Below are 141696 nucleotides of genomic sequence, written 5' to 3' on the forward strand. Positions count from 1 at the left end.
AAAAAATGCCAAAAAATCACAACCTCTATAAAGTCATTCTCATATTTTCACTCACTCATCTATCTTTTGCATACTAACTTGTTTGTGAAACACAAATGAATTGTGTTGTGTTTACTATTTTATGCATTTCAAACATTAAAAAATAACAAACAACTTGAAAGACAATTTGGTGTAGAGAAAATATATAAATTATAATTTGGGTAATAAAATAAAATATTCAAATATATTCAATATTGACCTTATATTAAAAGATCTCTTTAAAATAAAACCAATAATATAATTTTTATCAATATTTAAGGTATAAATTATAACTTAACTATCACTTCATCTTAATTAGGCTTAATTTAATTAAGTATACAGATATAACTCTCAACATTACTATAACTTTAACACATATAACTATCATTTTTAGATCACAAAATCATTTTTCATATGGCAATTACACTCACTCAATCATTGTGGAAGACCTAAAAGAAGGGATAAGGATCCTCTGCCAGGCTTTCTCTACCAGACTTGTGCCAAGCTTTTGATCTTGGCTATTGAAAGGATTCAATGGTTATGACTGCACACTATTTTTAAGACCTACCTACCATATTTTTAAAAAATAAAATTAAAAGAATTTAAAAAACTAAAAGAAAACAAAAATGCAGAAATAAATCCTAGCCCCAGCCCCAACCCACCTCCCTCCCTCTCCAGCCAGCAGCCCCACCGCCGGCGACCCCACTGCTGCATCTCTCTCTAACTCTCTTTGTTTTTTTTTCTCTCTCTGGTAGAGAAAGTATGGCAGAGGATGAGTTTTTTTGTCTGATGTAGTAAATGGGTTTTCAATGTTTTCTCATGTCCTATACCTTGTTTCATTTAACTAGAAACTATAATGGGAAAGACTGGTGAGAGAACTTTGCAAAGAATAACTGGTGGCCGGAGAGGGAGGGAGGTGGGTTGGGGATGAGATTTTTTTCTGCATTTTTTTTTTCTTTTAGTTTTTAAAAATATGGTAGGTGAGTCTTGAAAATATTGTGCAATCATAATCATTGGATCCTTTCAATGGCCAAGATAAAAAACCATTGGATTTGTTTCTGCATTTGTTTTCTTTTAGTTTTTTAAATTCTTTTTTTATAATTTTTTTAGTTTTATTTTTAAAAAATATGGTAGGTGAATCTTAAAAATAGTGTGCAGTCATAACCATTAGATCCGTTGAATATCAAAAGCCTGGCACAAGTCTGTCTGGTAGAAAGTTTGGCAGAGGATCCTAGGCCAGAATGTCATCTACCTTCTCATTTTCCGTTCTTTGCATGACGTGACATCTGTACTTTTGAAAGTGAAGTTGGAAAGGGGAAGTAGATAGCATTCCTCACCTTGTACAATCCCATGTGATATTATTGGGATTGCAAGGGGCGGCCTATCTGTATGCACAATATACTATAGACTTATATAGTTTAGCTTTGTTTATTGAGACTTGAGAGATTGTTCTCCGACAGTGGTGTCAAATAAAAAGTATAGCATCAATGCAGTGGGTGCCTGGGTGATCGCATGATTCGCATCAATGCAAAAAAGATTGTTCAAGACTTTATCTTGTTTTGGAGGGATCTCAATCCCGCTTACAGAGAAAAAAACAAAAAAAAAAAAAAAAGCAAAAAAAATTATGTGGACTGGTAGAGTGGTAGGTAAGGTCCGTAACTGTAAGGACATCTGGACATGTTGGAATAGTAGCAAAAAAGTTTAAAATATCAGGACCGAAAACTTTTAAAAATATCCAACGTGCAATACCAGGTGGCGGTTCCTATGAGTTCCTTCCTTGAATATCGGGTCAACAAAGATTCCGCTTCGAGAGAGAGAGAGAGAGAGAGCGCCAATTCCAATGCCAATGCCATGAGACTACGAGAGTAACAGAGAGAAAGAGTGTATTATTATTGCAAACTTTTCCCGGAGAATTTTCTCGGAGCTGAGAAAGAGCGAGAAAATGCCGCCGACGAACGAAGTAGTGGAAGGAGAGAACGTGCCGTCGCGGAGAACATCTCCGAGTTCGAGTAACACAAGGCGCAGAGCTGGAGCCGACCCTTTCTTGGTGGTGTGCAGGTGCTTTAGCGTCTTGACCGCTTTCACCGCCATTCTCTGCATCGTCGTCAACGTCTTCTCTGCCATCCAATCCTTCGAGAACGGATCTGATGTACTCTCTCTCTCTATACTCCTCTTTCTCTCTCTGTATACATATATATATATATATATTGATTGATTTATCTGATTGTTTTTGAATTGCAGATTTGCGATGGGATATTTCGGTGCTTTGCGATTCTGATTGCGGCTCTTGTGGTTGTGGCCGAGACGGAATGGGGATTCATTATGAAGTTCTGGAAGGTTCGTTTTCACTAATCCAAGCCCTAATACATTTTCATAAATTAATTTCTTTTAGCATGTTTGAGCAATTTTGATGTTTGGTAGCTACTTTTCACCTGACCCAAAAAATTTTAAGCTACCGTTTTAGTGCGAAAATTGTGCGTTCACTATGCTCTAGTTAGAAGACTCAAAGTGCAAGGGAGAGAAATTTTGTTGAAATGTGCTTTGCACTTTTTTTTTTTTTTAATTTCTCTCTTTAATTGTAGGAATCTTAGAATCTCATTTATATGGGTTAGAGTGATGGCACTATATTCTAAAACCATGACTTGTTTGGAGGAGTATAATATAAAATTTTCACCTTATGTGGAAGTGATGTTTGGTGACAAATGGAGAAAGGAATAAAAGAAAATGTTTGGATTTCCACACTTTCTCTTCTTGGTTTTGTATAGAATGAACAAGATAAAGAAGTGCAATTTGAAGGGAAAGTTGGCTCACAAAAACATATCAGATTTTGTGTTTTCTTGTCATTATTTTGCCCTCATGTAGTCCATGTAACTAAACACGAGAAAAGTTTACAGATTTCTACACTTCTCTTTTCTCTTACTTTTTCTCTTTCATTATCTCTTGTTGTACATGAACCTAATGTAGTGTAAGAAGACATCTTCATTAGGGAAGCCTTTGAACTGATTATAGGCCCATGTTAAGAGGCCACTCCAGTATGATTACCAAAAATGTTGTTCATGAAACCTTCGTAACTCTAGTCCTTTATGTGATCCTGATAAAAAGAACTAATTCTTCTATTGAAATTTGAATCTTCCTAAGAGAATGCATAATGAAATTAATCCATATGGAATAAAGTGACCTCATTTAATTTTTTGATCCCTCAACTGGGTCCTCACATATCTGCAATGATTGGCGACCCCCTATCTCACAAACAACCCACAAAGGGGGTTGCACTAAGATGCTGCTATAATTATCACACACAAAATATTAACTGAATTAAAATAAAATGATCTAAGAGTGAAAGGAATTACCTTATTGAAACTTATGATTTTAAGCTATGCATATCAGTAATCAACACAGGCATTTGATAACACTCAAATTTTGGCTACTAAATGCAATTATGGTGAATTTCTGTCTCCATTTATCTCTCTGTCCTGGTATAACTCATTCCAAAACCATGTTTGAACCATGATCAACAATTTACTATATCTGGCCATTAGTAAATGATGATTTCTTGCAATATTGGTGTTATTTTGCAGAATTTTTTTTCCGTGATCTAATTCAGTATTCAGTTAATTGTTTGCAGTTACTGGAGTATTGGACTGCCAGGGGTATACTGCAGATCTTGTAAGTCTTCAAATTTAGTCAGGAATTGTTGCAGTTCATTAGTATTACCCTGCACCTTAGGACTGTGGAGCACACCGGAATTTGTTCCAAACTGACATATGGCCTAGCCTTATAACAGAATAACTGTACAGAGGATAATGATGGGATGAGCATTGAAGTAAAGCAGGCATTAGTCATAAATTGGGTTGACTCTGCCTGACTTCCATTGAAGCAAGTTTTTATGTCTATTGCACTTACAAGCATAAATTTTATAAGTTTTCTTAACTCATGATTCTCTGTTCCAGCACTGCAGTCATGACAAGAGCTTATGCTTATTCCTATACGAGCACTTGGCTTGTTCTTCTTAAAAACATAGCAAGCTATATGCTCCTTGCTATTGGTGTGGTCTATGTTATTTCGGTAAGCTAAATTGAAGAATCATATAATTAATTTCTGAAATTTGCATGTGTGTTTGTGTGCGTGCATGCATGCATGATTGTGCACATTTGTCTGTTTCTTCTTTTATATGCATGGCTGCCCCCTGTATGTTACTAACACTTGTCCACTTCTAATTGTAAGAATCCAATGTTTATTTGGCTTGATGAAACTGATTGTCTTAATTAAGTCAAATAAGATTTGTATTGAACCGGCTCAGCAGAACTCCTATTATTCAAAACTTGCTCAGGAACATGATTAATAAGTCACATCTTGTCTCGAGGCTTTTGTTTTTTAATTTTGGATTTAATAATTCTGCTGATATATTTAAGGACCAGGTCCATGGTTCCCCCTGCATGTGCCACTTTAATCCATACCTCTTGGGGTTGACTGAACTCATAAAACCTAGTGTAGCTTTCCTTACATTCCTCCCTACTTTTCATCCCCTTGAGTTTGTCTAAATCAACCTACTAATCTTTGATTTTTGAATTTTAAGGGAATACTATGCATTGGCTTCCTCAAGCGTGCTCGCCAGAAGAAAGAAATTTCAAGGGATCAAGCAGTAAAGGATCTTGAGGTAAGCTTTCATATTGACAGATTCCAAAGATCAGTGTGGTACGGGAAACCCAGTCATGGTTTCGAATGTGCCTTCTGCTTATCATGCTTGCTTTTGTATATGGTTCTTACTATAGGCATATATAAAGGCTAAAGCTTTAGCCTTGAAATTCACTTGTGATAAGATTTCTGCTATCATGACTCTTTGGTCTTTCTAAGTACTCTGTGTATGAGTTATGTTAATTTGTTTTAGTTAATTGTATCTGTTAAATCTATTACAGAAGTTTGCTTACATTCACATATTGTTCGTGATAATCACAGGAATTGGAGCGGCGAAGGGAAGAACTTGAACACTTGCTTATGGAGGAGGAAAGAGTTTAAGACAATATGGTACATAGGCAAGAAAGGTGACTCTGGTGAACCTTTTGAGCGAATTCATGTTTGTTTCCTCATGTTGTTTCATTGTTTGATTCTGTGAGTGAGTCGCCGTACAATTATTTACTTGACACGAGCTTACTTATTTGTATAGTTAAAGTGAAAAGGCATGTTTGGTGCTCCTTAACCGTCCAAGTATTTGCCAATGTACCAAACAAGATAAACCCAGATATCTTGGTGTTATTTATTTGTTTAAGAGCATTGTGTATGAAGACAATGACTGATGCTCCTTACGTTATTCTAAAGTAATGGATTGGTCAGTGGCCAAAAAAAAAAGTTATGGAGTGTTCTCTGCCATATGCCACAGTTTATTGTTTTCCTATTTTCCTTGGGTCCGTTTTGTTCCTCCAAATATGGTAGGAAAATTATTGGAGTTCTTGAAATAAAAATTTATAGAGGGTTGCTATTTGCACACCCCTAAATTTCTTTTTGCACACTTTCTTAAAAAAATAAAAAAAATCAAAAGGAAAAGACTCTTCTCTCTTTCTCTCACCCAAAGTCCAATTCTATTTTCTCTCTTTGCACACTTCCATCAACAAAAAAAAAAACACACACACACACCAACCCATTTCCCTCCCTCACCCTGACCAAAAAAACACACACACTAGCCCCGATCTTAAGAAAGAGGAGGGTGGTCCAGTTTCCTAACTCCGCAGGAAACGGAATCAACGCCGGCGTGGTGCTTTTGGTTTTGGCGCCATCGCTGGTTTTCTGGGTGGTTGGCGGGTGTGGAGAGGAAGAGGGAAGAGAGAGGAAGTGTTTAGTGGGTGTCTCGTCGCCTGGTTCGCCGGCGAACGCCACTAGGCTGAGGAAATCGATGATGATCGAGTTGCAGCGAATGTTCAGTGGGTGGCTGCCGAAGGAAACTCAAATTTTCGATCAATGGCTGCCGAACGAACCCACCGATTTCGGCGGATGACTGCCGAATGGCCTGCGAAGCTCATCCTTTTGGCTGGCACTGCTGCGTGGTCGTGCGAACTGGGCAGAGCTGTCGGGCGCGAGCTCATTTGCGTCGGCGGCGTGGCCGGGCGTTGGGGCTTCGTGGCTATGCGAGCTTGGCATGGTGGTGGGCGTGGGGAGGGTGGTGTAGCAGGGAGGAGAGAGAGATGAGGAGAGAGAGAGAGAGAGAGAGAGAGAGAGAGAGAGAGAGGAGAATGGTGCGCATGCAGGGAGGGTGGTGCTGCACGCGATGTGTGTTGACAGAGAAAGAGAGAGAGGGAAAGAGAAAAATGGGGTGTGTGGGTGTGTAATGAAATGATGATATTTTGGTAATGGGTTAGGTGTGTGTTGAGAGGTTTTGAATTTGAGATGAGTGTGTGGGGTGTGTAGAAGAAAAAAAGAGAAAAATGGCGTGCAAAAAGAAATTTAGGGGTGTGCAAATAGCAGCACTCAATTTATAAGGGAGAAGATCGTTGAAATGAAAATTTAGAAGAGAAAAATCATTGTATTGCATCAACTGAATAGTATACATAGGCTTACATAGCGTCATATATAAAAATTTCTGAAAATTTCCTAGGTTAATCTAAAAAGTAAAATTAGCTCGATTACTAGCCGGCCCTAAATGAATTAAATCAAATCAGCTAAATTAGCCCTATTATTGCTTAACATAAGATTGTTTAGTTCCCACATTAATGGCACTTTTCTACAAGTTTGTATTCACTTGCAGCATGTAAAATGAACTTCCCGTGAAGCAATTGACAACTTTGCTTTCAAAAGTAAAGTTCGAGCAATGAAGCTTGATAAAAGTTTATGCTAAGCCATTTTGAGTATGAGCACAAGGAAATGAATGTTCAGCATCAACTCCAAGTGACATGTAAATATCATCAAAAGTTCGAGATGTAAACATTCCAACAATATTAAGTCGAACGAACTTGATTGCAAAAATTTGGGAATTATTTGAGTAAGAAACTTAGTAAGTGTAGCATTCCAAGTTGCAAGAAGCAAACAAGGGATCATCTTGTTGATGTTCATCTACTAAAACCATAAAGTAATAGAATGGTCCATAAATTGGTTGATTAGGGGCTCACATATGCCTCTTTTTAACAAGGATGATGATTTAGTAAACATTTTTGATCGAGATGCTCTAATAAACAATTTTCCTTGTGAGCAAGCTTTGTAAGAATTTTTGTTTGACAAAACAATATGTTGAGTTGTTAATGGATGCTTATTGGATTTTTAAATGGTTAGATACTTAGATGCATCATTATAGATCAACCCAGGGCCACTAAGACAGCATCTAATCTTTGGCATAAATTGATTTGTGGTTCATGCCCAATGCTTTGCTTGAGCATTTGAACGCCTAACATGAGTTTTCGAAATGGACAGAGTTCATTTTCTAACAAAGTGTAACTCTACAATTTTTGTTAAATTGATTTATGGATTCTATTTAGGCCTTATAAAATTTAGGGTTTAGCCTATAAAGTTTAGGGCTGAAACCATAAATATTAAATCATAAACCCCTAGACTCTAAGACAATAATAAACCTCACATTGTGACTCTCATGTCTTTTATCATAATAAAGTTGTAAAAGATATGATATTGTACACTAACACAATTACACAATAGTAAAAAAAAAAAAAGGGTGATGTTTAAATAATATAGTGCCTAATTTTAAACACCCTACTCACCAAAAAAATTTGTCTAAAGCCCCACACATCTAGAAACTCTTTCAAAACCCCCTAAAACTTATAATCCTAAATTACCCTTCTGACGCATGCTGACGCGCGCTGACGCATACTGACACATGCTGACGTCACTGTAACTGTATTTTGGTGAAACTGTTTTTTTTTTTTTTTGGAATGAAGTTTTTGCTAAAACTCAATATTTCACTAAAACTAAAATCAAACACTGAAATTGAATTTCATTACATTAAAACTGAATTTCAAAAATTCAGTTACACTGAAACTGAATTTCAAAAATTCAGTTACACTGAAACTGAATTTCAAAAATTCAATTACACTGAAACTGAATTTCAGAAATTCAGTTACACTAAATTGAAGAATTCAGTTATGAATTCACTAAAACTAAAATCAAACACTGAAATTGAATTTCATTACATTAAAACTGAATTTCAAAAATTCAGTTACACTGAAACTGAATTTCAAAAATTCAGTTACACTGAAACTGAATTTCAGAAATTCAGTTACACTAAATTGAAGAATTCAGTTATGAATTCACTTACTGAAACTGAATTAAGTGATGAAACAATTACACTTCGACTAAAATGCAATTACACCTTAATTAAAAAACAATTACACCTTTATTAAAACAATTACAATTCACAAAAACAGTTACACCTTTACTGAATTCCGTTTCACTAAAAAGAACACAGCAACCTTATCAAAAAAAAAAAAACAACAATACAACAAGCATTGAGATGAGAGGAATAGCCAACAATACAACGTCGTCTGATCACCTCACGCGCGACGAGTACATGACAGTCGCCACTGCCTCGATCTGTTTCAACCTGCAAATTTGATTCATCATATTTCAGAACCATAATTTCATTCAAAATTCATTTAAAACTCATATTTCACGAACTGAAACTGTTTCATCAATAAATGTTTAAATGCTCCTTAGCCATCAATAAAAAGATGGCTAAGGAGCATTTAAATAACATTTTAATCTTTAATTAAATAAGCATGACATTTACTGCACCACCACCACCACAATCAACCAACCTGCAACAATTACCATACCAACAAACTTTCACACCCAGTTCTAAAGACCAAAAGAATCTACATGATAAAAGACATAAATTTCACATGATGGATATATAATAGATAAGATATATAAGACATCCATTGTTGAAAAATGTGCGGAAGTTCCAAAGTTCAATGTGATATTGAGAACCATCTACTTCAACTTTCTATTTCCGAAAATGCATATTAATGTCATACTGATTTTTTTATCAATGACATTGAACATTAATAAAAAACAAAATTATTAAGCATGAATCGAAGCCAAAAAAATGAACAAAACCAGGTCTTAATCGCCACCACTTGCGGCGGAGCCGCCGCAGTGGCTGTGAGGTTCAATTTGGGGTTTTTTGATTCATCAACAATTGGACTAATCCAAACACATAGAATTGAAGAGCACAACGAGAAGAAGAAGATGAGTACCTGACTCGACAGAAATGGTCGCTGGAACATAGAGATCGCCGACAAGGATGTCGCCGGCTTCTCTCCTTCGAAACGGCGAGCCTAGGGGTCGTCCAAATCTTCTGATGGCACCAGTGGACTCGGGACGACGAGAGGAAGCCATCCATGGCGGTCCGGCACCTCGTCGTCGCCGTAACTGGCAGATCTCTGGCGGGGAGCTCGGGTCTGCCTAGACCCGATCCGGTGTGGACGCTAGCTTTCATGGCGAGTGGAATACAGGGGGAGGAAGAGGGAGGAGAGACGAGAAGATCGGGACCGGTATCGCCGGCAACCGTCGCCGGACGACGGAGCACGCACCGGCGACAGCCACGCGGAGAGAGAGAGAGAGAGAGAGAGAGAGAGAGAGAGAGAGAGAGAGAGAGAGAGAGAGAGAGAGAGAGAGAGAGAGAGAGAGAGAAAGAGAGAGAGAGAGAGAATGTACAGAACTCGAAGAGAGAGAGAGTATGAGTGAGTCTGACCCTCTAGTGTTATAATCAACGGGAAAGACTAAAAAAGGGTAAAACTGGAACATTAAAAAAATATGGGTCAAACTATTAGTTGACTAGGGGGTTTTGGGAGAGATTAAATGTCCAATAGGGGGTTAGAAAATAGTTTTATTAAAGGTGGAGGTTTATAAATAACCAAGTTCAAACTTGAGGGTTTTAAATAGTTTACATTAAATAATAAAACAATCGAATAAGTATTAAGAATAAAAAAATATTCATGATGATTAAGGAGAAACTAGAAGCGTGTTAACGATACAATTTAATTTTTGTTTGGCCGTTGATTACCACTAGAGATCCATAAAGACAGTGTAGAGAAATGTCCACCGGTTAGTCAGTTACCTATTCTCATGACAAATTGGACATTGTACCCTCAAAACAACACATCTACTCGCTCAAAAATTCGTATTTTAAAAGTTTTCAATACATTAAATAAAAACAAGTTTTCGATACATAAATAATAGGTATATTAGAAAGGAAACTGGTTGGCATATTGAAAAATTATAACTTTGTATAGTGATTTATAAAAAGTTTGATCTCTTCACCCATTGTCTAATAATGTCTATGTTATTAGAGCTATGTTATACACGCCATGGAGTTAATATGTGTACAAATTGGTTGAGTCAAAGATCCTACATTGAAAAATTATAATCTTGTTTAGTAGTTTATAAGTATTTTGGGCTCTCCACTTATTGTCCATGGTATTAGAGCTATGTTATATATGTCATTAAGTAAACATGTGTATAACCTAGCTCTGATACCATGTTTAAAAAAAAATTGGTTGAGACAAAAATCCCGTATTAGAAATTATAACATTGTATAGTGATTTATAATGAGTTAAGCCGTTTCACTTATTGTCTATGGCATTAGAGCAATGTTATACATGCCAACGAGTGAATACATATATAACCTTGCTATGATACCATATTTTTCATTGTGCAACAATTTTTTTTTACCTAAGCAGCTATAACATTACTACTAGAAAATAGATAATTCTATCAAAACAAATTTTTTTTTTTTTTCTGTTTGCACCTTTTATTTAAATTTAAAAAAATAAGAATATAAAAGGTCTCCCCTTCTTATCTCTCTTGTGAAAAATTCTTAAATGTATGCAAAACACTTTTGACCAAAAAATGACCATATAATTAGCAATACTCATTGTATGTCCAAAATTTTCCTCCTTGACTCCTGTGAAAAAAGTTTTCCCTTAAAACTTCTATGACTTTTCAAATTTAAAGAAACAAAAAAGGAAAAATGGGAAAATTATGATAATTTTCAAGGGTGAGGTGCGCCGAGTATTTTCAGCGGGTGCAAATGGAAAACCCAAAGAAAAAGACGTAAAACGAAATTTCCCATTTTGGCCCTCAACTCAGATTTGAATCCTACAAAAGTAACAAAACAGAGCTTTGCTTCCCGCTCAACAAAATACAAAATCCCCATGGTGGTTCATCTCTGAGACTCTGACTCTGCGACTCACAGGTATGTCTCGCGCTTTCTTCAAGATCTCACATATCATTTTTCAATAAATCTTGGGTTTTATCTTCTTCTCAAAAACCCATAATTTTGATTTATCTAGGGTTTCTTCTTGACCAAATTTTACGAATTGCAACTTTGCAAGTTGAATCTAGAATATAGGTTCATATACCATATCAACACTGAAAATTTGGGTACTCAATCAACTACATTGTTAAGAAACCCTAATGTTGGACCGATCTATTGCGCTAATTGCATGAACTCATTTCTGAAATAGTTTTCTTGGCACCCAGTTTGTGGGTTTGGGAAGATCTACTTGCATTTCTGTCTTTTTTGGATTAAAGCTTACGTTTTTATCTTTGTTTGGGTATTTCCAGTAGATATTGGGTTATTTTCACTTCCAAAATTTGAAATGAACTCCTGGGTTGAATTTGCCCTTTTTTTCTTTTATTATTTATCTTTGTATGTATTTCCAATAGATATTGGGTTATTTTCACTTCCAAGATTTTCAATCAATTATGTTGGGAAATTTGAAATGAACTCATGGGTTGAATTTGTCCTCGCAAAATCGACTTGGAGTTCATATACCCACAAGGGTCACAACAAACTCTGCACTTTGATATTGCCCGATCCCACACTCGGCCTGGTGTCTACTTTGATACCAAGTGACATGAACTCATGGATAGAACTTCCTCCTACAAAACCACTTTGCAATTTGCAAGAAAACGGTGCCCAAGAGTTCATATGCCCACCCCTAATCCCATACATAACACTGTCATGGACTTCTTATAGTCTAAAATATTTCAACCCACTTTTTGCTTCTCATGTGTCTCTATGCTCACTATGGCATTTTTCTTCATGCTTCAGTTTTTACTGCACGAGGGATTCTTACAACTTGATAATCAAAGGGAAATGGAGGCTGTTTATAAAGAATTAAATGATGTCAAAGCAGAGATGGAGAGGCTCAAGGCTGAATGTCGGGTTAAGACGGAGCTTTCTGAGACTTTGAAGAGATCTTACAATGAGCTGTCGATCAAGTTTCAAGAAGCTAAGCGGGAGATTGAGAAACATGCTCAAGAACTAAATGTCAAGCTTGAGGAAATTTCTCAAGCGAGGCAGATTTCTGAAACCCTCCAATCTAGTTTGCGGGTAAAAGAATCGTCTCTTAGGAATTTGGGATCTTTGCATGAAAAACTTAGAGCTGATAGTGAGCAGAAATTGCAAAAATTGGAAGGAGAAAATAGAGAGTTGGCATCTGCCTTAGATGAAGTTACAGAAAGAAGCAATGAATTGGAGCAGAATGTTTGTGCCTGTAGAAAGGAGATTGAGGGTCTTAAGAGACTCTTATTGACTACAGAGAGAAAGTGTTTTGAGGCAGAAGAGAAGGCTCGAGAAGCAAAAGAACTGAGGCAGAGAGATGATATAATAATGAAATTAGAGGAGGAAAATAGAAATGCTGAAGATCAGATGAAATGGAAGAAAGAACAGTTCAAACATCTTGAAGAAGCACATGGAAGGCTCCAACACCAGTTCCAGTTGAATAAAGAGGAGTGGGAGAGGAGCAAATCAGCACTGCTTGAAGAGATCTCTTTGTTGCAGACGAACTTGGATTCCCAAACTAGAATTCTTGAAGGTATTCAAAAACGTTTTGAGATGTGCAACCAAGCTTTAGCTCATGAAGAAAGCAAGAGGAAGTGTTTGGAGGTTGAAGTATCCGAATTCAAATCACGTTTCGAGAATGTCTCTGCCCAGTATCAACAAGAAAAGTCAAAGTTTGAAAGCTTGACTGTTCAACGGGATGAACAGATTGCAAAGCTAAGAAACTCACTGGGAACAAAAGATACACTCAAAAAAGAAATGGAAATTAGAATTGTTCACCTTGAGCTAGAGAATCAGGAATTAAGAGACTCTCTAAAAGAACTGCAGGAAGCTCAAATTCGAAATGCTGCACCCACTTCACTAACAAAGCTGCGCAACAAGCTTAGGGGGTTGGAGCAGGTACATAGTAACTGTTCCACAAATCTGAAAGCAAAAGAATCTGCATGGAGTTCCCAAATAGAGAAGATGAAAGGAGATATAAGTAGACATAACTCTGAATTGAAGGGTAACGAGAAACAAATACAGGAGCTTCAAATGGAGCTAGAAAGCTGCCATTCTATGATTGAGGTTTTGAATGAAGAGATTGCAGTAGTACATACAGTTTTTAAATCAGAATTCTCAGAGGCTTACTCCAAAAAGTTTGATGCAAAAGCTGAAATGGAGCTATACAACAAAATGGATGACAAGATCTCTCTACTTACAACACAGTTGGAGATGAAGAACTGTGAGTTAAAAAACGCTCATCTTGAGCTTGAACAAGAACATGAGAAGGTAGAAATATTAATGAAGAGGGTAAAATCCCTGGAACTCACCGAACGGCAGCAGGTTATCATGGAGGAAGAGATTCAACAACATAAAAAGATGCTTGAGGAATCATCTGCAAATCAACTTTATATGAAAGAACAATTTCTGCAGATGGAAGGTGAGAAGCAAGATGTTTTTGAGGCTTTAGAAAAGGCAAATTTTGAATTGGCTGAGAAAATTGGTAAAGTAAGTGAATTAGAATATGAACTACAGAATTGGAAGTCTAGTGCTGAAAGCTTGAAAATTTGCTTTGAAGAAAAACAAGAAAAATGTAGACAAATGGAAAATTCACTTCTTGCACAAGCTGAGAATGGGGAAATCTTTAAGCAAGAGAAAGCCAGCCTTATCACCGTTATCAAAGAGCAAGACAGGAAAATTGAAGTTCTGCGACTGCAGATTGTCCTACTAGAAGCTACAGTTGCAGCGAAGAATGAGGAAGTTGAAGCCTTCACACAAGACAAAGAGAACCTTATCCTAAATGCGAAGGAAAAGGATAGCTGCATAGAAAATCTCCAAAATGATATCACTTTGCTTGAGCAAGAGTCCAAGAGAAGAGAAGTGGAAGCTGCAATTCTTGCGAGGTTAGAGGCAGAGAAATCTGTTGGGCAAGAGATAGAGAGGCTTTTCAAAGTTATAAATGAGAAAGACCAGAACATAAATAAACTCCAAGTATTGGCGACGTCATTAGAGCAAGACTTGACAAGTGCATTAATTTCATCTTTTTCTGAAGTTGTAGAAAATCTGGTTATAATCAATGTGCTTACTGAAGCTTTAGAGAAGGCCAAGCATATGACAGAGCTAGAGGTTGAAGAGAAGAACAAGAAAATTGTTGATCTGGAGAAGGAAGTATGTGGTTCAAGCCAAAGATTGATGCATCAGGAGGAAGCCTTGTTTAATCTAAAACAACAAGCAGAGGAACTTCAAGCATTTTTTGAAGCCAGCAAACTGGAAACTGATAAATTGATGTATGAACAGCGGAGAGTGGAAGGCATAGTCAAGCAGCTCGAGTCTGAAAAATGGGATCTCCTTCAAGACACCAGAAAGCTATCAAAAGAAAGGGAGAATATTTTGCTTCATATTGAAGAATTCTGCAATCGTATTGGTGAGTTCACTTGTGAGGATGTAGAAATGATGAACATTTTAGAAACAATGTTGCAAAGGCCTAAGGAAGAGGTTGGACTAGCAAAGGATTTGACAGTGGATAATGAGCTCTCTGATTCTACCCAAGAGAATGCAAACACTTCCGTTTCTGCCTCAGAAAGAAAACTTGAAGCAAGTAGTGCTGGAAGATCACCACTGAAAGAGGTGAATCAACAGCAGCTATGATTCAGTGAAGAAATGCAGTTCACACTGAAGAATATAGTACAAGGTAATTCAGAAAATCATGATTTGTGTTTAAATGTCACCATTTAATTCTTTCTTAATTTTCATAGAATTTCATTCAATTCATATATGTAAGTTGTTTTTCATGGAACCTCCCACGTAATGTGGATGCTATGCACATACTGGAATGGGTCAAGGAAGAATGAAAGCTGTGGTGCTTAAGAGGTTATGCTTTGAAGTTCAGAGAGCTCTTTCTGAATTTCATTCCAGTATCCTTGAATGGTGTATACTGTTTTAGGCTTTCAGCATCTCATTAAAGCATATTTCAGTAAGTGCTACAATGTAGTGATGCACTTTGCAAGTGTAGAACATGAAAGTGCTTACAGCATAGGTACTTGCTAGATATAGGGAGCACATAGTATGTAGGGATGTCCCACAGTTGTTCATCATGCTGACTGCATAATGAAGTCAATGCAATCAACGGGGTTGAGGGATGTTGCACATTGTTATCGTGCACAAGTAGACTAAAGCACTATAGGGTTTCTTGAATCCAGAAGGATCACATTAATCCATCCTCCTTAATATGTTGGATAAGGTGATAGCATTCTGGATAAGAGGAAAAATAGTCCTCCCTATTCCACGATTAAATTCTCAAGATGAATAGATTCTCATGCATCTTATGTGTGTGTGTGTGTGTGTGAGTGCGTGTTGGATTTTCTTGGAAATTTTACTGTAATAGCTTTCTTTTGTGTACAGTTGCCAGAATAGGAGGAAGTTGAAGCACTGTTCTTGCAGAAATTGGAGAAGAATTGAGACCTCTTTGAGCTTGAACCAGTTGCAAGGAACTATTTTGTAATTTTTTGTCGTATTTTGTATAACTGAGTTACCACAGAGCGGTTTTGTAACAATAGTATACTTGGTGGAGCTCAGTCATTGTTTTTTGTTTTTGATAGGAGGAGCCTGGTGCTTTGTTTGTTGTGTGGTTTGTATGAGAATCATTTGTTCTCTTAGCTGTGTAAGGAACTTTTTGTCCTTTTCCTTTCCACATTTTGAATAGGGAAAATGTTAGCAAAAGGACTATAAATATACTCCTATTTTCAGTTGAGGATCCCGATTTTACTTTGATTCAATTAAGGACTATAATTTTTCAAATGGCTCAATCAAGTACATTCCGTCATGTCTGTCACATTTACCGTTAAAAACTGGTCACGTGACCCTCACGTGACCAATTTATAGGGGTAAAAAAGTCTTTTCTCATAAAAAAATGAAACTAAATAAATTTAAACAAAAAAAAAAACAAAAAAAAAAAAATTCCCTCCATCTCCCCCATCTCCCACCTTCGCCACCCCCTGCACCATATCTAGCCCAGCCCTTCCCTTCCCCTCCCCTCCCCTCCCCTCCCTTCCCCTCCCTTCCCTTCCCTTCCCTTCCCCTCTTTTTTCTCTCATATCTTTCTCTTTCTCTCTGCCCCCCAGCCAGCTCCCCCTCCCCGCCCCCTCCTCCCCCTATACCATCGCCATCCACTAACACACCGCCAAAAACGACGATTCAGACGGTGGCAGCGGCGACGGAGGCTGTGGGTAACTTGAAAATCAACAAATCAAGTCTCAATCAACTTCAATTTCATTTTAGACACTCCAATTTGATGCAAAACTATTCAAATTGATCCAATTTAAACAAATTCCGAAATGGGCATAGACCCTAAAATTTCAACTTCAACTTTCTCAAAATTGACAAGCTAGATCAAGGGGAAAATAAAGGCCATATCAAGAGGATCAATTTTCACAACTAAATCAACGGCCAAAACTCACCGGAAATGGCAAAAATCGGCGGCGGAAGCCTCCGACCTTCATAGCGCTGATTGGCTCCCAGCGGTGGTCCGATGAATGATCGGGAACCATGGTTAGACTCACTGCGACGAGAAGAAGACGTCTGGGCCAGAGTTGGGTCACGAAACTACCGAAAACAACGAGTCAACACAAGAGCTCCAACCGGCCGAACTGGGTCTCGAGTTCGTGGTGTTTCTGGGTTGAACCGACACCAAGGAGAGGGAGAAGGAGAAGTGGCGACCTCATCTGGGCTGGGGGTAGAAAGAACGAGAAAGATATGAGAGAAAAGAGAGGGGAGGGGAGGGGAGGGGCTGGGCTGGGTATGGTGCAGGGGGTGGCGAAGGTGGGAGATGGGGGAGATGGAGGGAATTTTTTTTTTTTTGTTTTTGAATTTGTTTAAATTTATTTAGTTTCATTTTTTTATGAGAAAAGACTTTTTTGCCCCTATAAATTGGTCACGTGACCAGTTTTTAACGGTAAATGTGACAGACATGACAGAATGTACTTGATTGAGCCATTTGAAAAATTATAGTCCTTAATTGAATCAAAGTGAAATCGGGATCCTCAACTGAAAATAGGTGTATATTTATAGTCCTTTTGCTAACATTTTCCCTTTTGAATAATGGTGTTCAAAATCCACAATTTCTGAGACCTGTACTTGAAATTCAGTTCCAGTTCCTGGACTTGCAATGTCTTATATACTCTGATAGGTCCTGAAATGCAATCAGCCCTAGGAAAGGTCCTCCCTGGTTTTTATATTGTAAATTTTTTAAATTTACAAAAGATTTCTGTTGGTAAAAAAGGCTGCAAGTAGTTCCAACCATTACTCTATTGCTACTTGCTAGTAAAAATGAGCAGTATCTTTTTTCGTTAATTAGATGGGGATACATTGAAGTTGGGAATCAAGATTGTACATAAAAAAATTTAGAAGATTGTGCAAGTGAACATTAAATTATCGCTTGAGTAATTCCGATCCTTATCTAAGCTGGTTGGATACGTTTTGAGAATCAGCTAAAATGATATACAAATATTTTGAAGAATTCAATTTTATCTGAGAGGTTAATAGATCCTTGAAGGTAGCCACTATAGCATCTGGCCTATTAGCTCAGTTGGTTAGAGCGTCGTGCTAATAACGCGAAGGTCGCAGGTTCGAGACCTGCATGGGCCATTTTTTGTGTGTGTGTTTGTATTGCTTTCTTGTTAGGCTTGCTTCTTTGTCTAATTGTTTCTCCTTTGAAAAGTTTTCTGCTTGGTTTGTATAGTTACATTTCTTCAATAAATTTTTGCTTACCAAAAAGAAAGGTGTCAACTACAGAAACAGCTCCATGGACAGATTAATGGGCCTTTTCTATGAACTTAAGGACACTAGAAGTACATTGGAACTTTATGAAAAAGCTGAATCCATGAAGAGCACACAGTCACAGATCTTGTAGTACGTTGCTTGCAACAAGACCACTCCCCTTCGTCTAACCATTTTTCCTCCATTTAAAAAAAGACGCATATCCATAATTTCTTGGCCTATGGATCACCATTTTTTTCATGAGCATTTATTAGTCCGAAATGCTAGTCAGTATATATATATATATATATATATATATATAAATATATATCAATAATGAATTATTTATATCAACTCGATCAATTTTTCTTTACATTGATAGTGTTTTTTTAAAGCACTTACATTAGTAGTTTTTATACTAGCTCATTGAGACACAAATTTATATTTTGTTATCATAAATTAGAAAAATAAGTTTACTATAACCAACTTATCATATAAAAGTTATTAACGATCACTCTTTTTTCTTTACAAAATCACATTTAAAGTGTTCAAAAATATTGTACAATTTTGTGGACTTATTAATTAGCACATGTAATTGATACTACATAGTTTACATCCAAAGTTATTTGTTCATTTTTATTAACTATATATATCTATTTTGTAACACACTTCTAATAATTTTATTTAAAAAATGATATTTTTAGATTTTCAAAAAATTTCACCAAACTTCGTAAGAGAAACCTATAAAAAAACACATATAATATTAATATTAATTATCTACTAAAAGATAAGGAGAAAAAGTTATTGAGTCAATCAGCCAATTAACCCCTCTTTAGCCTAACTCGTATGAATTCATTGTAATTATAAAATTTCACACTGGGGTGTAGTCCAGTTGAAAGGATCAATGAAGTACTCCCCCTGCACCAATATGTCACGTTCATAAAATTCATTTACATTTTTGGAATGAATAGAAGAGACCTCAAAATGATTAATCTGAGATTAAACAAATCTATCTAAATTTGTACTATATCAACTTCATTGTCAATATATCATAATGGCTAGTATGAGGAACAAAATATAAAGGACAAGTGAAAGACAACACATCCAAGGGTTGGATTTGAACCCTCACTTGTGGATCTGTTGTCCCTCACTTGTCCCCCTCATAGTAGCTGAACTGGTCAACATATTCAAAAAAAAAAAAAACTTAAATATCATTAACAAAAAAACAAGAAGCTATAGGGTCGGTTGAAGCCATTGCCCCCAAGGCCTCACCATGTCTTCGCCACTACCTCCCCTAACCTCACCTTCACCAGCCGGAATTTGGACTAGGAGGGGGGCGCCTGTCCCAAAACCTGCGCTCTTGGGGTTAGCGATGTTGTTGGTGTTGAGAGAGGGGTCGTCGGAGAAATCGTCGACTGGCAATGAGGTGGAGGTGGAGGTGGAGGGGTCACATGAGAGATATTGGGGGTAAAATGGTCATATAGAAAAAGTTTGGGAGGCAAAACTTTTTTCTATTTGAGGGTAAAATGGTTATGTCACACTTTTTTGATGACCTTCACTATGACAAACATAAGCCCATTTTTGTTTTCTAATAAGCCCAAGTGCACATCATGATCTATATGTTTCTACAGCTTATTTCATTGTTGTATGAAAACTTCATTATTTTGAATGCACAATTGTTTTTCTCAAGATATTCACAACAATAAAAAACATCTTTACATAATTAGAATTACTTTCACAAACAAAAAATTAAGAGAATTAACTTGTTCTTAAGGTAATTAATCATCAAGGATCTCTAACAAGAGTAAGCATTTTTTTTTTTAAATGAGCAAGATTGATCAACTTTTACCATTGAAAAAAAGATATATAATTATTCACTTGGATTTACACATGCTACTAGCCTACTATATACACAAGAAATTATTTCATATTTTATGCTAAAAATAATTATTTAGAAAATATATGTCATAATATATTAACAAAAATAATAGAAAAATTGAAAAAAAAAAAAAATCAATTAATCAGAGGTGAGGGTGGCCCGTGTCCCCCCTGGTCCCTATGTGGCTCGGCCACTGACAATAAGGATGCAATCTATTAACAACTAAAAGATCTTGTTCTCCTAGAGAAACTTGGAAAATAACACACGCACTCTCTCTCTCTCTCTCTAGCCGCCTCTGCTTGAGTGGCCATATATCCTAGCTAGGTACCTATTCCAAGAAAGGCAACTAATTATTTCTTTCCCAAGTTTCCAATTACTAGCTGGAATGCAAAATTTTGCTTTCCTAGTTTTCAAAGGTGATTCACTGGATTCTATAAATTAAGGGCACAACACACACAACTAGTCACAAAGCCTAAGTCGACTGCTATAGTTTTTATTTCTCAAAGATCACACTCTGCGCATTTGCCTTTTTCTTTCTGAGAAACACTTACAGACTTACAGTCACTATTTCATCTTTCATTTATTCATTTTGCCTTAATTTTTTTTCTCATTTATATATGGCACCTTCTTCTTCTTCTTCTGTTGCTGTTCTTGATCTTCCAGTGGGTTACATATTTCAACCAACCGATGAAGAATTATTGGGTTATTATCTTTACAACAAGATTTGTGGCACACCCTGCAAGTACGACGTTGTAAAAGAGGTCGACCTTTATGGAAACACTGAGCCTTGGGATATCTGGAACGAGTTTGACGGACCCAAATTAGCGAAGAACCAAGACTTGTATTTCTTTACGAAATTGACGAAAGTGAGTGACAAGGGCTCGCGCGTGGCTCGTAAGGCAGGCTCTAAGTCTGGGACCTGGAAAGGTGAGAACTCTGGTACCCAAGTGTATTACCATATTGATGCTAAGAAAAAGAAGCACCTTTTAGGGTTATGGAAAAGGTTCCACTATGAGAATAATGAACCGGATCACCGACATGAAAGTTGGATTATGCATGAGTATAGCCTCGACGAATCCTTGATGCCCAAGTCAACAAATAGTGATGATCATCGTTACGTGCTGTGCCGAATTCGAAGGATTGTCAGAAAGAGAAAGCTCTTGGTTGCTGCTGCATCAGCTCTGCAGCAATCCCAAAACAAGATTCAAAGACTAGCTGCTCTGCCTATAGAGAATAATATTGGTGAAAGTAATATTGATAATGGTGGTCTCATCATGTCTGATGTAGTTGATCAAGTTATTGATCAAAATATTGTTACAGAACCCCCAACTGGTGGGTTCATCTCTCATCAGTCTCATGAGCCTCCTGCAGACCAAGGGGGTCTGATCAGTAATACTCAGCAGCCAGAGTTAGACTATGGCATTCAAAATGATATTGATGATGATGACTTCTTGATTGATCTGTCATCAATTTGGGACAGTGACAGTATGATGATAGGGACATATGATGATCATGAGAGTCATACACATACTCATCAAGAAACAGTAGGCCAACTCACTGATGAGCACTACTCTGCAGCTAATGAAGAGGTACTGATGAATGCATATGATGATGATCATGACCATCATGAGAGTCATACTCATCAACTGCTCTCCACTAATGCAGCTAATGAAGAGATGATGATGATGATGATGATGAGGGCATTGGATCATGAACATGATGAGAGTCATAGTACTCATACTCAACTTCAACCCACCCCTGATGACTACTCGGACTTCATTCAACTCACTGACATTGGATTTGGGGTAACCGAACAAATGGGACCTCAATTTGGTATTGAAAATAACAATGCTCATATTAATCAATTTGATTACTATGGCGCGATGCAACCATCTTTCACAACACAAGATGATCAGCAGTACTCCTCATATGCATGCTTGCCGCAGTCTTCTTATGATCAGTACCAAGAGGAGGATGATGCTATGTGTTGCCCACTGCCACTTTGGACGTAATCGATATATCTACATATATTTACTTTTATTTGATTAGTGATGTTGCAATTGCTGTGTTAGTTAATTTTTTCACTACTTAATTAGCAATCATGGTCAGGTGATATTTGGTTTACCTTATTTTGCGTAGTATTAACTGGTGAAGCCACTGTTTTTGTTTTCCACTTATTTTGCGTAGTATTAACTTACTTTCGGGTGAAACCAAATTGTCTATTATAGCCAATGAAAAATATATTTATTTAAAGTGGTTTCTTGTGTAATTCTTTGTTTCCTTTAAGGTTGTCCCAGCCTTGCAATTTGCACGTTTGTGATATATATCACCAATATCCGGCACTGACAAATACAAAATAAGAAGCTAATTAAATGATTTTGTCACTGAAAGCCTTCAATTTTGAAACAAAATAATAAATAAAAAAAATATGTGCTTAAATAGTTTGAATAATTGTAATTTGTAACAACGTTTTGGAATTAATTTTCCATTACATATACTTTTTTTTTTAATATTTGAATTATAAGATTAAAAATTAGTTAATTTTAATCAACAAGCCAAGCCTGAACCAAATTCAAGTTGTCTCATTAAAGCATACTAGTATAGCTCACAAGCTTAACGAGCCAAGCATAGCAAAGCTCAAACTCAGCTTATTTTTCAATGAGCTTAATAATTTGTTTGACCTCATCTCGCATCTTTTACGAATTGATTTCGAACGAGAAAAAAATAGCACGAAACACGAGTTGAACTCAAACTTTATCGAGCCAATCTACAACCCTATGCAAAAGAGTTTTTAATATTTTCTATAGAGGTTAAAAAGCAATGAAAAAATTGCAATATTACTTGTGCAATATAAATGTTTTTTGGTCAAGATCGAAAATATATATGTTATTTAATTTGAAGGTTAGAGGATACAAAACTAGAGTTCAAATTTTTGTAGAAGCACTAATTATTTTAGAGGTAGTGTTTTAAAACTCTAAGAAAAGAGACTATGTTATACAAATTACTATGAATCATTCATTTGGTAAGAATAATTTACCAATTCCTCGTGTGATACTACATGGCCATCTCTCCCTCTCTCATTGGCTCTCTCTCTCTTCTTTCACTCTCTTTCTCTTTCTCTCTCTCTTCCTCTCATCTTTTGTCTTTATCTCTCTCTTCAAGGAATGTTACATCACTACAATATAAAGTTATGTAAGTTTTTTCCTCATTTGATTATTGTTAATTAGACCTAACCAATTCTGTACGTTATTCCACTGAGGGTCCTATCTTGCTGCTTGCATTATACAAAACAAGATTAAAAAATCAAGATACAATATTTTAAAAATTTATTTGGGAAGCCCATATATAGTTGTCAAGATATTGGTGGAAAGTAATGAAATAAAGTACATGCATGCAGTTGAGGAGTTGAACTAACAACACCAACAGCTTTGACGTACCCCAACCTTTGAGAGTAGCTAGATGTTTTCCACGTCTCTTACAGATCATTCCTCTCTCTATAAATGCTTGTTTTGATGCCCAACCAAAACCACAAGTCATAACCTTTGCAAGAAATATTAGCTCCAAACATGGCTCATCTTCCCCTCCCAGCCTTTGTCTTTCCACTTTTGCTTTTTAGTTTCTCGTTTATGAGCAGCAAAACAATGGTTGCCGGGGCTCGCCATCTCATGGAGACTCCCTTGCCAAAGCCTGAGCTGCCAACATTCCCAAAGCCTGAGCTGCCAACATTCCCAAAGCCTGAGCTGCCAACATTGCCTAAGCCTGAGCTGCCAACAATCCCAAAGCCTGAGCTGCCAACATTGCCTAAGCCTGAGCTGCCAACAATCCCAAAGCCTGAGCTGCCAACATTCCCAAAGCCTGAGCTGCCACCATTCCCCAAGCCTGAGCTGCCAACAATCCCAAAGCCTGAGCTGCCAACATTGCCTAAGCCTGAGCTGCCAACAATCCCAAAGCCTGAGCTGCCAACATTGCCTAAGCCTGAGCTGCCAACAATCCCAAAGCCTGAGCTGCCAACAATCCCAAAGCCTGAGCTGCCAACAATCCCAAAGCCTGAGCTGCCAACATTGCCTAAGCCTGAGCTGCCAACAATCCCAAAGCCTGAGCTGCCAACATTCCCAAAGCCTGAGCTGCCAACATTCCCAAAGCCCGAATTGCCACCTCTGCCCCATCTCCCTGAGCTACCTACGACCACATTGCCCACCATCCCATCCCTCCCTAATTCACACACCCCACCTCACAAAACTACCCTTCCTTGATTCTTATACATTGTAAAGATATATATCAACATGCAGTTGCCATTTATCACTACTAGGTGATGTGCCTGCAGTACCCATAGATCGAGTAGCGTATGTTTCTATATTTGTAATCATAAAAAGTGTTTCTTTATGAGGGGTTGTGTGGTTCATTCATGTACTTTTATTATATTGTGCTTGTGAGCACTACTGTTAGTGTGGTATTGTTGGATTGTTATTTTTAATATTTATTGGTATATATCTTCATATAATTATTATTTATAGTCACCTATTTTCATTGGTATACATTCTTTACTAGCTTCATTAATTTGACAAGATAAGTTACTCTGTTCACATTTAGAGAGCTACGGCAACGAATAGATGGAAACAGAGAGCTCATCAAACCCAAGCAACAGACTTGGTGACAGTAACCAGTAAGGGAGACCAAATTAAACTTGGGAGAAATGAAAATGCATGTTAAACAGTATTTAAAACAAACTGAAGCCAATGCCTTGTGCAATAACTTTCATAGTAAGCATTAAAGCTTAACATGAATCATGAGATCGAGTTTAACAAAATTAAACTCTGAAACAGATTCCTTATGACTCATGTTTTGTGTTATATTTTACTGACTAGAAGAACCCAATTAAAAACCAGAGTTTAATTTACATTATTCTCTTCCAAAGTTTCATATCTTCAATCTGCCGAAGGAAAACACATAATTATATAACTCCATTTTATTTCTTTGTTGCTGCTTTCTTCAATTTCATCTTGCTGAACAATAATACAATACTATACCCCCTGCTAAGACAAGTCCAAGGCACTTCATCATGCACAAAACCTTGACTAGTCAGATGTCCAAATTCCAATCAACAACCCATTACAGCTAGCACACATGAAACAGCATAAATTGATAGATTGGTAACGTTTATTATTCTTTAGTCTATGAACTATATTTCATGTTATTTTTAAAATGACTTTCTTCATGCGGTGCTGATATGATCACGAGTTTAGAAAGCTATTCTTTACCATATTTAGTGAATTTTTGCATTACTAAAATGTTGTCTATGGATCTTGGAAATTAAAGTAATAGTCCTTGTTACTATGGTTTATTTTGCTGCTCGAGGGATCACTCACTTGTAGATTGATAAGCTAAAATTTTGTATTATTTTCATGCGCCAGTGAATTGGTATTTGTTGATCGTTTATATTTGACAAGGACAAAACATGAGATTAATGATTTTGGAATTGAAAGCTATGAAATTTTTAAAAAAAATTAAATTCCTCTACATTCGATATTCATCATCCAACCAAACAAAAAAGTTATATAATGTACTCACAATTAATACCATGAATTAATTGACTATTTCTCTATCAACTAGGAAAGAAGTAATTATAACAAGCAAAAATTAGCTAAGCAAGTTTGTTGGAAACTAGAGCTTCAAAGCTGTTCAATCCATCAAAGGCAGGTGCAAAAGACAGTGCACGGCGTTGTGGTTCCACATTCTTATTCTTCTTGCTGCTCATGGCTTTGGTTCTTGCCTTGCAATTCTGAGGCAAAGGCAAACCAAATTCGTCACCAAAGTAGTCACCACAAATGCCTCCTTCATCAAATTCACTGAAAACAGACATTTTTGTCACGGAAGAACACAACTTTCACAGCTCACATAAACACAAGGCTTGAACACAGAGATTAATTATACTGGACCTACTTTTACTTGACCTGCAAGCTTCTAATTGTTAGGAAAGTGTCTTTCCTAGTTTAACGAGAACTAGACCTACTCTTACTTGACCTGCAAGCTTCTAATTGTTTAGCACTTTAGCGTATTATGAGAGAAAAAGAAAAAGAAAAAGAAAAAAGATGATGTCCTTTTTGGATTTGCAAAACTCCCCAGCTCAATTGGTCCGTGTGGTAATAATTATAAAAGCCCAATTTCCTAAGTGTAGTTACCCACTAAGCTCTTTTGGGTTTGCTTTGAAATGGGCCATTTTTAAAGGGGTTGAAAGAAAATCACATATGTACCTTCTCCAATTTGTTCAAATTTGGCAGCTCAAAAATTTCCTTTTTGATTCTAGAGATGCATCCATAGGCAGCTAAAAGCCTAAAACCATGAATTAAATTTTTTGAATAAACGCCTAAATATAACTCCATAAGCAGGTCATATTTTCACCTTTATGCTTTTACTCTCATGCTTCATTATCTCTTCATGTTACAGTCTTCCACGTAATATCCTAATTCCTTCTTAGAATTATAACCTGGTTAAAACTCAACCCGAACTTATCAACTCTGGAGTTGTTTATACACCATCATCTCCATGTATTTGCACAAACATGTCTGCATTTATGCATATATGTAAAAGAATAAATAGGTAAACTACTTTAGGATGAGATCATATTCTTTTTGGTTGAAAAATAATGTTGAACGTCCTCCTGAGTTCTTTACACCATCATAAGTATTCCAATACACATTAAGCAGATGCTACAGGGGATGGCTCTAGCCTTTAGGGCATATCTTGGTTATTGATACAAGTCATTAATCGGGATGCGGTTATCCAACAATAATCCCAAACAATATAGGAAACCAATTCAATTTGTTTCAAGTAGTTTTACATAATTCAACATCTACGAAAGATTCATTTCTTCTCATTCTTCTCTGATGAACTTGAATATTGGGAGAACTCTGTCCATCTCTGCTTGTTCTTCTCCAAGGTATTCACATTTTCAGAGTATTTTGTAAGACCCTGCCTCAACGCTCCAACATTTACCCCATCATCTACCAAAATGCTTGTAACGCCCATCTTTGAAACCTGTAAATACCATCAAAACATTTTGATAAATGGGTGACAGATTCCAAAGTCTCATATCAATTAAGATATTTTCTACGATCAACAGAACCAGGAATAGTACGGATATAAAAATTTCTTAGCATGGAGACTTGATACCACTCTAAAGGACAGTCTTTCTCTCAAACATAACGTAGATAAACAGAGATTTCTGGTAAGGAGAATAAGTGATAGGGATAAAAAAAAAGGTGGCACTATTTGCACAACACAAGAGACTGGTAACTCCTCTTTTTCAGCTTGCCTATGTGGGCTGAAAAAAGTCACCTTGTTTGTATTGTCAGAACTATCCCTAATCACTTCTCTTGAATGCACATAGCAATAACAATCACTTTGGTCAATACATATTTCATCCACATTCACTTCAGGATGTCAAAGCAAAAAGAGAGATGATGATAATAACTAAAAAGATGATGATAATAATAATAATTAAAAAGATTTACAATAACAATTTTGACAACAATAGCAAATAACAATCAGAAAAAGGCTAGTGAGGAACCAGCCGTTTTTGTGGTACGGAAGTGCCACCCAAAAATGGCAAGGACAATCTTACCGCTTGGATGTTTCTGTTCTCGTCATCAAAGAAAAGCATTGAGTTATAGGGGACCCCAGTCCTTGAATGAATTCTCTGAAAATGATCTGTCTTGTGTGTCGAACTTGAAAAGATCTCCTGCATAATCAGATAATTTTTTTCAAGAAAAAAAAAATTGTCTAAAGTGTACTACAGTTCAGTACACCTTTGGGCCTTTGGACAGCTCTCTTAATCAAAATTGAATAAAATAAAAATAAATGAAATTTTAGAAAAAAATATCATCCAGAGGGAGAAAAGAAAATAGTGTTCTGCTGTCCCACCTGGGCTACAAACATTGACTTGATGCTTAATTTGTCAAGAAATGTCTTCGCTATATCTGAAGTTGGTGACCTAGAAGCGATGGCAAGATCAATCCCCTTTTCCTTCAATGCATACAATATGCCTCTAGCATGGGGATACAACGATGGCATTTCACGTTTGGAGCGACAGTCACTGAAAAAAGAAACACAGATGTAAGTTGAGGTTGAACATACAATTATGGAAAACTTTTTGCAAGAACATGTTAAGCTGTACTATAATGTTAAACACATTCCTCATTCACTGATTTTTTGTTTTTCTTTTTTGGTGTCCATTGAAATGTATGGGGTACAAAAATGGGGGTAGCCGCCCCCCTCCAAAGTCTCATCTCTCCCTTCTGTTTTCTAGACTTGAAACTAGTATCTTGAACTTCCCCATCCTTAGGCCACTAGACCAACAAGTCATTGATGGAGTATGTGCCACTAGACCAACAAGTCATTGTAACTTGGGCGTTGATCCATTGTCACAAAATAATACAAGACATTGCACTGGGGAACTCATTAACCCATAGAGAATACGCATGGCACCAATATTATGGTTACTACAATAAAGCACAGAGCCACTAATATTTTATAAGTAATTATGGAAGAGAAAATCACAATAAATAGCATCAAATTACACATCATTCTTTGTTATTTGTCTATGTTATTGGTAACTAACTACCAATGATTGTATAGCACAAGAAGTTTTGTTTCTTTTCTACTTTTCTTTCAATTAGAAAAGATCTATTCCACATTTAAGGTTCACTTCCAATGATGTAATAAACAAGAAGTGGTAAAAAATAACATTATCCCTAGGGAAAAACAAAATTATTGTCATGATTCCAATATCCCATATTGAGAAAATGGAACATCTTGAGCTACTACTACACCTTTTTTTTTTAATGAGAGAAACAGATTTTCATTTAATGAAAATAAGGAAGTACATAGGACAATTTGGTGGACAAGATGTCCACTATCCTACAAAGAACACTGGATTAAAAAAGACAAACAAACAGAGTACATCAGTGTTGTGAAACAGCAATAATCAAACCCTAATACCAACAGCCTCCCAGTTAGACATAATAGCAGAAAATGAGTAATTCCTGAAAGCTGGGGTGACTGATGCCCATAATGAAGCCCAAAACCGAACTTTCTCCCACAAATTATCCACCTCCTCCCCCTTAGCCCCATCAAAAACCATTTCTCTCCCTCCAAATTATCCACAACACAGCCATCACAGCACACCTCCCCAACACCACACCCCTCTTTCTCCCTCCAAAAAGTTTTATCTAGCACCCAAAAGGCCCTCACAAAAAGCTGGAGAGTCCCAGTTCACTTTAGACTCCCTAAAAAGGCTTTGCCACAAGGTAAGAGCAATGGGACAATGAAGTAACAGATGATTGGAGCTTTCATTTCAGCATCCTTTTTACATTACACACCAATGGGGAGAGAGATGATTTGGACTACTACTATATGAGCTCTTGGGCACTGTTCCCTTGCAAGCCAGTTTTGCAATTATATCAAAATATATAATATAAACATGTTGATTAGAAAACAAATTTTAAAAGACACTCAAAATCCTAAACTTTCATTTTGTTCCCGGAGAAGATACAATAAGGTAATAAAAGCAAATTCTAGGGGAAAATTCAATGAAATGTATTCATTCATCATCTGGGTTATATATGTACCAACACAAAATAGAACATAGAATTGAGCATTTTTCCGCTTCTTTTGGGGTAAAAAAAAAAACAAAACCAAACTTTTCTTGAGATTTCTCGGGAAACAAACAGGTTGAAGCGGAAAAAAGAGAAAAGGATGATGTACCAATAGAAAGGCCAGAGAGTGTAATCAAGATCGAAGACAACCAATCTGGGAAGCACTTGAAACATTCCCAGTATCTCCAGAGCGTCTGCCTTCACCTTGTCGTCTCCCATTTTTCTGTTTCTCAAAGTGTTTTGAATTTGTCGAATGGTTTATGAAGGTTCCCTTATCTTATACCCAAAAAAACGTAAATATAACAGGCATGAAACATGGCCATCTCCCCCTTTCTCATTATAACAGGCATGAAACATGGCCATCTCCCTTTCTCATTGACTCTCTTCTCTCACTCTTTCTCTCTCTTCCTTTCACTTTTTGTCTTTATTATAAAAAATAAAAAAAAAACACATCACTACAATATGTGAATAAATTTTTTTTTCATTTGTTTATTGTTAATTAGACTTAATCAATTCAAATAAAACTATTGTATCATGTACGTTATTCCTCTGACGGGTCCTATCTTGCTACTTGCAGGATAAATCTTCAATGGGGCATGCCCCAGTATTATGTGGGTCCCACCTCATGTGAGAGGTGCCCCACTGGGGCATGCCCCATGGAAGACCCTCTCCTACTTGCATTATACAAAACAAGATTAAAAAATCAAGATACAATATTTTAAAATTTATTTGGAAAGCCCATATATAGTTGTCAAGATATTGGTGGAAAGTAATGAAATGAAGTACATGCAAGGAGTTGAGGAGTTGAACTAACAACACCAACAGCTTTGACCCCAACCTTTGAGAGTAGCTAGATGTTTTCCACGTCTCTTACAGATCATTCCTCTCTCTATAAATGCTTGTTTTGATGCCTAACCAAAACCACAACTCATAACCTTTGCAAGAAATATTAGCTCCAAACATGGCTTATCTTCACCTCCCAGCCTGTCTTTCCACTTTTGCTTTTTAGTTTCTCGTTTATGAGCAGCAAAACAATGGTTGCCGGGGCTCGCCATCTCATGGAAACTCCCTTGCCAAAGCCTGAGCTGCCACCACTTTCCAGTTTCCCAACTTTGCCGAAGCCTGAGCTGCCAACATTCCCAAAGCCTGAGCTGCCAACATTCCCAAAGCCTGAGCTGCCACCATTGCCCAAGCCTGAGCTGCCAACATTCCCAAAGCCTGAGCTGCCAACATTGCCTAAGCCCGAATTGCCAAAAGTACCCCATGTCCCAACTTCACCAAAACCTAAAGGACTGAAGTTGACTGAAATACCCCATGTCCCAACCTTTCATGAGCTTCCAAAGCCCGAATTTCTACCACTTCCTAATTTCCCAACTTTAGCAAAGCCTGAGTTGCCACCATTGCCAAAGCCTGAATTGCCAGCAGTACCTCATGTCCCAAATTTACCACCTCTGCCCCATCTCCCTGAGCTACCTAAGACCACATTGCCCACGATCCCTTCCCTCCCTAATTCACACACCCCACCTCACAAAACTACCCTTCCTTGATTCTTATACATTGTAAAGATATATATCAACATGCAGTTGCCATTTATCACTACTAGGTGATGTGCCTGCAGTACCCATAGATCGAGTAGCGTATGTTTCTATATTTGTAATCATAAAAAGTGTTTCTTTATGAGGGGTTGTGTGGTTCATTCATGTACTTTTATTATATTGTGCTTGTGAGCACTACTGTTAGTGTGGTATTGTTGGATTGTTATTTTTAATATTTATTGGTATATATCTTCATATAATTATTATTTATAGTCACCTATTTTCATTGGTATACATTCTTTACTAGCTTCATTAATTTGACAAGTTACTCTGTTCACATTTAGAGAGCTACGGCAACGAATAGATGGAAACAGAGAGCTCATCAAACCCAAGCAACAGACTTGGTGACAGTAACCAGTAAGGGAGACCAAATTAAACTTGGGAGAAATGAAAATGCATGTTAAACAGTATTTAAAACAAACTGAAGCCAATGCCTTGTGCAATAACTTTCATAGTAAGCATTAAAGCTTAACATGAATCATGAGATCGAGTTTAACAAAATTAAACTCTGAAACAGATTCCTTAAGTCTCATGTTTTGTGTTATATTTTACTGACTAGAAGAAACCAATTAAAAACCAGAGTTTAATTTACATTATTCTCTTCCAAAGTTTCATATCTTCGATCTGCCGAAGGAAAGCACATAATTATATAACTCCATTTTATTTCTTTGTTGCTGCTTTCTTCAATTTCATCTTGCTGAACAATAATACAATACTATACCCCCTGCTAAGACAAGTCCAAGGCACTTCATCATGCACAAAACCTTGACTAGTCAGATGTCCAAATTCCAATCAACAACCCATTAAAGCTGGCACACGTGAAACAGCATAAATTGATAGATTGGTAACGTTTATTATTCTTTAGTCTATGAGCTATATTTTATGTTATTTTTATAATGACTTTCTTCATGCGGTGGTGATATGATCACAAGTTTAGAAAGCTATTCTTTACCATATTTAGTGAATTTTTGCATTACTAAAATGTTGTCTATGGATCTCTTGGAAATTAAAGTAACAGTCCTTGTTACTATGGTTTATTTTGCTGCTCGAGGGATCACTCACTTGTAGATTGATAAGTTAAAATGTTGTATTATTTTCATGCGCCAGTGAATTGGTATTCGTTGATCGTTTATATTCGACAAGGACAAAACATGAGATCAATGATTTTGGAATTGAAAGCTATGAAATTTTTAAAAAAAATTAATTCCTCTACATTCGATATTCATCATCCAACCAAACAAAAAAGTTATATAATGTACTCACAATTAATACCATGAATTAATTGACTATTTCTCTATCAACTAGGAAAGAAGTAATTATAACAAGCAAAAATTAGCTAAGCAAGTTTGTTGGAAACTAGAGCTTCAAAGCAGTTCAATCCATCAAAGGCAGGTGCAAAAGACAGTGCACGGCGTTGTGGTTCCACATTCTTATTCTTCTTGCTGCTCATGGCTTTGGTTCTTGCCTTGCAATTCTGAGGCAAAGGCAAACCAAATTCGTCACCAAAGTAGTCACCACAAATGCCTCCTTCATCAAATTCACTGAAAACATACATTTTTGTCACGGAAGTACACAACTTTCACAGCTCACCTAAACACAAGGCTTGAACACAGAGATTAATTATACTGGACCTACTCCTACTTGACCTGCAAGCTTCTAATTGTTAGGAAAGTGTCTTTCCTGGTTTAACGAGAACTAGACCTACTCTTACTTGACCTGCAAGCTTCTAATTGTTTAGCACTTTAGCTTATTATGAGAGAGAAAAAGAAAAAAAAAAAAGATGATGTCCTTTTTGGATTTGCAAAACTCCCCAGCTCAATTGGTCCGTGTAGTAATAATTATAAAAGCCCAATTTCCCAAGTGTAGTTACCCACTAAGCTCTTTTGGGTTTGCTTTGAAATGGGCCATTTTTAAAGGGATTGAAAGAAAATCACATATGTACCTTCTCCAATTTGTTCAAATTTGGCAGCTCAAAAAAATGGCGGCTATTCCGACCACCCTAAAGTGCTGAGTTGACCACTCTAATTTTAATTTAGTAAAAGACACATATACCCTATATCAAATTGACTATAAAGGACATCTTATATTTTTAGAACATATTTTCTCCCTACACCCCCTACCATCTTCAACCACCAGCTGACTCCACCATCATCTTCACCACCATCTTCAACCTTCCACCACCACCATCATCAACCTTCATCTTCCACCTTCCACCACCACCATCTTCAACCTTCCACCCTAGATATAGATTGTTGTTTTAAACAATCCCACCAGCTGGCTCCACCCACTTATACCACCATCATCAAACAACACTTCACTCTCTTCTACCACAACCACCATCTTCAACCAAACCCTAAACATAGATTGTTTCTGTAAACAATCTCATTGTATCTAAATCACCTACTTTTGACAAATGGACACTCAGAACGGCAATTTGGAGTCATCAAATGAAGTACGTTTGGGTTTTTTTTAAGTTTTAATGAATTTTTTCGCGGCTGCAAAACAATCAATTCGCGTTTTTATTCGGTAAACCAGTACCGAAATATATAGTATATTATATTTCGGTAGATAGTTACTGAATAAATGTACATATTTCGGTAGGTATCCACCGTTTATAAATGTAATTATAATTTTCTAACTAGTTGTTCGGCCGATGTCCGTCGAAAAATAGCAATCTATTCGGTGGTTTGTCACCGAAATTTATACAACCGTTCAGCAAATAGCCACCGAATGGCAAACATATAGTTTTTTTTATTGTTTCATTCGGTAAGTAATTGTCGAACTATGTTGGTATATTCAGTACTTATCCACCGAATATATATGATATATTCGGTGGTTTCCCGTCGAATACTAGGACACAACTAATTTTTTTTCCCGAATGGCCAACGTATAGGTTTTTTTAATTGTTTCATTCGGTAGTTAATTGTCGAACTATGTTAGTATATTCGGTACTTATTCACCGAATATATATGATATATTCGGTGGTTTCCTGTCGAATACTGGGACCAAAATAATTTTTTTTTTTTTGTTAAATGGGAGCAACAAGTGGGTGCTTCCACCGAACTCAGTATAGTTGAAAGAAGATGCAATTTTGACTATACCAATGAATTCACAACATTGGGGTAAACATTTTTTATATGGCCGGGAATTATGAGTTATGCATACCTAAACTTGAATTGTAAATAATATAATTGTCATGTGTAGGTGTTTCAAAGTAAGAATTCAATGATTAGTTGGATTCGTTCACAAGGAAAAAAGAACAACATGGTAATTGTCATTAAAAGGTCTGATGCAGGCGGGGTTCATGGTAAGAGAGCTTGGATCAAATTTTCTTGAGAGAAATAGTCAATATGAACCAAATAGGTCAAGAAAGTCAACAAAGTAAGATTCAGGCGACCAAACACGACCAAACATCCGATGCTGCTAGTCGTAAACATGCCAGTTTCTGATGACTCTAAGGACACCCGTTCGAAGAAATGTGGATGTCCATTCTCGTTGAAGGCGGTGAACACTGGATGTGGTGATCAATGGGAGTTGGAGGTTGCATGTGGAGTGCATAACCATGTACTTTCAGAGTATATTAAAGGGCATTCATTTGCAGACAGATTAACTGAAGAAGAGAATTCGTTGTTAGTGGCTTTGTCCAAAACTTTGGTGAAACCGAAAGATATATTGAAGACCATAAAAAGCAAGAATCCACAGAATACATCAATAATCCAAACAGTATACAATGTCAGGCAAAGACATAGGGTCATCGAGAGGGCCGGTAGATCAGAGATGCAAGTATTGATAACTAAGCTGAGAGAACATAATTATGTTGAGTGACATAGAAGTTCTCGTGATGTTGTGACTGACCTATTTTGGACTCATCCTGAGAGTGTTGATATATTACGTGCATTTCCGCATGTACTGATAATGGATTGCACTTATAAGACTAATAGGTATCATTGGCCACTTTTTGAGATTGTGGGTGTGACTTCCACTAGCATGACATTCTCTATTGCATTCGCTTATATATGTTTTGAGAAGGAGGATAATTATACATGGGCTTTGGGTAGAGTACAGTCTTTATTGAATGATGATTGTCTTCCTAGCGTGATTGTCACGGATCGGGAACTAGCACTCATGTCTGCAATCCCTAAAGTGTTTCCTAGTGCCAGACATTTATTGTGTAGATGACACATTAGCAAAAATGTGTTGAAAAATTGCAGGAAGTTGTTTGGTACGGTTGACCATTGGGAGAAGTTTAATGGTGCTTGGAATTGTTTAGTTGGATCAGAGAGCGAGGATGAGTATGTGAGTCGTTTGCGAGACATGAAAACCAACTTTTGTTCATACGTGGGAGCTATTGAGTACATTAAGGATAGTTGGTTGATACCTTATAAGAGAGGTTTGTGGCTGCATGGACAAATACTTGTATGCACCTTGGTAACACCACTTCGAACAGGTAGTCTATTTTTGTTATCATTAACTTGTTATATGCTTAGACACATATACTAATTTCTTGTTACGAACATGGCTGAAAGTGCACATTCAATGCTAAAGAAGGAACTTGGTACTAGTCAGCTTAGTTTTGAGTTATCATGGCAACATATTCATACATTGATAGAGTTGCAGCATACACACATTAAGGCATCATTTGAGAAAATCCGTTGTTTTATCCAACATAGTATCAGGAAACATAAGAAGATGAAGGAATTGTTAGGTTATGTATCAGCCACAGCATTAAATATAATTGGTTGTGAGATAAAGAGGTACCTTCACTAACTAACCTTAATTCTACGTATTAAACATTTATTTAGTTCGTACCAATAATTTATTCATTTCTTTCATATTGTACAGGGCTGAATGGATTGGAGGTGCCTTACCATGTGATTGCACCATTCGTCGGACACACGAGTTGCCATGTGCACATGAGATTTTGTCATATAGACGACGTAACCGGCCTATCCCATTTGACTCCCTTCATCCTTATTGGAGAAAGCTGGATTACAATAGGGAACCGGAGGTCACAAAACTTTCGGATCTTCCAGTTAATGCCACAGTAGATAGACTAATAAAATGGATGGAAGAACAAGAACATAAGGTCCTAAATTAAGGTGCTCCAATCTTAGCCAAAATAAAAAACATAAGGTCCTAAATTTGAACTAATACAAATAACCCTTATAATTAGTCATTAGCCTTTGGCCCTTGTGCTTGATACATGCTACCTAAAAATTACTGTTGCATTCATTAAATAACTGCACGAACAGAAACCAACAAAAGAACCTGGTCTAATGAACAACATGGACAAATCCATTAAAATTTGAATCAACACCTACCATTTTCTTACATTTAAGCAAAATCAACTTGTCCATAATCCATGTCTGCCAACCAATTATAATTCATGTCCATAAAATGACAGCCATATCAAAAATAATTAACATGGAAGCAGGTGATCACTGCCAAGAGCGGCGCTGGTATGCCAAAGTGTTGCTCAAGTGTGTGCCCTCCAAGATATGTTGTAGACTGTCAATCACTCTATAAAGGTGAGAGGGACGCCTTGTGGCCTCATCCTCGCCCAATGCCACAATAGGGCGAGTGATATGCAACATACGGTCAACACAATCCTATAAGTAAAAATATCATATATAAGCAACAAATTATATATCATGCCAAAATATAAGCCAATTTGAGCCTAAATAAACCAATTTTGATAGCAATTTCAAAATTTAAGCCAATATATCCATACCCTGCCAAATCCTGGTGCCACGGTCCTATGGGGCTCAAATGCAGTCCTAAATGCCGGATTTTGGATGTACGGATGAGATACATAATAGAACCACTGGAGGTAACCGTCAACGGTGTCGGATGGAGCCTTCACTGCTACACTGCGACTATCTTGAGACAATAAGTGGTCTGACCACCTCTCTCACGTTCTATCAAAGTACTCATAAAAGGGATTGTACGATTGCGCATGCATAAGCACCTCGTCCACCACGCTGAGGAGCACGTGGTGCAGGGGGGATCGTTTGTACCCGTCCAAATTGCCTCAAGACTCTCTCGGGATAATACGGCTCCACAATATCGAAACACTTGATCAATCCTGTATAGAATGCCACATCTAGTAATGGATGTTGTTGTCTACTGAATTTGTAGGGTTCCCATATAACCTGACGAAAAAAAAAAAAAAAAAAAAGAGTTAGTATCAAATAATTCATCCAAGAGCAACAAATGCAAAATTAAGTCTAATTTTTCATTATGACTATAAACATATACCTCATCCGCCTTCAAATCGTCAAGTCGTTGTCTCAGTTTCTACACATTTTCACAAGTTGTCCCAGTATCTCTCCTCGGAGTCCATTGAAGCGCACGAGAGCTACTATCTAAGTAATTTATGTCATAACCTGGACTAACAATATGGTGCATATACTCGTACACCCATGCCTCCAACAAGGTCATATATCCACACATTTGCTTAACCTTAGACCTAGAAGCAACACCTAACTACCGATACATGAAAGATAAGGCCCCTGCACCCTATGCATAATGGCTAGCGGTGTTAAGATTAGTAAGTAATCTTAGATACTGGACTTGTACCCTTGTGCCAGTCTTATCGGCAAAAAGGGTACATCTCAATAAGAACAGTAAATAGGCTCTAGCAGCACACCTCACTAGCTCATCATCATCTGTATCACACACATGGCTAAACCTCGACCGTAACCACTCGAGATGCACATACTCACCAGAATAGTCATCTAACTCCGATGTGGCATCTGCCTCATTCACCCCTAAGTATGTTCTTAATAACAAATTTGATGCAATATAATCATGAGGGGTTGTAGAAAGTGATAAACCCACAACCGAAATTCCCAAAATGTTTGACACATCATCTCGGGTGATGGTCATCTCACCGAATGGTATATGGAAAGTATTAGTCTCAAGCTGCCACCTCTCAACAAAGGCTGAGACCACTACCTTATCAACAGTACGGTACAAGCATGACACCAGTGGTTCGAGCCCAGATCTTCTCACATACCCTTTCACATTGTTATTATCATTTCTACTCCACAAGTCATATGTACGCAGCTTTGTTGTTTTGGACATGCATCTTAGGGGCTCACGTTCGTATTTTCAAAAACAAGCCACAAGTCAATTACAATATTGCAAACTATATAGTTTAAAAATTTTAAATTATATAAGTCATTATGTATAATCTCTAATACCTCATTTTTCCAAATAGAAGCAGCAATGTGACTTTTGAAACTCCTAAGCAATGACATATCAGTGAGACCTCCAGGGAAAGGCCCATCTGAATCATTGTTGTTATCTTCTATTACATTCTCTTCCGGAGTCTCTTCCGGCTGGACATCATCCCCCATCTCTTGGTAAATAGTTTTGGCCGCTTTCCTACGCCTCTCTGAAGCTGTATGATGTGTTCGATTTTCATTTGCAGCACCACCTCTAGAAGATCTACCTCTACAAGTTTCACCTTGAGAAGATTTACCTCTAGATGCCCCTCTCTTATCCATACCTACATTCGAAAATTGAAATCATGTTTAGAATACAGAACATATAAGTTATCATGAAATATAGAATAAGAGAAAAGTGTATGTAAAAATATTTTATATTCATGTCATTTGGCAGATGTCTACCAAAAATTTCAGATCCATTCGATAAATGTCCATTGAAATATTAAGATTCATTCGACAGACACCCATCGCACTTATATCAAAGTTTCGACAGATGCCCGTCGAATGGAACCAACAACAGTTAAATCAATATCTTCATTCGACAGAGACCCATTGAATAACATTTGATATTTCGGAGGATAACTACCGAAGGAATGTAAATAATTCGGAACTGAACTGTCGAATGAATTTGTAAACACATTTCCACCAAATTCTATTCGGAAGTATATTGTCGAATATTTGGAAATAATTCGACAGGTAGATGCCGATCAAATTAAGAAATTTTGACATACCAGTACCGAATGAAATTCGAAATCTGATTCTAATTTGCAGACAGCCACTTTCAAAATCTCATTCTAATTTCTCTAAAATATCAAATATATGTGTAATGGTAGGCCAAATATATATATATATATATTAATGCATTACACAATGATGACACCGAAAATTTTATATCCATAAAAGCCTAAACATGGCTGACACCGAGAGTGAGTGAGGGAGAGTAAGAGGGAGAAAGCAACAACCTGAAATTGTAGAGAGAAAGAGCAAAGGAGGAATCGGCGGTGGAGGGGAGGACCGGCGACAGAGAAAGCAGCAGAAGAGAGTGGAGGAAGCGGCGGCGTTGTAGTGTTTCAGATGGGGTCTGCGGGTAGGCCAGGGGTGGGGTATGTGTGTGAGTGTGTTTGTTTGGGTGGGTTCGGTGGGTTTAGATAGTAAAAATGATGTTTTTTGTGAAATTAGGAATATTTCTGTCATATTAGAGTGGTTAACTCAGCAGAATTTAAAAAATTTAAATTGGTAGGTGGTGAACTAAGGGTGGTCAACTCAGCACTTTAGGGTGGTCAGCATAACCACGCCTGCTCAAAAATTCCTTTTTGATTCTAGAGATGCATCCATAGGCAGCTAAAAGCCTAAAACCATGAATTAAATTTTTTGAATAAACGCCTAAATATAACTCCATAAGCAGGTCATATTTTCACCTTTATGCTTTTACTCTCATGCTTCATTATCTCTTCATGTTACAGTCTTCCACGTAATATCCTAATTCCTTCTTAGAATTATAACCTGGTTAAAACTCAACCCGAACTTATCAACTCTGGAGTTGTTTATACACCATCATCTCCATGTATTTGCACAAACATGTCTGCATTTATGCATATATGTAGAAGAATATATAGGTAAACTACTTTAGGATGAGATCATATTCTTTCTGGTTGAAAAATAATGTTTCTTGAACGTCCTCCTGAGTTCTTTACACCATCATAAGTATTCCAATACACATTAAGCAGATGCTATAGGGGAGGGCTCTAGCCTTTAGGGCATATCTTGGTAATTGATACAAGTCATTAATCGGGATGTCGTTGTCCAACAATAATCCCAGACAATATAGGAAACCATTTCAATTTGTTTCAAGTAGTTTTACATAATTCAACATCTACGAAAGATTCATTTCTTCTCATTCTTCTCTGATGAACTTGAATTTTGGGAGAACTTTGTCCATCTCTGCTTGTTCTTCTCCAATGTATTCACATTTTCAGAGTATTTTGTAAGACCCTGCCTCAACGCTCCAACATTTACCCCATTATCTACCAAAATGCTTGTAACGCCCATCTTTGAAACCTGTAAATACCATCAAAACATTTTGATAAATGGGTGACAGATTCCAAAGTCTCATATCAATTAAGATATTTTCTACGATCAACAGTACCAGGAATAGTACGGATATAAAAATTTCTTAGCATGGAGACTTGATACCACTTTAAAAGACGGTCTTTCTCTCAAACATAACGTAGATAAACAGAGATTTCTGGTAAGGAGAATAAGTGATAGGGATAAAAAAAGGTGGCACTATTTGCACATTACAGAGACTGGTAACTCCTCTTTTTCACCTTGCCTATGTGGGCTGAAAGGGTCAATACATATTTCATCCACATTTACTTCAGGATGTCAAAGCAAAAAGAGAGATGATGATAATAATAATAATAATAATTAAAAAGACGTACAATAACAATTTAACAACAATAGCAATAACAATCAGAAAAAGGCTAGTGAGGAACCAGCCTTTTTGTGGTACGGAAGTGCCACCCAAAATTGGCAAGGACAATCTTACCGCTTGGATGTTTCTGTTCTCGTCATCAAAGAAAAGCATTGAGTTATAGGGGACCCCAGTCCTTGAATGAATTCTCTGAAAATGATCTGTCTTGTGTGTCCAACTTGAAAAGATCTCCTACATAATCAGATAATGTTTTTCAAGAAAAAAAAAATTGTCTAAAGTGTACTACAGTTCAGTACACCTTTGGGCCTTTGGACAGCTCTCTTAATCAAAATTGAATAAAATAAGGGTTAAATATAAAAATGGTCCACGAACTTTACAGTAAATCTCAATTTGGTCCATTAACTATAAACAGTGTCAATTTGGTCCACAAACTTTTCAAGTTGTACCAAAGCAGTATAAATGTTAACTTACATTGAAAAATTTAACAAAAACTGATCATGTGCACAACAAGTGACCACATTTTCAGAGGCATTTCAGTCCGTTCATCACATTTTCATGTGACAAAAATTGTTAATTTTCGGATGAAAGTTAACGTTTGTACTGCTTTGATACAGCTTGGAAAGTTCGTGGACCTAATTGACACTTTTTATAGTTAGTAGACCAAATTGAGATTCACTGTAAAGTTTGTGAATCATTTTTGTATTTAACCCATAAAATAAACATAAATGAAATTTTAGAAAAAAATATCATCCAGAGGGAGAAAAGAAAATAGTGATCTGCTGTCTCACCTGGGCTACAAACATTGACTTGATGCTTAATTTGTCAAGAAATGTCTTCGCTATATCTGAAGTTGGTGACCTAGAAGCGATGGCAAGATCAATCCCCTTTTCCTTCAATGCATACAATATGCCTCTAGCATGGGGATACAACGATGGCATTTCACGTTTGGAGCGACATTCACTGAAAAAAGAAACACAGATGTAAGTTGAGGTTGAACATACAATTATGGAAAACTTTTTGCAAGAACATGTTAAGCTGTACTATAATGTTAAACACATTCCTCATTCACTGATTTTTTGTTTTTCTTTTTTGGTGTCCATTGAAATGTATGGGGTACAAAAATGGGGGTAGCCGCCCCCCTCCAAAGTCTCATCCCTCTCTTCTGTTTTCTAGACTTGAAACTAGTATCTTGAACTTCCCCATCCTTGGGCCACTAGACCAACAAGTCATTGATGGAGTATGTGCCACTAGACCAACAAGTCATTGTAACTTGGGCGTTGATCCATTGTCACAAAATAATACAAGACATTGCACTGGGGAACTCATTAACCCATAGAGAATACGCATGGCACCAATATTATGGTTACTACAATAAAGCACAGAGCCACTAATATTTTATAAGTAATTATGGAAGAGAAAATCACAATAAATAGCATCAAATTACACATCATTCTTTGTTATTTGTCTATGTTATTGGTAACTAACTATCAATGATTGTATAGCACAAGAATTTTTGTTTCTTTTCTACTTTTCTTTCAATTAGAAAAGATCTATTCCACATTTAAGGTTCACTTCCAATGATGTAATAAACAAGAAGTGGTAAAAAATAACATTATCCCTAGGGAAAAACAAAATTATTGTCATGATTCTAATATCCCATATTGAGAAAATGGAACATCTTGAGCTACTACTACACCTTTTTTATTTTTTATTTTATTTTTTATTTTTATGAGAGAAACAGATTTTCATTTAATGAAAATAAGTACATGGGACAATATGGTGGACAAGATGTCCACTATCCTACAAAGAACACTAGATAGCAAGCTCTAAGGGATTAACAAAGACAAACAAACAGAGTACATCAGTGTTGTGAAACAGCAATAATCAAACCCTAATACCAACAGCCTCCCAGTTAGACATAATAGCAGAAAATGAGTAATTCCTGAAAGCTGGGGTGACTGATGCCCATAATGAAGCCCAAAACCGAACTTTCTCCCACAAATTATCCACCTCCTCCCCCTTAGCCCCATCAAAAACCATTTCTCTCCATCCAAATTATCCACAACACAGCCATCACAGCACACCTCCCCAACACCACACCCCTCTTTCTCCCTCCAAAAAGTTATATCTAGCACCCAAAAGGCCCTCACAAAAAGCTGGAGAGTCCCAGTTCACTTTAGACTCCCTAAAAAGGCTTTGCCACAAGGTAAGAGCAATGGAACAATGAAGTAACAGATGATTGGAGCTTTCATTTCAGCATCCTTTTTACATTACACACCAATGGGGAGAGAGATGATTTGGACTACTACTATATGAGCTTTTGGGCACTGTTCCCTTGCAAGCCAGTTTTGCATTTATATCAAATATATAATATAAACATGTTGATTAGAAAACAAATTTTAAAAGACACCCCAAAATCCTAAACTTTCATTTTGTTCCCGGAGAAGATACAATAAGGTAATAAAAGCAAATTCTAGGGGAAAATTCAATGAAATGTATTCATTGATCATCTGGGTTATATATATACCAACACAAAATAGAACATACACTTGAGCATTTTTCCGCTTCTTTGGGGGTAAGAAAAAAAAAATATATATTTTCTTGAGATTTCTCGGGAAACAAACAGGTTGAAGTAGAAAAAAGAGAAAAGGATGATGTACCAATAGAAAGGCCAGAGAGTGTAATCAAGATCGAAGACAACCAATCTGGGAAGCACTTGAAACATTCCCAGTATCTCCAAAGCGTCTGCCTTCACCTTGTCGTCTACCATTTTTCTGTTTCTCGAAGTGTTTTGAATTTGTCGAATGGTTTATGAAGGTTCCCTTATCTGATACCCAAAAAAAACGTAAATATAACAGGCATCAAACTGGCGTGTGAAATTAAAATAAAAAAGAAAATATATATCTTTCATCTGTTTTGGTGGAATTCTTCAAATTTAATGTAATTAAATTCTTGCTGTGGTTTGACCAAAAAAAAAATTCTTGTTGTGGTGTATCAACATTCCACAAATAATATGCAAAAAAGTTATGTAAATGACCATCTTTTGCTTTTTTTGACTTGTGTCATTGTGTGCATTGAATTCTTGCAGCAGTGTATCGACATTCCACAAGAAATATGCAAAAAGTCATATAAATGACATATCTTTTTTGTGTGTGTAATTGTTGATTGTAACTATTGGTCAGTTGCAATCCGAGTTGGAATGCTCGAGAAATCCCTCTAGTACGGTGTAATTGTTAGTCGTAACTATATGGGTTTGAATAAGTTATAGAAACTTAATTAGTATCTGTGACAATGTATATATGTTAATATTTTACTTATTATAAATCAGCGAATTTGAGATCCAAAATTTAACACTACTACTCTAAAGACTCGTTACACTTTGATTTGCTAACAACATTTAATCTTTACACCTTTAGAAAAAGGTACAGGTACCCCAAAGTGTTATGCGAAATTATGAACAGAACAGCACAAAGTGGCCTACTTATATCATCTATAGTTTTCCCAAAAAAAAAAAAAAACAGAAAACAAGCTTAATCATGTAAATTATGCGATCTGGGCCTGTAGTACACTAGAACCTCAAGCTTTTTGAATACTTGGTATATTTGTATTTGTATATTACGAGACGTTTCTCAACGAGTTCCTGTAACAAAAAACCCACCTCTCTGTACAGGGTTACGATATTTACTTAACACCTAAATAACCCTTGACATTGTTTTCTGCTATGCAATTCCTCAACAGAGTATAATGTCATATAATATTTACAACATGATCATCACAAACGTAACGCTCTTATGAAAAATCTTGTAACCCGTTGTTTTCTACTGACAGGAGGCACGAGCCTCGGCCTTTTTGGGGCCTGCTGGTCATCTGATCCAGACACTGGATCCTCCCTACTCAATGGCGTATTAAACTCTGTAAGATTTATTGTTTCAGTTAAATCAGCTTCTTGATGGGATAAAAGTTTTTCTGATGAAGCAAAATATTTAACCTCATTGCCATCTTCCATGTCATTTTCCTCTTCAGAATCCGGCACAACACAAACTGTTAAATCCCCACTTGAAGCAGATTCAGATTCGTTTGTTTTCCTTGGATATTTAAATGACTCAATTTCCATAACTGAGTCATCTTCATCTGTCCCTACAACTGATAAATTCTGTGATCCACTACTAGATGCCTCAGAAATTGAGTTCCCATCAACATTTTCTTGAACATTCTTGGAGAAATCTTCCATGTCGACCGGTGAAACAGAAATCCGATCCCCAGTATCTTCAACTTCCTGTTTACAAGCAAGATAAAGTGCATATACTTTAGTTGGTTTGGCAATATTTCCGCCATTCTAAAACCAATGTGTCAGTTACAACATGGTTCACTATGAAATTAAACAATAGACCACATGGCATAATCTGCAAACCAAATTCCGCTAGTGTATACTGTGTTATGGTAATCTATATGAAGACTATTGTGAAGGTAACAATAAGCTTTGAGCTAGCATTGCAAGGACTTTAGACAAAGCATGCTGGAAATCATAATTAAACATGTCTAATTCTCAGGAAAGGAAAGCAGCTACAATCTAGTTTTCTTCTGCTAGCTTGGCAGCAATGTGAAAACTGAATCCATATTGAAGGTGATTCAGAGTTGGTCATTGATGCTTGATCAGGATCAAGAAAACTCCTTGGGAACCTCACACAACATTGAAAGCATCAAGTAAACTTTCAAAAACATTGATGTTATTAATGGCCAATGGCAGATGCTCCAACAGTTTCTGGAAAAAATTTAGACACTAAATTGTCTTTTATCACTTTCATGGATGTGCCTAGGTTCCATAAAAAAAAATCCGGGAGTTTGCTTTTCCGCAATGTGTCATGGTTGTTTTTAAATAAAATACTTTTGTACCAAAATAGAGAAATAATTTTGTTTATACTTTCTGTTGGTATATTGTCACTTGCATGCGGTGGCGGACCCATAAATTTTTCCTCATGGGCATAAGGTAATAGACATTGACTAATGTTTCCGACATTAAAAAGTTTAAAAAAAATGACTAGCTTGATGCTTGCCCTTGTTGCCCCTTCATTGAGGCATTTCAACAAAAAGGTTGCCCCCATCTCGAAAGAAAACATCAAAACAAAATTTAAAAAGCGTTAATGAGTGAGAAAAGAGAGGAGTGGGGGCAACTGCCTACACTCGCCCTAACATGGGTCCGCCCCTGCTTGCATGCCAATCTAATAGGTACATATGAGGTTTTCCCAAGAATGTCAAGTATCCTTGGCAGTGTTGGAGAGCGTTTCTTGGTTAAGGACTTGAGATCAACAGAATAAAATACAAAGCATGTGCGTACATTGTTTGGTCTGATAAGACAATGTGCAGAAGTAGAAAGGGTATGTGACATGGTCAAACTCGGCTATTACTAGCCAAAATTTTGGGGGAGCATATTCCTCGTGCCACCCAACAATAAATTTTCAGCCAAGTTAAAAAAAAATGTCTCAACATGCTACCTACTAGGAAACTAGTGATAACCATGGCTTCAGGCACCCAAGAAACCATAGTAACTTACATAGTCATCAGTAAGAAAACAAAGGATTACCTCTATTGGTGACATGAAATGCCTCGGACTACGGCCGTCAAACTGCAGATAATTCGTATCAGAAACCAACCTGGAACAAGTTCCTGGTTCAAATGACTCCCTCCGAACCGATCCTGATTCTCTAAAGCACCACACATGTCTAGGAGGAGAAGATCCTACTGATGAAATTCTGATCCCAGATGCATTGGAACTAGAGGAAGGATGTTCATCACTACAATCAGCTATAAGAGCTTCCCGAGAATGATCTTCAAGGATGTTAAATATTAACTTCTTAATTTGACATCGTTTGAGAGAAGCCTCCGCAGGAGGGAACCAATTTTTGTTTAGCTGAAAAATTATAACAAAGGACCAAAAAAAAAAAAATTAAATGAACTGTTACATAGTGGACAAACAATAGATTTTTATCTGATCCACTTTGGCAGGGTACAAGATCTGTGGATTCCCTGCCTCCATATCCTAAAAACAAAGAAAGTAGCAAAGCAAAACAAATATTCTTAGGCCCCATCAGTTTGGTGGTAATAACTCATCTGCCTGTTCTCATCTAGAGTGCAATCGTAAATCAGTTTCCAGGTTGTGAAAATGAGTATGTCAGAAGATCCACGCAAATGAAAAACTCTTGCAGGAAATGACATGCTGAAAATTGGACCAACTTACCTTGATGAGAATTGGAGATGTTCACATGCCTACATAAGTATATAATATAGGAATGACATGCATGGTGCATGTGACTTAACAATAACATCAGCTTGACATCATTAAAGATTGCTAGGGATATTATTTTGAGTTTTTTTTTTTGGCCCAGGGATATTATTTTGATTTTAATCAATAGCTAATAGAGAGAAGTAGAGCAAGTCAACCAAACATATGAGAGAACAGAAGGTGCAAGGGAACGTTTGACACAGAACTAAACAAACTTTTTAGAATAATGCTTGTAGGGATGACTAAATAGGATGCTGAAAGGAGATAGGTTGAACTAACAGAGAAGTTAGTGCGTCATCCCTAAAGGTCTTGCAAACAGAACAAATACAATTTAAAATTTAGGCTATGGTAGTGAAAGAAGATAGGATCACTTACAAAGTTGGAGGACTTTCTGATCTTGAAGGGGCTAAAGTTATCAGGAGCTTCCTCCAGAAAAGATTCCACATAATGAAGCAAAAAGAGACCACAGTCAAATGAATTTTCCTGCTGTGGCAGCTAAATCAAATATGAAAGAAAAGCAAAAGTTAACAAACAATAATTTTTTTTTTTTAATAAGAACTTTATTAAGAAAGGATAACAAAGGGTTATTTACATAAAATGCCAAATCAGGAGGCCCAAGCACTATTCGGCCTGGCACAGAAGAAACAAAATGAGGCAGCCATTTTAAGTTGACAATCGATCAGGGCAGATTTGTAACAATTAAACAAATCTTCCTTGTAAAACTCTATAACTCCATAAAATTCCAAATTGAGTAACAGTTATGGATGTATTTGAGTTGTTACAGCTATAACTTTTATTCAATTACATGATAGTTATCCAAATGCCTTTTTATTGCCATGACTAAAACTATGTCTTCTCTGTGTGAAAATTGAACTGCAAGTAGGGTTATATATATATAGAGCTGACTAGATTATGTTTTAAACTATGTCTTCTAAATTCAGATTTGTTTTAAATTGTACTTTGTTTATAGAATCTTGTATATATGAAAGAAAAACACTAAACCAATCTCTATCACCATGTTAGACAACCACTAGACCAATCTCTTACACATGTGATTAACAGAATTGAAAGATGGTGGATGAAGTCCAATCTCTATCACCATTTAGATAACCACTAGACCACAAAAACTTAAGTTGTTGGGATGTAGGCTAACAATTATTTTATCTTCAAACGCTTACATATCTATATCAAAAAAAGATTACCTACAAGGGAGAAATAAAATTTTCCGCAGAAAGAGTTATTGTTCCTTTAATTAATGATCATGAATCTCACTAAATAGCAAGGAAATACCTCCAGTTCAACAAATCTCAAATTTAAAAACTTCAAAGAATCATCTTCTGCTGTCTCACCATGCCTTTCTTTCCACTCTTCACATAGGTATCTGTCATCTCATGAAAATATTAATGATTAGGGCAATCAAGGTGATCACTGGTCTCAAACAGCATGAGGACACATGCTAGTTTCAAAATTAGAATATATGATTGAGATTATGAGAGAAAAATTCTTATATAATTATTGCAATGAAGTCTTTAACATTAAACAACTCAATTGTGAGTTTATGAAATCTTGATTATTCAAAGTGGTCATACTATAGCCTCTTTTTGGAGCATTCAAAAAATGAGAAAGTGGAACAAATTGAGACTGATAAAGTAGTAAACTTAATGCACACCTCCATCTTTGTCTGTTAAATAATTATGCCACCCTTCATCTTTAATTTTTTATGTTTTATTATTCCAGGATGCGACTAAATGCAAACGGAATCAGAAGACTAATAGAATATGCAAAAGACGGAAATAGAGTATAAATTAATAACACCTTCTGTTAAAGAAATGCAGAAGACTGGATAGGATATGGATAAGTTTATGGTGCATATATTAGACCAGCTGATCATGAAGCTGAGCTATCAAAAGCTACCTTTGAAAAAGATTCTTGAGGCCTCTATGACTTCCTTTAATGGAATCCATGTGCAAGATGCATGGCACCTTGGGTAAGCTTTCAATTTCCTCATCTGCAAGACAATTAGAGAAAAGAAACTCATAAGGAGATAACCATAGTACATGCATGGCATCAATCTCAAATCATATAAGATCTTGCCTTCAAAATTAGCCACTTGACCAGGATGACAGATGACAATCAAACTCCAGTGGAAACTGTGGACAAGATGCAGTTATAATTCATATAAAAAAGGAGGTACAGTAGGTTGATTCTCCAATGATGCATGCTGCAAGGAAAATAATGCAACACACTTTCTCACCTGTAGTTTACAGGAATGAAGATGTAATCCTTTTCAAAAATACTCACTTTCCTCGTCCATTTATAAACATGCTGAAATGCTGCATTGCCATCACAAGTAGTTGATGGATCTTTCTCTATATCAGCAAGTTTCCGAAAGAAAAAACTATTGAAGAAGTGAAACCTAGGCTTTTCCTCAGGTTGAATTTTACTTTTTAAATATCTGCCAACAAATTAAAATCAAAATTCCTATATATCAATCATTTTCGCATGTGGAAGTAATAATGCTACATGGATGAGTATGAGAGCTTGAAAATTATGCCAAAAAAAAAAAAAAAATGAAGCTCTAATGCTTGAAATACATCAACTAGACTTGAAAGAAGTCAGGCCAAACTTACTGAATATAGAAGTCAATTATGGTATCATTAATGAACGTCTCTGGCTGTAGACGCTCAAGATCTCTCTTGCTTATACAAACTGCATCAGGATCCCCTTTTGGATAGATAACATCTTCAAAAGGCTTATCGAAACTACAATAAACAAACTAAATCAGCATATATCATAATAGAGAAAAAAACAGGTGAGATTGAATCATATAAGAGTCAATAAAATAACAATTAGGATTTAGGAATATTGAACCAAAATTGTAATACCATAATCTGTACAGGTGTAGAAATATAATGAATGAAACATATAAGACACAACACACACCACACACCACACACACACACACACACACACACACTTGTGATATGTGAAAAGGCATAAATTGTTAACCTTGGGATGAGATGGTCAATTTTGTTTTTTTTTTTTTTTATAAGAAACATACTTTTATTAATAGAAAACAGAGAGTACAGCGTAGTGGATAAGATATCCACCAATCATTAAAGATAAAAAGTTACAAAACAAACAACTAAATAAACCAATAACAGAACAAAAACCATCAACAAACTAAAACAATACAGCCTTCCAATCCATCATAATGACTGCAAAGGAATAGTATCACTCTGAACAAAGAAGCCCAGAATCGGACTCTCTCCCCTAAAAATGCCATCTCTTCCCCCTTAACATCCTAAAAAATCCTTATGTTTCTCTCCAACCAAACTACCCAAAGAATAGCCATCAAAGCACACCTCCCCAAGGTCACTCCCCTCTTATTCCCTCCAAAAAAACTTAAACCTTTCAGACAACAAAGCTGCACAAGAGACTGGAATTTCCAGATTTAGATTAGCCTCCTTCAACAATCGCCACCATAAGAATGACACAACTGAACAATGAAGAAACAAGTGGTCCACACTATCAAATCTAGAATAATGACAGAGGATCGAATAAACACGAATCTAGCAGCCACTAAAATCAAATAATAAGAGAAAGCTGACGTCTTAAAGTGAGCTACAATGTCTAGAAAACAAAATAAGATAGTATACAATCGCAAAGCAATCAAAAGAAAAAGTAGGTTACAAGTTACAAAAACATAAATTAGCAGAAAAAGATTGAGAAACAACTTGAGTAAGAACATGAGATGACTGGAAAATTATGATAAGTAAAAGTTAAAAGTTAAATGGTAAGGATGCAAAGGTAAATGACTGATCTAAAACAGATGTTATAATGTGATTAGTACATGTTAAATGGTAAGGATGCAAAGGTCCTCAGAAATCAAGAGCTAACTATTGTCCCTTTGAAAGAACATGTTGTTCTTCCCCAAGAAAGCTATACTATTGCTTTCCCTATCGGTACTGCAAGATAATAAATCAAATTAACTACCCACATGTCAATTATATTAATTTTTTTACAGATAGATCAATGGTTTTTGAAAAATGATAAAATGGTGAAGCCAATATCCACTATAACATGGATTAAAAGCCAACAAACATTAGGAGAAATAAAAGGGGTACACAAGCCAGCTATCATGAGGGAAAAAAAAAAAAGTAATTAAAATCTTTATGTGACAGAAGAGAATAAAAGAACTGATACAGTATAAATCAACTCCAACATCAATCACCACCCTACTTAACTGAAAAAGATTAACAGTCACGCTCACTGAATATGAGTAAAATAATCAGAAAGTATATATTGAGCCAGTTGAGCACTCACTCAAAATCGAAGTTCCGTATATCCCCATATCGCACATCCAATGATTTGATTGCTTTCTGTCCTTTTGACCAATGAGGTTCATAAGCAGCACACCTCAAGTGATCAATTCCTGCATGCGATAGTAGGGGGGATTATAATTAGAAGGATACTGACTACAAAGTAAAATATTTTCCTTTTATCTGGGGAAGGGGGGATTGGACTTGGGACCTTTCCAACTTTGTGGAGAGAAAAACCACTAGACCACAAGCTAGTTGGTGACTACAAAGTAAAATATTACACAAGGTTTAGCCATTATGCAAAAAATAAAGGCACTTTCTATCGAAGACAGCAATCTTTTTTTTATGAGAAACAACATTTTATTAAAAAATGATAAATCATCCAAGCATACAAAACAAATTCAGGATGTCTTCCTATCAAAGTGAAAAAAAAAAAATTTATAGGAAACAGAACAAATATATTAAATAAATAGGAAAGTGGAATGATGAAAGTGGACCAGAAGTCCACACAAGATACAACATCAAAGACAGAAAGATCGATAATGCAAGACAGGAGTAGGGTAAAGGAAAATAAAACCAAAACCAAAAACAAATAGCAATGTCAACTTTAATCTTATATTCTCAATATCAATAGGCTGAACCCAATTCTTTATTATCAAATTAATTAAAGTCTGAAACTCTGTTACAATTAGATCTCTTTATATAAGCAATCCCATAATGATTAAAGGACAATGCTTGGGTCCTCATGTTTAAGGACCAACCTTGAACTCATGGCCAATCAAATGAGCTCCACAATGAGAGAGGAGAGAGTTAGGATGGTGGACCCCATCGTGGGCTCATTTGATTGGCCATGAGGACAATGTTGGTCCTCAAACACGAGGACCCAAGTATACTCCCATAAATATAAAATACCTAAAATTCCATAATATAATGGGAAAATCTTAATAATTGGATCCTAAATCATTATAAACAAAGCCAAATAAATAATTAACGCAAAATTTTAATTCTAATAAAGAGAAACTAGATAAAATAAAATAAGTTTCTAAACTCGTGCTTATGCCAAGCAGAAATTTTTCCTCCTAGTAAGAAGACTAAATCAACCAGAAATTATTCCTATTGTGCTCTAATTTTGTCAAAAACCGAAAAAAAAAAAAAAAAAATTAACCTCTAACTAATTAAAACAAACTTACTAAGTTCTTCTGCCTAAAATTGTCCTTAGAGTGAACTCCTTGCCCACTTATGTGTAGACCACAAAAAGTTATTTGACCAATCAAAAAGGATGTAACAAGAAATCATTCATCAACATGCAATGTTTCACATCTTATAAAGAAAGGAATTTTAAGTGAGAAAAAAAAAAAACAATTCAATCCCATAAAACTCAGAAGAGCTCCAACGCCAAGAAACTAAATATGCACGGACCTGAAGTTTTATTTGCATTTCCAGCTCCTATAGAATCCTTTGGTTGAAGATGAAGGTTAGCTATAGCAGTTTCAACCTACACCATGCAAGTTATCAAATTACTTATATACAAGTTAAAAGGAAAAGCACATGTAACTTGCCCTGCCACACTATCATATTTTTTTTGAGAAGAGCCCTTCCACACTATCATGTAACTCCCCTAATGCAAGAAAATAAACCAACAGCTGTCAAAAGAATGTGTTTGTTGCTTTAATGTACACCATTAATTTTCAATACAAAATACTTGAAAGAATTTTATAAAATTTGGTGTGTGGAGATGCAATTTATAACTTATTAATGCTCCTGCCTATCAGGCTATCACAGATCAATCTGCATTTTAACATCTAGTTGTCCATAACCATCTTCTTTCATATAGTTGACACTATTAGAGCCCTGTCTGTACAACAGATTGCATAAGATGGACATCTTGGGCATGAACCTTAGAGCCTACCATTTAAATTTAAAATTTTTTGTTCAAGTAATAAAACTACTTTAAAGTTAGTAATTGCTTAGGGGAAAAGAAACTAATTATAATTGTCTCCAAATATTAACAGACAAGAAAAAAATCCAAAGGATGTGTACATAAAGCAAGAAAATTGGGATAACACGTGGATATTAATATATAGAGAAAATTTCTCATACATTTTCTATGTGATTACAAACTTGTTTGACACGAGTCTCCAAAGAGTATAGTCACAGTTTCACATGCCTTTTTTTTCTTTTTTCTGTCAATTGCCTATTTAAGGGCAATGTAGAAGGAAATATGGCTAGACAATGGCAAACATCATTTTCTTCTCCGCTACCCACTTCTCTATTAGAAGGGAAACTAGAGTAGCTCCAAATCCTAAATAATGAAATCTTGTGGCCCAATTAATCAGCAAAGAACCAGAAAAGTCTCTTTAAAAGGCAGTAATTAAGTTTGCCAGGTGTCTAACACTGCTAAGTCTAAGGTAGTAGTACTTGTGCTATACATATCTTCTAATCAAACCAGAGATCATTTTAATTGCATTAGTAATGTGAATCCAGACTATCACGCGTTGAACCATTTCACTAGGCAGAAAACAGGTTATCTATTATTAAACAAGGCTTTGAGGACTGAGAAGACTACCTTAGGGTTGAAAGTATCCCCTAGGACTGAGTCACCTACTTGAAGGAGGCTGCTGACTATGCAGCTAGATGATATATCCAAAAATACTACAATCTCAACAATATTCCCAAACTACCCCTAAAGGAATCACCAGCCCCAGTTAAACCTAGCCATGCTTTCATAGCATCAAAAAAGAAAAGAAAAAGAAATAAAGGATAAATACACTTGATCCATAATGCAGCTGGATGTGGAAATGTTTTGTCATATCAAGAAAATGAAGCTGGCATTCAAAAGAAACTTTCTCTTGTTTAAATACATTTGGAACTTGAAGAAAAGAAGCAGAACTTGCATCTTTCAAAACCAGTTGGTTAAGGGGACCCTTTCAAAGAAAAGAATAGCCTTCTTCAAGGCCTCCAAGAATCCAAGTTATTGTGGTTATGGATATCCATTGAGATCCCAAAAGGTATGAAGCCAAGTTTAAACAAGCTAGAGGTTATTAAGGGACCCAAAAGAACCCAGATCTATATGGTACCTAAATTTGTTTGGAAGACACAGTAGATGACACATTTCCAGGTGCACTGTCATGTATTTTGCTCATCTTATACTAATCAAGCATACATGATCCTTTTAAAGAAGCCTCCTTCAAATAGTTACTGATTTTCTCAAAAACAAATCCTACAATTGAAATCTAAAACCCAACCAAAAAGCTGTTGATTCAGAGGCTGGCCAAAAAATAAACAAAAAGCTGTTGATTCCGAGGGATGCCCAAGCTAGCACATGTGAAGTATTTTGGACTTTTAGCCAGTTGAGGTACAGTAGAGTTAAGTTAATTTCAAAGCTATAACCTTCATATTTGTTTGTGTTATCAAATTCGGGTGCAAAATTCTTAACCAGCTTCTAGGCATTGTCTTATAACAAAACCTTCAGCTAAAGTTTGATGATACATGGGTGATGCTGAGGTTTGCATAAAGTTTAATGGACTTGGTGCTTCACCAGATTCAAACTTTGAGAGTGGCATTATGAGGAGATATCCCACTTTCTGACTACAAAGACGTTGGGGAGCTTTCATTTAACTTTTGACTTTTTCATTCTTCTACAGTCTATTATTATGTCCTGTTTTCTTCTTCTCCCTATTTTCTATGTGTCTTACACTTATCAAAATAAGATTCAAAGTTCCTTATATAGCCAAAATAAGATTCAAAGTTCCTTATATAGGCCCTTAGCAAGTCATCAGTTAAAGGAAACATACAAATAACAAGGGAAGGGAAGCAAGCTTACAGTTTCATATCTTCTAGTGCCCAGCTCTGATGCATGCTCTTCTAATGGAGCTAAAATAATGTAAAAGTCTCGGTAAACAAATGAACTACACAAAGTTCTGAGAATAAAAATGGCACCATAACTTCATAATTTATGTACTGATTTGTATGGCACAAAAATTAAAAATGAACCTTTATTCTTTGAAGGACTAATGATCAAAATTGATGAAGAGCGCATTTCAAGCCTGTCGTCATCATCTGAAATCGTACATACTTGCTTATTCTGCAACAATTTCAAACGAAATAATTACCAAGAATATGCTTAGGATCCACATTTGACATCCCCACAAAATGAGTAAAATGATAAGTCCAGAAAAACAAAGAGAAGCCCAGTAGAGTGATATTCAAACATTTGAGGCCGATGGTGGCTTGAAAATAAACTCACCCAAGGAGGGGAAAAAAAACTTGGACATGTAAAATAACTAGGATAAGTAAGGATATTTACTTCATGATTTGAAGAACTAGAAACCACACAAGCATCCATCTCAGACATCTCCTCTCTTGCAGTTGCAGCATCCTCTACTAATGTGCATTGACGACCAACGCCACTAGTGTCATCTTCTAATAACACAGTGCTGATTTTTTTCTGCAGAGTCTTCTTTGTTCCTTGTTCAGCTACAGAGCAAGTAACAAGAATAAACTTAGAAACTAAACATCAGTAAAAAGGTTTTGGGCAGTGATGAGTCAGATGACCCTACCTCCAGCATCAACATCAATTGGTTCATTGCCAAATTCCTTATCCAGATTCTTGGTAGGTCGTGCAACTGCATAGGAAGTAGAGTATAGAAGATAAAATGTTAACATGCATATCCAACATTTTGAAGCATAGAATTAGATACATAAATAAACCCCCAAAAAAAAAAATTCTGAAAAAAAAAAAAAAGCAACCCCAACAAAATGAACAGTAAATAGTCTAGAGGAGTTTGTGTGGAACATGTACATGAAGAATTTGCTAACTTAATTAATGGGCTCAATTCTCAGGACTAGAACGATCATATATTCATATGCATCCACATTCAAAGTAAACATGCACATCCAACATTTTGAAGCAAAGAATTAGATACATAATAAACACTAACAAAGATTCTGAAGAACAGAAGCAACCAAACCAATAAAATGAACAATAAATAGTCTTCAATCGTTTGTGCAAAATGTGGGACCCACATGAAGAATTTGCTAACTTAAGCAATAGGCTCAATTCTCAGGGCCAGAACGATCATACATTCATATGCAATCATCCACATCCAAAATTTTAGCACCAAAACTCTCTGCCACCAATCCAAAAACGCAATACGAAAATGAACAATAAATAGTCTCGAATCGTTTGTGTAAAACATGCGGGGGGCCACATGAAGCATGAAGAATTAAATTGCAAGCTTAAGCTATTAATAGGCTCTCAATTCTCAGGGCCAAAGATGATCCTATTCTATTCATATGCAATCATCCACATTCAAAATTTTCCCACCAAAATTCTCTGCCGCCAAACAAAACGCCGATACGATACGAAGAGAGAAAGGTAACTTACAGGCCTGGAGGAACGTGTACTTGGTCATAGGGGAATCGTCGAGGTGCTTGTTCTTCATGGTGTTCCTGGGCTTCCTCCTAGGGTTTCGGAACTTGGGGTTCAACTTGGCGACCAACTCGGCCGAGTTCTTCTCGACGCGCTCGTCGTCCGCGTTGAAGTCGAACACCTGGAACCGGTTGCTCGACGACTCGGAGCCGGACTTCAATCCCCGAGTCATGAAGGCCGAGTCGATCAAAACCCGGAAACAAAATGCTGAAAAATTCTGTGAATAATAGAATACGATGAGAGAGTTTGTTGTGTTTGGGCGTGATGGAAGTGGAACAGTCGAACAGAGATGAAGATGGAAGAGTATGAGAGAAGTTTCTTTTACGGGAAGAGAGTGCCTTTCCTTTCGTGGGTCCCACACTACTACTTTTTTTTTTTTTTTTTTTGGTAATTACTACCATGAGGCTGGCAGGCTGCCGAGTTTTATCAGTTTTTCAAATTCATAGCGGCAAAAGAAGGTTAGAGAAATCAGATGGTTCAGTTCTCTCAGAAACATATTTGACAGTTCACTTTCATCGGTATCAGAGTATCAGACCCAGTTCTATCAAAAATTCAAGATGAAATATCTGACGGCGCAATTTCTTTTTTGCTATTATGATGTTTGATTGAGATTAGGAGTGTCCGTTGGTTCAAAAATGTTTTAAATTTTTTGTAACAATTTTGACTGATCGCTTTTTAATAAAAATACAAAAATATGTCGAAAATACAAAAATTAATGTCAAATCAATCTAAAGGTGGTGTTGTAAAATATAGTAAAAATGTTGGTTTTTTTTTTCAAAATTCAATTTAAAAATAAGGCTGAAAATCTAATCTACACTCTATAATAAATCTCAGCTCGGTCAATTTTAATAAAATGTGCTCGGCACTGTTTATCGAGTGTTCGGCAATTGTCACTGTTAGACAGTGGCTATTTGAACTGCATAAAAATAATACTTATAGATATACCTTATGTCTTTTCTTACATAATTATGTCAAAAACTAATGAAACCAACATAAAACACACAATTCAAGTTTACGAAGTCATATTCACCTATGTTATAACGTAAAAATGATTGTTACTAATTAATTGCCACTGTCGGAGTTGCCCAATTTCATAAACAAAAACACGCCGAATTTTTCACCATACCGCCCATGAAAACCATAATTGCATGAGTTTTTGAGGGAAGTATTAAACTAGAGTGTTGCTATTTGCACACCTTTTTTTTTTTCTTTTTGCACACCCCTAACTCTCTTCTAAAATTTAAAATTTCTCTTAACACACCTCTTCAATTACCCTAATAACCCTCTTTTATTCATTTCACAAAACCTACCACCACAACACACCCCATTAATTCAGAGAAAAAAAAAAAAAAAACCACCCACCTCCCTTTCTTTGTATATGTCATCAACATCCTCAATTCGCCAAACTCTTTCTGTATTGCCTTTGGCTCTGCAAAAAGCAGTGAAGTACATATGAGACTTTCCAAATAACAGTTGCTTGCTCGTTTACAGGTTTACTCTCTCTCTCTCTCTCTCTCTGAACATCCACCATTAAAACAAAACAAAAAAATTTTGACGACCCATTCGGCTGACTAGTGCCGAAACTAGTTTTTTCATTCGGCGAGTACATGCCGAACAATCTTATTCTATTTGTCGGATGATCACCGAACGAAACAACTAGTTTCAGCGAACCAGTGCCGAATGGCATGCTCGGGTCGCCGATACTTTCCTACTTGGGTCATCGCCATCCTAGGTACCTGCTTGGGTCGTCGCCGAATGAAACAACCAGTGGGTCGTCGTCCTAGTCTGTTTCTGTAATTTAATTTCAAACATTTACTGCAAACACTTGAATTTTGTTTTTGGGACAAAGACAGAGTATGGAGAGAAAGAGATGATTGGTATTGGCAATATTGACTTGGATGTTTGTTTATTCTACTGGAAGAGGTAAAATTTCTAATTTAAGCATCAAAATTTATCACTTATATTATATTAGAAATTGTTTAAGTTGATGGCATTTTTGGATTGGAGACTTGATATGTTTACTGGATTTTGTTGTTTATACACAAACTATAATTGGGTTTGGAAGGAATTTTTGTTGGTAGAAAAAAAATTAGTTGAGGAGACACATTGGGCTTGCAAACTTCACTGATGGAGAGAAACGGATAGGTCATTGTCCTGGGTTGTGTTTTCAGACAAAGAGAAAGGAGAGAGGAGAGAGGGTGTGTAAAGAGAGTTTTTTTTGTCCTTTAAAGTCTTTTTCTTTTATGTCAATTAAGTAAATTCACAAATTAAATTTTTAAAACGTGCAAAAATAGAGAAAAAAGAATATGCAAATAGCAGTACTCTTAAACTATAGAATAGGCATTTTTTGTTATTCAGGGGAGGGAAGGGCAATACTCGAACTCCTGGCATGAATGTGAACTGTAAAGTGTTCTGTCACTGAAGTTAGAAGCCCCGCGAAGCATCACAGAGTAACCTACAATTTTACAGTGGCTAGTATCCATAATTCTGGATCTCCCCTTGTTCTAGGCTTCTAGCCATAAAGAATCTAGGCCAATTAGACCCTATTTTTTTCCAACAATTTTCAGCTAGTAAAGAAATCATAACACATCCTTGGCCAAAAAAAAAAAAAAAAGAAATCATAACACAGAATAGCAAATAAATTTCAGATACAAAAGGAAAATGTTTGCGAGTTATAATCCGATAAAAAATAGCTAGCCAAATAAGATCCCACCCACAATTTTGAAATTAAAAAATCCATTTAAAACAATAATATATATGAAATTCTGAGCTTTTTGACAAGAACTTAGAACATTGTAATCTAAAAGAGCAAGTGGCAATCTTGCTAACAGATTGCAGCTTGTGAAGAAGACATTGGAAGGATCTTATTCTTCAGAAGCAGCACTTGCAGCACTTAGATCCACAGAAAGATCAAGAGCCTGAATTATTGAAAAAATAGAACAATCATTAATGAAAAGAGTTTCAAACTTAATTTAACAAATGTGAAATAAATGCTAAAGTAATACTCCCACAAGTAAATTGCTCATTGCCCCTATATTCTGTCATTCTCTAAAGTTGATATAAGTAATTTAATTCACTGCAAAAGGTACTAAAAGGTTACCTTTCCAGTAATCTTAGTGTACATGGCTAGCACATCTTGTACTGTGGACTCAAAGTGAGTAGTTGCATCATAACTCTGCAAGTAATTCAACACTCAAAACTGATAGAATTCTCCATTGAAAAGAAGCATTATAAAGAAGACTCTAATGGTAGAAAGTTCTTGTTTGAGCAATTGAGCTACTTATATGAATAGGGAGTACTGACATGACATTTTTTCCAAATCACAGATGAAGAAAACCCTTTAATTAGGTTGAGTGCATATACCGATCAAATCTTAATTTGATTCACCACTTTCTAAAGACAAGCTACACAGCCTACACCAAATACACGAATGCCATTATTGTAACTTGGAAATTTTTGTATCTCCTTTTAATTCAAAGGTTAAAAGTCCTGTCCTAGCTTGCTAAGGGAGAAAGAAGGTAAATTGACACATTTGCCTCAAACAAAAAAGAAAAAGTCAATCAGTTAGTAAAAAAAACATGGTGGTTAACAAGGCATAGTTATAGCTACTTACAGCAGATATGTAGCAACTGTCAGCTTGATGGTCGTTAGTGGGTATGTATCTGTCATAAGTATCGTAGAAGATCTCATCTACAGGACCAAGAAGATCAATGCCAGGCTTTAATTCAACCTCAGGATTATCAGTCTCTGCTTCTGTCGAAACAAAAGCAATGAATTTTTCTTTTGGAGCTACATTGTGAGCATAGGAGCAACAGAATAGGTACCTGCAGCAAAATAGTAGTAACAAGGTACACATTATGAACGTAACCAGATCTGTAAGTATCATCGATCATATGCTCGTTTTCATTTCCTATTTTTTGATCCAGATTATGATCTTAACAAAGCACATAAAACAAGCACATAAAGCAGTAAAAACCATTCACACTGGATTGTTTAATACTTTTTTCCTTGCCAGAGGAATTACCATCTTATTCACTTAATTTATGAGAGTAAAGCAGTAAAAACCATTCAAACATGGCCAAGAGCAGAAGCTTCTATCTATTGTTAGTTTTCAGTACCTACTTTGAAGTACATTTTGTATTAATCACGAACAACGCTTCAACATAATGACTCTGAGGAATCCTTGCTCTAAAGCAATCCCTCTTGTATGCTAAATCATAGATGGAGAAAGTTAGGTGGAGAGCTACCAAGACCAAAGTGCCCAGTGTTGCTCAAGAGCACATAATTAGTATCTTAATTTCATCGGCAACTGAATGCATACATATTAAAAGTTTATTAATCTTGAATGCATTGTTGAACACACTACAAGAAATGTGTTTAGTAGTCACGCACATATCTGATTTACGACCAAGTTGCTTCTGTGGCAGAATAACCTGGGCCGAGTGAGAATCATTGGTTTCTGGAATAGGATGGCTCATTATACATATAGCACGAGCAACTTTTCCAACTTTCTTTACCTGTTGACAATAGTGACAGAAAAAACGTTATGGGTAAAGCTCAAGATATTCCAGACTAGACAGATGTTGCATACCATCAATCATTTGGAGAAGCTTTAACTTAGAACATTATTGATCACAAGGTAGGAGATGGGTGGAGCCCAAAATGTTCATATTTTTGAGAAAGGATACCTTATCAGGCAAATATGATGGATCACAAACAACTTTCTTGCATTTAGCAGTTTCTCCTTCTGAGGTCACACCAATAGCTTTCCCACTATCATCAAATTTCACCTATAATACAAAATATAATAAGTATTATCAACAAATCTAATATATGAAATTTAAGCTGTAGTGAAAATTTCTTAAAAGGGAAATTGATTCTCCTTGTTTCTTCTTGTTGTTCGATGAACCTTAAAAAAGGTGAAAAGCATTTGGAGGAGATATAGAGAACTGTCTTAGACTCCAGCTTTAAGAGGCAATTGCAGAAAAAAGTATCAGAACTTAATCCCACCAGATAGTCTGTTGCCTGAGAAATTGGTACCATAATTATAGTCTCATGCTGACATAACGGGCAAAATCCCTCCCCATGTTACGTTAGAATGATATTTCAGACATTGGATATGTCATGGAGATGGAGACATAAGAAGTATGCTTAATTAATGAGCAGCTTGCATTTGGAGGTTATAAAAGAATGAGCACCAAGGCATTTTTCTTGAGCATGCACCTAGGGAAAGCCACAAGGATCTAGGTGCAAGCATCACAATGTTGCACACCATACACAAACTACATGGATATATAAAAAGGATACCATAATAATATGGACTACTTTACCGTACAGTCCGGCTTGTTGAGCATGTAAGTTCCACCGTAAACTGCACTTAAGCGTGCAAAGGCCTGCAATATACAACAAGCTCAGAAAGGCAACTAATTTTAGTATGTACACACATAGTTACAGATAGAAACAGACCTGAGGCAACTCTCCCAGTCCATACAGTGGATAGATATAAGGTGATCCCCCTTGGAAACGGGCCAAAGATTCTGCATAGAGCTTTACAAAAGAAATGCTATATAATTATATAAAAATTATCAAGTGACCATGCAAAAAAAGGGGACAAAGAAAATACTTTAAGAGAATAACTAGCACGACCAAGCTTATATCTCCAATCAAAATATGTCTTTCTCTTCTTACTTTTTAAATTTAAGGTAACTATCATTAAAAGCTCCACAGTGTGTGTCAGTCTTCAAGAAAAAAGCAACAGATCGAGTATGACAAGGTTGGCTTAACTCCTATTCAAATTACAGATATGCACATGAACAAATATGCTATTGGCACTAGCTAGAGGCAGCTTTCATAAGCTAATATGATGAATAGGCCATATAATAGAAATCCACATGATGACAATGACTAACAAAAGAATCAGAATACCAATCAATATATAGCAGAACATGCCACTACACAAGATATAGCAGAACATGGTTGAACCTTCATTTTCTTCACAAACTCCATGGCTGGCTCATCCAAGTAAGAATCATCAATATGAAGTGCCAAGGCATGACCAATAAAGTCGATTGTATCGTCTTCTAGCCCATATTTCCTACAACCATCACATTAGCCATCTAAATTAATGTTGTTGGATGGAGTGAGCAATCAAATGTAAAATTGACATTAAAACAGCACACTTTTTTCCTGGCTGCAATATATTACGTGCAAGAGCACTTTTCTGCATGACCAAAGTTGATGGTACAAAGAAAGAAACAAGGCAGGACAGTAGTGAGAGCAGATAAAATCTAGAGTTTGACAATGTGACATGTATTTTGTCACTAATTAACTAAAAGTAGAGAGGAAAACAGAGAGGAAACAACTAAAGTGAAACCACACAGACATTTATTATAAAAATTAGTACCAATGCAAGTGTTTTCATATGATCTTGAGTAGACTAAATGTAAAGCGAGGGAAAAAAAAATGAATATGGGGACAGTAAGTATACGTGATAAGCTCTCTTGCTGTAACTTTGTGCAAATCCAGCCCTTCATGAGATTTGGGATCACTCTCTTCAAAGTCTTGAACATAAATGAAGAACTTCCGAGCACGGCGCTTCTCAAACAGTCCCATCAATGGAGATTTTAGTGCTTCAACATCGGTTGCTGGAACTTTATAGATCTAAAAACAACAATATTTAATAAGCTTACACTTAGAAATGTAAGATGAATTCTTGAATGTAAGAGATTTAATTTGATATTAGCAACTCTGAATAAATTCCTATTGTGTAGTCATATATCATATCTATGTACCTTTTTTTTGTTATACACAAAGCTACCATCAACAGCCTTAAAGTTTAGATACTTGGTCACATTTGTGTGGATCAGGACACGGACCAAAGCACCATTGGCCATCATGAACTACCAGAAGAAATGGAAACAGAGCAGTGATCTTAGAATAGATAAAACAAAATTCGACCAAACACAAACTGATACAAAATGAGGTCTAAGGCGAAAATTACAAATGAGTCATTGTTAAATTGATATGTTACTATATAATTACTAACCAAGAGTTTCTTCAAGTTTCTTATTTAAAAACCATTCTATTCTTTCTTTGATATGCAAAATTTCTAGTTTTCATATTTTTCTCTTTTTTTGCTTTTTTGCTTAGTTTTTCATATCTAGTTTCATATTTTATTTTTCTTTTCTTTTGAAGTAATGCACTTTAAAGCATTATAGAAAATTGTATGTAGGGATGTGTTTTCGCTAATATACAATGAACAAAATAAACTCTAAATACCTTTGGTATCATGTCAGCATTGTACTCCCTGCTAGAGCCCAAAGGTTCTGGAGGCTTGTCTTCTCCCTTAAAACGCTTCCAAAGCTATAAAGCAACAATTAATATAAAGTTTGAAAGATGATAAACTCTTTTCAACAATTTCTTGTGAGGTTTAGTATCAGATGGACACAAAGTTACCTATGTTTCTGAATCAAATATGAAAGGAGTAAGTACCTGTGTAAGGTTAAGAGAGGTTGATGCTCCTCCATAGTAGTCATTTCTGTCCATATGCAAAACCTGTTTCAAGATTAACCATCCGCTGGAGCAGGGGGGCTACATTCAATTCGTAAAAGCAAATAGAAAGCAACATATTTGAAAAAAAAACAAGGGTTGCAATTTTCACACTCCTATTTTATGCATTTGCACTCCCCTTAAATCTAAGCTTTCATTCTCCTTTTATTTAGTCAATTACCAGAGCATAAAAATACTTAGAGAAGTCCGAATGTACAAATTTGGAATGTGAAAATTGTCACCCTAAAAAAATGGGCAAGCATAAAGATCCCTAAAAAGGTAGTTGTAAGGTAGCCCAGTTGGAAGGGCCATAGAATTACTCATAATGTGCACAAGTTCGGTCCTCTCTCCCCCAAATAAAAATAGAAAGAAAAGAAGATCCCTATAAAGAAGAAGATCAAGAAATGTGTAAGGATAGCTAAGACAAAGAGAGGATAAAAATTCAACAAGTGTGTTGAACTTGAACGTGCACAATTGATAGTGAATTAAATGCAAACCATGATTTGAAGTACAATGACAACATTGACAAAAATAAAACTATTTGTATCTGAGGTGGAACCCACGTCGGTGAATGGGTCTTCGAGATGTGATCAGTATGTAATGTGGTCAGTGATCAACAATGTGGTCAGCCAATGTGGTACATTTAGCATACTCTAAATAAAAACCTTGTTCTAACTTAATTGGACTTGCTCTACATGAATTCAAAACTCCATTCTTTTCTATCTTGGATCATATTTTCATTTAAGCCATGCACCATGAGGCTTAGAAATGAAGATTAAAAAAAGAAACAGGGAAACAATGCACAATTAAAAAAAATAAAATCAAATTGAACAATCTCAGTAGAGGGGTGAGCTCCGGACATATCTGTCTAGTTAACTATCAAATCAAAAATAGAGAGACAACCTCCCAATTATATATATACTTGTTAAAATAGAATTAATTTAGAAAATAATGCAAGAAGGAATGAAAATGAAGCATTGAGTTACTTTGAGGCCATCAACGGAGAGAAGGCCACTAAGAATGCATTCCTTGAGACCCGTCCCGAGAACTATGACGTCATACTCTTCATCCATGGCAGCAAAGAAAAAGCAAGCAACGGCCTACTTTCAGAAACAAATGAGATCTCTTGAGAGAGAATCAAAGTAATAGGGATTGAGAAGTGGAAGGGAGAGAGAGATGGGATGAGATGAGATGGGATGAGATGAGATGGAGAAAAAGAGAGAGAGAGAGAGAGAGAGAGAGAGAGAGAGTGTGTGATCTGGTTTTGAGCATGTGGGATTTGGAACAGGTCTTTAGCGGGAAGTAACGAGACTAACGCACATGAAACAGGTCTGTTAAGAAATGGCCGATTACCAAGTAGTGAATAAAACTGAGAGCCCCATTTCTTTCAAGTCTTCAAGCTATTGTATTAGTTATATACCGTTTTTTAGGTTGCATTTTATTTTGTGAGAGAAGAGTAATATAAATATTGTATTTCTTTGATACATTCTGACTTTCTGAATTAAAAAGGTTGATAATATTATGGATTATTTCTCATGCATACTGAATGACTTCATGCAATAATTTACATAAATAACCGATGTATCAAAGCATTATAGACAAAAATAATCGTTGTGTTGAATGACTTCATGCAACAATTTACAAAAAATAACTGTTGTACGAAAGAATTATAGACATGTAAACACCGTGTTAATTAATTAATATCACACACAACTGTTTTTTAAAAATCACTATCTTCTTAAGGGGTATTTTAGCTTATGTTTCTATCTAAAATAATTGTAAAATACAAACATTAATAAACGTAACCATTGTCTAACCCATTGTTACACATCGGCTATTATATATAAACTGATATCTAGATAAGCACTCAACAACAGTTTTTTCTAAATCATTGGTTTTGAAGGGTGTATATACAACAATTTTACGCGCAAAACTATTGTGTTAATTAATGTCATCTAAACAACGGAAAAAAAATGTTGTCTTATTATACCCCAATAAACGTCGGTCGATTAGACAACAGTAAAGTAGCCGAATAGACAACGGTTAAAATTCTTCGTCTATTCACTTTTTTGTTGTAGTGCAAAAATCGCATTCCCAACTATATTTAAATTTAATAATTGTAAACATGTTATAATTTTAATAGATTGTTCACATCGCCCCCGTGTTACAGTCATATATAATAATTTTTCTCCTATATTAATCATATATAACATCGACACTACTACAAAATGTCCGCAAAAACCCTAAACCCTTATCTCCTCTGCCGCTCTAGGGTTTATATATCACAGACCTCTCCTAAACCCTCTTCGAGATCAACCATGGTGACCCATTTGATCTTCTCTCGCTCTCTTCCCAAAACAAAAGGTTTAGCCTCCTTTCCTCTCTCGCTCTCTCTCCACCACCGCTTCCATGTCCACAGCCCACTCTCGGCGCTCCACTCTCTCTCTTTCTCTATCATCCACCGCCTCCTCCCCCTGACCGGAGTCATTGCATCCGGCAGTTGCGTCTCTCAGGCAGCCGTCAAGTGCTTAGTGACTAATTCCCAGCAAGGAGACGACCCACCTCGATGATGGACGCGACTTCGAGCACTGGCTGGTCGTCATGAAGCCGCCAGAGGGTGATGCCAGTAGGGATGACATCATCGACAGCTACATCAAAACCCTAGCCATGGTCGTGGGAAGCGAGGAAGAAGCAAGAATGAAGATGTACTCGGTTTCGACCATGTACTATTATGCATTTGGGGCACTTGTATCTGAACAAGTTACGAACAAAATCAAAGACTTGCCTAGAGTCCTGGGGGTGGTTCCTGATTCTTACTGGGATGCTAAGAACAGAGATTATGGAGGAGAGCCTTTTGTTAATGGGCAAGCAGTACCATATGATCCCAAGTACCATGAGCAATTACGAAACATTCTTCGCTTAAAAATGAGAATGGGGTGTCAATATATGTTCACGGGCATTCGGGAAGATTAAGAAAACATCAGGTTGAAAATCCATGATTTTATATATAATGCATTTGTTGCTCCTACTTTTGATTTTTTTAATTTTGAAATGTCAAACAGATGATGGAAATGTTACAATTCATAAATAAAAAATTTCAATTGGTTCTGCTATATATACCTACTGCTTAGGTGAAACATGATGATCTAACAAATTATAATTGCAAAGGCAAACATGCATGAAGCAAGTATCACACCACACAAATCACTGCATGCGCCCAAATAGTTTTGGAATGTACCATTTTATCGGAATAAACCCACCCAATTCATACATCTTATTTGAGTACCTAGAATTTTAAAAATATGCATCTAGTGCTAATAAGTTATTTACATGATTTTTATGGGATACATTTAATTTGTTTTGTATTTTAAGTTATTATATATAATTATTTTAATAAAAAAAGAAAAATGAATGAAACTTTGAACTTATACCCTTTGGTTTGGGAAGCAATATTGTTTTTACCTAAAGCATATTATGGTTTTATGCTTTATACATGCATATATATTGCATCTATCTTATGACTCTGGGAAACTATAAGTTAGGTTTGGACTTTTAGTGACACTACTAGAAAACAGGGCAGTAGCGGTAGTTGGGTAGCGGCACATTAAAGGAACCGCCGGTAAACCTTCCGGTGCATGAAACCACCGGTACGTAGCAAGTGTAGAAACCATGTTCATTCATCTCTTCCTTATATTTGTGTGTGTAAAACAAGAGAACTATTATATAGGAACGCATCGAGCTGCTTGTGTAGTCACATGAGAGGCAAGTGTTGGAGTACGTGTGTTCAGCCTACAAGAAGTTTGTCCTGTAGAGTGCGAGATGGTGCTAAGTTAAGTTAGCTTGATTAGCAAATTGGATTAGAACTGGTGTAAAAACTTGAATGTCAAAATCAGTACGTTTTCCGGATTTATTATAGAAAATTAACTAGGTTGTATATATTGATCTCGGAGTCTTAGAAACAGTTTTGAAGTATTAATAGAAATGCATGAAAACATATTGAAATGCAAGTTAAAACTGTGGAAAAACAGGACAGTTTCAAGTCCCCATATTTGAGGCCATATATCTTTAAACATAGAACCCCATTTAAAATATAATATAATTATATGGAGTAAAATTGGTGTTACCAATTTCAAAAAGAGTAAGATTGTCAATTTTTATATTAAGGTTTGATAAATAAAATCATCTTGGAAAGTTGGGCCGAACACATTGAGTATACCCTGCATATTAAAGTGGACCGCATCAAATTTTTTTTCTTCCCTGCTGGCCCACCTTCTGCTTGGGCCTTATGATTTTTCCTCATATAAAAGGATATCTATTTTTAAATGTTGGGTAGTAAATGTACTGAGGAAATGCAGGATTTTTGAGAGTAGGGTGCGGATGTTATGAACTTATGACTAAATGATGTTCGATCGGATTAGATTGTTTGGGCATATAGAATTTCTCATTTCTTTTTTATGTATAGAGAGAACATGTTAGTTTGGTAAAACTTTCAATATGTCAAGAAATGCTCTCCCACTCAAAAAAGCTACAATAAAGTTAATGAAATAAGGATTAAAACTATAAAAAAAAAATTGCACAAAATTTAAAATTTAAACAAATTGCCTACATTATGATCATCAGTTCATCGATCTCTACTAACCATATTTTATATCTACAATAATTATCGATCTACACTCTCCCACTTCACATTTATAACTTCTCTCACTACTTAATTAGATAAAAACACAAATAAAATATGGATCTAAACGAAAATTCAGATAAAATGTAAAAAAATACATGACAACAGAAAATGTCAATTGAAACATGTGGGAGCACGTGGAAAGGAGTTAGTTTATAGATAAGTAGAAGCCCAGCACACGTACAGAAAATTCTAACACTACATATGCATGTTGCATGCATTAACAAATTTGCCCAAGTGCATATAGGAATTACTAATTCTCTCCAGCTTTACAAGCTAGGGTAATGCATCTTCTCATTGTTTTGCTTATTAAGAAGCACAGGTACATATATGTAAGCTCCACAATCTCTAACATTGTGTAATGCATGTATTACACAAATAGGGCAGAGCTTAAGTCCTCTATATTATACATACTTAGCCTGGAAAGTGGAAAGTATATCAATATGCAAATATAGTACTACTGGCGTTTAGGTTAATCAACTTGCAAAATGATGGACCTATCACGACTTGTATTCAACACTGTAAGCTTGGTTTTGGATTATATATACTTCTGCGAGACATGTACGTCTTCTTCTAGAAGAGATCGATGCATGGGATGCAATCAATTATTTGCTCCTCATGAACTCTCCACCTCTGCATATTCAGTTAGGAAAAGGCAACCTGTATGGCGTAAAAGGATGCATTTATGGGCAAATGCTTGGCAGCAACATAAAACAGCAAATAGGAATTTTTTATTTTTTTCTGTAATCTCATGTTTATGTAAAAAAAGACATCGTTTAGTATTTTAAATGAAAGTTTAAAACAACATAGTTATAAATATAGGTACAAAATCGACACTAAAAAATAAGCAGAAATCAACACTAAAAGATAGAAAATCCGAACTCATAAAATTTAATTTAATAATTAATCTCTATTTCCACTAGTCAAACTCAAGGAGATATTCTTTTATAGAATATACTCTCACAATGAGATGAGACTCACAATACATAGGACCCACCTCATTATAAAAAGATACCCAATAAGATATGCTCCATTTCAAAATTAGTGATGAAAATTCAGGGCTAGCAGCTAGTCTCTCTGTACAACAACAATAACAACAAAGCCAGCATATTGTGAAGGGACCATGTATCTTTCCATCTAGTCACTGATGACATTGACAAGTTAATTGCTTAAAAATTAAAACTTTAGGAAAGAACTCTTCGATGGATTGGACTACTTTGTAGCCATTAAATTTGAAGTTAATAAATTGGGTACACTATTAACATAAGTGTTAATTAGAACTGAAATAAACTAACCCCAACTTGAGAGAAGTGTCAGAGCTGTCATGGTCTCGAGGAGGATCTGCTGAATGACACACATCAGCGATTGAGTACTCCAATGACTGGCCTTGTTCAAGTACATATGTTTGGGCCTTTGTAATTGCCATCTGCCAAGAAGACAAAATTCATCACTATTTGGAAAAGAAGAATACAAGGAAGGAATTAAAATTTTATGGATCAATATCACATACAATTTTAATTTTTAAAGTTTAACAGATTCATTTTTTCATAATTTCATCTAATATATCGATTTGTAAATTGTTACATCTTATCACATGTCATACGGTGCTCATACCATAAATGAACTCAACAAATTAATTCAGATCAGCACCTGCTTCAATATATGGTTCTCTTCCCCAAGTTGGGCTACCTGCAAAACAAAACATGAGATATATATATAAGTCCCAAAGTTAAAATACACTTTCTGATCAGGTCCAGAATGAGGTAGTTAGTTCCTTTTTTTTTGTCTATTTGTCGTCATTAATTAATTAGATGGATGGCATCACTTATAGTAATTGTTAGCTTAGTGCGACTCCCTCTCTTTACATTAGCCATGTACAAAAGTCTTCAAGAAAAACAGAAATTTGGAAGATGAACTAATATTAATCAATGTAAATGCAAATTATTCGATGTAAATCCTTAGCCTTTGTCAGAATTTGGTCATATAATTATTAATTTACTATATGCCATATTCATCTATCATTATTGCACGATTAACTTGATATATATTATTCATTCGTTTCTTAATTAACAGTTTCAGTTTTTACGGCTCAACAGTTGTCTAATACGATAATATGATATCTCATAAGTAGTTATAGAGCTCAAGGGTTCAAAACCTTAAATTTCCATTCTTTACTTTTTTGTTAGTTTGCAAAGTATAAGATGAGGCTGTACCTATATATTTCTCACTCTATGTTTGGATTTTTCTACCTCCCCATGTGAATGATGAGGTTGCACGTGTAGCACCTCAAGTTTTAATGATATTAGTTTAAGGGTGCTCTACTAAATCAATTAACTAGTTTAGTTCTAATTCCTACATTTTGAAACTCAAAGTGTGGTTTTAATCCACGAGCTAGTTTAATGAAAAGTTATTTTACTCTATAAATTGGCTATTTGTTGTGCACTTATGCTAACTATAACTAGATTGGATTAAAGTTTGATTTATTCACTTGGTTAATATTTTCGGATTTAATGCATTATTACACTTATGTATTTGTATGCTTATCACTTATGCATGACAAAAGGAATACCAAAGGGTTAAGGGTTTGACCTCTTAAACCCTAGTGACTAGGACTAGAACCCTAGGTTACTTGGAGAAGAGATAAGAGAGGGTGACCTTGGCATGGGATGGTGATCATGATTTAGGTTGAGGTTGAGCGTGATTTCGGTTTTTGAAAAGAAAAGAGAAAACAAAATGATGAGTTTTAATTAAGAGGACTAAGCAAGTAATGGCCTTAGAATGGTTAATGGCCTGTTAGTAGGCTAATTATCCAACTCAGTAGGCCTTGAGGGTTTGAATAAGCCAATTAAAAGCCTCTCAGGAAAAAAAAAAATGTCAGAAAGGCACTTAAACCCTTTCCCACACCAAAACTGAAAACTGAAGAGGTGACTCTTCGTTTTCCCTCCAACAACTATAACCTCCTCCTTATAAACCGACCCTCTTTCAAACAAAACTTTCTCACACTTATTCAGAAAGCAACGAAAAAGAGAGAGAGAGAGAGAGAGAGAGAGAGAGAGAAAAAAAAAAAAAAAAAAAAGAAAGAAGGAGACTTGAAGAAAGAGGGAACCAACTTGCTAGAAGGAGAAGAAGTGCAGCCTACATTGCTCTCCAAAGAAAGCTTTTGTAAGAATCCTAATCCTGTTCTTTGAGTTCTCGAGGAGTTAGTTTTTTGGAGTTTGGTATTGGATAAGTGGTTAGGGTTAATGGAATTCCAAGAAATTCAAAGGTTTATATGTTTTAATTCATGTTTGGCAACTTCTCTATCTTCTGACCTCACTTACTTGTTTTCGAATTCTGTATTATTTTAGAAAATCTTAAGTTTTGATATTCTAGGGTTTGAAACTAGACACCCTAACCTTTATTTGGAGTTAAGAGACACTTAAATCCAACCTGTTATGGATTTATGGTAGATTTTACAAGTTACTCTACAATGCTGCTAGTTTTTGCAAAATTTTCATTGAAAAAGTGTTAGGTTTTTGTGCACAAATTTCTCTATGCTTGGAATTTGAATTTGAATTTGAAATTGTTACAGTAGTTCATAGACATGATTTTAAAACTTCTCCAATTGGTTTCACTTGATTTGGACCAGTATACACACAAATAGAAATTTGACCAATATGAACAGTGTTTAGCCAAAAATCAGTTTTCTACTGTGAGATTCTACTCTTCAAAAAACCCTATCTACACAATTTCATTTGCCCTGAAAATTTTTATACATGTGTGTTAACATGTCTACTAACTTTCTGTGAAAAATCTTGTTAAAATGATTTTTGTACAATTTTATAGAAATTGCAGAGCAAGCACTGCTCTTTTGGTCTTTTTAAGAAACTGATTTGGTACAAAACTGAAAAGCCTTATTTTAAAACTTTCTGGCTTACACTCATGGGTTGAGCAAGTCACATTTCATCCCTAAGGATGTTCTAAAGGCATAAGGGAACCTATTTCAAATAAATCAGGATTTGGCTTGCCAAACCTCAAGTTTTTGAACTAAAAGCTTGAAATCGATTTCTGTGAGATACCTCTTTTATTTTTTTGACTTTTGTTTTGGTTTTAAACTTTGGAAAATGTCTTAGTGCTTGATTTACAACTTGTATGAGCTCAGATAGTGGATGCATATGGATTTGGGAACTCATATGCAACTTGACTTAGCCAATAAACCATTAAACCCTAGAAGACCCTAAGTTTGATTTGCAAAGGCTAATTATGATTTCATTATACCTTGAACTAGGATATCAACTTACTTGGGAGTACAGCAAGGGCAAGAACTACATTTCAAGTAAGAGGAGCTAGTCCACTTAAACTTTATGATTTGGATATATCTATATGTATATGTATATGTGCATGTGAATGTGAATGTTTTTGGTGTTGTATATCTAGTGTTGAATTGAGTTTGGATGGTTTAATTTAATTCATGTCCTTCCTGCAGTAAGATACCAAGTTAACATGCATAAGACATTACATGGTTCTGGTTTGACAGTCTTAATACTTTTCCTTTAGTTATTTGTTAATGACTTCAACTTGCTTTAAAAAGGAATGAAACTTACTGGTTTTGGACTTGACTTGATATAATTACACATAAGTTAAATCAATAGGATTTACATAACTGGAATTGCTATGTAAACACATTAGGATATCTTGGAGCCTAGCTTCACTACTTTGTTTAAGTAAATTTATAATTTTAAGTATGTGAACTAGATAGGATTAAAATCGGAAATTCAAATTGAGTAAGGTGATACTTTTGGCCTCGAAAAGGAATTGGAGTTATCCAAGTCGTTATTTCATATTATTGCTATAATGTGAATTTTTCCTATTTGCACTAGTTAAATTGTGAAGCATGCTTATATGACTTGTACAATGAATTAAACATGCATATATGGAACTGTTAAAAACCTGAATGCATATGCATGATATATAAATTATTCATTGAGGACAGATTTCCCTTTATGGAGTCTACCTATGCATTACATTAGCATTCATAGTGATTTGAATTAAGAATGTAAACTCTAATGTATTTTGAGTATTATGACTCCCTAATTACATATGGTAGGATACATATTTCTTTATCCTTGGGTTCGATTTTCTAAAAGTATGCATACAAGTTTTTATAGAAGGTTATATGATTTAAGAATATGCTAGAGGGGAAGAGATAGTCTTATCTACTTCCATTAGAGGACATCTTGCAATCTAAGGCCTACCTGTGAGTAGAATATGAGGATATGGGTAATAGAATTACAAATTAGGGATAAGTCCACTGTATTAAACTTTGACAGGTGCGCTTTGTCATGGAGAAAAGGTACGCACTGTATTGTTCTTTATTAAACATGCATTTGCATCTCATGATCTAAATCATGGTTAGTTGTAATTAATGACATAATGCAAAGATGATCCTAGACTGTTACTTGTAGGATTATGAATAATATATGATTAACAACTATCTTGGAACTCTGTCTACATATGAGTTTAACTATGATATATTGCTATCTTGTTTGGATTAGCATGAATGTTATATACCTATTTATTACTGCGCTATTACTCTAAATTAATTTATTAAAAAAAAATTCACCACTCTTTTTTGGAGAGTTTCTAAATGGCAAGGGCCAGCAAAAAAAAATTCTAACTGCTAAGAAGTTTAAAATTTCAGACTATTTTTTCTTGTCATCTATATAGATAAGAAAATTAGTGGTATGAAAATGCCTTAATAGAAAGAAAGAAAAGTTTCCTCTCTGACCTTCCACTTAAGAGAGCGGATCTCTTTCAGAAATCTTTCATCCTGAAATAATTAAAGTATATAATTTCTTCAAGCCATATATATTCAAGCTAATTTTATAATTAACTGAGAGAAACAATTAAATTAATTAACCTTTGTATCTGAAACACGCTTCAAGCCTGCTTCGATCTGTTTCTCTAGTTGCATTAATTCTTGTATGTTTAGTTCTTGGAGTTCTTCTCCCATTAACTGCCTGTTATACATATATATAAATATATTGGTGGCTCAAAGTCTTAATTAATGTTTTTTAATAATCGCAGCAACTAATTTTATTAAACAGTGATTATATATGCAGTTATAAATACCTGAGCTCGTGCGTCTTCTCTGCAATTTGCTTGCTCAACATGGAGTATGTACTGCTGTCAAGCTGAGAATACAACAAGGAATTAATTTCAGTTTCATGAAGGAAAGTTCTTCAGAAATTAATTTCATGCAAGAAATTACCCCCCATGCATTTTAGTTAATTTGGAAAGGAAAAAACCCCCCATGCACATCTTGGATCTTGTTATTGTTCTCATTTGTCATCGTAAGACTAAGAAGTAATTAATAATGAATCTTCAGATATTGAGAGTCGAAATATATACTATATATATATTTTGTTGGACTAGTTTAGATTAATAGTTGGGGTATTAATATACTATATTTATTTTTTGGTTACATTGGAAGGAATTGAACCATGAACTTAGTCTAATCCTAACCCTTATCCCACCCTCACCACTTGGGCTAACCCTAAGGGCTTAATATATATACTATATTTATTAATCTCCTATGTGGCAACTAATAGTTGGTTCAAGTATTTCTTGCTACAATGTTATCTCCCATACATTGGGATCCCATAAATATGAGATCCCACACTTGAAGCTCCATATATATATATATATGTATATATATGTAAATTTAGTTATGACTTTAAATGTAGGTAGGATCTATGGAATTACCATCTTGATCGATAAGAAACTACAAAAGGAAATTGGTGAAGTTAATCAAGAGTAGTACTAGAGGCAATTTTATAAATCTCAACTGATGTTGCAGTTTATTTATTTATGGGTTTACTTGAGAATTTCGATGTCATTTATTTATTTATAGGTCTACTTTAGACATCATTTATTTACAATATGTAAGAAACTAAAATATCGTAACTAAAAGTTGGGATAATAATTATCATCTCTAGTATATGCATACTACAAAAATTAAGTACACACTTGGATATGATCAAGATTCCGTTTAAAGGCTAACCCTTGAGCCAAAATTACTTGTACAAATTTGTTTTCCTAACCCCCTAATCTCCTAACCTAGCTAATATTTCAATAATAAAAAGACATGCATGTGTCTCACAATTATAACATCTTATGGTTTACACTCATTACAACTATATATAATTTAAAATAATAATAATAATAAAAAGTAAGAAACATGTGTAATCAAAAGTTGGGTACTTCTTATAGATTTTTCGAACCACTTATATTTTGGTCTGTTCATTTTGACTTTATAATTTTACTATTTTCAACACTATTATTTGTCGTGACTAAGAGGTTTCTACCGGTAACGCTGAAAGTAAGAAGATTAATACTCTTTTTTCTCCTTATTATTATTGATTTAAGATTGATGTAAACCGATTTTGAAGGATTCAAATTCAGTATTAAATCTAAAACTTATTTAACACCACATATTAATGTTAAATTTTTTTTAACACCACAAGGAAATGGTTTGGAGAACTATGCTTTGTTTGGTGGTACACATAATACTCAAAGCTAGGGAAAAGAAGAGTTCATCTGGAATCATGTATGCATGTATGGTTATGTTCTCATTTTTTAACATATTTTGGATCGGTGAAAACTAATTTATATTGCAAATATGTCATTCGGTCATTGCTATAGAGAAATAGGACTACTATATAGACATAGCTAGCATCATACCTGCAAATCGAGAGATGGTTGATCCAACTTGTCAAGATTTTCTGAATTCAGACCACGCCTTGCAATTACTTGTTGCACGCTTTACACAACAAAAGAATTGAATGTCATCTTCACTTAATCAATCCAATTAACTATACAAAGCATTTTCGAAATCGAACTATATGTTACTTATTCAAGCCTTGAATTGAGAGAGAGGTATTCTTCAATTTGTGATCGCTTTTGAACTATATAAAGAAATTGGTTGTCATTCAACATTTGCTTGCATGGCTATTTAAGTTAATTGATAAATATATATGTATGAAAAAGTAATAGAATTATGTGGTTGAGCGCTTAAATATTAATTTTGTAACTACTTTTTTGAGCTCACCATACAATATAATTTCATAGTTCAAATCATCCATTTTCTAGGTCGGTCTCATTCCTATGAATTTAGAATGCTTAATTATTTATTACATGGGCTAAACACCCTTTATATATATACAAGTATTACATGGGCCTTTACATAATAGGGCTTATACAATATAAGATGTTCTAGATAATTTTAACAACTTGGTGAGCACGTCGCTAAGGCTTAACACCCCCCCGCCCCTCAAACTCGGCAGCCTTGGAGTGACGAGTTTGGATTGTAAAAGAAGATGGCGAGGCTTGAACAACGGCCTTGGTGAGGAGATCAGCTGGCTGGTCAATGGAAGGAAGATATTGGACACGATGACTACCATAAGCAACTTTCACACAAACGAAGTGGTAGTCGAGTTCAATGTGGCGAGTACGTGCATGGAAGACAGGGTTGGCTGCATGCCATGTAAATAGCACTTAAGCTGTCACAAAAGAGAAGAACAGGAAATGTAGTGGACTGATGCAACTCATGCAGAAGATAAGTGAGCCACACAGTCTCAGTGCAAGCGTGAACAAGAGAACGATATTCTGATTCGACGCTTGATCTAGAAACAGTGGGCTGCTTTTTAGAGCACCATAAAAGAAGATTGGGCCCGAGAAAAATGAGATAACCAGTGGTGGATCTGCGGGAGTAAGGGCAGCCATCCCAATCAACGTCAGAGAAGGCCCGCAATTGAAGAGGGCTGGGCGAAGATGGGGATGGGTAGATGAGCAAAGGGAAAATCCGCCACATTGAACTTGACATGGCGAGAAATATAGACCCGCTGCATCACTGGATCCAAACACTTGTAACCTTTGTGTTGCACATTATAACCCAAGAAAACACACTCTGTTAAACAAGAAATTAATTTATTCTTAACATAAGAGCCCAAATATGGGTAACATGCACACTCAAAAATGCGTAAATGAGAATAGGAAGGAATGGGCCAAGACTTAGGACCAAGACTTAGGACTAGGGCCTCGAGGAAAGAATGGGCCAGAAGAATAAGAAAAACCACCGTAAGGGTTTGCAAGATGGAAGCCATAAGCGGGCGCACTAGTCCAGTTGCCGCGACCCAAGCCATTACCACCATGCCCTTTGTTTGACCAAGAGCTACAACCATGACCTCTGCCACGTGAGGGTCCACGACCACGACCAGCCCCAGACGACTGATAACCACTTGAATAGGAAGGAATAGAGGAGCCACAGGACTGGGCCTGTTGAGAATTGGTGAAGAGGGTTTTTTGTTGAGTAAAAGGATCAACGGTGGGCTTGAGAAGCTGAGATTCGTACGTAAGAAAGCGAGCACGAAGGTTCGGAAAGCCAGGCAGAGGCGGGAAGTTCATAATAGCCGTGACAATCATGCCATAATTAGAGCCAAGACCACGTAGAATGGCAGTGACAAGGTCAGCATTTGAAACCGACTCATTCATAACGGCAAGAGAGTCGACAAGAGTCTTGGCTTCATGAAGATATTCGGAGATCGTCTTGGTACCCTTGGTAATAGCCATGAGCTGAAACCGGATATTAGCGGAATTGGCTATGGAACGCTGCGCAAAATGTTGCCGAAGGCACTCCCACACGGCCTGGGTTATGGAATGGCCCACAGTCACGACCAGGATGGACTCGGAAAGGGTTGACGTAATGTAGCTTAGGACCAGCTGATCCTTTTGAAACCAGGAAAGATAAGCCGGATTCGAAGTAGGTGCGGAACCAGTAGAAGCATCGGCACCAAGAGGAAGGGTGGCAGGTGGTGTAGAGAGATCTGTCGACATATTGCCAAAGATCATGACCCACCAAGAAGGCTTCATAAGGTTCTCCCATAAAAGATAGTTTTGTTTTCTGTAAGCCGGAAGAAGTGAGAAGGACGAGGCAGTAACGGGAGCAGTGGCGGTTGCTGAGGACATGGTGGAGAGCCGGTAGGAAAAGGAGGCGAATTAAGGTGGAGATAGACGAAAAAATAGACTAGGGTTTAAAAGAGGGAGGGAAGAAAAAGACCTAGAAGCTCTTACACCATGTGAATTAGAATGCTTGATTATTTGTTACGTGGGGTAAACACCCTTTATAAACAAGTATTACATGGGCCTTCACATAATAGGGCTTATACAATAAAGATGTTATAGATAATTCTAACTACTTGGTGAGCACGTCACTAAGTCTTAACAATTCCAAATATCATCATTACAAAATCCAAAGGGTGCTTAGTTTATTAAGAAAAGTCATTTGAGATGGTTAGCTCATGTGCATCAACTAATTAAGACCTAATTAAGGATGCACTACTACAGAGATTGAGTTGATTCAAGTTGATGAAGCCATCAAGAGAGGAAGTAGATAAAAAACAGCAGTTGGTGAGGTGGTGAGAAAGATAATAGAGAAGATTGTTATGAAAAAAGACTCACACAACATATAAACCACATGTCCACACAGGAAATGTCAAAGTGCAGACAAAGAAAAACATACAAAAGACACAAATTTATTTTGTTTGAAAATTTTGGCCTTTGTTGGGGAGAGATGGATATTTTTAGTTATTTAGAGAGAATATCGAACCTTAAACTTATCATAATCTTAACTCATTATTTCATCAGAGATGAAGATTTAAAATCTACTATAAACCAATAAGTATAAGGATTTTCCACAACTCGATCTCAACCTTACAACCTCCCCAAAACATTAAAAGCTCTCAACTCTCTTCCACTCAAACTCTTATTACCCTTACAATCTTGCACCAACACACCTACCCTAATAGCTTTTATATAGATTTAGGGAAACCCAATACCAAGTAGAAGTTTGAAGAGATACTTAAGGAATAAAAATTAAACTTTCCTAAAGATTCATATTATATATATATAGGAAACCCACAATAGGAAAAATCCAAACCAAATAAGAATTTGGGACCTGACTCTACTGAATCTCCACCTTAATTAGTTCAATTTTGTCCACTTTCACATCAAACATCATATATACCAAGGGTATGATCTCTCAACGTACACGCCCTTCTTGCACTCCTTTATGGGTAAGGGTGCACCCTATGAGACAACTTGTGAAGGGTTAACTCATCAACCTTGAGAGTTTAACCCTTTGTCATTAGCCAATTAAATCATGCATGTACTACTTTTCTCCATTTTTCTCAAGCGCGCTGCATCCAACTTCTTTAACCCACTTTCACCCAATGTAATCTTCTCCTTTTGAACAATTCTTCAAAGTTCCAAGCTTTGGCTCTTTTAAAATACTTCTTCTCAACTCCATTTCTTGGAGGAGTCTGAATAATAAATCATTTTGATCTGTCTCTAGCAATGAAGTAAGGCACTAATTGCGTCCTTCTTAACTCCACCTTATAATACATTAGAGTACTGTCCTTGCTTATCTTTTCTAACAATTCTCTCAATAAAACCAACCCGCATAATGCTTTTCCCAACGATAACTCTTGCATAAATCCAACTTTCTACTCATGTATCTTAGCATTCCATCCATAACATTTGGTTTTCACCTCTAAAAGTGTGGCTGCAACTCTACGTACTCTACTTAATTAAAACTGTACGTCTTTATTAGTTTGTGTACATTAATCTTATAACTTCTTATAGTAATTCTTCCTTAATTAGCTGAGAATCGGGGGATAACCCTAAAAATTCAGTGCATGACATAAAGAAATCAAACTCTTCCTTACATTTGGAACATATTGCACACCATGTAGTGTTTTAAGTTTTAACAACCCCATCAAACATCTTAATCTTCTCACAACACCACCAATAGCTTCACAACTCAAACCATTTCCCATATAAGCGTACAAGCTAGTGAAGTTTTTAATTATTTTTATTTTTTTCTTATATGAGGAGTGTACAAGACTTGTAAGTTTCGTGCTACTATCAATGTGGATACTGACACGTGGTACGAGCATGCACATTCCAAGATCTAACCATCCAATAAGAAAGAACTACCACTAGCTAGCTGTCACAGAAAACGCCATTGCATAAATCTCATCACTAGACCTATCATCCACAACATGAATTAGCCTCTTTTGGTCTTTAGTTCCTCTTGGCTTCCAAGTCTCGATCTTATGTATTTCTTCTTTTTTGACAATACCTCTTGATGTCCAAATCTTCCTTGGGACATGATCAATTAAAATATATAATATATAATTTACAGTAATCAGATTTCTTGTTGGGGAACCAACTATAGAAGGTGGAGGGACTTGTCAAGACACGACACCTACCCAATTCCATATAATGAATAGTTTGCTCTCCATATATGTATAGTTCAGTCTTATCAAATGTTGGGGGGATGACAAAAGAGGAAATAATGCCTTTTTATTGCATCTCACTATAATTTTCTTATAAAAGTTTATATTGTGGAATAACTATTGCTGTAATTTTATAGGTTTGGATTCAAACACATAGGTCAGCATGTTAGAGAGAGAGAGAGAGAGAGTAGAAGGCAATCGTTTAAACGTCTGAGGGTCAATATATTAATCAAATTTCTTATCACTATACGAGCACAACTTCGCTTACTATGAATTAACATGAACTAATTAAGATCAAATGTAGTGAAAATAGTATACATGCATATAGTATGAATCTTACTTATAGGTTTATAGCTGAATAAATCTAATCATGAGATCATTAGTGTGATCGATATTAAGGATTATATTTCCTACTTCAAATCCCTTTTTTTGATTAATTAACTTGGAATATCTATAGGTTTAATTTTTGTCACCTTAATTAAGTCATTGAAGAGTTTGAGCGGTCAGGTCACCTCAAACAATCATAACACTTTTTTTCTTGAGCCAAATCTTAACATTTTTTGTTCTGAAATCTTAGTGGAGTATTTTTTGGTAATTCTATAGAATCTTAATTAGTACCTATTTTTATTGATATTGTTCCCATACATACTTTGGTTACTTTCTAATTACTATAGATTTATAGAGTTGGCTTTTAGAATCTTATGTAGCATTATTTTGAAGTGTTCTTTGAAAATAATAATATTAAAAAAGAATTAATTTTTTTTTCTATTTTCTTATATATCTTGGTGTACTTAATTTGTATAATATAGAAAAGACCTTGAATGCTCTAAGTATTTGGTAATCTCTTTATAGGACCAAGAATCTTTAAGAATGTTAATTATAATCTTCTGTTGCCTTCATTTGAATGTAATTTAATTCTAAATTTTATATTAGCATGTACTCTAGCTTTTTCTTCATTAAATGGTCCCATTACTCCTTTAATCAATTAATCTTATATATATTCTTTTTTATTTTAATAGACTTTAGGGCCTTAGGCTGTCATATTTCATGGTGATCTGATTGAAATGGGTAATCAAGAGAAGATATATTCAAAGCATAGTATTTAATGTGGAAAAGTGGAAAAAAAAAATTAATAATTTCTTGCAGCTTTGTACTAATTAGCACATGCAAGACATGTGAATAATTCAGCTACACACAAAAAAACTATTAGAGTATAGACTCGCGAATTGTACTATAAACTGACACATTAATAATTAACCAGCTCAATATTCAATTTAATTTAATTTTTTTTAAAAGCTCTCAATCTCTTTCTCATCTTAAATGTTAAAAAGAGAAAACATAATGTTTAACTTTGATATATATTCAAAATTATCAATGTTAAAAAGAGAGGAATTAACCTTGAGCTGGAGTAGTCAAAGAGCTTTCCTGTGGCAGAGAAGACAATAAGAGCAATCTCAGCATCACAGAGAATGGAGAGCTCCTCGGCCTTCTTGAAAAGCCCTCTCCTCCTCTTCGAAAATGTCACCTGCCTCGCCGTTATGTTGTCGATCTTCTTGATCTGGATTTTCTTTCTCGTCATTTATTTTCCGGGAAAATGTTGATCCAAACCAATCCAATCCCTTACATAAAATTAACTCAAAGCTATCTGCAAACCATGCACCATATGTGTCACATAAAATTAAGGATCGATGCAATGCTATCAGATCCAACAGATTTCAGATTTGAGTAAATGTGCACCTAATTAATTAAAGAAAGGGAAAAAGATATACCCATCACAAACATAAATCAACCCATTAATGGAACAAAAAAAGAGAAAATTAAGGAGTTGTTGACATGGAAGAAGAAGAAGAAGAAGAGAAATACTGAAAGATATATAGTGAAATAGGAAAGGAGCTTACCTACCCGAAGAAGATACAAGAATAGAAAATTACTCTTGAGACCAAATCAATCAAAATATGAGATAAATGGGTATTCTAGAGAGAGAGAGAGAGTGGACTTCTGTAAATGGAAATCTATAAGCTAGAGAGTTGAAAAAGTGATATCTACTATCTAGAGAAGATGGTTTTTTGGTAAGAGAGAAGTTTAACATAAAAAAAAAAGCATAAAGTGGCAGCCTCCGTCATGTGCACCTTTCCAAATTAAGACAAGAATGAAGAAACCAACCCTAGAATCAAAGAAAGAAGGGGAAAGAAGACTGAAAACCCTAGCTAGCTAGCTAGCTAGCTACAAATCCAAGCTCACTATGTGACTTTGAGTCTGTGATATGCAAATTGCAGTCAGTCAGTGAGAGAGAGAGAGCTAGATGGCCATTGGACACTGTTAGTTTCAAGGGTTTTTACCTTGTATATAGTGCCCTTGACACTTCTCTCAACACCAGCTACAAAGCCAGCAATGATCCAGAGAGAGAGAGAGGGTTGTGTTTGTGGTTGTGACCTAGCTACCAGAGTTAGCTAGTTCCGGAAAAATAAGATTCCTTTTATGGCCAAACAGAGCCAGATGTCTCTGCATTATCTCGTATGATATCAATTGGGTAAAAGCAAAGTGAGTTTAGTGGTAAATTGTTAATGGGACATTGGACAGACTTGAGGCGTGGGTCTTTTAATTGTCTAATTAATGTGGACATTGTGAATAAGTGAAATTATATTTCTTTTTCAGATTTTTCTTTTGTCTTTTTATATTTATAATAGGAAAGGTTTGCTTTCCGTACAGATAGCCACGCGGCCCACGCCACACGACTGAGCAAGAATTATGGGATAGTTGTACCCTCTTTCCCGGCCATGTCCCCCACCCTTCAATTTCTCGGGATATGCCCACCCTTCAATTTCTCGGGATATGGAAGATTTCATCTATTCAGCTACAGCAGTTTCAGCATCTTTGCCTTTTGGGACTTCCAAACAGACAGGAGAATAGCTAATCCTAATTAATTGGAGGTAACAGAAATTACACTAAATGCCAAATAAACTCCTACTCCGTAATTGATTTGGCAATGTTTTATTTGTTTATAATTAGATCTATTTTAGATTTTATTTAATTAAAACTAGTAAGAAATCGACATATATATCATATCATTTTTTTTTTAATTGAATTTTATTTAAATAAGCATATTTTCTTAGAGCATCTCCAATAGTTTATCTAAACTTTCATTTTTAGCTATTTTAGCTAGATTTTTTTAAAAAGCTCACTCCAACAGCTTCTCTATTCACTTAGCTGTTTTAGCTTTTACTTTTTGATTACTCGAATCTAGATAGAAGGAGAGAGAATATAGCTATTAGCTAAATCTCAACTTTATATTAAAAATTGACATTGTTTTGTTGTGAACCATTATTTTTTGGGTTTTTTTTTTATTTTTTTTATTTTTAAAAATAATAAATTTTTTTAAAATTAGCTAAAATAAAGAACATTGTTGGAGTAAAATTTTAAAACTGGTTAGCTAAAATAACTTTTCAACTATTTTACAATAAATGTAGCTAAAATTTAGCTATCCATGTTGGAGTTGCTCTTACACAGCATCACGTACTGACGCAGCGTAACACGCAATTAAGATATTTTAGGGAAAACCAGCGTTAATCCCTAAGATAGAATCTGGAATCCACCCTCAAGGTTTTCTGATTGAAAATAATAAAACTGCCACTTACAAACAACCAAAAGGTTGTTTAAATACGTTCAGAACCCTAGACGTTCGAAATTCAAAATGGAAATAAAAATGAAAATAACGTGCAATTTAGGAAATTTATTCAAAAACACTAAATTGCTTATTTGAAGCCCTAAACGAAGGAATTTGGCCAAAATAGGCCCTCGATCATCGCCTGTGGCGATGTCTTGAATTTGTCTTGTCGTTCCCTTCGAATCGGTATATCATGGGCCCATTTCTGACACTGGGCCGAGCTGAAGCTTGTTTCTTTTCTTGGGCTTCTGGCGATCGAGTTGTTGCATGAACCGTTCTGCCATTTGTTCTACATCACGTACCAAACTAACACAGCAAGGCTCGGATTCCACATTTAAATTTAACCAAAGATTACAATCATAAAGTATAAAAAAAAAAAAAAAACAACAACAACAACACATTCTTTACTAACAAATGAGCTAGCATATAAGTATATATATAACAAATTATTTCTCTCTGGCGAAATTGGACACATGCCATCCAGAAAGAAGTCGAGACTTCACGTACGTCTTCCACAAGGACACCATCCGTAGCGCGCAAGATGAAAGATAAGGGTCATTCCCATAATGCACCACATTTGCAGCATCCATCTCCTAAGAGAGAAGAACTTTCATGACACGGGGATATCAACAAGTGGTATCTCATCCTCCCCTCTCTCTCTCCCTTTCTCTCTTTCTTCTCTTATTCTTCTCTTTTTGTGACACCAGCATGTCCATATCACAAGGACAAACAAGTTATTTTCTCTTCAAAATAATATCTTGAAACCCTAAGTACCACCATTATTGTCTCTAATAATTAACCACACTGCAAACTGTGTCATCTCATCTTAGAAGACATTGACCTTAAACACCCCATATTATATATCACGTTAATTGGTAACCAAAAGTTAGTATGTGCACGTACTACATTTGTAGTTACATATGTACATATGTACCACCCTATTCTTTTATTGATCTCTTTGTACATTATCTTTTTTTAATGTCATGTGTAGTCCACTAACCTTTAAAAGTAAGACCTTAATGTTATGGAAAATAGGAAAGCTAAAATCTTTTCATTTTCAAAATTTACTCTTAACAAATTTATATAAAAAAATTTGCTAACTCAAAAAGTAAACATAATTTTTTATTAATCAACAACAGTAATATGAAATTATTATTAAAAAATGAAAAATAAGATATTTATTATATTCATATATCTTAAATATTAATATATTGTTGCAACGTCAATAAAATATGAGGGTTGCTATATGCATACCATTTTACCTCTCATTACACACCCCTCTTTTTAATTTCTTGAACTACAATACTTCAAAGTGACTATAAAGGACAACAACCCAAATCCAGCCACCCCAAGTCCCGACCCCACTTCCCGCTGTCATTGTCACCGGCATGTTGGACCGCCGACCTCCATTTCTCTCTCTCTCTCTCTCTCTCTCTCTCTCTCTCCCCTCTATCTCCTTCCTATTGTCCCTTTCCTTGATCTCTTTCTCCTTCTCTCTCCTTCCCTCTGTCTCTTTCCCTCTCTCTCATCTCCCTCTTTCTCTCTCTTCTATTCATCTCTATTTGATTTGTTGCAGAGGTTGGCAAGGTTGTTGACCTCTGCAATAGATCAGAGAGAGAGGGACAAAGGACAGAAGAGAGAGAGAAATGGAGAGAAAAAGGGAGAGAGGGAGCTAGAGAGAGGAGATAAAGGGAAAGAGACCGAAGGAAGGAAAGAGAGAGAAGGAGAGAGGAGGAGAGAGAAGGGAATGAGCGGTTGAACTGCCGACAGCCTTGTAGGCGGTAGGGGTGGTGAGGGTGGGGTTGTGCTGGGTTTTGTTGTGTAATGGGGGTATTTTAAGAATTTTAGGGTGTGAATTGAGAAGTTGATAAAATTAAAAGGAAAAAGGGGTGTGAGGTGAAGAAAGGGTGTATAGTGAGGAAAAAAAAAGGGTTTGCATATAGCAGCCCTCTAAAATATAAAGTTAATGTTTTAAGATTGCAAGGACAATAGTCGATCAATACCATTTCAAGAAAAAAATTGCATTTTAAATAAATATATAGCTTTCAGCCAATGACCATTTGGTTTAATGGCACATAAATACATAATCTCCCATTGTTAGTGTTAATTTCAAATATCATATGGGCGACTGTTGTTGATTAATAAAAAAAAAAATATGGCTTTTAATATATATATATATATCTTTAATATTATAAAGCCAGAAGAGGGGTTTAGTGTTACAGGCTTCACCAAAAATGAGATTGTCTAAATTACCCTTCATTCAGCAAATAGTTTTATAAAAAGGCTTATTCGTGTCAATGCCCCCTGAAAGTAACTTCGATTTTCAATTTACCCCTTGAAACTTCATTCCTCCCATTTTGCCCCTCAAACTTTACAAAATATCATATTCCGTTAAGTCTGTCTATGAGTCCGTCAAAAAAGCCTACGTGGCGCTTATGTGGAAGGGGCAATAAACTGCCACGTCAGCTTATTTGACGGAGCTTGTAACGGACTTGACGGAATATGATATTTTGTAAAGTTCGGAGGGTAAAGTGGGAGGAATGAAGTTTTAAGGAGCAAATTGAAAATCGAAGTTACTTTCAGGGGACAATGGCGTGAATAAGCCTTATAAAAACAACATAATAAATGAGGGCATAGTTGTAAAATATAATTATTAAATAAAATAAAAAAAGACACCTCATCACCTTAAAACGTGGAGAGAGTGGTGAGAAGTTATGTAGGAAGTTATAAAAAAATTTAAAAAAATAATCAAAAATATCAATTTGCAAGCGTGTAGCGCGTGCCAAGAGGCTAGTATATATAAAGCCAACTCTCCCATTTGGTGAAATTTTCCTAAATTTCAAAAATATCCTCTTATTTAAAAATGCTACAGTAAAATAATAAATTAAAATAAGGACAAAACAGTAAAGAAATAATTTAGCAAAATATGACATAAAAAGCATAGTTATTCATCTATTTGTTAGTGTTTTTAGAAAAGACTATTAAATAAATAATTTAAATTAAAATAATAAAATATTATTGTGAGTTTAAATTAAACAAAAAAGTTACAATTTTATGGTGAGAAAGTCAATTGACGTGTGTGAAACGTGTTAGGTGTCAAGAGACTAGTATCTATTAATGAGGGTATTCACCCAATTATTGGTATAGTTGTATTTTTACCTACACAATGTGCGTGGATAGGTCCCAAGCAGAAATGACCCTGAGGGTGTGCGGACTATGCACCTGCACAGCCAGACACAATATAGTCCTACATGCATTTCAGGCTTTTCAGCCCACTGTTTTAATGAAGAGAAAAATGTGTATCTTAGAATTTTTAAGCAACTTGAGCTTTTTTTCTAAGGCGAGCCTCTTTTATTTAGATTGTACAACTCAACTTCTACAATATTATTAAATATGCTCTTTTATTGTATAAAATGATACAATAATTTGTAGATAATTGATCCAATTAGTCATGTGAAAATAATGAAAATATGGTTAACCTAAGGTGGAATGAAAATGTGGTTGACGTAGGACATTCATTGAAGAACCGATTTGTAATATCCCAATAAAAAAAAAACACACACATATATATATATATAAGGAGTAAAATAAATAAAAATAGATTATCATATTTGGGTCTACTAAGTATTTTTATTGGACAATTACTTTTGTGAAGCCCAAATACTTGTACCACAAATAAGCCCATACTTTTACGAAGCCCAAATACATTCAATGAATCTATGAAGCCTTTATTTTGTTAGATACTGCGGTGTTGTTGATGCAGGGAATGCGCTGCAACTCCTTTTTGCTTCTTGGGGAGTGGCATCCCGGCTCGTGGCTGCCTACCTTGATTCAGAGCGGGGACTTGGTTGGACGGCCCAGTTTCCTGGGAACCCGCTGTGATAAAATAAATTGAAATCATTTTTCGCTTATTTTTTAGGTTTATAAATACACATATATATATATTTTTTGTCTAAAACAAAAGGTTTTGGAAGGTTAAAGTTAGATAGTTTAATGATTTTCAATTTGTCTAATTTTTTGTACAGATCATTTTTAAATAAAGACTAAAAAAATAGACGGTTAGTATCGTTGAAATACTATTTAGGGTGGACCCTATGACACCTCCCTTACATAAAATTATTTAATGGATTTCTCAATAGAAATGGCCTATATATATAACGTACACATGAGAAGGGAGAGAAGAGAAAGAAAAGAAAAAAAAAAAAAAAAGAGAGAAGAAACTAGAGCAAGAGTTGGAGGGAGACTTTTATGACATAATTTGACAAGTTTTAAGGAGTCCCATTTATTTTCTTAGAAAAGTTTCAGATTTTGCCTTCTTCAGAAAAGTTAAGAAAATTTGTGATCCACTAACTTAAAATTTCATCTCTATTTTGATTGTAGGTTCATAAGCCTAGATAGATTTGGTTGGATTCGAACAAATTGAAAGGTAAAGTTGGTTTAAGGACATTAATTAGTGAGCTTAATTGGGTGTAGACTTGTAGTTATCAAATTTTAAAGAAACTTTGGTTTGAAGTTTAGGTTGAATCTCTTCATTTCATGAAGCAAAATTGAAAGAGAAAGGTCTAAATGCAATGATGTTATAGCTTTAAAAATAAATTAGGAGTGTTAGAATTATCTAAATTCCTGGCCTATTTTACAAGTTTATGAATATATTTCCTTAATGCTTCAACATTTATTCGAATTATCTATTTTTCATGTGATTAGAGAATATAATTCCACATTAGATTACATTGCTTATTTGAGACATGATTGCCTAAATACAACCATATAGATGAACCCTTTGTCACAACATATTTCTCAAAGATTATTGACTTTATATGTATTGGACTTCACAGTAATTTTAATAAAATTTTCAGTTCCTAAAAGAGACTATTAGATATGTTCAAAGTAAATTACCTTTTCATCAAGGGTCATAACATAGAGAGCAGTTTTGCTCACCCCCTTTAATTAAGGTATATGCTCACCTCCCATCTAAAATACTGACATGTGTTTAAAAAGTTAATCATGAGTTAACTCATAAATATTTTATTATTTATTATTCTTTTTTTTTTTTTTTTACCAAAACCCGTTTCCCCTTTTCTCTCTTTTTTTTTTTTTTTTTCTTCTTCTTCTTCTTCTTCTTTCTCTCCGTAACTAATAATTTATCTGATTTTTTTGTTTTTGGTTTTTTACTATAAACAATGACTTCCACCATTTAAAATTTGTTACTGGGTTGAAGACTTTTTGGTCCAAAAGGGGTTAAGGCTGTGGTTGCCTTGGGATTTTGTAGCATCCCTTGCTCTTTTCTGACGCATGGTGGTCTTCTTGTTGGCAAGAAACAATTTTTCTCTCAATTTTGATTCGGGTATTTTCTTATCTATATCTAGCCTGCAGCTAGATTTTTCCATTTGGGCTTTTTGTTTTCCTATTAATTTGTCTTTCTCTACTTTCTCTCTTTGCTGGTGGAGATATTTTGGTTCATTCTTGGGATGGTTGGCTTCTAGATGTTCTGGGTTAACTCATGGTTTGTAGGTGTTCGGCTCGGCTGGGGATGGGAGAGAGAGAGAGAGAGAGAGAGAGAGAGAGAGAGAGAGAGAAGCACGGGGGATGGAGAGAAAGGAGAATAAGAAAAAAAAAACAAAAAAAAAAGAAAGAAAGGGGGAACAAGGTTTTTGAGAAAAAAAAAAAAGAGAAAAAAATAATAAAATATTTATGGATTAACTCTTGTTAGTTTTTTAAACACATGTCAGTATTTTAGATGGGAGGTAAGCATACACCTTAGTTAAAGGGGGTGAGCAAAACTGCTCTCCATAACATAAGTCATTTGAATCAAATTGATCTCTCAGTCTATGATTATACAAAAACCACTTCTCTCCCAAAAAAAGCCCTATACAGATATACTCATATACCAACAGGCTCCTTCTGTTGAGGTATACCTCAACTTATTTATGTTGAGGTATGACCTTGTTGGGGCCCACACGAGTTCTTTTGTGTCGATCCGAACCGTTCGCAAGGATCATCTTCATTAATAGATCATCCTTGCAAAAAATTAGCCAAATCGGAAATCATTTGCCTATCTAACTTTGATAAAACAAATGGACGGTTTTATCGAAAATATTTGGTTCGTCCATTTATTTGATCAAAGTTAGATAGGCAAATGATTTCCGATTTGGCTAATTTTTTGCAAGGATGATCTATCTATGAAGATGTAAAAATTTAACGGTTCAGATCGACACAAAAGGACTCGTGTGGGCCCCAACAAGGTATACCTCAACATAAATAAGTTGAGGTATACCTCAACAGAAGGAGCCTGCATATACCAAATTTGAATCCCATTTAACTTCTACAGTTCTACTTTAATTAATTTTAAAAAGACGTACGTCACGTACATATTAAAAAGGAAATATATACAAGTGCCCATAGTCATAAATTCATAATGTATAAATTCTAGGTTGTCGTGCAGTGGTACGGACCACCCATGACATGACATGTTGGACACACGCCATGCTGTGATAGTCTGGTACTCATACTAGTGTGCATGTGTTTGACTTTCAGCAGTCCTTCTTGATCCGACCCGAACCGACCCAATCCGATCCGTTTTACATTTATGAACTCGCATACTAACCGCAAGAAGACGTTGGTTGGTAAATTTCCCTATTTTTTTTTATTTGACCAAAAAAAAAAAATTTCCCTTTTTACGAAGTGGCCAAAGGCCCTTAAAAGCGGGTCACGCTCTCACTGCACAAAACCAATCAGATAAAATCCATCCCCAGATTTCTCATAGCAGATTTTGTGGAATTCCCAAAGTACCCCTCACACAGTTCCTAGTCTTCTCACTTCAACTACCAAACAAATGGACAGTCCCCGTCATTTCCGACAAAGTTCATGCCCTTTTTGGTCCACTCCCCAAAAACCCCACCCTTCAACTGTGTCCGAACTCCACTCAAACAAAACAGAGTTGAAAAGTTAGAGTGAGAGTGAGTGAGAGAGAGAGAGAGCAAGAGAGGGGTAGAGATGGACTTTCACAACCACTTCAACACTAACAGAGCGGAAGCGGAGCGGTGGCTGAGCACGGCGGTGAAGCTACTGACGACACGTGACCTGCACGGGACCAAGAGCTTCGCGATCCGAGCCCGGGAGTCCGACCCGAGGCTCGAGGCCACGGAGCAGATAATCGCCGTGGCCGACACGCTCCTCGCCGGAGAGTCGCGGATCAACAACAACCAGCTCGACTGGTACTCGATTCTCCAACTCGCCCACCAGACTCAGAGCCTGGAACTCGTCGCGACTCAGTACCGCCGCCTCGCTCTGCTCCTGAACCCGCACCGCAACCGCTTCCCCTACGCCGATCAGGCCTTCCGGCTCGTCTCCGAGGCCTGGAACGTGCTTGGAAACCCCTCCCGGAAGGCCCTCTACGACCACGAGCTGAACATGTTCTCCTCCTCCGCCCGGTTCGACTCGCCCTCCGGGTCGACTCAGCTCTTCGAGAGGCAATTTTTGCAAATGCATCATGTGCAACAACAGCCGCCGCCGCAACCACCACCGCCGCCGCCGCCGCAACAGCAGCCGCCACCACCGCTACTGCAGCGGCCGCAGCCTCTACTGCCGCCAATGACTCAGCCGCTGCTGCAACCGCAACAACAAGAAGTACAACAGCGGCAACAACAGCAAATGCATCAACAACAACAAGAACATCGACAACAGCAATTGCATCAACAACAAGAACAGCGACAGCAGCAATTGCATCAACAACAAGAGCTTCGACAGCAGCAATTGCATCAACAAGAGCAGCGAGAACAGCAACCACAACCACCACCACAGCAGCAGCAACCGGTGAGAAAAAGCCCTAGGAAGGAGGCAAGAGTGGTGGTGGAGGAGGAAAGGCCGAGTCCTAACAACAATGTGACTGAGTCGACTCCTCCTCCGCCTTCCGAGTTGCCTCGGCCTTCGCAATCGGCTCGGCCTTCCAAGTCAACTCCAACCCCGCCAACTCGGCGACAATCCGAGTCTGAATCGGAAAGTTTTTGGACTGCATGTCCATACTGTTACAATCTCTTCGAGTATCCCAGGGTTTATGAGGAGTGCATGCTTCGGTGTCAGAACTGTAAGAGGGCTTTCAATGCGGTGGTGATTGCGTCGCCGCCTGTTACCGGCGACGCCACATTCTGCTGTTGGGGGTATATACCGTTGGGGTTTTCGGGGACTGGTAAAGATACAAGCGGGTCATCTGGCTGGACGCCCTTTTCGACTATGTTTGCTTGTCCCTTACAGGAGAAGAAGAGTGTTGGAAGAGGTAAGAATGCAAATTCAGGGCCGAGGGTGTACTATGACGATGAGGCCGTGCTTCTCGAACCGTTGGATTCCAGTGAGGACTCGGATGATGACTGGCAGAGGGATAGTAGGACGAAGAAGAGAGCAGTGAGAGCTAAAGGAAGAGGATCGGGTGCTAAAAATCCGGTGAGAGCTTCGGAGAGAATAAGGAAGGGGAGTCAAAGTGTTGGTGGGCAGGGAAAGGCAGGTAGTGGTGGTGCTTCCGGTGGTGGGTCTGCGTCAAAGGCGGAATCGAGTAAGAGGACCAGTGGTAGTGCAAGAAAGAGAGGTGCTGCTGAGTTGGGGAAGTTGGATTTGAATGTGGAGTTTAGTAATCATGAGGGGGAGGAGCCTGCGGCTCAGACAATGAGTGAAGGGAATGGAACAGCAAATGGGGAGGAAGATAATATTGAGGGGATTGAATTTTTTGAGGGTCTCGATGAGTTTTTGAGTAATCTGCCCATACTCAATGTTGTGGGGGATGACAAGGTTAAGGCTAATTAGTGGAGTAAGGGTAAGACTCTTTACTTTTTGTCATTGCTGCTTTAGCTGTTGTAGTTGCTTTCTGGATGCCTGTTGTATTGAATGATGTAGAGCTTCTATGCATTTTGTTTAATGGTTCTCACTCTTTTTTTAATGGTGTAATCTGCAGCAATGTAAACTTAATTCACCTTGTAGCTTTTAAAAATGTTAGTCCAGTTCTGTAGATTATCTTGTTGTCGAAGGTATTGATCTTTAAAATTTGGAGTTGATCCCCAAAATAGACAAACATGGGGAATCGCTTGGTGATACAGTATAGGGATACTTTAATCATATTTATTTCTGTTATTAGTTGTTTAGGGTTCTTATAATCTCATCTTGGTATACAAGAATGTAGAGGTTTTCTTGTTAATCATGGTTGAATCTTGTCTATCTTTAATGTTATTGCGGTTCCTATGTCTAGGATTTGTTCGGAGACCGTTAACATTTCTTTATGTTAGTGTGTTATAAGAGTTTCATGTTCTTTGGGATTAGTCAGGGAATGGAGCATGTGGGCTTCCTCTTCACTCGCCGGATATGTAGAATCCATCAAGGTTTTGAATTTGGTTGTTTTATCTACCAATTTAGGATCAACCCATTTGTCTTTTAATGTACCTCTCTTTCACAAATGGTTTGGGATTGACCATAAATAGAATAAAAAGTAGCCGTCCAAAATATATAGTATCAAAAGTAGCAATTGGGAATGGAAGAAAGCAACCAAGGGAGGAAGTTCAAGAGGATTTGTGTGTTCTGTGGAAGCAACTCTGGCCACAGAAAAGTCTTAAGTTATGCTGCTCTTGAGTTGGGCAAACTGGTGAAAAGGATGATAGATTTGCTGTATGGTTGGGGAATTGTTGTCTTTATGGGTTTAAATCCCAGACGGTGTATGATGGAGGTTGCCATGTTCTTGGTCATTCCACTCTCGGGGTATCTGGTCAAACTGTTGGAGAAGTAAGAACAATTACAGACATACATGAGCATAGTGCTTCTTTATCTCAAAAAGCTGATGCCTTTATTTTTTTTTTTCCTTGGAGGATATGGAATGATGAAAGAGCTGTTGGAGATGATAATATGAACCCAACTTGGGATTCATAAAAGTCCAGTTGGTATGTACATGCTGCTTCCCCATGAACCTGTTGCTCCTCCTGAAAGTTGGCAAGTGGAGCAACTGGGTAATTATTTAGCCCAAGAAAATGCAATGTGAAGTTTTTATTGGTGGTTGCTTCTTCACCTAAATTGATATTTGAGCTGTGTGAAATAATCTATTTATATGGGAACATAGATCTTTCCTTTCATTGCATACTTTGATTTTAGGTTGATTGAGCACTATTTCATAGTCATATGTGGTTGTTACCACTAGTTAAAGGGAAAAGATACTTTGAAATGGACAGAAATGATTTACTGTTCAAAAAAAGAAAAGCATTTCATATTCTTTCAGCACAGAAACTGTAGGATATTTAGGTGGGATGGAAAGCACTTTATAAGATGAAAAAATGCCGATAGAAAATGGCAATCCCATGGGGCTCAAGTTGGTTCTCTTTGGTTGTCCCTTGTTCGTAGTGGTCATTGTATAGTGAGGAAGGTATCCTGTCTACTCCTTAAATGATAGATCCCTCATTTACATCATTAGACAATTTAGCAGCAAATGCTATATACCTTATTATTGTTTTTATGATGATGAATCATTCAAGTGCAACAAGCCAAAGTGATGCTTATGTTTGTCCTCAGTGCATAAGATGATCTGCACATGCTACAGAAGGACTCAAAAGATTGCATAAGCGTATAGTTGGTTTTATCTATTGAGGTGCTGTGGCAGAGGGCTGAATCTGCTGCATTCTCTTGCTCTTACGTTTTTTTTTTTTTTACTTTATTGGACCAATGATTTTCGTTCAATCAACATAATTGTCACCAAACATGCAGGAATTTTATGCTTCGGTGTTGTGATTATCCTCTTTGTTATATACTGACTGAGATTAATGCTGCATTCACAGATACTGAAAAAAAAAAAAATTATATATTTGTTCATTCTTTGGGAGTAGGAAAGGTTCACATGGAAATAAGGGAAGGTGCTTCTCTGATCGTTTTTTTAAATCATTTTTTAGTTTAGTTTCTAATTATACAGATTGCACTATTTGACTTGCCGCTTGAACTACATAAATACATAGAATATGATGAGTTGGTTGTGAATGCTGGAGTTGTTTAATATGAAGTAAATGAATAGTGAAACAATGTTGCTTTAGACAGGACATGTATTTATTTTTTCAATCTTTGGCATAGGACCTAATTATGGAAAGAGTGAAATTAGCGTACCAGATATAAATTGAGGTCTTGATGGGGTAAGGCTATTCTCTTGCATACCTTCTATACATGCTCGTACTGATTATTACGTAAAAGAGTGAGTAGAATTTACTGTATTTTCATGAGCCCTAATTTGAATGTGGAAAAACATGCTGTCTTCTACGTTATTCTGAATTTTCACCTATAATTAATTAACCATTCAAATTGTTTTTGGTGCCCCTCTGTTTTAGGATATTTATCTATCCACATGGAAATAAGGGAAGGTGCTTCTCTGACTGGGTTTTTCTTAATCATTCTTTAGTTTCGTTTCTAATTATATGGTTTGTATAATTTCACTTGCCAGTTGCAGTACAATAAGGGTAGGTAAACAAAGATAATCATAGAATATGATGAGCTGGTTGTAAATGCTAGAGTCGTTTAATATGAAGTAAATGATTAATGAAATGATGTTGCTTTACATTACTCAGGACATGTATTTATTTTGTTAAATATTTTGGTTTAGGAGCTAGTTATTGCACACTCTCTTACTCATTGTTATTGGCAAGAGTGAGTAGAATACTGTATTTTCCTGAGCCCTAATTGGAATGTGGAAAAACATGCTCTCTCTTCTACATTATTTTGCATTTCACCTATAATTACTTAACCATCATAATTATTTCATTGCCCCTTTGTTGAAGGATATTTATCCATCCTGCTTTTGGATTTCAGAAATAATATTTTTGGGTGTTTAGCAACAATTAGAATCTGGATTTTGCTTGACTTTTATTCTAGGTAACCTGTAAAACTTATTAATTTACTGTCATGCAGCATGGTCCCTCTGTTTGCTAGATAAGGCTTTGAAAATGTTTATTTACATTTAATTGTGGGTTTGAATGGTGATAGCTGTTATTTCATGTCCAACATTCTATGTTCACTGTCCTTTCTATTGTTTCCTCCTTTTCAACCTGTCACATTCGAATTTCGTTCTTTTTAGGAGTATATTATAAAGTATACTAAGCTAGAAAGGAACTCTCCGGTTACAACTTAAAAGCATTTTTCACCTCTATCAATATTAGCATATCTGCGAATGGATTATTGAGTTTTTGTCTCTGTTATATATGTTTGTGCAGCCTTTTTCATGTCTAGTGGAATTGGGAGCACATTATCATTTTCATTGCCCTCTTGATCATTCATGTGTTATGAGTTAATGGATGTCAAATGGTTAGTCAACAATTAGGGTTATGAGTCATAATGTTGGTAGAGATCTAAGGAAGAGTTAAGAAGACGGTGACACCAATATTGGAATGCTCGAGTATAGGGTCTTGGGTTTTAGTGTAGTATTATATTGTAGTGGATTCTTTTTTCTCGACTGTGGACAACATGTTGAATTGTGTTAAGTATTTTGTTACCTTGTGTGTGATCTATTCATCATCGTTGATCTTTGTACAACAGATGCACAGTGATTAGAACTGAAAAGATTAGGTATTAATTTCAATGAAATATTTTCTCATATTACAATTCCTAGTGGTTCTTGATATTTGTGGATCCATTAAACTTACCTCTGGTATCATTGCCCAATCATTCGATTGAGATAAGTAGTCAATAGTGAGTTGTGAAGTTGGTATTAGCTAAAACCCAACAAGACTCGGTGGAGAAAAGTTTGAAATTGAAATTATTTGAAATTCGGCGGTTCTCAGTTCTCACAGAGTCTGGGAGTTTGATTTCAACGTTTGAATTAGGGAATGAGAACGATGAACTTTAGATGAAAGCAATGTAGTGAAGGGAAATTGTGAGTTTCTATTGAGCAGAGAATTGAAACAACAATTTGAATAACACTTGATGTTGATTGTGTTTGTGTCTGTGCTTGTCTCCAGCCATTTGATGCCTTTTTATGGACTCCAGTGCCTTCAAACTTCAAAGTCTCACTAAAAGGGAACCTCACATTTGTACAAATGCGTTTGCATTTTGATAAACAATAGGACTCACGTTAGCCAAAAAGGAAAAAAATAACTGATCAAAATTTATAGGATGATACTGATTGGATCTTGAGCATCCTTAACAAAAGAATTGCTCCAGGTTTTGAGAAGTCTGGAAAGTTTTAGTTAAGTGCTAACATTTTTGTTTTCAATTAAAGAGCAAGAAGGAAAAATGAGAGTACAGTGAGAAAAAGAGATGATAGATGTAAGGGAATTTGAGAAAATGTATATGGAAGGAATAATACATGAAATCTAGAAACTAAAAACTGAAAGAGTTTCAAATAGTTTACCGTTTTTCCTTTAAGACCCCTAGCATTACCCAAAATTCCAATCAATCACTTAGGCCCAATTTTAAAGCCCAAGGACTTTCTTGTCTTTTCGCCACCCCAGCTCTCTCTTCCGAATTCAATCTGTTCACACACACACACACACACACACACACACGCGCGATGGGGCTCATCACCTCTTGTACTCAGCCTCTATTGCTCTCAAACAAACCTTACTCTCACTTTTTGGACTCAAATGGAATCGCACTCATTTTTTCGGCCCACTAATTAAGTTCCAATACCCATACCTCGCTCTCACACTCACTTTCACACTCACCATCTACAATGGCCTATAATGTTGTTACATAGTGACATTGAAAAAAGAAGAGCGCACACACTAAAGATGAATCGCACAGAAAGAAATATGCTCTCCTAGATTGTTTTTTCTTAAAAAATAGAAAAAACCTTGAGACTTCTTTTTGTAATTCCCTAAAAATGTAAATGCCAACAAATTAATTAAAAAATGTGTACTGTATATACCCAAAAAAAGAAAAGGCATTATTTATTAATTTGTTTTGGTGAAAGAAAAAAGAAAAGGTATTATTTTAATGTTTTGTAAGGGTTGGGATTGACACGTGTGTATATAACATGAAAAAAATTAGAATATTCAACGGTTCAATCTAAAATAAATTGATAATAAATGAAGAGACTCATCATCTTATACACCACTAAATAATGTACTTTTGGAGAATTGGATGTGAGATTCTTCTCTCAACACTAATTAATTATTAATTATGTGATATTTCTTTTCAAATGGTAAAGAACTAAAGATATTTTAAGTACGAATCTCTCTCCTCTCCTCGGATAAAAAAAGACAGTTTGAAAATGAAAATGAAGGGGACGCATATGCCATGCCACCTTAGATTTAGAAAAGAAAAAGCCAAATTGGGAAGGTCAGAGAAGACAGAAGAGAGCCATTGCATTCCATTAGAGAAAAAACAAACAAAAACCAAAAAACAAGGTAAGGTAAAAGTAGCAGCACATGCCACATGGTGGTCTTTTAACTCCAACTGTCCAAGATCACAATTTCGAAAGAGACTTCCAGCGTAGGCTTACAGCTACTGTGGTGGCCATTGAATTCTATTTCAACTTCGTTTTCTCCGTCTTTCTGGGAGACAGACAACAAATGTTTCTTGATCTAACCAACCAACTCACCCACCATCGTTATAACACACTTGGCACTCTCCATGACTCTTCCAAACCTCTCTCTGCTTCTTCTCTGAAGACCCATTTCCTCTCCAGCTCTCTTTCTCTCTTCCATGGCAGTTTTTACCCCAACCTCCAGCTCTCTTTCAAAAGACTCGTTGTCCCTCCGCACCACCTCCAGCTCCTCCTCCTTGGATCTTCATAAAATCTCATCGAACCCACCAAGAGTATGAATTCTTTTTCTCTTTTGTTCTGAGCATTTTCATTTCGTTGGTTTTGTTAATTCCTTGTAACTTTTGTTGCAGATCTTCGGTTCTAAGCTGAAATCAGGGAAAATTGAGCTGACCCATTTGGGATTATCGACTACTTTCAAGTAAGTTGCTGCCTTTATCGCCTCTGCTGCTGAAAATATTGTTAAATTTGCTTAATTTGCATACTGTTATCCATATATGTTTCAGGTTTCTTGATGTTTTTTTGTAATTTTCAATGCTCTGTGTTGTTTTTATGTTCTTTCCAATTGTGAGTCACACAATGGTTATGGTTTCAAATGTTTGGGCTCCAAATTTACTAATTTTGATTGATTTGAGAATGTATGAGGAAATGTTAATGAGGCGAAATAGGATGTAATTTGAGTGTTCTGTTTCAGATTTGTTTAAATAGTACCTTTAAGGCACCAAGGACGTTTGATTGAATTTTGAAATTGATGCGAGAAAATGAAATCCGGAATCAGGGCCAAATTTACTCATATATGGGGGAATTTTTATTTTTATTTTTACTATTATTAACCTTTCCTTTGTTTAATCAGTTGCTCACTCCTCAGCTTCAAATTCATGGACTGCTACCTTTATTAGTGAGATCATTGGGTTTACTTAGATCTGTTGTGTGGTGTCACAAGCTTCTAATTTTATTTGTTTGATGATTTGTATTAGGAGATGTTTACTATATAAGGTTACGACTACATGCAACCTTCGGATTGGTCCTAAGAGATAAGAATGTCTCTATTTTTGTTTAAATCACCTTCTAAGTAACCTGTTGAACTCGAAAATTTTCGGAGATAGTTGTTTGATGCTGACATGTTTTCCTTGTCATATTTGCAGCAATTCTCCAGGTTTAACCATGAAGGCTTCAAGAGAGCCCCTAGGGTTGACTCAAGAACTTAAAAACAACAAACTGGAGAGAGTAGCAGAAACTGAAAATGGGAGCGAATTGTTTGAGGATATGAAACATCGGTTTCTAAGCTTCAAAAAGCATAAATATATGTGAGTAGCCAAGGATTCTGGTCTTAAGGTTGCTTTGTTTAAAATTTCAATAATTCTGTTTCCTAATTTGACTTTCATTGTGAATAGGGGAAACTTGGAACATTATCAAAATCTTGCAAAGGGTCAAGCACCAAAGGTTGTATTGTAATTGTATTTATTGTTTATTCCCACGATTTAGTCATTAACAGTTTATGCCCATAAATTCAAGGATCTAGGACATCTCTAGATAGATTCATTTGTTGTTTGCCTCAATCCGGTGTTGAGTGTCTGGAAGAATATACAGGTGTACTGATGATTTCTAGAACAGTTCATGGTGATTGCTTGTGCAGACTCTAGGGTTTGCCCCTCAACCATTTTGGGATTCCAACCAGGAGAAGCATTTACAGTTCGCAATATTGCAAATCTGGTGCCCCCCTTTGAGGTATATTATACATTAGATTTGAATTATTGTCTTCACCTCTGCTTCCTGGAAGGTTAGAATTAATGCCACAAGAAGTGAAAATCACCAATGCACTGAGATATTATGCATTAATTTTTGTTTTTACCTTTTCTTTTTGCAGAGTGGACCCTCAGAAACAAATGCTGCATTAGAATTTTCGGTCAATTCACTTAAGGTAAGTATTCTGTGAATAAAATTTAAAATAAAATTTCGATTCTGTCCTTGCTAGTCTATCTTAAGCTAGTTGTAGACATCTTCTGCTTAATGAGTGACAATAGTGAGGTAGGAATATTTAGGCACTTACAGATTCATATGCTAATGAGAAAAGGTCTCACAACTATTTTAGAACAGGTTCCAAAAGTACATTGTGTAAGTGATTAAATTTCAGGGAGCTCCCACCTGGGGGGGATAAAAGTATACAGATATACAGGAATCTTTAATATAGCCATGGGTTTTTAATGAACCTTGGGCATAAAAAAAGGTGGCTGGTTTATGCCATCTATGGAAAAGTTGAATATCATATATATTCTGTGTTTTTCTTTCTTAAGGAAAATGGAAAGAAGAATAGCCAGATGTAAACCTACCAAACTATGTGTTCATTTCTCTGAGTTATCCTAAATGATAATTATTTTGTAGGTCGAGAACATATTGGTTGTTGGTCACAGCTGCTGTGGAGGCATTCGTGCTCTTATGAGCATGGATGATGAAGTAGACAAAAGGTTCAATGAACTTATTGTTCTGTTTTCAAGTTGCTTATGATCATTGCGTATGCTTTCTCTTTTTTTTTTTTTTTTTTTTTTTTTTTTTTTTTTTTTAAATTTTGGAAAAGAAACTGTCAAGTGATGTTTCTCACTTTGCTACAACTCTTTTAAGCAGTAGCTTTATCCAAAGTTGGGTTATTACTGGGAAGAATGCAAAATTGTGGACAAAGGCTGCTGCCTCTAACCATAGCTTTGACCAGCAGTGCAAACACTGTGAGAAGGTAACTTATTGTTTTCTTTACTTAAGAATACCCGCGTCCCCTAAAAGTGCTTGCCCTAACATAATTATTCACAATTTGTATTTTATTGAATATTCATCCTAAAAGCTTAAGCTCTTACATTGAGAGACCCAATGAGTATTTATGGCCTTGTTAGACATATACTCCATCCAATGTGGGACAAATGCTTAACACTCCCCCTCACATTGGACCCCTCTTTTAAGTGGTCATACGTGGGCAAATGGTGCCTCTTTTGGGTGGCCTAGGAGTTTTATCTGTGGCCCCCTGCTAAGGGTAACCTACACTTGGTGACTCTGATACCATATTGAATATTCATCCTAAAAGCATAAGCTACTAGGTGGAGAGAACCAATGAGTATTTATGGCCTTATTAGCCATTTAGCCAATAGCCCATCAACAGTTAAGTATTTTCTTCATTTCATTGGTAAAAGCTATCATAGTTACTATTATGAAACTCAGAGTAATTACTATTTACTAAGTTCAACGCTGCTTGATGTGATGAATCCTCCCAAAATTTTAGTTAGTATATGTTCAAACTCATATGAGCATTCTGTTTTATTTGTCCATTGAATATCTTGATTAATGGTTCTTTCTTCATTCTTTTTATTTTGATGGTGGTGGTAATTTATGAAAACAATGCTGGGGTCTGGGATTTAAAGCTTGTAAAGGTTGAGGCTCAAAAATAGTAGTTTTTAACAGGTCGTAACAAAATCAGAATAAGGGCATCTTATGACATCTTTAAGATTTTGAATTTAGTTTGAATGGTCTACTTTGTCCATTTTCCTCCTTTATATTTGACCTCGTATGTATCTAGGAATTAAACCTGATTCTTTTGATTTCAAGAAGTAAAACTTTTTGGACATTTCTGTCCATGATAAAGTTTTCCTTTTGTGGCATAAACTGGGTTGCAACTGATAGAGGCAGTCTTGTATTGTAAAGTATGCACCAGATTCATGAAATGTTTTCTTCTTTTGCAGGAATCAATCAACCGTTCGTTGTTAAACCTGCTCACATACCCGTGGATAGAAGAAAAAGTGAAGAAGGGTGTTCTTTCCATCCATGGCGGTTATTATGACTTTGTTGAATGTACATTTGAGAAATGGACACTTGATTACAAGGAAGTCAACTTGAAGGAGAAACATGGCAGAATCTCAGTAAAAAATCATTCATTTTGGTCCTGAATTTGCCGCGTCATTCCTCGTATGATTTTGCCTTGTATGGGCATTAATTTAAGACTATTGGAAAAATAATTTAGAAAGATCTGGTTGGTATGGGCAGTAAAGGAAATTTTCCATTTCATCAATGTTTTATAATGTGGTTTGTTTTGCACTTAAGTAATGGAGTTCTTTAAATTTAGGTCGCCTTCCTAGAGAAGGTGAAGGATTTGGATCCTAGTTCATCTTGATTACATAGCTTGTAACTCAAGCTAGGTCATGATTTGGTTAAAGCGATGTAGCAACCAACGTCTTAGTAGATACCTCCTGAGGTTGATGTAACCTGCACTATATTTGCCATGGTTTGTACTTTATAGAGTGGTATGCTTTATGCTTGAATCTGGAGGGAGGGAAATTTTGAAAATGTCGATGTGACATCAGTTTTATTTTTATGTGGTCAGACACCAATGAGAAGCTGTTGAAATTCTTTTCATCTTAAAGGTCGATGGCTCTCTCTCCTGCCTTGTCAGGAGGGAAACTGCATTCTGAACTAAGCACAGGGTTCTCCAGGACAATGTTTGCGTCCCAGGTTAGTAGTGAACAAATGTTCAAAGTTATGAGGGCTTTTGCACATTGTAAGCCTTTGGATGAGAAAATTACACTCGGTTTTTAAGAAAAAGTAAGAATTTAAGAAACGACAATCTCTAATTTTCTTATTCGGTATCATCAACCACACGGAAATTATGAAACTCAGTGTGGAAAAATGTAATTGGAATTTGGGGGTCATAATTCTTTAAATCCCATTATCAAGCATTGTTTTCCTATGGTGATCCCTATGCAGGAGCAGAACACTCCAGGAACACTGTAAGACTGACATTTTTCTTTTGATTTTGAAGTTGTACAAACATGAAAACAAAGATGGTAATTAGAAATGGCACTTGGGAAGATACAGAATAGGCAAGGTGCTTTTTGATGGCTATTTATTCACACTATAAGTCTATAACTCTCCTAATATGATAGGTAGCGACAATAATGAATTAACACTGAATAGCTAGTTTATATATGACAAGCCAAAAAAACAAATAACAAAGGGGTATACTTTGAGCATTCATTTAGGTCCTTAATTTTCTGAGAACCTAAATGAATGAAACATGGTTTTGTAGAATCAAATTTTGACAAGATAAATGAACTGTAAAAGTCCCATGGCACCAAACGCTAGAATAATGCTAGCCAAACTTCATAAAAGATACGTGAATATACATACCATGAGTAATGCTAGCGAGATTACAACCATATTAGTGTACGCATTATATAGGCACAATCTATTTATTACATCAATTATTATGACCAATTGATAATTAAACATCATCACTTACTACATATTGTGATCTAGATATGTGATCTCTTTAGTATTATTGAGAGAGCAAAAGTAAAAGCATTGTCTTAGGGATAAAACAATTGCTACCATGTGTATTAAATACGAGATCACTTTTATAGGTAGATTTTATCTCTATTAGAGATGCGGTATGAAAAAATATGATACATTTAATTAGCATTACTTTTGCTAAGCATGGCAAAACAAGAAGATGCTCATAAAGCTAAACGTGTTCCAAGCAGATAGGAAGTTCCCAATTGGCACATGAATTGCTCAACTACATGGGCAACTCATGTACCCATCCCAGTAATCCCACCAATAATTTTTTAACTCTTCATTTTTCTTTTTCTTACCAAACCAGATTGTACAAGCATAAATAATCATATAATGCTCAATGAAATTGAAAAGGTCATGATTGTATGAACTATGATACATATAAATAGGTAAGCAGTTGAATAAATCAATAGTCTAGCTTTTCTACCAACCAAAACCTTACAATTCCCAATTCATTACATTTTTCATAATCTATAAAACTGAAACCCAGTGCCCATATCAAGCACACTACCCAGCAGAAACTAGCCAGTTTTCTCAGCCTTTGTTGAAGTCCTTCTTAACTGCCTTCAACCATGGCTATTAAGGACCTTCCACCCTCAGTACTCTTGCCAATGTTGCTAACCACTTTGTTTCTGTTGAACTTCAAAACAATGCCAGCTGCAGGAACTCGCCATCTTTTAGAGACAGCATTGTCTGAGCTCCCCGAGTTGCCGGACTTTCCTGTGCCACAGTTTCCAGAGCTTCCCAATTTTCCCAGTATTCCAAAACCTGAGCTGCCAACACTGCCTAAGGTTGAATTGCCATCATTACCTGACATTCCAGCTTTGCCAAAGCCAGAACTTCCAAAATTTCCTGTTCACTCAACCCCAAATCCTTGAGCTATTTGGTATTTGTCCTTTGGCATGTGACTGTTAATGTATGAACATGCCTAATTATGTTATCCATCTTTTCAGTGTTGTACCAAGGGGGCTATGTACTGTGTTGTGTTGGTTGTTTTCAAACTAAGAGTGGTTCTATTGGAGTGTAATTCATATCACATGTGCACTTTTAAAGTTTTTATTTTAGATACATGCATTGTTCATTAATGGAGTTTACTTAAGTTTCTATACTTGGGTTGATGCTCAAGGATTTACTACTGAGCACAACGTACCAATTTATCCTGCCCCCAACATTTTATATTTTCGCCTAAAAAGAAAATTCAAATTTTACTTAAACTGATATGATTAAAAAGAGATTTTTAAGTTGGTTTGATAGGTGCACAAAAGCAATGTTGGGGTGGTCAACCATCGGTTCGGCCAAACTGAGCTGACATGACAGTTTCTCTTTATGATCCAAGGGAAAATTTTGTCCAAATTTCGGCAAGGTTCAATTTGTTTCTTTTAAAATCTCCAAATATACAGTACAGAACTTGTTAAAAAGATACAAAACATCCATAACCATTAAATATGAAACATTGGATGCATAACCATTAAACATTGGAAACATAACCATTAAACATTGGACCCATAAACATTACAATCTTCCTCTCATAGAAGCATTTCACAATTCGAGTCCTTCCCGTCATGTACAAAAACAGCACTCACACACATCCTCACTTCAGCAGAAAATTCGCTTGAAAACTCTGAAAGCTATATTAGCTGCCATAAATACTTGGATGGAGAGATAAATGTCCAGTTCAATGAAAATCGACTCAAAACACTACCAAAAATAAAATTACTCAAAGTAGGCATTAGTCAAGCACATAGATCCGAGAGGCAATGTCTTGGACCAACCAATCAAATCCCTCAAGCAGTCCCTCACCAGTGTATGCACTGCACCCAACAATTTTCCAATGCCGAGTTTTATCCATAGCCTCCAAGTTCAAAACCTAGAGAAGCATAATATAAAATATTTTAGAAAATCAGAATTTTTTTTTTTTAAGAAAATGTTCATCAATATATGTATACAAATGGTTTCAACCATATAAGAAAAAAATCTTGAAAGATTCACATGACATTGTTGCATATAAATTCCATGGACAGGATGAATGAGACCCCCCATAACGTTTCATTTTATCATCGGGGGAAAAGACCAGTGAATATAACAATTCAAAGCAACATAAAAAGACTATGAATAAAGCTGTTCAGGGCAATGGATAGTCAAAGCATGAAAGCTAACATACATTCTAACAAAGACTACATTCACCAATCAAAAAACACGCACACACACACACACATAGTAGCCTAGAGCCTTACTTTAGCAATTTCTTCTGGGGTAAGGGAACCTTTTATATCCTGCTTATTTGCTAGTATCAATAAGGATGCTCCTGATAGCCTCTGTCATATGAACAAACATGTCAGCGTCTTTGTAACACTTCAGCAGAATAGTGGTTGCAACTTACAACTCACAATCACAAAGAAAACTCCCCAAAACATTTTCTAAGTTATCATGTGAATACTCATTTCAGGATTCCAGGCCATCAACATTATAAATTATTCTGGATAAGTGATAAGGAGATCCACAATTTCAGGGATGCATGTCAATAATGGGTCATGGCCAGAAAAAGTGATAGCCAAATTAGAGATAAACTAGTGGTCCAGAAAATGCAGCATGAGTCCATATAAGTTGAGAGGTACTGCAAAAATTTGCTCAAAAAGATAAATTAAGCCATAGAAAGCCCCTCACAACATGCACACATACGACACAATGGAGGTCCTATCAGTTCTAACTGCAGATGAATACATAAAACATTAAAAGATGCATATGAATAACAGGTGCTCCAAATGACTGAATGAGTCATATATTAAACCAGGTACAGCAGCATATAACATGGAATTTACAATTACTTAATAACAGAAAATCGAAATGACATATACCTCTTCCTTCAAAAGATTATCAAGTTCCATTTTGCAATCATCTAATCTTCTAAGATCTGAACTGTCAACCACCCATACCAGACCATCAGTTTGCTCAAAATAGTTTCTCCAGTAAGATCTTATTGTTTTTTGGCCCCCAACATCCCATATATTCAGTGTATACCTGCCACAATCAAATAAATAGCATTTCAATTTTCCATATCATAGTAAAGGAAGTATGAAACTTCAAAACTACATCCATGCAGAGCTTGTTATGGTCTAGAATGAAGCAATGTAGTACGCAAAGGGGAAAACAGCTGTCAAAAATATTGAAAAGTTAATGAATTGTATGAAAATATTATACGTTGGATCCCTCAAAAAACAACCACCAAATTAAGAAAATTAAATATGTAAAGTAACCACCCACTTTGTTTAATATGAGCCACAAAAATTGCAACTCTACATGATTGACCCACGAAACTATTTTCGAAACAAGTACTGTAGTTAAATCTCTAAAGTTTTCATCATTTGGGACCACAACAATAGAAAACAAAAGAAGTAATCTGAGACTAAAATCATCGTCAGCGTAGTTCATATGATTTCTTATTTATATAAATAAAAATAAATAATTATATAGAAAAAAACACAACAGACCCATCTTGATTTTTCCCATATATTTGGCCTAAATTTCTGATGGACCTAAGAGAGAGGAGACAATGTTGCATGAGATTCCATTACTTGTATGATATAAAATTGCAGTTTTGCTACTGCCAACAGGAACAAGCACAAAGGAAAAACCAAGTAAACAATTTTCATAGTTGTTTTTAACTTGAAGAAAAAACTTTACTTTTGGTAGGTGATGGTCTTGATGTTGAAGCCGAGTGTGGGACTGACAACGCTGGTGTCCTCTCCATTAATCCTCAACACAATGGTAGTCTTGCCGGAATTGTCAAGCCCACTGCACCAACAAAAGAAATCAACGACTACATAATTCTCATATGAGAGAGAGAGAGGGGGGCAGGAAGTTTCACTTACACCATGAGTATACGTATTTCTTTTTCCTTCCTTTTAATTTTTCGAATAATGCTGAGAAGCCCCATTTGCTCCCACAAAAAAATCAGATTGACAGCAGGGCCAGGATCTCAAAATCAGATGGGCTGAAGTGCTGAACTTACCTTACGAACTAATTATTTTTTTTTTTCCTCCAAGTGAAAAAATTTTGTCGAATCCGTTTGTCTCTTTTAAATTTTACAAATTTACATAACCTGTTAAAAAGATACAAAACATTGGATCCATAACCATTAAATAACTACGCATGCTTACACATAACCACCAGTAGTTCTTGATCACAGAGACTACCACATATCAGGGCATAACATCCAACCCCAACAACGTTATGTATGAACTTTCAAAATTAAGAAAAAAATATTTCCTTGCATTCCCTATGGATACACCTTTATGACATACTAGAACTCATCCTAGTGAATAGTGATCATGAGATTCGATTTTCATCATTATAGAGATTACCAGAACCCATTTTCTCATTCTGCATCCAATCACCGCATAAATTGCATTGGCCTTACAATGGAGGAAAGTTGTACACTAATTGGCTACTTAAAAGATTCAGTGTAGAAAGAATCGATCTGATACCTTTATTGAAACATCGTTTACAGATATTCATTTCCCACCTGATACTTCTTGTAACGCATTGAGTTTGCCTCTCAAACGGCAGATAAAACAAGAGTTCAACATATTGCAATAAATTCAATTACAGTTCAATTTTTGAAAGACATTCTGAATCCTAAGATTGACATCCTTAATTTAATTATCCCAAAAAAAAAAATCCCCAATAATCACTTCACAGCCCTAATTTCAACAAAATCCCCCATGTTTCTGAATGAGATCAGCAATCAATCAATTGTTTTGAAAAGGATTACAAGAAGGCCTAAATTTAGAATAAGTGAGCGAGCAAGGAAAAGGAAGTGTACCTAGTGGAGTTGAAAATGGTGGAGAGACAAAGTCTACTGCTGATGGAGGAAAGCTTAGAGAATGAAAACTAGAAATACAGAGTTTCAGGCTTAGAGCTGCTGCAGCCGCTGGACGAAGAACAACTTAGGAGGCTCGAGGAAATGACGATCGAAAATGCCCATTAACTTTAACAGGAGATTTGAAGTTGGTAGAAATAAGTGTTTTTTTTTTTTGATGGAGGGGATAAAGTCCTAACAAAGAAATGAGTTTTTAAATAAATGAGAAATTGATTGGTAAAAAAAAGAAGAAGAGAAATTAGGATAAATTAAGGCAAATAAAATTGGTCAAAGTTCACTATTAGTCATAGTAGCTAAGTTATACTTTGGTCTCTGGCGCTCGGCACAAAATGTTAGGGAGTCACTATTTTCGCTGGTACCGATCATGTTTTCACCGATTACTACTGCCCGATCTGTCATTTTGAGCTACTGTTAGCCTCGACTTAAAGATGTTGGTAGGATCGTCGACCCAAACGCGACTAGTTTGCTAATTTCTATAGTGCCTTAGCTCCGTTTGGTGGCTATAATGTTTGATCGATGCTGCTGTTATGAGATTTTGAAATTTTTGTGGACTTTTCTGCTCCACTTCTGTGATGTTTTGTTTTCTTATAAGCCTTTAGGCTCATATTTTGTATTTTCTTTATTTTTTTTGACTGTTTTAATGTAATAATATGATTTACTCTAAAAAGAAATTGATATAATTTTGATCATGTTATTTACGAATCATTGTAATTTAAGAATATGTTCAGATTTTTGTTACGGAGAATTAAGGACAAGAGTGCGGACCCTTTTTCTTTCAAAATACCCAAACTAGGCATGAGTCCTTTTTCACCAAAATAGCATCATCCTTAGCAACAAGTCAAAAAGAAAAAAAGCAACATTATTTTGTCTCCCACTCACTCATGCACAACACGTATTACGTATTGGACATAATTGCAGCTGCATGTCCTTTAACAGTGTAGTTTTTGTAACCATTTTCACATTAGAATAAGAAAATGTCTATAAGAAGTAGAATTTAAAAAAACAACAAGAATAAACATATTCATAAACATAGAAGTTCTTTATTCATGTAGGAATATTAGAAAGTAAAAGAAGCATAATGAGTAGTATAAGCCAATAAGAAATTAGATGTATAATTCTCTTAGTCTAGCTAGAAGCAGTTAAAGAACTTAAAAAACAACATTATAGACTAATATATGTAAGAATAGCTAGAGCACAAGTATGAACTAAAACATTAATTTACATATATGATGATAGATGAGAAAACTATGAGCAAATTGTAATAAAAACAGCTGAAGTAGACCTAAATAAAAACTTAGCATAAGAAAATTAGTGAATTTAGTAAGTATATTAAAGTAAGCATAAGAACAAAAAATTATAATATGAAAGGTGATTATAAAAACTTAAGCATTAGTATAATGTATATAGGAAAAGTTTTTGATAGAATGAACTATAAATTTATAACATAATTAAAGCCAGGATTCTCCAGCACGTCGTATAACGTCTACACAAAACTATCGGGTTCGGGGGAGGGCTGATCACAAGGGAAAGGGATGGAATGGAAGGTTTACCAGAGCTGGGGAAGAGGGTGGGTCATCGAAGAGCTTGCTATGACAAAGGGTGGCCGGGTCGGTGGAAGATCCTACTATGAAAAAAGGTGGGTCGGTCGAAAAGAAAAGGGGCGGGTTGGTTGGGTAGATCGGTTGTTTGCCCGTCCTCGATCTTGGAAGCGATCTCTTCCTCGACGCCCGTGAAGAAATCCTCAGTCATAGGTATTATAGCTTCATTAGGGGATTGACATGACTCTGAGCTGCTAGGGTTTTCGTAAAGAGTTGATGTGGCAGTTGTAATGTATTTAACTATTTATAGCTCAAATTACCCCTACTCCAGAATTACTTAAATACCCCTCCGATTGAAATGAAACCCTACTCCGAATTTGCTTCAATACCTCCCTTGAATTGAAATGAAACCCCTACTCTGCAATTACTTAAATACCCCCTAATTCTAGGGGTGGAATTGGTCGGTAACCGAACCGATTTGGAAGCGAACACATAAATATTATAGAAGCCAGACCAGTAGATAACAATTTCTTGGAAGGAACTGAATGAAAATTACCAAACATTAAAATAAGAGCAATTAACAAACAACCTAGCAATTAATGCACAAATATATGAACACGTACATAGATGGAGAAGCAGCAATTAGATTTTCAAATTATAGACAAGTAGATAATAATGACATAGAAAGTGAAATTGAAGAGCAAATACATATTAATATGGCCTTTGATGATATAGATTAGTTGAAGAAAATTTAGATTTTATAATAGATAAATAAATAGATGATATAGTTAATTTAGAGGAAGAAGAATATTTAGAAAAATATAAAACATATGATTTAGGATTACATAAGAAAAATGATGAAGAACTTATAGCATTAATTCTTGATTTAGGACTAGAAAATATTATAGGATCTAGTGAATATAATAATCTATTAGAGCATAAAATAGAATGCAACCTAGCAGAACAGACTGGAGAGAATTCTAATGTTAGTTTTGGAACCTAGGGATTGTTAACATTAAATATGGAAACCCCTTCTAGAACAGAACAAATAGGGACATCTAGTACACTAGAACCATATAGAGAAGCACCAAATAGAGAAAATGAACATATGACAATTAAATAGAGAATATGAACAAACAAGATAAAAGAAAAATAGAATACCACACATACTAGGAATTAAATAAATCAATTTAGCATGTAACATATTAAACTTAGATAATATAGATCCCCAGCAATGGGAATAAACTATAGAACTATAGGAAAAAAGATGCATACACTCGACAATAATGTACGTTAGATTTTAGTTCACCAAAAGAAATGTCAGACTACTTTGAGCATACATTAGATGAAATAGCTAGTTTTTTATTTCATTCAAAATTGGAAAAGATTTAGTCCAGAAGAATATAATAAAGCATTACAAGCTTTTAATGTAACAAATTTTATATCTTTAATAAAAACATAATTTTAGATCAAAATAGGTTAGATACTAAAAATTAAATGGAACAAATTAGAGCAATTAGGAACTTAAAATAATTACAAATTTGTGATTTACAATATATAGGTAAATATACAACATATTTCTTTAAATACTTAGGAAGAACAAGAAAAATTTATTATAATAAATATTAGAAGCCATTTCGTAGGCAAGCAGTTATGTTTCCCATAATTCAGCCTATGCCTGCAGTTAGGCATAGATGCGATGCACACTCAAAAAGCACTAAAATGTTGTAACAAATATTAATAGCTAGCTATTTTATCTTTTATTTTTTACTGTGGCCCCATTGTGATTGATTTCGGCTATGCCACTGTTTACAAAAAATGAAATTTAAATAAACTAAAAACACTAACAAAAGAAGAAGAAGAATCCCAGATTGGGAAGAGTGGGAATGAGAGATAGGGGAGAGAGAAATGGACGTTCTCTCTCCGTTACACGAATCTTTCGTAGTCTTGTTTGGTGTTTTTCAGTTCTAAGTCCATTGTACTATGAACGAGTGCCATGATTTAGATGGTTGGTTGGGTTGGTTATTCAGCGAAGAAGTCGTTCCAGATGTGAATTTCATGTTCGAAGCTGAAGGTCAACACCATGCTGGGGTTCCTCAATATCAACAAAACAACAATCTGAATGATCTTGGGTTAGATCAACACCATAGTAATCACAGACAGTACCTAGTCCACTATAGTGATCATATAGATAGGTTGATAATTTGTTAGTGTTGTTGCAAGGATTTGGATGATCTACAAGCAATTATATTCAGGTAATTTAATTATTTAATTAGATATCCGTTTTCTATATATATATTTTCATCATTTCTCTATATATGTATGTAATCAATTTTTTGTATACCTTATGATAACTGATAAGTTATTTTAAGTTGAATACTTTAATTTTTACCTGTCTACTCTTTTTTAACTAAAAAAAATAAAAAGCACATCAAATTGAAGTTCCATTTTAATAGAAACAGTCCAAGTCCAATATATTAGTATGTGATCCATATATACTACAGTCTCCCACTCAAAACAAACATATTTAAGTAAGGTCATTAACACCACTCACAATAACGTGAATAAGACTAGAACAAACTGAAACAAATAAAAAGAAAAAATGAAAGTACAAAGAATTAAAAGCGCTAGCAATGGACAGAACTGAAACTTGACACAAACAACTCCAAAAGGAAACAAAGATCCACATTGATATTCTCAAGGGCTGGTGGTTGCTGCAGGAGGTGGGGAGAGGAATGGGATAGAGGGAATTGTGGTTGGGATTGAAGGAAATGAAGGGAATATTGAAGGGATAGTTGGTAGTGAAGTTGCAGGGAGAGGTGGCATTGTGAACTTTGGGATGGTGGAGGGCTGGGTAGGGAAGGTAGGAAGTGGAGGGAGTGGTGAGGGCTTCGGCAAAGATGGTTGTGGCAGAGTTGGGATAGTTGGGAAACTTGGTAAACTTGGCATAGATGGAAGTGGTGGAAGCGATGTCGTTTGTAGAAGATGACGCGCTGCTACACTAACTTGGATGCTCAAAAACATGAAGCCAAGCTGCAGGAAAGCCATGGTCATATTGTACTTGAATGAAGCCATATCACACCTTAAGTTTATTTGTACTAAGAAAGGAGATAGCTAAATTGGGTAAGTACTTGCTGAAACCAAGATCAAGGGTTGGGTTTATATAGAGTTTGGTATATGTAGCAGCTAGGTGGTGATCTGGCCATCCATATGTGCATCATGTATATATGGTTGGGAAAAACAGTGTTGCTTGTTGGTTAACCTCTTCATCTATCTCCCTAGCTAGCTGGGAACACAAGTCAAACTTTGTTGGGGTTGGCTTGATTTGTCTGTAACAAATACATATTAATTATAAGTTGGTAACCTATTTGAGAGTATCTAATTAGCCTAACAATACCAATCTGACTTTGATCCATTAATTAACCTCTCCAAGTCTCTTATCATTCCTCTATCTATAAATACTCAAACAAAATCACAAGTTATATATAACACCCTTGCAAGAACTACAACTTGATTTTATTCCTCCTACATATCCAGCTTTAGAAGTATTAGCTCCAAACATGGCCTATCATCGCCTCCTGGCCTTCGTCTTTCCACTTTTTCTTTTTACTTTGTCCTTTATGAGCAGCAAAACAATGGTGGCGGGAGTTCGCCATCTTCTCGAAGCTCCCTTGCCAAAGCCTGAGCTGCCACCACTTCCCATTCCAACTTTGCCAAAGCCGGAGCTGCCATCATTGCCGAAGCCTGAGCTGCCACCATTGCCTAAGCCTGAGCTGCCAACAATCCCAAAGCCTGAGCTGCCAACATTGCCTAAGCCTGAGCTGCCAACAATCCCAAAGCCTGAGCTGCCAACATTCCCAAAGCCTGAGCTGCCACCATTGCCTAAGCCCGAATTGCCACAAGTACCCCATGTCCCAACTTTGCCAAAACCCGAAGGACTGAAGTTGACTGAAATACCCCATGTCCCAACCTTCCCTGAGCTTCCAAAGCCCGAATTGCCACCACTTCCTAATTTCCCAACTTTGCCAAAGCCTGAGTTGCCACCATTGCCAAAGCCTGAATTGCCAGCAGTACCTCATGTCTCAAATTTACCACCTCTGCCCCATCTACCTGAGCTACCTAAGTCCACATTGCCCACCATCCCATCCCTCACCCCACCTCACAAAACTACCATGCCTTGATTCTTAAACATTGCAAATATATATATACCAACAGTTGCCATTCGTCACTACTTGTTGATGCACCTGCAGTACCAAGATTAGCTTATGCTTGTATGTTGTAATCATATATGTCATGTTTTTTCTTTCTAAGGGGTTAGGCTTCATTCATGTACTTTTATCATATTTGTTGCTTGTATGTTACTGCTTATGAGTGTGCTTCTGTTGGATTGTTATTCTTATTATTTATATTAAAATATTTTGTTTTTCTTTACTGTTGCCTTCCTGTTTCAACTTTTAATGGGCAGCAGTAAAAAGTTTGAGCTAGTGAATTGATTATATCCGTCAAATGCATATGACGATTAGCATAAGAGGTCCGGAACTAGAAATAATCAAGAGGGACTGTACAGATGAAGCCTTGGATATATATATATATATATATACACCAGTTAAAATGAAACAAACAAGCGTAAACAATACAAATTGTGATAACAGACTCATAATAACACATTTCAACTATTATCATGGTGCTTTCATAACTGCACTACGAGTTCCACATTCCAAACAGAATATAACAATTAAATCTTCTTTATTGTTGATTCTAAAGCTCAAGTTTTTCGTCTCAATTGTTAGCTGCTTCTGGGTTGTATCAATAATCCAGAATCACAAGGAAGCCCATATTTCTGCCCAATAGTGCTTACTGTTTTGAATACTTCAAGCATTGTTGGCCTCTGAAATGGATCTGGCTGGACACAGTTACATGCAATTTCAAGGAACTGAATGAACTCATCATCAAATCCTTCCCCAATCAAATATTTATCAATGGCATCATTGAGAATCAAAGAGCTACTTGAAGTTTGATTAATCCACTCAACCAAAGTCTTGTGCAGACTGTTAGATGAAGAACTAGTTACAGGTAATTCCTTTCCTGTAATTAGCTCAAGAAGCAAAATTCCATACTTATACACATCCCTCTTCACAAAATCTGACTCCCAGACCCCGCTATTAACAAACAGCCCCGAATCACTGTCATTTGGGTACACAAACATGACTCCCCCATGATTCGATATGATTGCGTCTCCAAAGTTTGATACATTGGGTTCAAAATAACGATCAAGTAAGATACAGCTTGAGCTTATGTTCCGGTGGACTACTCGGAACTTGCTCTTGTGGTGCAGCCATGCCAAGCCTCTTGCAATCCCAACCGCGATTGTAACCCTTAAAGGCCATTCCAACATCTTAGCATCATCACCCTCCACAGGTACGTGGTGTAACCAATCATAAAGGTTCCCATTTGACATGTATTTGTAAACCAGAAGCTTTTGATTGTTTTCTATGCAGAATCCAAGCAGGGGAACTAAGTTTTGATGCCTCAAACTACCCAGAGCCAATAGCTCAGATATGAATTGCTTCTCAGATTGTTCAGAGTCACATAACCTCTTAACCGCAAGAGACCAACCATTTGGTAGTGTTGCCTTGTACATAGTCCCCATCTTTCCCAACCCAATGACATTGTCCTCACTGAAACTGTCAGTTGCTTTACTCAGTTCTGTAAAATTCATTTTATTGACTGTTCTTTCAAACCTATGAATCTGTGGACCAAGTTAACAGAATTATATTAAGAAGATACATATAACTGATTTAGAATAATAATTGAATGAACATTCATATCACTAAATTACTAGATTAATTTTCTCTTTCTTCTTTAGTTATTTAAGTCTTTTTCTTCTTGAATCTTTAAATAGAAAGATTGAAATGATCATAAAAAGAAATTAATATGTCTAAAAGCAATACTCAGTCAGGGAAAGTAATCCAAAGGAAATTGACATCTATGTATATGTGTGTGTAACTGCGAGAGAGAGAGAGAGAGAGAGAGAGAGAGAGAGAGAGAGAGAGAGAGAGGGAGAACCTGTTCCTCAAAGTTGGAATTTTGATCACTTTATAAGCTTGTTTTCTCTTGTTTTTCTTCTCTGCTATAGACAATGCTATCATCCTCATCCACCTTTCCCATTCTAGTGAATGCACACAATAGGAACTAACTACAACAAGGAATGAAAGCGCATAACCAATTCCGAAGAAAACTTTGAACGTATCATCATATAATTTCCTTTCCTTCATATAGCTGTAGGGTTCCAAAGGACCCCCACAGAGTTGTGTGTTATTTGCATAGTTGTCATGCGTAATATCAGCATTGAGAAATTCAGGAACTGGCCCGGCCAACAAGAGATTATTAGAGACGCTAAAAATTATGATCCGCGAAAGCATGCCAAGTCCATTTGGTAATGAGCCTCTTAGTTGGTTGTGGTCTAGTTTAAGTACATTAAGATAACTGCAGTTGGCTAGGCTCACTGGGATTTCACCAGAAAATTGATTGTTTGAGAGACTAAGGTTGGTTATATAAGGAAGCAAATCAGCTATGTTCCATGGGATAGGCCCCGAAAGTGAATTATTCGAAAGGTCTAACGCCACTAACCTTTTGCAGTTCACAATACCAAGAGGGAAATTGCCGCTGAGCCCCTTGTTGTAGAGTTGGAGACTGAGGACCCTGTTCTCATGAGGGTGCCAGCACTCAACCCCAGTGAAATCGCAGATGAAACCATCTGTTTTGTTATTGAAATTCCATGAAGTAAGGTGGTTGAAAGGGTCTTCCAAGGAATTTTTAATAGATTGTAAGCAATGGATGTCACTCAAATCACCATAACAAAAGCTATACATACCTAGTGATGACCAAACAGATAAGAGGACCAAAACAATGGCTGCAGCAGCATTTAGAGGCATTTGTGTATTTGAATATATCAATATGATCATCAGATATAGACTACCTATAATCTAGCTGTTGATATATATATTATGTAAGAAAATTGACATCGGAAACAAATTGTACCATTGAATACCCAAAGCACCGTTTTTACAAAGGCAAAGAAATATTCTGATGGTGAAGGTCAAAGAAGGATGTTTCCTTGCACTTCCATAATGACTATATATGCAAGTGCAAGGAAAATTGACATTGGAAACAAAATGGACCCTTGAAAGAAACTAAAATCAAACCCCAAAGGACCGTTGTCACAAAGCGAAAGCAATTTATAGTCTGATAGTGAAGGTCAAAGAAGGATGTTTCTTTGCACTTCCATAACGTGAGGTATAAGTGAGTTGATCTTCCAACCATCAGATGATCGATGCATCTCATTAGTCAAAATTAAAGCCAGAAAATAGAACATAAAAACACATCTCAAACCAATACATTTAAGAATAATTTAACTATGGGATTAATGTCAATTTAGTCTCGGACTATTATATTTGTATCAGTTTGATCTCCAGACTTCTAATTTGAAAAATTTAGTCCTCATACTTTTTCAATTTTGTCAATTGAGGTTATTCAGTCAATTTACACATTTTCCATCTAAAGCTCCGTTTGCATAGAATCATGTGTCAATCGCGTGCCCTCCTTTTTTAGGGTAGAATGGTCACTCTAAATTATAGCATAACTCCACGCGCGTAAATTGATTGAACAACCTCAATTAAAAGTGTGTAAATTGATTGAACAATCTTAATTGGCAAAATTGAAAAAGTCTGGGGACTAAATTTTTCAAATTAAAAGTTTAGGGACCAAACTAATACAAGTATAATAGTTTGGGACTAACTTTGCATTAATCCCTTTTAACTATATATGGCAAATTGCTTACAACTCATGGCTTACAACTTACAACAGTTGGTCTTACAAAGTTACCATTGCCAACACCCACCAAGGGGTTTGGACAACTTAGCATTGCTTAATTGCTGATTGCAGGCCAGGCTCCAAGGAAGCCCAATGGGCTGCCTACACCACAGGCTCAAGAATGCAATTACTTAATTGATTAATTAACACAACAAAAATTCATATAAGTATATTACTCTCAACGGCTTAAGAACTTTTGAAATTACTCAAAATGACGCAAGTTTGATTTCTTACTCAAAAGAACATGGACAACTTAGTAACGTAACAAAAAAGAGGTTATATCTTTTCCCCTTACCATGGCGCATGAAGCTCTTCATCTGCTGCTTGGTTCTTGTAGGTCAGCTCCACGCGCGTCTTGCAATTCGATCCTGCTACATGGGTACTCGAAACTACGTACAATCGAATTTCACTGGAATTTGTGTTGCCGATATTGTACCATGGACGTCTTGGTATATCACATCACTAATTTTAACTCCATAAACCTATTTAAATAAATAAACAAAAGACAATGGAAAAAGATATACAGATCGATCAGAAAGAATGTAAAGATCTTCAACACCAAGTCACCAAGTATTATATTAATTAAATGTTGCACAAATGTTTGAATTGTAGCATGTTTTGACTTCAGCCTAAAACAGGAATTGGGCTTATTGAGAAGGATAAAGGCCTTCTGTTTTTCGCCCATGAATCTTTTGAGAGGTTTAAAAATTGGACATTGTATATGCTTATATTTTTGTTAAAAAATTAGACTATGTACGTAGTTGCAGTTGATTACAAAAGTACCCTCATGATATCTTACCTGACCAGGGCAACCTTTGTTGTTGCAACTGTAATTCTGATCAATAAGAATGGGAGTTTGGACATTGACCATTGTAAATTTGTAGCATGTTGGAAATGAATGTTGCTAGCTAGCAACCTAGTGCTGGACTTCCCCATGACCTATTCTCAGACCATTTTGAGTGCCGATCGATGAATGTAGTTGTTTTAATTTAACATTTTGCAGGCCAGCCTCCTGTTGGTCCACTACAAGAATATTGGCCTTTGCACACTGGAGGGCCTCTGGGTTGGACCACCTAAATTAGGTGGTGAGCCTCACCACCAAGCTAAAAGTTTGACATGCATGTGGCTTAAACACTGCTCGGAACCCATTAAAGCAGTGTTTAAGCTTCATTTTTTTGGGGTCACTGCCGGGGTCAGGTCGCTGCCATCGGAAGGATGGGAGGGGCTGGGGTGAGGTTGGAGGAGCTGATTAGGTTTTTTTCCTTTTTTTTTTTTTTTTGTAATTTTATTTTATTTTAAGGTAAAAATATTATTTTATTTTAAGGTAAAAATATTATTTTATTAGATAATTCATCATACATAGTTAATCATGATTACTAAATAAGACACATGTCAACATTTAGGTGGTGTGCAAATTTGATCTCCATTTATGGTATAAAAAAGTGGTACATATATAAGTCTAGCATTACTGAATCACTTAATAGTTTAATAGTTTAATGGAAGCCAACACTTCTTTTCAGCCCTTGGACCTAACTAAATCAATGAGCCAGTCTAAAAACTTTGTAAAATCTATATTTGTTTGTCCAATAATCCTAACCCTTCTCTGTTTTAACAATCTCAAAAAACTTAAAATTGAAATTCTATGTCAATAATAAAAGTCCAATATATAATGTGCCACAAAAATAAAAGTCCCATATATTAGTATGCGATCCATAATACAATAACATAAGTGAAGTAACACACAAAATAAGACTGCTACAAGCCTACAAACTGAAACAAAATAAAAAAAAGATCAAACGCTAGAAATGCAAAGACATGAAATTGAATAATTAAGCACAAACAACTCCAAAAGGAAACAAAGAAATAAAGAGCGACCCTGCAGTCTGCAGTGTGCCAATAGAAATAACTTGCTATATATTGTGCCTCTCTAGTAGTCCTCAGTAAGCCAGAGTATCATATCATATGGAAACATATATAGTTGAAGTAATGCATTAATATTCTCAAGGGCTGGTGGTTGCTGCAGGAGGTGGGGAGAGGAATGGGATGGAGGGAATTGTGGTTGGGATTGAAGGGAATGAAGGGATAGTTGGTAGAGAATAAGTTGAAGGAAGTGGAGGCAATGCCACCTTTGGAATGGTCGAGGGCTGAGTGGGGAAGCTTGGAAATGGAGGGAGTACTACTGATTGGGGCTTAGGCAGAGATGGTTGGGTGGTTGGTAACGTGGGTTGTGGCAGAGTTGGGATAGTGGGTAAAGTTGGTAAGCTTGGCATAGAAGGAAGTGGTGGCAACGATGTCGTTGGTTTAGGCAATGATGGCACAACTGGTACTACAGCAGCAGGCACACTTGTTGTTTGTAGAAGATGACGAGCCGCTACACTTACTTCAATGCTCGAAAACAATAAGGCAAGCAGCAGGAAAGCCATAATCATGTTGTTCTTGAATGAAGCCATATCTATCTCGCTAGCTGGAGTGCTTAATGTAAAATGTGTATGTTTCAAGATACTAAGATCGAAATGAGATAGCTAATTTGGGTAAGTGCAGAAACCAAGAGCAAAGGTTGGGTTTATATAGAAAGTGAAGGGTGGGGTTTGGTATGTATAACAGGTTGGTGGTTTGGCCATCCATATATGCATGTATATTGTGGTTGGGAAAAACAGTGTTCCTTGTTTGTTAACCTCTTCATCTATCTCCCTAGCTCGGAACACAAGTCAAACCTTGTTGGGGTTGGCTTGATATATTTGTCTGCAACAAAAAAATATTAATTATAAGTTGTGACTTGTTTGAATGCATAGCAGGTCTCTTTGATTTTTGTCCATATGACTTGTTTTGGATTAATGAAAATATATACAGGGCTCATTTACATTTCGAAGTAAAATAAAATTATTTTTGGTGTTGCAAAATAAATGGTCAATTCTTCCCTTTAAGAGGTTTATGTGTTTATCTTCATTAATACAATTTGATACAATGCAAAAAAAAAAAAAAAAAAAAAGGTACCAAATATTCTTTCATTTTAACTTAAACATTGTCATTACAATATAAGGCACTCCGAAATGTCATTGTAGACAATAATAATGGCCATATACAACACAAAAAGGGATAGCCTTGATCTATTCCAGTCAACCCCAAAACATTAGGGTTAGGGTTATGGTCCATTAATTAACAAAACCAGAGCTTCTAGCTTCACCATTGCTTGAACTCGACCAACTTGTGTCTCCAGCAAACTTTGTGTCGTTAGCAAGGTATTAATTGCCTTGACCTTGCACACATGAGAAGATCCACCCATCTGAAAAAGTCACATCCTCTCATGGATTTCTGCAAATAAAAACATAAATTATTTACCTAAAAAAACCACAACAATCTAGATGTGTAAGGAAAATCAAACAACTTAACACAGAGCTTTTATACAAAGTATCTACCCTGGAACAACCATCGAACCTTCTACCAGGGTTTGCATCAGTCCACGTCGTGACCCTCACAGTCAGAAATTAAACCACAGTAGTAGCACCTCTAACGTCCCACTGGTTCCATCGATTGTCACATGCCAGGTATGTTCTTTGAAACCCTAAGTCGTTATTCTTTCCTCACATGAGCATAATTTCATCTTTAGGTGATGGGTTTCACGTTGATGTTGTTTTTATAGAGACTTAAGGTCAGATTTTAGAGGAAAAATCCCATAAAAATGGAGGAAATAAATATTATGTGGCGGGAAGACGAAGGCCGCGGGTAGGTGATGGGTAGTTGGGTCTGTATTAATCCACATAGAGAATGACAATTTTTCCCTTTAAAATAGGTCACGTGCAAGCCACATGGTCTATTTTTAGATTGACCTCAAAGTACGTGTATTGTTTTAAAAATTTCCTTATCATAAAATATCAACTTCAAGCTCTGTTTTCATTTATCAATGATTCAAAATGTAATCCTCACATGTTGGAAACAGCTATATATATGTATGAATGTATGACCCATGCATGCATGAAGATCGATGCCTCTTCTTTAGAAAGATGGTAAACATGTCAGTTGAATTTCTATCATATCTTTTAGCTTGACCTCAACAATGTATTCACATTGCAGTTTAATTACTTCAATAAATATGTTTGAAGCTATTCCTACTTTCAGTTTGTTTCAGTACTTCATTCTTCCCTATAAAAAACTGTTCTCAAATCCTAGATCTTTGCCACAGCATCAAAGCTAGGATAATAGATGAAATAAGTGAGGAAAAAAAACAGGACCATTTCCTAATTAATCCAGGAAACATCTCACTAAATGGGACATTTGGGTAAATTATTGTCACAACATATAATAAAAAACCAGTTTGAGACTTGAGAGTTCTTGTGAAAAACACAAGTGAAGTTCTCAAAGTTGATCGAGTTTTTCTATTTGGGAGGGGAGGGGGAGGGGGGGAGATAAACACTTTGAATTCAGAAGAAAATGCAAACTTTTTTGGATATATATTCAACATATACCACAAATAAATAAATAAAACACAAATACCCAGCTAAATTCATGCAGTATAGCTAATTAATGTAGGGAGGTGTTATTTGCACTCCCCAAATTAAACACCTCCAGCACTCCTTTTTTTTTTTTTTAAATTTTATTTACTCAATTTTCAAGAAGCCAATTAGCAGAAAAGCCAACATCCAAAAAATTTACAAATCTGCTTGGCTTCTTGTATACAATGTGGAGAAGGCCAGTTTGATTAAATTTTTTAGAAATTCTTAAATGCGCTTTGTTAAATCCAAAAAAAGATGGTAAGAATCAAGAAATCAAGGTGTGCATATTGGGTTTCTATTTCAATAATAAAAGTTCCATATATAAGTATGTGATCCATAATACAATCTTTCACTCAAATTAAACAAGATAAGAACACCACTCACAATAACGTGAATAAGAAGAAGACTACAACAAATTAACGGAAACAAATCTAAGAAGCTAGTTAAACATAAAAGGAAGAGCCACCGCTAGCCAAAGCAAAGAAATGAAATTAAGCAGAAACATCTCCAAGGAAACAAGACGCGCATGCAGCTAGTGCCCTACACAGCATCATATTCTCAAGGGCTGGTGGTTGCAGGAGGTGGGGAGAGGAATGGGATAGAAGGAATTGCGGTTGGAATTGTGGTTGGAATTGTTGTTGGAATTGTGGGCATTGAAGGCATGGTTGGTAGTGAAGTTGCAGGAAGCGGAGGCAATGTGAACTTTGGGATGGTGGGGAAGGCAGGAAGTGGAGGGAGTGATGGTTGTGGCAGAGTTGGGATATTAGTGGGTAAAGTTGGTAAGCTTGGCAAAGAAGGAAGCGGTGGCAACGACATTGTTGGTTTAGGTAATGATGGCACAATTGGTACTGCAGCAGGCACGGTTGTCTGTAAAAGATGACGAGCTGCAACACTAACTTGGATGCTCGAATACAAGAAGCCAAGCACAAAAGCAAACATCATATTATTCTTGAATGCAGCCATATATAGATATCGATTGCTGGAGTGCGTACTTAAATGTGTATGTTTCAAGATATAAAGAAAGAAGATAGCTAAATCGGGTAAGTGCAAAAACCAAGAGCAAGGGTTTGGTTTATATTGCAATTACCAAATATGGGGTTTGGTATGCATATGTATGCATGGTTTGGGATAAACAGTGTTGCATGTTGGTTAACCTCTTCATCTATCTCCCTAGCTGTACAAGTCAAACATTGTTGGGGTTGGCTTGATTTGCCTGCAACAAATAAATTAATAATTAAGTTGGTAACCTATTTGGGAGTCCCAAACAATTAGGGTGATGATGATCATTTTGTGTTTTTCTTAATTTGTTTTCCTTTTCCTTTCCTCTTTTTTTTTTTTTTTTTTCGGAAGAACTTAATTGATGGGCATGTGACACTGATTTTCTTGGTGTGTTTTTATTCACAAAATACCTTAAAAATTACTGATAAGTTTGGAACAGTCATGAAAGTATTCAAATACTCTTCGGATGATTTTTTTTGTGTGTGCCACTTTAGTCATTGCAACATATGCATCAACACTAAAAAGTACAGTTACAATGGCATTCTTTTTAGAGAAATTACACTAAATAACTCTTTTTTGATGTTGATCCTACTTATTTAACCTGTTTGTAAAAAATTTCGACTTTTCTAACCCTTTTTCAACTTGAAATGTTTATAATGCCCTTAATATAAATATTCTTATCAAAGGCAAAAAATTTGTCATTTGCCCCTCTCCCACCCCAACTTGATCTCTATCTCTCGCTCTCTTAGCCCCAACCTTAGATCTTACACAGATATGAGATGAAAACAAAGCCCAAAATTGATTTCAAGATCTAGATCAGATCTGGAAGCCCAACTGTCTCTCTCTCTCTCTCTCTCTCTCTCTCTCTCTCTCTCTCTCTCTCTCTCTCTCTCTCCACCACCGGCGGCCTCACCAGCACTAGATCTTCTTGGCGAGCTACAGGAGATCGAATTGACAATGGAGACCACATCAAGCATCCATGAGGGTGGGGTCTAAAAAGACTCTCCATTGACAAAAACTCTCTTATAATTATTTTTGCATGTCTAATATATATATATTTTTTATTTTTCTTAATTTTATAATTATTTATTTTAGTCCAAAATTTTTAAAACCTTAAATCTTAACACACTAATTCAACAACATAAAATCTTGAACACATTGAAGTAAAATATAAGTTGGTGAAAATTACACCAATCCGACAAAGTGCAACTCTATTAAATTAATAAAATGCAACTCAATAAGAGCTATAGTTTTAGTTAAAATTAATTTTCAAATTCTCTTTAGAGCTTAGGGTTTATTTTTTAGATTTATTACTCCTAAGGACTGAAAAAGTCCTATGCAGTCCGCGATCGTCCGTCAGCTAGTTAAACCATCGAGAACTCAACATCTACATTTGCAGCCCAAATGCATATGTATCTGTAATGTTTTATACAATTGTTTAAGTATGTTTAAGTATGTTTTAAGTAATGTTAGTGTTTTTAATTAAGAATATATAAGCTAGTTGTAATGTTATAAATTGTAGATGTAGCTGTTGAGCATTCAATGTTCATTTTTGTCCTAAAACGTAATAATACAACTGAAGAGTCCATTAATTATTAGGTACTGACACATTTTTTTATTACTCAAACATACCCAAAGCCTCATAATTCTTTTGTGGGCCACCTTCTATAGATATAAGTGTTCTTGTTCTCAGTTTGTATTAGACCCTTTCTCTCTCCCCTTCTCTTTTTCCTCCTCTCTTCTTCCCTCCCTCTCCCTTCATCTCTCTTCTTTCCTTTGTCCATCTCTCTACTATGTTGCAGAGGCCGAAATCTTCATCAAAGAAATTGGGTACTAGTGATCCTTCCAATTAATTGAACTGGTTCATATCTCTACAATTTTAGCTAAAAGGTCTAAATCCTAAACCAAAAAGCATTTATTTCAAGTTTTTTTTCTTTAGTTTCTTTTCTAAATTCTTCTGAGCCACTTAACATAACTGGATCTAGAGTTTCAGGAAATACCCATATCAAGTATTCTACACCACTGAAACTGCAGTTTTAGAAATTGTAGGTGAAACTGAGCTAAACAAACAAAAATCAAGAACTCTTATCAAGTGTTCTATACCACTAAAACTGCAGTTTTAGAAACTGCAGGTTTATTACAGTTTCATAACTGAGCTAAACAAAAAAAAAAAATCAAAAACCTGCTACTGTTAAGGAAGGCATGCGGGTGGAGCTGGCTTCCCTGATAACTCTCTAGGCTTTGTTATAGTGAGGAACTTGGCATGTTCTTCAGCTTTGGAGGGTGAGAGAAAGTGGAGTAAAGCCAACTGACCTAAATGTTACAATAAAGTGACCTAATTGTTAAATATTATAAATAGGTATATTATATGCTACAAACAATAAGTAAAGTGTAGCCTAGATTAATTAATTATTTAAATTATTTAAAAGGGTAAAATTTGAATCACTAAAATGCTGCATTTAAGTGTAAGACACATGTCAATAGAATAGATAGTAGAAAGAGAAGTCAGAGGGAGAAAGGGGACTGTAGATTTCCACTCTGAACACTAATAGTGGATTAAGCACAAACCTTGAGAAGGTTAATTTAAATTATCCATTTAAAAAACTGAAGTGTTGAAAATCGGCTCGATACCATTCAAGTTCGACTCGTTTTGGCTTGTTTGAGCTTGGTTTGTAAAAAACGAAGCTCCAACAAAATATTAGGCTCGCTAGAAAAAGAATTCGAGCTTGAGTTTTGGTTTACTCAGCTCGTAAAAATCGTGAGTTGTTCATATATTTTGAGAGGCAACTCGAGTTTTGGAAAGTAGATAATTATTTGTATTTTAGAAAGTAGTCAAGGACGTACGTCCAATGGATGGTTAATTATTATGGGTAAACAGGAAAATCATTTTGGGATAATGAAAATACTATTATCAAGAGCATAAATGTCTTTTTCCAAACTATATATAGCAATAAAAAATAGTTAAAAAGCCATGTATCAACCAGAAAAGAAAGACAAATAAAATGTCATAATACTATAAAAATATGAGCACATTTTGTGAAATTGTGATAAGATGTATATCATTTATTAGGGTTTGTTAACGATAAGTGATAGACCACTAATTTAATTACGTTTCATGAAAAAAGCAACGCCCAATGCTTGACAGGAAGTTTCTGAGCGCTCAAGAACTGTATCTGCATCCAAGGAGTAAAATTTTGTTTTTAAGGGGTATGGAAATTTTAACATCATACCAAATAAATTTCGAAAAATTTCGCCAAAATTTTTGATGTAGAGGCCGAAGAGAGAGAGGGGAGGCAGAGACCAGAGGGAGAGGGGAGGAGAGCACCGTCGTCGGAGGGATAAAAGAGATCGGAGAGGGTGTTGCAGAGCCGCGCCGTCGTCTGAGGGAGAGGGAAGAAAGAGATTAGGAAGGGAGGAGGGAGAGGGAAGAGAGAGATTATGAAGAGAGAAGAAAAGAAAAACTTGAGCAAAAAAAAAGAGCAAGGCCACTGCCCATTGGAACTGGAAGAAGATGAAGACGAAGGCCACTGGAGGAAGAAGAGGAAAATGAAAGAAAAAAAAGAGGAAGTCACGTGGGAAGAAGAGGAAAAGGAAAGAAAAAAAAGAAGAGAAAAGAAAGGAAAAGGAAAAAAAAAAGAAAAAAAAGGAAAGAAAAAAAAAGAGAAAAGAAAAGAAAAGGAAAAAAAAAAAAGGAAAGGAAAGAAAAAAAAAAAGAAGAGAAAAGAAAAGAAAAAAAAAAGAAAAAAAAAAAAGGAAACAAAAAAAAAAAAGAGAAAAAAAAAGGGAAAGAAATATATATATATATTTTTTTAAAGGTAGATTGAGATTTGGAGTCTTTAGGCAATTGGAAAGAAAAAAAAAAAGGTTTGAGATTTTATTTGGAGTTTGATTTGGTCATTTTGGTGTTTCGATTAGTTGTAAACATAAATTATGAAAAAGAAATTTATCCTCTTATCATGAAGTTTCATTTCTTTATTGTTTGGTTTTCCAATTTCGATAATTTGTAAAATTGAAATTTTAGGTAAACTGTTATCGTCGCTGCTGCCATCGGATTGGTTCTATTTTAACCCAATTCGGCTTAATTTAACTATCGAAAACAATTTCCAAGTCTATTTGAGTAAGCTTGCTACTTTCCGTTGCCACATTGGTGATTTATTCGTATAATTTTATTATGTAATTATTAATTAGTGAAGTATTTTTTTAACAGTATTGTCTCCAGCGCGCATTATATTCATCACACATCACATAAAATCTACTATATTATTTGATTTCTTCAATGTTTTTTATCAATGTAATAGATAATATGTTAAATAAACATATGGTCAAGTTTTATTCAAAATTTTCATATTTTGATAGCAATTTTCGTCATTTTTGTCCAATTTTATCGAAATCGAAATTTTAATCAAAATTTCCGCGAAAATTTTCTCGAAACCGAAATTTTACTCCTTATCTGCATCTACAGTTACAATATTATAGCTATACTATATATCCTTAATAAAAAATACTAACTTTAAATCTTCAACTAATAAATTCCTTAAAACATACTTAAATACACTATAAAAAATCTAAAAGATTACAGTAGAAAATCAAGAAAAAAAAATTGATCGGCAACTGTAGATGCAGATGTAGATGTAGATGTAGATGTACGTAGCTATTGCTGAGCCGCAAATGCAGCGGCTGAGTGCTTGGCATCTACAGATTTGCTGGCGCATGCACCTCCGCATACTAAGAATGTCCTTTTTGTTACAGTTGTCCATATTTTTTTAACTAACAAATCAGACTTGCTTCCTTATGAGTAATTTCAGGAGTTCACCCTTGAGAGTAATATACTTTTGTTAGTATTTATCACATACTGGCTTATGTATCATGTTAAGGGTAGTTTCAATAATTTATAGCAAATTAATATATGTATATATATATAGTCAAAGCCCATGGAAGCCGGAACAAAAAGCATTAAAAAAAAAAAATGATATTGTGGCTTCTGACTAAAAATAACATTTCCTTGGAATATGGTGTAGCTAATTTAAGTATTAAAATTAAATAAGAGGGTAAGATCTCATAAAAAAAATAGAATATAGGTAAGACATTAAGAGTAGTAGATGACAGTTAAAAAAAACTAAAGACGGTGATCAATAGCCAATAGTAAATGTTGTACCCCTTTTTCTTTATCTATATATATAACCCAAGATTTGCCACATTCAAATTTCAGCAAAGAACTTGTCCATTGCTAATTCCACCACTCATTCTGATCATTCCAAATTCTATGATCCGAATTTCATTTAGCTATGGCTTCATACAACTGCTTCATGTTAGGCTTCTTTATTGCTTTTATGTGTATGAGCATTGATGGTAGCCTAGGAGCTCGTCATCTTTTACAAACAAGGCCACCAGCTTTGCCAAACATTCCTGGTTTTCCTAGATTGCCTTTGCCGCAATTGCCACCTTTACCACCTTTACCAACAATCATACAGATGCTCTTGGAACTTTTACGCAATGCCACAAAGCCCCTACCTATTCCCAAATCTCCAAACCAACAACCACCTGTGACACCTAGGACGTCCAACACCCACTTGACTCCATTTTCCAGCTTGCCCTTCCCAAACACTAACGCCCCAGAGGTCACTTCGGCAAGGTCACCACTAGCAGCTGCTTCACTTTCAACCTATCCCTTTAGACAACCATTATGGAAAACAAACTGGAAAGGAAGCTCATCTGGACCACCTTCTAGCACTATTCCTTGAGGATATATGCATATATAATTATATATATAGGCCTCTTCTATTATGGGCCAACCTTTAAATAAAAAGCTTATATAATGGATTAATATATTACGGGGCACATACTACATTGTATCTTAATGATAACCACCTACATTTTAGGTCTCCCTATTCTTGCAAAAAAAATTAGAAAAATTGAAAACTATATATTTATCCATTTGATTAAATGGTCATTATTTCAAGTGTTTATATATATATTGTCTATTTTTGATCAAAACTTAATAGTTTTCGATTTGTCTAAATTTTTTGTAATTAAAGATATTATTAAATAGAGACCTAAAAAATAGACAGTTATAATCGTTAAAATACTATATAGAGTAGCCCTATAAGTAGTCCCTTAAATAAAATAATTTGAAGAATCCACTAATGGAATGACCTATATATATGTGTGCGTGTGTGCGGTGTCTATATGTTTTATTATAAATATACGTATATATACATATGTATATCATATATGGTAATGCGTTCTTGAAAGACAAATATAAGATGTTTATATTGGCAGGCTGTGAATTTGGTCGACATATTTAAGTGAAAATCAACTTAGTCAATGGCCTAGCTACATTCACAATCTAGCAATATAAGCACATATTGAATTGGTAAGAAAACATTTTCATACACATTTTATGTACCTATTTTTTTAAAGATTTGAACTGCACGACATTTGTGCTATTGTGTAGTACTGTAGTAGCATTATGGTTGCTTGTAATAATAAAAAGTTGTATCTATCTTTCTCCTATCTTGTGGGAGTTAATAATTAGAATTAATTAATTTGGGCTACACTTTACCTATTATTTGTAACATGTAATACACCTATTTATAATATTTAACAATTAGGTCACTTTATTGTAATATCTAGGTTAGTTGGCTTCACTCCACTCTCTCCCACCCTCCAAAGCCAAAGAACATGCCAAGTTCCTCACTATAACAATGCCCAGAGAGTTATCAGGGAAGCCAACTTCACCCCCATGCCTTCCTTATCAGTAGCAGGTTTTTGATTTTTTTTGTTTAGCTTAGTTTCTGAAACTGCAACTTGTAGTTTCTAAAACTGCAGTTTCAGTGGTGTAGAACACTTGATATGGATTCTTGATTTTTGTTTCTTTAGCTCAGTTTCTGAAACTGCAACTATACAGTTTTTAAAACTGCAGTTTCAGTAGTGTAGAATACTTGATATGAGTATTTTCTGAAACGCTAAATCCAATTATGTTAAGTGGCTCAGAAGAATGTTAGAAAAGAAACTAAAGAAAAAAAAAACACATAAATGCTTTTTGGTTTAGGATTTAGACCTTTTAGCTAAAATTGTAGAGGTTGACAAAAAAAAAAAAACTGAAATTGTAGAGATATGAACTAGTTCAATTAATTAGAGGGACCACTAGTACTACCCAGTTTCTTTGATAAAGATTTCGAGATATGAACTAGTTCAATTAAGCTGCAACATAGTAGAGAGATGGACAGAGGAGAGAAGAGAGATAAAGGGAGAGGGAGGAAAGAAGAGAAGAGGAAGAAGAGAGGGGGAAAGAGAAAGGGTCTGATACAAACGGAGACCATGAACGTCTAGATTTGTAGAAGATGGCCCGCAAAGGAATTATAAGGCTTTTGGTGTGTTTTGAGTAATAAAAAAATGTGTCAGTACCTAATAATTAATAGACTCTAATAATTATTACACTTCAAATTCGAATTTTAATTATCCATGTTTATTACTCACATAATTTTTGTTGTCTGTATTTATGTAATATATATAGCAATTGTATACAATAAAATTTTAAATTTTCTATGTCATATACTCATATGTAAATACGGGGTGTTGTGCGTAAATCAGTTGATGAGTCCGACCACACACCTTTGTGAATCTACACACATCTTACATGTCGATATTTTCTCCAATTTAGCTATCTGGATTGCTAAATAGATATATACGATGCATGTACATGTTTTACCCAAAACCATCGGCATTAGTGTGTGTCAAGGCTCTAATAAAGCCACTTTTCTCCAACACAGAGGTATTATAGACTTATAGTTGTATGATATTGTTATTGTTATATTTATCGGGTAGTGTTATTATTATATTTAGTTGGCCGACCGATCTCGCCGGCCCTATTTCAAAATCAGCCATGGCTAGCTGGTTCACTTTTTAATTTTTCAATTATTTGCAGTGTTTCAGTTTTTGAATAAATAAAAAGAATTCAAATTAATATTTAAAAATAAAGAATTCAAATTAATATGATGAACAAAATTACTAATTTGGGAAATATTTTGGGTAATTTAATTCAATAACCCCTTTTAATATGACATAAGCTTCTTCCTCTCCAAAACTTACATTTATAACCTTTTTACATTTTTTCAGACCAAAATACCCATGTAGACCGCCCATTCAACCAAAAAATCCACCAGTTACTTATCATCCACCTTCTTCTTGCAGCAGCCATGGAGACCGCGAAAGCCACCGAGAGCGACAACTCAAACCCTCCCTTCCCCACTTGCCAGCCCCACCTCCCTCACCGGCTAATGACCTATTATCTTCTCTCTCTATCTCTCTCCCCTTCTCTTCCAACCCAAATCTAAAATAAAAAAAAAAATTTAGAAGCAACTTTGTTTTCCCAGATTTGGGTGTTTTCTCTAAGTGGGTTGGGAGGAAGGGAAGAGAGAGAAATATATAAAGAGAGACAGAGATGAGAAGTCAATGAGGGAGGTGGCGAGGATGGTGGTGGGTTGTTTTGCCATGAAAAAAGATTGTCGTCTAGATTCGAAAACCCAGAACTCCCTTGAACTTTAACAACCTCTTATTGCTCTTCCTCGTCTTTTTCAACCTTTATCTTTTTCTTCATTTTCTGATCAGCTCGACCGTCATAATCGTACGATTGTCGCTGGAAGAGGAGAAGCAACTGGTTAATTTTATGATTTAGTTATGGAATGCGTGGTCGCCGGAAGAGGAGAAGAAGATGGTCAAATTTCTAGTCTAGTACATTGTCGAATGCGCCGTCTACATAAGGTCGGATTTTTTATTGACTTAAATTACCCAAATATTTTAGGTATTGGGTGTACGTAGTGATTAGTTCTTTTACACGACATATACTAGTATATGGACGTGTATGCATGATCATTAATTTTGAGGTTAAAGACAATAATTCCATATATTTTCTGTTTTCTTTTTTCCGATAAGAGAAATCACAATTCTTATATAGATAAGTGACACAAGAACCGAGAGGTAAATACATAATAGACAACAAAAAATATGGCCCCAAAAAACAAGCTACAGTACACAGCCAACTAAAAACAGGGAAACAAAATAGACAACAAAAACTAAGGCCCCAAAAAATAAGCTACAGTAAATACATAATAAAACAAGGCCCAAAGGCAAAGGAAAGCCCACACCAACACACGAGGAAACCTAGAATAGGAAAAAGAGCACAGCCACATCCACAGTGACCGCACACAGATCAATGTATATTGCTATTATTTATCATTTATTACATATTGTCTTATGGATCAACTTAAGAGTAGTTTCAATTTTCAAATATGAAGAGGTATTTTGGAAAGTTGTCAGGGTTATGTGAATAGTTAATTATTCTTTATTGGTAAACATGAAGAGGTATATCTTGGTCTAAGCAAAATGAACAATTTTTGTGAAACTGTGATCATACATATATAGAAGTATATTTCTATTATTTACCTGTTATCACATATTGGTTTATGCATCATGTTTAAGGGTAATTTCAATAATTTATAGCAAATGTATAGGCAAACCCATGGAAGCTGGAATGAAACTCGTAAATTAATGAATTAAATTTAAAAAATTGATGTTAATGACCATTTGTTCCAGTGAATGCATATTTAGTCTCGTCTTTATTGAAGGAGGTCTTGAATTCAAATATCATATATGATAATTGATTAATTAAAAAAAAAAATTATTTGTCAGCCAACGTTTTCTCCAAACTTTTCTTAATCTATGACACGTAAGCTAGCTAGGAAAAATAGTTGAGGTATTGAACATTTTCCTAAAATAAATTAAAAATTGATCAATAAAAGAACCTAATTAAAAAAATTATATTTTCTAAAAATAATATTTTCATGGAATATGGTGCAGCTAATTAACATTAATTATAAGAGGGTAAGATCTCATTAAAAAAAAAAAAAAAAGAATTAAGAAAGCGAACTAGATGAAAATTAAAAAAACTAAAGATGGTGATCAATAGCCAATAATAGATGTTGTACCCCTTGTTCTTCAGCTATATATATAACCCAAGATTTGCCACATTTGAAAAGACAAAAGAACTTGTCCATTCCTCATTCTCGCGCACAGTTTGATCATTCCACATTTTGTAATCCAAATTTTGTTTAGATATATATGGCTTCGTACAACTGCTTCATATTAGGCTTCTTTCTTGCTATTACATTTGTGAGCATTGATGTTAGCCTGGGAGCTCGTCATCTTTTACAAACAAAACCAGCTTTGCCGACTATTCCTGGTTTGCCTCCTTTGCCACCTTTACCATCAATCTTAAAGACGTTCTTGGAACTTTTACGCAATGCCTCAAGGTCCCTACCCCTTCCCAAATCTCCAAACCAACGATCGATAGCACCTTCGATACCACCTACGTTCAACACCCACTTGGCTCCACGTTCCAGCTTGCTCTTTCCAATTGCTAAGCCCCTAGAGGTCACTTTGGCGAGGTCACCCCTACCATCTGCTTCACTTTCAACTTATCCCTTTATGCTACCAATATGGAAAACAATTTCGAGAGGAAACTGGAAAAGGAGCTCATCTGGACCACCAGCTAGCATTAATCCTTGATATGTAATATATATATATATATATAGGCTGCTTTAATTAAGAGATTATTTAAATAAGATTATTTAAAAGATCTTTTGTGGGATTCATTCTACATTGTATTTTGAAGATTGAAACCATTTATTTTTTTGGTCTTCATTGAAGAAACGTTCTTACAAAAAATTAGGTAAATCGGAATCCATTTAACTAGTGATTAAATGGTCACCATGTTAAGTGTTTATTGAAAACCTTTTGTTTGTCTTTATATTTATTTGATCAAAATTAGATATTATAATAGTTTCCGATTTGTCTCAATTTTTGCATAGATTCACTACAAGAAAAAAAGGTTTGTGTGTGTTTATAAATATAAATATATGTGTATACAAGTATGTACGTATATCGGTATATGATAATGTGTTCTTGCAAGACAAACATATAAGATGTTTATATTGGCAGGCTGTGAATTTGGCCAACACATTAATGCAAAAATTAACTTAATCAGTGGTCTAGCTAGATTCACAGTTTAGCAATATATAAACATTTGTTTGATAAGAAAATATTTTCATACACATTTTATGTTCTTTTCTTTATAGTATTTGAACTAGCATTATGGTTGCTTGCAAGGAGTAAAATTTCGAAATTTTCTGCGAAATTTTGCCGAAAATTTCGTTTTTTAAGGGTATGGAAATTTTAACACTATACCAAATTAATTTCGAAAAATGTCGAAAAATTTCGCCGAAATTTTCCGAAATCCTCGAAATTTCGCCGAAATTTTCCGAAATCCTCGAAATTTCGGCGAAATTTTCGAGTCACGGGGTGGGAGGCGCGGGTTCTGGGCGAGTGAGGAGGCGCGAGGCGCGAGGCTAGCTGGGCAAGGAGGGAGGAGGCGAGCGATGGGCGCGGACGATGGATCTGTGCGAGGTGAGCGAGCGGCGCGAGGCTGGCTGAGGAAGGAGGGATGAGGCAAGCAACAGGCGCGGGCGGCGCGGGAGGAGGGCGCAGATCTGGTGGCTGGGGAAGGACTGAAGGAAGGGAAGACCAGTGGGGGAAGAAGAGGAAAAGAAAAGAAAAAAAGAGGAAGGGCACGGGGGAAGAAGAGGAAAAGGGAGAAAAAGAAAAGAAGAGAAAAGAAAGGAAAAGGAAAAAAAAAAAAAAAAGAGGAAGGGCACGGGGGAAGAAGAGGAAAAGGGAGAAAAAGAAAAGAAGAGAAAAGAAAGAAAAAGGAAAAAAAAAGAAAAAAAAAAGAAGAGAAAAGAAAAAAAAAAGAAGAGAAAAAAAGGAAAGAATTATTTTTTTTTTTTTAAGGTAGATTGAGATTTGGAGTCTTTAGACAATTGGAAAGAAAAAAAAAAGGTTTGAGATTTTATTTGGGGTTTGATCTGGTCATTTTTGTGTTTCGTTTAGTTATAAACATAAATTATGAAAAAGAAATTTATCCCCTTATCATGAAGTTTCATTTTCTTAATGGTTTTCCAATTTTGATAATTTGTAAAATTAAAAATTTTAAGTAAACAGTTGTCGCCGCTGCTGCTATCGGATTGGTTCTATTTTAACCCAATTCGGCTTAATTTAACTATCGAAGACCATTTCCAAGTTCCTTTGAGCAAGCTTGCTACTTTTCGTTACCACATTAGTGATTTATTCGTGTAATTTTATTATGTAATTATTAATTAGTGAAGTATTTTTTTAACAGTATTGTCTCCGGCGCACATTATATTCATCACATATCACATGAAATCTACTATATTATTTGATTTCTTCAATGTTTTTTATCAATGTAGTAGATAATATGTTAAATAAACATATGGTCAAGTTTCATTCAAAATTTTCATATTTTGATAGCAATTTTCGACGTTTTTGTCTAATTTTATCGAAATCGAAATTTTAATTGAAATTTCCGCGAAAATTTCCGTCGAAATTTCCATCGAAAATTTCCTCGAAACCGAAATTTTACTCCTTGGTTGCTTGTAATAAGACAAGTGTGTATCTATCTTTCTCGTATCTTGTGAAAGTTAATTATTACACTTCGAATTCGAATTTTAATTATACATATTACTTACATATGTTTTGTTGTCTATATTCACTGAATGTGCAATGGTATACAATAAATTAATTTTTTAATATTTATGTCATAAGTATATATATATATACATATATATAAAACCGTTCATTTGTTTTATCAAAGTTACATAGATAAATGATTTTTGATTTGACTAATCTTTTGCAAGGATGATCTATTAATGAAGATGATCCTTACAAATGGTCCGGATCGACACAAAATGACTCGTGTGGGCCCCAACAAGGTCATACCTCAACATAAATAAGTTGAGGTATACCTCAATAGAAGAAGTTTGTATATATATATATATACCTCCAGACTCCTTCTATTGAGGTATACCTCAACTTAGTTATGTTAAGGTATGACCTTGTTGAGGCCCACACGAGTCGTTTTGTGTCGATCCAAACCATTCAATTTTTACATCTCCATTGATAGATCATCCTTGCAAAAAATTAGCCAAATCGGAAATCATTTGTCTATCTAACTTTGATCAAACAAATGAACGGTTTCATCGAAAATATTTGGTTCGTCCATTTATTTGATCAAAGTTAGATAGGTAAATGATTTCCGATTTGGCTAATTTTTTACAATGATGATCTATCAATGGAGATGTAAAAATTGAATGGTTCGGATCAACACAAAACGACTCGTGTGGGCCCCAATAGGGTATACCTCAACATAAATAAGTTGAGGTATACCTCAATAGAAGGAGTCTGTATATACCTCAACTTATTTATGTTGAGGTATGACCTTGTTGGGGCCCACACGAGTCGTTTTGTGTCGATCCGTACCATGAACGGTTCAGATCAACATAAAACGACTCGTGTGGGCCCTAATAGATCATATCTCAACATAAATAAGTTGCGGTATACTTTAATAAAAGGAGCCTATATATATATATACACGTGGAGTGTTCTATATACATGAGTCGGTTCTGAGTTTGATCACACGCACCTTCGTGAACTCACACACACCATACATATCAATATTTTCTGTAATTTAGCCATCTGGAGTGCCAAATAGGTACGACGTTTACCAAAAGGCTTCAGTGTTAGGGAGTGTGGTCTAATTCCTTAAATACAAATTGATGACTTCTCACTTTTAGAATGTGATACTGTGCCGATGCTCTAATCGATCCACTTTTCTCCCACACGTACGAGGTTGTATTTTTAGTAAAATAAGAACCTCATTGTTACATAAGTAATGTACACGTGTGTGTGTGTATATATATATATATATATATCATACACAGTATTCATATTTATAGGTGTGATACTAAATTAATAAGATAAGTACTAATATATATTCTTTGAAATACTAATACTAATATTATTGCTATTAATACTAGTACTATACTAAAGTACTAATACTACTTGTGCTAATATATATACATCAAACATTATATGTTATGCATCATATTTAATTAAATTGTAATTTATATTGATATATAATTAGAATTACTATAATTAAACAAAATAACTTAATCAAAAATACACCGAAGATAAATAAAAAATGAAATAAAAGTATTAGATACCAAAATTAACATAATTGAACCAATAATCGAAGTTACCAGAAATTACCGAACCAAAAAAAAATATTGAAACCCAAAGATACCAAAATTTTTGGTTTAGTTTTGGTAAGCCCCATTACCGAGCCAAACCCATCAAGTGGCAGCCCTAAACGGGGGACTTAAAGCCAAAAAAAAAACAAAAAACAAAAAATAACCAAGACAAATAAAATCTAGCAAGCAGAGGCGCTTAAGCTTGAACAGAAAACATGCAAGATTACCAAAAGAAAATAGGGGGGGACATAAGACCTCACCCAAAAACAAACAAATAACCAAGGCAAATAAAATTAATACAATTAGTGAAAAAGGAAGTTAAGAAAAGAGATAAAGTCTCGAACATATGTCTCATATGCCTAAAGTTATGATAGATACTTACTAGTCCTTAGACCTAAGGCACCACCGATGTTTTGTTTGTGCTCTTCCGTGTGCTCTAACTGCATAAAATGGACCAACGCACCTGAGAATGATTTACATATGTTAGTTGGGTACATTGACACACACATGGAGGCATGTGAGCGCACAATAATGAAATAATCTCTCACCTTCTGTAAACGAAAGGGATGTCCAAAGGGTGTTGACTCGTAAAGTCTTTGGCCAAAGCATAGAGTCGTATATTTGATTATATGCTATATGTCATGGGCTTGACACTAACATCATTCCCATATATAGATATAATCATGGGATATGCATGGATGGGAGAAGGACCATATTGTATTGAAATCATTACTGAGCAGCTAGGTTCTCACACTGCCATTCTGCTTAGTTTTGGTAGCCATGAAGAATATCTAAGTGTCAATCATAAGTTTGTGGAACCCAAAGAATTTATAAGGGGTTTTATTAATTCTTATAAAGGGAATAATTAAAAGGCGTTTAATTTGGTTAAAACTGCACGACCAAATTAAAATGTTCAACCTAAGGGGTCATACACATATGGATGGGATGTTGGTGGCACATAAGAATAGGAAGAATAAATTAATGTATTTATTCATGGCTAAACTCTTTAATATGTGACTCATGCATGTTTAAGATAATTAATAGGGATTAATTAATTTCTCCTAAGATATGATGTTACATATGTCACATTTAATGTGAAACGTACATATATCATGTGGTTTGACTAAGTGCACCTAATTAAGTCAAACACATGGAGTCACTAATTAATGTAATATTAAATAGTTGGTGGACTAGAAAGAGAAAAGAACAAAGGTACACAAGGATCCAATGGGTAAGGTCTAGATGAAGTCATCCAATGGACTAGGATTGAGAGGATGAGAGATATTCTCTCACACTTTCCCTGCCATCAAAAGTCTTATTAGTCAATGCAGCCATAAGGTTACTGGTTTCAGCCTTTTCGGACTCTTTGTATTTCTCACTGATAGACTCAAGATAGGCTTTAGCAGAGTCATTGTCTTCAATTCCCCCCTTTACAATGTCTGCCATGTTTCTCTTCATAATCAGAAGTGCCATTCTGTTGGCCTTTTCCCATTTCTCAACCTTAGCCTTTTCATCCCTAGTACTTGCAGCTGTTATTGCAGTTGGTTTGTCTTCTCTTAATGCCAAATCCAAATCATTCAAGCCTAGCACAATTTCAATGTCTTGCTTCCACTTTTTGAAATTGTGATCATTCAGAGGCTCAATGTTGGTGAAACTCATAGATGCTGACAAGTAAAGTTATCTAGCTTAAATCAAATCAAAAAAATAATAATAATACTGAAATTTGATTGTCATAAATTATAAACAATATATATACATATACTTGAGATCTAAACATAGCTTTTTACTTCATGAAACAAATTTGTGCAGTTTCATGTAGTGAAAAACCACAGTATATGCATCATGTTGCTTTTCATTTATAAATTTCTTGTTCTGAAAGTTCCTTCTGCAATATGTTCAGCAGAATTTGCTATTCACAAGAAAAGACTGATGTTATAAATGAACCTGCAACAAAAAGGGTGAACTTTGTATCTTAAGTATTTAGTGGGCTTGATCTCTGTAAAGAGAGCCAACAAATATCTAAGATAGCAAATTTTATAATATCAAAATCTTTTCTGTTTTTGGTTTCAATGATCATTATGCAGAAGGATTTGGTATTTCTGTCACAATGATAATTGCACTTAATACCACAAAAGAAACTGATGAAAATTTTGATCTTAATTCTGCAGCGGATTTAATGTGTACTGAATACATTACTTTAACTTATTCATATAGTAAATTACTGATTGATACATAGACTTATAGATGTACACATGTTAAGCATCAACAGGCAATCAAAATTGGTGCAATATAGTCATGTATCAAAATACTGATGTTTAGTAAAGAATTCATATACAATCGCAGGATCAAATTGTGAACTTCTCATAGCCTGATGATTAAATAATAAGCAGAATACCATAAAAGAATATGACTAGAGTTTTCGGATCTAAAAACAAAATGAAATTTGATTTGTATCTAATGTATGAATGGCTCTGATACCACATGTAAGTCATATTATACATCTTTAACATACACAACTCATAAGCACAAATCAAATATATATGTATGTGTACTGCATTCTATAAAATAATCATGCTTTCATAACAGGTAATCACACAGTAATACATACCTGATGATGTCATGTCTAATTGCAGGTATTTAGCTAGAAGTCTAGATGCACACCAGATGCTCGATGAAAAGTCACAATGCACAAGTCTTCCTACCAACACAATGCTTCAGAACTTCACACGAGATGGGGCAGTGAATGAATAGCTCAAGTACTTGTGTGGCTGGGGACCTATGCTTTATATAGAGTCTTGAGATTCCGAGTGTCCTCCCACTAAGGTACCTCTCTCTCAATCCTAATTAGACTCCTA

The 141696-nt window shown here is 35.7% G+C and overlaps 15 protein-coding genes, 1 non-coding gene and 3 pseudogenes across 22 annotated transcripts; 11 read left to right on the plus strand and 8 right to left on the minus strand.

Annotated features, from left to right (window-relative positions):
• The first annotated feature begins 1781 nt into the window (after positions 1 to 1781).
• LOC147277226 (vacuole protein) lies at positions 1782 to 5412 on the plus strand. The gene is made up of 6 exons (XM_086254271.1): positions 1782 to 2167; positions 2260 to 2355; positions 3644 to 3684; positions 3969 to 4083; positions 4595 to 4675; positions 4975 to 5412. Exons 1-6 carry the CDS (start codon positions 1961 to 1963, stop codon positions 5032 to 5034), a joined length of 600 nt encoding a protein of 199 aa, XP_086110397.1. The 5' UTR covers positions 1782 to 1960; the 3' UTR covers positions 5035 to 5412.
• Positions 5413 to 12115: 6703 nt separating this feature from the next.
• On the plus strand, positions 12116 to 15834 carry LOC147277227 (uncharacterized protein At4g38062-like). Of its 2 annotated transcripts, XM_086255452.1 has the most exons (3): positions 12116 to 14452; positions 14582 to 14975; positions 15686 to 15834. In XM_086255452.1, exons 1-2 carry the CDS (start codon positions 12116 to 12118, stop codon positions 14930 to 14932), a joined length of 2688 nt encoding a protein of 895 aa, XP_086111578.1. In that variant the 3' UTR covers positions 14933 to 14975; positions 15686 to 15834. The 2 variants fall into 2 exon arrangements, with proteins under 2 accessions (XP_086111578.1, XP_086111577.1); XM_086255451.1 differs by having other exon boundaries at positions 12116 to 14975.
• A 2018-nt stretch (positions 15835 to 17852) lies between these two features.
• On the plus strand, positions 17853 to 17926 carry TRNAI-AAU (transfer RNA isoleucine (anticodon AAU)). The gene has a single exon. It is a non-coding gene; the product is annotated as a tRNA-Ile (tRNA).
• Positions 17927 to 23461: 5535 nt separating this feature from the next.
• On the plus strand, positions 23462 to 24392 carry LOC147277229 (uncharacterized). Its single transcript, XM_086255112.1, has one exon. The coding sequence runs from the start codon at positions 23483 to 23485 to the stop codon at positions 24167 to 24169; it is 687 nt and encodes a 228-aa protein (XP_086111238.1). The 5' UTR covers positions 23462 to 23482; the 3' UTR covers positions 24170 to 24392.
• Positions 24393 to 26633: 2241 nt separating this feature from the next.
• On the minus strand, positions 26634 to 29956 carry LOC147277231 (uncharacterized). The gene is made up of 4 exons (XM_086255148.1): positions 29679 to 29956; positions 27837 to 28008; positions 27538 to 27654; positions 26634 to 26951 (listed from the first exon to the last, which is right to left on the minus strand). Exons 1-4 carry the CDS (start codon positions 29786 to 29788, stop codon positions 26778 to 26780), a joined length of 573 nt encoding a protein of 190 aa, XP_086111274.1. The 5' UTR covers positions 29789 to 29956; the 3' UTR covers positions 26634 to 26777.
• Positions 26634 to 43674, minus strand: LOC147277230 (uncharacterized). Of its 2 annotated transcripts, XM_086255147.1 has the most exons (5): positions 43491 to 43674; positions 41619 to 41790; positions 40945 to 41061; positions 40275 to 40454; positions 26634 to 26799 (listed from the first exon to the last, which is right to left on the minus strand). In XM_086255147.1, the coding sequence occupies exons 1-4, from the start codon at positions 43598 to 43600 to the stop codon at positions 40281 to 40283; spliced, it is 573 nt and encodes a 190-aa protein (XP_086111273.1). In that variant the 5' UTR covers positions 43601 to 43674; the 3' UTR covers positions 26634 to 26799; positions 40275 to 40280. The 2 variants fall into 2 exon arrangements, with proteins under 2 accessions (XP_086111273.1, XP_086111272.1); XM_086255146.1 differs by lacking the exon at positions 26634 to 26799 and having other exon boundaries at positions 39922 to 40454.
• On the plus strand, positions 30531 to 31318 carry LOC147277232 (uncharacterized; annotated as a pseudogene).
• LOC147277233 (uncharacterized) lies at positions 34600 to 36262 on the plus strand. The gene is made up of 5 exons (XM_086255610.1): positions 34600 to 34947; positions 35098 to 35291; positions 35376 to 35554; positions 35774 to 35918; positions 36007 to 36262. The coding sequence occupies exons 1-5, from the start codon at positions 34600 to 34602 to the stop codon at positions 36260 to 36262; spliced, it is 1122 nt and encodes a 373-aa protein (XP_086111736.1).
• Positions 43675 to 44430: 756 nt separating the features above from the next.
• Positions 44431 to 57201, minus strand: LOC147277234 (Cysteine proteinases superfamily protein). 2 transcript variants are annotated; one of them, XM_086255136.1, is made up of 15 exons: positions 56819 to 57201; positions 55992 to 56057; positions 55739 to 55908; positions 55426 to 55516; positions 55256 to 55305; positions 52852 to 52927; positions 51437 to 51545; positions 49741 to 49872; positions 49365 to 49565; positions 49205 to 49260; positions 49025 to 49118; positions 48401 to 48491; positions 47486 to 47605; positions 46412 to 46738; positions 44431 to 45106 (listed from the first exon to the last, which is right to left on the minus strand). In XM_086255136.1, the coding sequence occupies exons 1-15, from the start codon at positions 57033 to 57035 to the stop codon at positions 44603 to 44605; spliced, it is 2304 nt and encodes a 767-aa protein (XP_086111262.1). In that variant the 5' UTR covers positions 57036 to 57201; the 3' UTR covers positions 44431 to 44602. The 2 variants fall into 2 exon arrangements, with proteins under 2 accessions (XP_086111262.1, XP_086111263.1); XM_086255137.1 differs by lacking the exon at positions 49365 to 49565.
• A 2526-nt stretch (positions 57202 to 59727) lies between these two features.
• LOC147277235 (guanosine nucleotide diphosphate dissociation inhibitor At5g09550) lies at positions 59728 to 65532 on the minus strand. The gene is made up of 13 exons (XM_086255139.1): positions 65398 to 65532; positions 64355 to 64417; positions 64142 to 64225; positions 63655 to 63762; positions 63351 to 63523; positions 62846 to 62957; positions 62330 to 62410; positions 62194 to 62256; positions 61552 to 61653; positions 61256 to 61380; positions 60477 to 60687; positions 59964 to 60038; positions 59728 to 59781 (listed from the first exon to the last, which is right to left on the minus strand). The coding sequence occupies exons 1-13, from the start codon at positions 65482 to 65484 to the stop codon at positions 59728 to 59730; spliced, it is 1338 nt and encodes a 445-aa protein (XP_086111265.1). The 5' UTR covers positions 65485 to 65532.
• Positions 65533 to 66729: 1197 nt separating this feature from the next.
• On the plus strand, positions 66730 to 67384 carry LOC147277236 (multiple organellar RNA editing factor 8, chloroplastic/mitochondrial-like; annotated as a pseudogene).
• Positions 67385 to 69207: 1823 nt separating this feature from the next.
• Positions 69208 to 83930, minus strand: LOC147277237 (MADS-box protein JOINTLESS-like). Of its 2 annotated transcripts, none has more exons than XM_086255143.1 (9): positions 83764 to 83930; positions 82822 to 83069; positions 76812 to 76890; positions 75201 to 75262; positions 74989 to 75088; positions 74857 to 74898; positions 70740 to 70778; positions 70385 to 70515; positions 69208 to 69749 (listed from the first exon to the last, which is right to left on the minus strand). In XM_086255143.1, the coding sequence occupies exons 2-9, from the start codon at positions 83001 to 83003 to the stop codon at positions 69731 to 69733; spliced, it is 654 nt and encodes a 217-aa protein (XP_086111269.1). In that variant the 5' UTR covers positions 83004 to 83069; positions 83764 to 83930; the 3' UTR covers positions 69208 to 69730. The 2 variants fall into 2 exon arrangements, with proteins under 2 accessions (XP_086111269.1, XP_086111270.1); XM_086255144.1 differs by lacking the exon at positions 83764 to 83930 and adding an exon at positions 83323 to 83706.
• A 7991-nt stretch (positions 83931 to 91921) lies between these two features.
• On the plus strand, positions 91922 to 96379 carry EIP9 (Chaperone DnaJ-domain superfamily protein). Its single transcript, XM_086255138.1, has 2 exons — positions 91922 to 93891; positions 96174 to 96379. The coding sequence occupies exon 1, from the start codon at positions 92082 to 92084 to the stop codon at positions 93879 to 93881; it is 1800 nt and encodes a 599-aa protein (XP_086111264.1). The 5' UTR covers positions 91922 to 92081; the 3' UTR covers positions 93882 to 93891; positions 96174 to 96379.
• Positions 94291 to 95656, plus strand: LOC147277239 (cytokinin riboside 5'-monophosphate phosphoribohydrolase LOG8 pseudogene; annotated as a pseudogene).
• A 3104-nt stretch (positions 96380 to 99483) lies between the features above and the next one.
• BCA5 (beta carbonic anhydrase 5) lies at positions 99484 to 103871 on the plus strand. Of its 2 annotated transcripts, XM_086255141.1 has the most exons (10): positions 99484 to 99848; positions 99927 to 99994; positions 100551 to 100606; positions 100715 to 100880; positions 100968 to 101016; positions 101188 to 101301; positions 101441 to 101494; positions 101956 to 102038; positions 102196 to 102301; positions 103296 to 103871. In XM_086255141.1, the coding sequence occupies exons 1-10, from the start codon at positions 99735 to 99737 to the stop codon at positions 103497 to 103499; spliced, it is 1014 nt and encodes a 337-aa protein (XP_086111267.1). In that variant the 5' UTR covers positions 99484 to 99734; the 3' UTR covers positions 103500 to 103871. The 2 variants fall into 2 exon arrangements, with proteins under 2 accessions (XP_086111267.1, XP_086111266.1); XM_086255140.1 differs by lacking the exon at positions 100551 to 100606 and having other exon boundaries at positions 99491 to 99848; positions 100719 to 100880.
• A 2392-nt stretch (positions 103872 to 106263) lies between these two features.
• On the minus strand, positions 106264 to 109930 carry TTN5 (ADP-ribosylation factor family protein). 2 transcript variants are annotated; one of them, XM_086255150.1, is made up of 6 exons: positions 109724 to 109930; positions 108771 to 109000; positions 108583 to 108693; positions 107757 to 107919; positions 107136 to 107216; positions 106264 to 106768 (listed from the first exon to the last, which is right to left on the minus strand). In XM_086255150.1, exons 2-6 carry the CDS (start codon positions 108833 to 108835, stop codon positions 106631 to 106633), a joined length of 558 nt encoding a protein of 185 aa, XP_086111276.1. In that variant the 5' UTR covers positions 108836 to 109000; positions 109724 to 109930; the 3' UTR covers positions 106264 to 106630. The 2 variants fall into 2 exon arrangements, with proteins under 2 accessions (XP_086111276.1, XP_086111277.1); XM_086255151.1 differs by having other exon boundaries at positions 108771 to 109930.
• Positions 109931 to 114833: 4903 nt separating this feature from the next.
• On the plus strand, positions 114834 to 115642 carry LOC147277242 (uncharacterized). The gene has a single exon (XM_086255145.1). The coding sequence runs from the start codon at positions 114879 to 114881 to the stop codon at positions 115497 to 115499; it is 621 nt and encodes a 206-aa protein (XP_086111271.1). The 5' UTR covers positions 114834 to 114878; the 3' UTR covers positions 115500 to 115642.
• Positions 115643 to 115839: 197 nt separating this feature from the next.
• LOC147277243 (putative inactive receptor kinase At1g27190) lies at positions 115840 to 118260 on the minus strand. Its single transcript, XM_086254901.1, has 2 exons — positions 117383 to 118260; positions 115840 to 117072 (listed from the first exon to the last, which is right to left on the minus strand). The coding sequence occupies exons 1-2, from the start codon at positions 118251 to 118253 to the stop codon at positions 116105 to 116107; spliced, it is 1839 nt and encodes a 612-aa protein (XP_086111027.1). The 5' UTR covers positions 118254 to 118260; the 3' UTR covers positions 115840 to 116104.
• A 2602-nt stretch (positions 118261 to 120862) lies between these two features.
• On the minus strand, positions 120863 to 121646 carry LOC147277244 (uncharacterized). Its single transcript, XM_086255152.1, has one exon. It carries the CDS (start codon positions 121638 to 121640, stop codon positions 121191 to 121193), a length of 450 nt encoding a protein of 149 aa, XP_086111278.1. The 5' UTR covers positions 121641 to 121646; the 3' UTR covers positions 120863 to 121190.
• Positions 121647 to 141696: the final 20050 nt, after the last annotated feature.

Source organism: Dryas octopetala, chromosome 8 (genome assembly GCF_963921425.1).
Source record: "Dryas octopetala chromosome 8, drDryOcto1.1, whole genome shotgun sequence".
Lineage (NCBI taxonomy): Eukaryota > Viridiplantae > Streptophyta > Magnoliopsida > Rosales > Rosaceae > Dryas > Dryas octopetala.

Excerpts from the sequence above, each read along its gene's own strand:
- LOC147277226 (XM_086254271.1), top strand. The coding sequence starts at position 1,961 with ATGCCGCCGACGAACGAAGTAGTGGAAGGAGAGAACGTGCCGTCGCGG. Across the intron at positions 2,356-3,643 it reads TCATTATGAAGTTCTGGAAG|TTACTGGAGTATTGGACTGC; the intron begins GTTCGTTTTCAC and ends AATTGTTTGCAG. Across the intron at positions 3,685-3,968 it reads AGGGGTATACTGCAGATCTT|CACTGCAGTCATGACAAGAG; the intron begins GTAAGTCTTCAA and ends TCTCTGTTCCAG.
- LOC147277227 (XM_086255451.1), top strand. The coding sequence starts at position 12,116 with ATGGAGGCTGTTTATAAAGAATTAAATGATGTCAAAGCAGAGATGGAG.
- LOC147277229 (XM_086255112.1), top strand. The coding sequence starts at position 23,483 with ATGGCTCATCTTCCCCTCCCAGCCTTTGTCTTTCCACTTTTGCTTTTT.
- LOC147277231 (XM_086255148.1), bottom strand. The coding sequence starts at position 29,788 with ATGGGAGACGACAAGGTGAAGGCAGACGCTCTGGAGATACTGGGAATG. Across the intron at positions 27,655-27,836 it reads AGTCAATGTTTGTAGCCCAG|GAGATCTTTTCAAGTTCGAC; the intron begins GTGGGACAGCAG and ends CTGATTATGCAG. Across the intron at positions 26,952-27,537 it reads AGAACAGAAACATCCAAGCG|GTTTCAAAGATGGGCGTTAC; the intron begins GTAAGATTGTCC and ends TGGTATTTACAG.
- LOC147277233 (XM_086255610.1), top strand. The coding sequence starts at position 34,600 with ATGCCAGTTTCTGATGACTCTAAGGACACCCGTTCGAAGAAATGTGGA. Across the intron at positions 34,948-35,097 it reads CCGGTAGATCAGAGATGCAA|ACTAATAGGTATCATTGGCC; the intron begins GTATTGATAACT and ends TGCACTTATAAG. Across the intron at positions 35,919-36,006 it reads ATTGGTTGTGAGATAAAGAG|GGCTGAATGGATTGGAGGTG; the intron begins GTACCTTCACTA and ends CATATTGTACAG.
- LOC147277230 (XM_086255147.1), bottom strand. The coding sequence starts at position 43,600 with ATGGTAGACGACAAGGTGAAGGCAGACGCTTTGGAGATACTGGGAATG. Across the intron at positions 41,062-41,618 it reads AGTCAATGTTTGTAGCCCAG|GAGATCTTTTCAAGTTGGAC; the intron begins GTGAGACAGCAG and ends CTGATTATGTAG. Across the intron at positions 40,455-40,944 it reads AGAACAGAAACATCCAAGCG|GTTTCAAAGATGGGCGTTAC; the intron begins GTAAGATTGTCC and ends TGGTATTTACAG.
- LOC147277234 (XM_086255136.1), bottom strand. The coding sequence starts at position 57,035 with ATGACTCGGGGATTGAAGTCCGGCTCCGAGTCGTCGAGCAACCGGTTC. Across the intron at positions 56,058-56,818 it reads GTACACGTTCCTCCAGGCCT|TTGCACGACCTACCAAGAAT; the intron begins GTAAGTTACCTT and ends CTTCCTATGCAG. Across the intron at positions 49,261-49,364 it reads TTCATTCCTGTAAACTACAG|TTTCCACTGGAGTTTGATTG; the intron begins GTGAGAAAGTGT and ends TCTTGTCCACAG.
- LOC147277235 (XM_086255139.1), bottom strand. The coding sequence starts at position 65,484 with ATGGATGAAGAGTATGACGTCATAGTTCTCGGGACGGGTCTCAAGGAA. Across the intron at positions 63,524-63,654 it reads TTGTGTATAACAAAAAAAAG|ATCTATAAAGTTCCAGCAAC; the intron begins GTACATAGATAT and ends TGTTGTTTTTAG. Across the intron at positions 61,381-61,551 it reads CATCATATTTGCCTGATAAG|GTAAAGAAAGTTGGAAAAGT; the intron begins GTATCCTTTCTC and ends TATTGTCAACAG.
- LOC147277237 (XM_086255143.1), bottom strand. The coding sequence starts at position 83,003 with ATGACGAGAAAGAAAATCCAGATCAAGAAGATCGACAACATAACGGCG. Across the intron at positions 76,891-82,821 it reads TTTGACTACTCCAGCTCAAG|CGTGCAACAAGTAATTGCAA; the intron begins GTTAATTCCTCT and ends TGTTGTGTAAAG. Across the intron at positions 70,516-70,739 it reads AGAACCATATATTGAAGCAG|ATGGCAATTACAAAGGCCCA; the intron begins GTGCTGATCTGA and ends TCTTCTTGGCAG.
- EIP9 (XM_086255138.1), top strand. The coding sequence starts at position 92,082 with ATGGACTTTCACAACCACTTCAACACTAACAGAGCGGAAGCGGAGCGG.
- BCA5 (XM_086255141.1), top strand. The coding sequence starts at position 99,735 with ATGGCAGTTTTTACCCCAACCTCCAGCTCTCTTTCAAAAGACTCGTTG. Across the intron at positions 99,995-100,550 it reads GGATTATCGACTACTTTCAA|GAGATGTTTACTATATAAGG; the intron begins GTAAGTTGCTGC and ends GATTTGTATTAG. Across the intron at positions 101,302-101,440 it reads ATCTGGTGCCCCCCTTTGAG|AGTGGACCCTCAGAAACAAA; the intron begins GTATATTATACA and ends TTCTTTTTGCAG.
- TTN5 (XM_086255150.1), bottom strand. The coding sequence starts at position 108,835 with ATGGGGCTTCTCAGCATTATTCGAAAAATTAAAAGGAAGGAAAAAGAA. Across the intron at positions 108,694-108,770 it reads GAAATACGTATACTCATGGT|TGGGCTTGACAATTCCGGCA; the intron begins GTAAGTGAAACT and ends TTGTTGGTGCAG. Across the intron at positions 107,217-107,756 it reads ATAATCTTTTGAAGGAAGAG|AGGCTATCAGGAGCATCCTT; the intron begins GTATATGTCATT and ends TTCATATGACAG.
- LOC147277242 (XM_086255145.1), top strand. The coding sequence starts at position 114,879 with ATGGCCTATCATCGCCTCCTGGCCTTCGTCTTTCCACTTTTTCTTTTT.
- LOC147277243 (XM_086254901.1), bottom strand. The coding sequence starts at position 118,253 with ATGCCTCTAAATGCTGCTGCAGCCATTGTTTTGGTCCTCTTATCTGTT. Across the intron at positions 117,073-117,382 it reads TCCAACTTTGAGGAACAGGT|CACAGATTCATAGGTTTGAA; the intron begins TCTCCCTCTCTC and ends GTTAACTTGGTC.
- LOC147277244 (XM_086255152.1), bottom strand. The coding sequence starts at position 121,640 with ATGGCTTCATTCAAGAACAACATGATTATGGCTTTCCTGCTGCTTGCC.